Source organism: Ananas comosus, linkage group 9 (genome assembly GCF_001540865.1).
Source record: "Ananas comosus cultivar F153 linkage group 9, ASM154086v1, whole genome shotgun sequence".
Lineage (NCBI taxonomy): Eukaryota > Viridiplantae > Streptophyta > Magnoliopsida > Poales > Bromeliaceae > Ananas > Ananas comosus.
This window is the reverse complement of record NC_033629.1, coordinates 3,754,089-3,898,267: the sequence shown is the minus strand read 5'-3', so window position 1 is coordinate 3,898,267 and position 144,179 is coordinate 3,754,089. Positions and strand designations below refer to the sequence as shown.

Below are 144,179 nucleotides of genomic sequence, written 5' to 3'. Positions count from 1 at the left end.
GCCTTTAGCTCGTTGACACGTCCCACACTTCGCGATTATTCTTGCAACATCCCGTTTCAAGCTAGGCCAGTAAAACCTATCCTCTACCATTAGCTATGGTCTTGTCCCTTCTAAACCCTTCTAAAGTGGCCAACTAATCTTCCCGCATGTAGTTCCAATACAATGAAATCTCATAGTGACCAGTAGGGTATGCATAATTGACATCCCCAAAAAAGATATTGATCGTGTAGGACTTAATCATTATTAGTGGTCGTATCCTCCAAAAAATGTAGCGTAAATTTCACCAAAGTCGGGGAACTGGGATATTCTTCCTTGACTTTCTTAAAGCCTATATTGTTCACACCTATCGGCTACATACTGCCATTACCCTGCTTAGTACGTCTGTGAGTTTATTTTCTACACTAGCATGATGTTTGAGAACGAAGGTGTATTCTTGAAGGAACTCTATCCATTTGGCATGTCGGGATCTTAACTTCTCTGGTGAATTTGGGTACCTATGGGCCTTATGGTAAAAAAAAAAGAATAAATTCTCTAGGCAAAAGATAGTACCTCCAATGTCTAAGTGCTTGAACTACAACATATAATTCTATCATAGGCAGAATACTTTTTTTTGCTGCATTCAACTTCTCACTAAAATAAGCTACAGGATGGCCTTCTTGGCTTGACACTCCACCTATGCCTATACCTGATGTATCACATGCAACCTCAAACACTTTTTCAAAATTAAGTAATCTTAGAATTGGAGTTTCACTCATTCATTCTTAATTTCTTTAGCTTTCATAGCCAATTGGGAGGTTGCTAAACCATGAAAACTTCTAGCTTCCTGAATATTTGAAGGTTCCTGCCAATCCTTAATTGTTCTCACTTTCTCAGGGTCTGCAAACACTTCCTCAGAGGATACAACGAATCCCAAAAAAATGACTTGTGATTACATAAAGATGCACCTTTTCATGTGAGCATACAATTTCTCTTTACCCAATCCCTAAAAAACTTGTCGAACATGCACTAAGTGCTCATGCTCTTTCTTGCTATATATCAAGATATCATCAAAGTACACAACTAAAAATTTTCTAATAAAAGGCCCAAAAGTTTGATTCATGACCCTCATAAATGTACTATGAGCATTGAACAATCCAAAAGGCATTACTAACCACTCATAGAAATCCTATTTTGCCTTAAAAGCAGTTATCTGTTGGTCTCACGATTAATTCTTATTTGGTGGTAACTGCATCTCAAATCAATTTTCGTAAAAATAGTAGCATATCATCTAGTCAAGGAATGAGAATCAATACTTAATGGAAGTTTTGTTTATGGCTCTATTGTCTGCACCCATACGCTATGTCCCATCTATTTTGGGTGTTTAGAGTGTGGGAACCGCACATAGATTCAGTGGGTATTTGGCCTAGCTTCTGAAAAGTGATCTTCGACCCAAAAGTGATGTTCGACTCAATAGAACGTTTGGCAACCTCATTTTCAAAATCTGATTCTGATTTTTGACTCAAACTTTCTTTTATTTTGATGTTTAGATTCAAATTTTAAATTTATATCTAAATTTTAAATTTTAAATTTATATTTGAAGTTTTAAATTTCAAGTTTAACTTTAAATTTCAAATTTCAGAATTTAAAATTTAAAATTTAGATATTAAATTTCAAAACTCAAATTTTAAATTTAAGATAAAATTTTAAAATTGAAATTTTAAATTTTAAAAATTATAAGTTTTGATTTTCAAAGTTCAAATTTCACATTTTAAAATTCAAAATTTACAATTTTAAATTATTGAATTTTAATTTTAAATTTTAAATTGTTACTTTTAAATTTTAAATTTCAAATTTTAAATTTCAAATTTAGATTTTATATTTGAAATTGAAAATTTAAATTTTAAATTTATGTTTTAAATTAAAATTTAAAATTTTAAAATTTTGTGCAAATTTACAATTTAAAATTTTAGTTCAAATTTAAATTTAAATTCTAAATTTTTAAAAATAAAATTTAGTAAAAAAATATTATATGCCAACATTAAAAATTTTTTGCAAAACAACGTTTCAAATTACTTCAGAAAAATCAATTTCTATCTAAACTCAGCCAAACTCTCTATAGTTGTTAGCGAAAATCAATTTTTCAAACCAAAATCAATTCTGCAGAAATCACTTTTCTAGAATTTAGGGCAAACCAACCCTCATACTCTCGAATAAATCCCATTCTAGCTAGTTCGTCGACTTGTTGTTTCAACTCAACATGTTCTTTTAGGTTCATCCTATAGTAGGATAGATTTGGCAATGATGCTTCGGGGACTGAGTCTATAGCAAACTGAATGTCTCTAACGGTGGAAGCTCGTGTTAAATCACTAAATTCAATTGGAAAGTCTTTAAGAATTGAGGGTATATCTCAGGTGTGTCATGGGTCTCGAAAACTTATCTCGTGACTAGCGCATACACACTCCCGCCATTGCTTCTCTACAAACTTTTTTCTTATCCAAAAATGTAGAGAGGTTTTGTGACGCCCCACTTCCTATGGGAGTCACCTATCTTAGAACTACTCTAGTTCTAACACGCTTAAACCTCTTAACCTCTTCGGCTTATCCATCGCCCAAAATGCTATTGCCAGGTTAAGAGGTTTAGCCCTATTATATCTAATATAGAAGATTATTCAAAATCCTAAGAATGTTATATTCCTCCCTCCGTTAAGCCTTGACGTCCTCGCCAGGCTCAAATACACTCAACAAGCACCAGGCGATGTAAGACTCGTCTCGCTAGCCTTAACTGACCTTGTGTGAAGTCGCGGTCCACCCACAATGGTCGTCAATCGGGAAGCCACGCTCTACCTACTGCATGACCTTAGCTCAACCAAGACTCATTTTACACTTCAAGCTGGTGATTGGCTCTAATACTAACTGTGGTGCCTGGCTTCCAAAGGGGGTCACCCATCATCTTAACTTCTTGGGCCTAACCACCGCCCAAAATGCTATAACTGGTTAAGAGGTTTAGCCTATTATATATCTAACATATAGGATTATTTCAAATCCTAGAGGTGTTATAGGTTTGGTGGTTTCAACTTTAGGTGCACTAGAACTTGATTCTAGGGCTCCTATAGTTGTTCGTGATGAATTCTTTGAGGTTCTAAGAGAGGTCGGCTTGCTGGAATTTAGGACGGCCTTCTCTTTGTGAACGAAGTAATAAGTGTTTGGCTCACCGTTATAAGTTTCTTTATTTAGTGGTGTGTGCGCTTTAGACCTTTCACCGGTTTGTGGTGTTCCTTGGACATTATCCTCGTTTTAGACTCAATCTCTAACTTGTGGATTTTCTAAAGTAGTTTTCGAGTTTTAAGGTCTTTAAACTTCAACAATTAGATTTTGGAAGTTGGTATGAAGTGTTTCAAATTTGCTTATTTTCTTCAAAAGTTGGTTTAGTATTAGGGTATATGAGTCATCTATGGATTCATTCCTAAATTTGGTTCCTGATTGGGTCGTCATGATGAAACCTAGGCTCTAATACCAAATCTAATGCAGGACGGTCTAGGGAGTTCATGGGTTTTAAGAATTGCCTAAAAAAATACGGATCGAGTGATTCCTAGAAATCAAGCCAAAAAAAAAAAACAACAAATCCGAAAATTCGAAAACTTAAATAAGAGATTGGTTAGGGAAAAATCACACCTTTTAAGTTTCCGCGAGATTGGATCCATTGTACGCACGCAGGTGAGTTAGTTTAACTTCTTTTGATCATCGGATTTTAGCCAATTCGTTAGAACTTCTAAAATAGTGGAAAAGATAATCCACGAGACTCGCTCCCGAGCCGAATTCACTTTAACGACGCTTTCGCGAAGGTAAGAAAAATTCAGGAATTCAAATAACTCGATTCTCATTAACCAAAAGGATATTTTACAATAGGGTCTTGACCCTTATTTATAGAATATAGGTCAAAACAATTAACAATACGACTAGGAATCATAAAAAAGTAAATTAAATAAATTCTCAAAGCAGAATTCAAACAGAGTTGTAAAAAGGAATAGAACTATAATCTAAAACTTCCAAATAAATTAGAAATTTCAAATAAAAATCCTAATCTAATAAAACTTTCTAAATCAATCCACTAAAGCTGACTCAAACTCAAATTCAAGTCAGGCTTCTAGCACCGATCCATCATCCAACTAAATATTCCGAATACGGTTCCGACAAGTATAAGTCCGAAAAGAACCTGTCACGCCCCGAGTCCCGCGAATTGGACCCGTTGGGGCACATACAACAGACTTGCCAAACGCGCTAGGTTCCCCCTATCCGTACGAAGTGGAATATACACCAACCTGTACAAATCTATACCTATACATTAATCCCCAAAAGAAATGCCACGTGGCTGTATTTCCTTTACTTTTGGGCTTCACATTGCAAAACCAATCCTTTGCCTTCCTTCTATCCATAACGTCTAATTAATGGTTCACCCACCTTAATCCAACCCTTCGCCTTTCCTCCGCACATAACGTCTAATTAATGGTCCATCCACCTTAACCCAATCATTCGCCTTCCCTCCGCACATAATGTCTAATTAATGGTCCACCTACCTTAACCCTAATCTAAACCGTAAATCGTAGAAATCCACACAAAAGCCCCCTTCTCTCCTTCTGTGCTTTCTCTTCTCCCTCCATGGGCTTCGAGGCCAAGATCGAGCACGTGTTGTGGACAGAGAATGAGTTTGCATGCTGCATTGCCGAGCTTGGCGCTACCATCTCCATCAAATCAAGCCTTCCTCCAAATTTCAGGAGTTCTTTTAAAAGATCTATATATTCTTTATGTTGTAGCATCGAAATTTCTTAGGTAGCTTTTTTCAGTTTTTTCAACTTCTTTTTATTTGCATGGCATTCGAACTGATATGTTTGTTGTGTTGAAGGTTTATTACTTTTTCTTTTTCTATCCTTTGTTTCTTTATATTTTCTTTTGAAAGTAAAATTCTGTTTTAAATTTGCTGTATTAGGTTGTGTTAGGTTATATATCCTTTTGTATTTTAAAAATTTATTATATAACTTTTCATATGCTTACTCTTTTTCTACTTTCATGACTTTTTTTGTTAACTGATGTAAGGATATTTACAAAATTAGATTGATATATGATCTAAAAAAGTCTTCATTTTCTTGAAGGGATAAGTATCATAGCTTATATAGAAAATGAAGGGATAAATATATAGCTTATACAAAAAAAGTTTAACCCTTTGATTGTTTTGATTTATAAAATGTTAATTTTTATTTAATTTTTTATCTAAATCTCTCCCAAATAGGTTGACATACTTATTATCTTCTATGAGCATTTTGTTACTAATCGGTTTCAACAGATTAATATACTTTTTTAAGAGTCCAATATATTTGGACTACTTTGATGTTTAAAATAATAGCAAACTTTTGATACATTAGTTAAATATTAAATTTATTTTAGTAGCATCTACCCGCCGCAACGCGCGAGTTACTACACTAGTCATACATGATAGTGCAAGAACATAAGAGTAATTAAAGCTTCTAAATTAAAAGTTATTACAATTTAACTTAAGCTATTACAAGTTAACTTCTAAGTTACAACTATTACAACTTAACCTCTTTAAGGTTTACATTACTTAAACCCAACCTATTACAAATCCATTGTTCATACACAATGGGGTACTTTCTAGACTAACTAACCACAGTCTATCTAATTCGTGATGCAATTGCCACAATCACGCACCTCATCGGCGATGCAAAGCCCTAAAAAATATCAACCACAATCAGGTGAGAACTTGGAAACAAGTCCCCAATGGATGCAACCGCCGAAAGCGGCGCTCTACACCCATTCGGTCCAAAGGAGGCATTAGTTGATAACAATAATAACTAAAACAGCTTTTTTTACAATAGATTTGCAATAAATTGAAATACAACTACAATGCCTCAATATATGTACAATATGCACAATGGTTTGTTATGTCATTAACCTACATTCATCTCATTTCATCTCTTAACTTTAACAAACTTATTAGTTTGGTTTTAATTTTTATTACACACTTCATGAAGAGTCGAAGATGATCGGACTTCTCTCCAATTGGCAGGAACTTGGAGTCGAGGGTGATCGGCACTCCAAGAACTACATAAGGAGTTGAGGGTGATCAGCATCTCCCAATGCAACATAGGGAGTCCAGGGTAATTGACACTCAACACAACAAAGGGAGTCGAAGGCGATCAACACTTCTAATTTGACACATCCGAAAGGTCTCCACATGTCCCACATTTATACCCTATAAGTTCTCATGACTTCTAAGAATAACCACAAGGTTTATTACTGTGTTCTCTTGTTCTCTAGTTTCAAATGTTGCCTAGAGTTCATATAAATTCATGCATTAGGTTCCAACCCAAATTCAATGCCACCGTTTCCACACTCTAGGTTCCATCTTTAGGCTAGATGCCACACATACTTAGCCTATATTCCAAGGTTCACATGATTTTTTACACATGCATGTCACACATGTACTTTTTATCATACAAAGGGCTCAAAACTCAATTTTTTCCTAGGTCAAATGTTCATACATCATCTTGACCCACTAGATCACTTATCATGCAACAAAATATATTTTAGTTTGCTTATTACTCATAATACATGCATCTAATCAAAGAAACTTAGAGAAAGATCAAATCCTTTTTAGTGATATTCTCCATCTTCTTCTAGATCTATTCTAAGGGATGATCCTTGATCTCCTTAGAATACCAAGAGAATCATTAAAAAAAAAATTCAAACCAAGTGAGAACCCTCAAATCTCACATTTGAGAAAACTCCTTGGGGGTCGTTTGGTTCGGGGATAAGGGGTGGGATAACCCCTTATCCCTCCCTTTATACTCAAACGCTATTTTTTATACCCGAGAACTACTACCTGGAATAAGCTAGTATAACTCGGTATAAATCTGGAATTGTTGTTCCAGCCTTATCCTCGGAACAACCGAGAACAAGATTAATTAAACTCTAATTAATAATTTCAAATCATTAATTAATCTAATTAATATATTTAAATTATTAATTAATCTATTAATATAAAATTATAATCTCTGGATAACCTGCTAAAGGTGGGAACAGTTGTTGGGAACAGCTGTTCTCACCCCTATTTTTATTTTTAAATTTTAAAATTTAAAATTTAAAATTTTAATATTTATAATATATAATTTCAAAATTAAAGTTTATAATTTTAAATTTTAAATTTTAAATTTTAAATTTTTTAAATTTAAATTTGATCTTAAATTTAAAGTTTGAGATTTCAAATTTTAAATTTTGAAATTTTCAAATTTGAAATTTTAAATTTTAATTTTGAAATTTTAATTTTGAAATTTTAAATTTTAAATTTTAAATTTCAAAATAGAAATATAAAATTTAAAAATTTAAATTCAAATACAATAATATAGGTAATATCATTATTTTTTATTTATAACTGTCCACTATTTTTTTTATTCTATCTTATCTATCCAAATGCTATTTTTTTTATTCCCAGGAACAACCAAATTTTTATCCAAACGTAAATTAGTCTAGTTCTTGCTTATATATAAACTTATACATATCCTTGGAATAGCCAGTTCTTACTTATACCCGAACCAAACGATACCCAAAAGAAACACTAAATCATCAAGTCACCTCTTCTCTTCCTAGCAAGAGAAACATGCGTGAAGTGTACTTCTTCTCCCTTCTAGAGCTGATAGAAGGGCAAAAGAGCATACCCTCTTAGGTTCTACTTATAAAAATTATTATAGTACAAGAGATAAATCTACTATAGTAACAATGCATACTACAGTAATAATACAACTAGGATTACATACCATATAATCCTACTCTATATATCAGACTATATAATCCTACTCTAAATATATCGTAATATACAGTATTCTAACATAGCATAAGATACTAAATATGCCGTAACATCCCCCCGCAAGTTAAGCATCTAGTGGTCGGATGCGAAGATAGAGCCGCAACATCGAAAAACGAGAAGGCGACAAAGGCTTAGTGAAAATATCACCAAGTTGCTTATCGAAAGAGATGTGAACCAAGTCCAAATCACCAGACTGGATTTTTTCTTGTAAGAATTGATGGTCAAGCTCAATACGCTTCGTCCGAGCATGGAGAACAGGATTAGCCGCAAGAAAAGTTGTGCTGAGATTATCACAATAGATGCTGATGGAGCGCCATAAGAAAACACCAAGGTCACGGAGTAAACGTCGGATCCAAACCGTCTCAGCAGGCGTGTATGCCACAGCTCAGTACTCCGCTTCAGAATTGGAGCGAGAAATGTTAGGCTGTTTCTTAGTGGACTAGGAGATAAGAATGGGCTCGAGAAAAATGCAACACATAGAAATAGAGCGACGTGTATCAGGACAACCAACCCAATCAACATCGCGAAAAGCTACAAGAGAAGGTTTGACACAGTGAGAGAGAGGAATGCCATAAGACAGAGTCCCTCGGATATACCATAGAATATGCTTGACGGCTTGCATATGAGGTTTACAAGGTGTCTGCAAATACTGAGCAACAGAGTTGACAGCATACGAGATATTTGGTCTTGTGAAGATGAGATACTTGAGAGCACCAACAAGCTGACAATAGACATAGGGATCGTCAAGAGTGTCCCTCATGAGAAAAGAGGCGAGAGAGCTTACAGAGAGAGGACTAGAGATGGTCATACTATCAAGAAAGTCATGACGCTAAAGTAGTTGATGCACATATTTTTGCTGAGTAAGATGAAGACCAGAAGAAGACCGAGTAACCTCTATGCCCAAGAAATAATGGAGCGGCCCGAGATCCTTCATAGTAAATTCACGTTGTAAGGTGACAAATGAAAGCCTCCAAAAGAGAGGAGCTGCCGGTGATAATAATATTATCAACATATAAAAGAAGAACGAGAGTGTCAGAAGAGGAATGATAAACAAACATCGAGAAATCAGCGATACTGCCGACAAAACCAATTTCAGAAAGAAAAAAAGTGAACCGCTAAAACCAAGCCCAAGGTGCCTGTTTAAGACCATATTGCTTTGCAAAGACGACAAACGTGATGAGGAAGAGAAGGGTCCACAAAGCTAGGTGGTTGTCTCATATAAACTTCTTCAGAGAGAGTTCCATGAAAAAATGCATTTTTCACATCAAATTGTCGAAAAGATCATCTAGAGAAGAGAACCATTGAAAAAATAGTACGAATAATGGTTGCTTTGACAATGGAAAAAAAGTATCATCAAAATCAATACCTCGTTGTTGTTTGTAATCCTGATCAACAAGCTGAGCCTTGAGACATTCGAGAGTGGATGCCTTCTGCTTCACTTTGTATACTCACTTACAGCCAATAGGATTAACAGAAGGAGGAGGAACAAGGTTCCAAGTAGCATTAATCAGTATGGCATCAAATTCTTCAGCCATGACAGCACGCCAACCTGCATCCTGAAAGCCTCATGAAAAGAGGTAGGCTCGGTAGAAAAAGTAGAATAGAAAGAATCAAGTAGACCATGTGGAATCCTTAGTCATGGAGCGAGTGAGCATAGAATGTGTTCGGGTAGGCAGTGGAGGCACAGAAGATGAAGGAAATGATACAGTAGCAGGCTGAGGAGGTGGATGATCAGAGATAGAAAGTGGCACATCAGTAGCGGATAGGGAAAGAGCAGCAGGCCGGCTAGTGTGGCGTCTGGTATAGGCCCGGAGTTCAGGTGGACCAACAATAGCGGCAGCATTCTCATGACCAACCTATGAAGCATCAAAATTCAAGCTGGAAGGAAAAGTTGATAAGTGCTCAGACGATGAAACTGGTGTGCGTGAACCATCGTCAGGAAGAGGACGTGTGAAGGAGAAGCCGATATCGCATCAAGAGTGGAAGGGCTCTCACCCAATAAAGGCGGATTAGAAAAAAAATTTTGAAACATTTGCAAGTTGGAAAGAGAGAAGAAGGAAGAAAAAAATTTAGAAAAATAAGAGTAAGAAAAAACATGTTCAATAAACATAACATAGCGAGAAATAAAGACTTTGCCGGTGCTTGGATATAGACAGCGAAATCCTTTATGTTTGTTAGAAAGTCTCAAGAAGATACAAGAAAGTGACCGGGGAGTTGCAATGTCCTGTACATCGGGATAAATCAAACATACAAAAATCTAACAAGTTGCAAGTCAGGGGAAGCACAACCATCCAGAATGTCATATGGCGATCGTCCTTTCAAAACAATAAGAGAAAGAATTCTACTCACAAGAAAAAATGACAGTTTGAATGGCCTCAGCCCAAAACCAAGAAGGTAAGTAAGCTTAAAATAATAGGCTTCTAACAACGTCAGATAAGTTCCTATGCTTCCTCTCAGCAAGACCATTTTGTTGAGTATAAAGACAAGAAAATCTGTGAATAATGTCATTTTGTGAACAAAGAGTAGAAAACTTCTCATTTACAAATTCAGTGCCATTGTCGGACTAGAAAATTTTGATCGAGCTATGGACTATGTTTTCAACCATTATTTTAAACTCGAAAAATTTGTCAAAAACTGTGTTTAGATTTTAAAAGATAAAGCCAAGAGAACCGAGAGTAATCATTAATAAAAATAACATAATACTTATAGCCAGAAAGTAAGGGAACAGGTGATTGCCATACATTCGAATGAACAATATGAAAGGAAAAAAGCAGATTGAGATTCTGAATCATTAAACAAAAGTTTAACATGTTTTTCCACATTACGAGCATAGCAAACAGATAATTTTTAGGCAAAATCTGAGACAATTTTATTATTTCTAAGAAATGTGAAAGAACAGAAAAACTAGAATGACCTAACCATCTATGACAAATATCACTATTAACCCTAGATGCAACCAGTTTTAGCGGTTGCTTATTTCCGACACTTGCAACTTTAGAAGAGAGTGGATAGAGTGATGTTCGCGAACTAGGGCATCGAAGAAGCTCCATTCCGGTTTCCTTGTCCTTCACAAAAAAACCAGAGAAGTTAAACTCAAAAGGAGAATTATTATCATGACAGAACTGGCGTACGGAAAGTAAATTTTTCTTAATAGAAAGAACAACAAAATGTTTTTAAGGGCAAAGAATTTAGAGGAATGCAACTGAATTTCACCTGTCTGAGTAATATCAAGTAAATTTTCATTACCAATAAGAATTTTTTCATACCCTCTATACAGTTTAGATTTTTTAGATTTTAGAAGTTGAGAGAATACCAGAGGCTGCAGTCATGTGATTAGATGCTCCGATGTCCGGATACCACACACTTCATCATCAGGTTGATGAAGGTTCATAGCAGCAAAGGTTTGAGGAACATCATCTGCAACAAAGAAATGATTGAAGCGTTGTCTGCACTGAAGAGCATAATGATTAAACTTGCCGCAGATTTGATATTGTGTGCCAGATTTCGGACTGTAAGGTTGATGATTCGGAGTGTAGGATTGTTGAGAATTGTTAGGTTGAAGATATGAATAGATTCCAGGAGATCCACGACTAGGATATAAGTTGTGTCTACCGCGCTGTCCTCGACCACCGCGATATCTGCCTCCACGACCTTCTCAATTTCCGCATCTACGATTTGCATAAAGAGCTTCACCGTCAATAGTGTGAGTGACAGGTGATGTCGTCGAACTAGTTCGATGATGAACTTCTGTTTCCTCTTGCATTAGGAGTGGACGAAGTTGTTCAAAAATGGGCTTATTTCGGTGTGTATTAAGGGCACTGACAAAGCCTCCATATTCTTGCGGTAACTCGAGAAGAACGGTCATGACCAAGTTATGGTCAGACTCAGTTTCACCGATCGCTTGTAAAGCATCACTAATTGATTTAATCTTTTACATGTAATTGCTCATGTTCATTGAACATTTCTTAATACTTCACAATTCAAACTTTAGAGGGAAAACCGTGGAAGCAGTTTTATCAAAAAAATATGCCTCAATAATTTTCCAAGTATCATATGCAGTTCTAAGAGAATTAGAAACAACCATCTGTAATATGCTAAGAAAAAAGAAGACATTAATCCACGAGAGTATAACGGTGTCTTCTCTTTTCCAATTTAGATATTCCAGTTTTATAATTGTTTTCTTATCATAAGTATCAATAGTCTGAGGCGGTATAGTACAAGTTTCGTCCACATGCAAAGTAACACCAAAACTCTCCAAAATGTTAAGAAACACTTGTTTCCACACCAGATATGTGAAATCCGTGAGTTCAAGTAGTATGAGAGTTTTGATGTTAACCACAGATATATGAAATCCGTGAGTTCAAGTGGTATGAGTTTTTTTTTTTTTTTTTTTTTTTTACTTATCTTCGGATAAATTTTATATATTTTTAATTTAGTTACACTGTAAACACTTTTCATTTTTTTTGAGAGATGTGGTATAAGAGTTTTGATGTTAACCACTGGTAGGTTTGAAGAAAAAGACATGTTACCGCCAAGAGAAAAATCCACCACGAGAGTGGAAGAGAGACAAACTCGACGAGTAGAAGAAAATAGACCAAGTATTCACATATCCAAAAGAAAGAGGAAAAGTGAGTCAGAGTTGAACCCAGCTAGACCAGAGATGAACCGAGCCGAGCGGCACCAGGCAGACAAGGATGAACCGACAATACCTGAGATTAACCAGGCGACACCAGCAAGCGGCACGAACAAGGCAAGAAGAAACTAGCGGCACCACGGATGGATCATACAACACCAGATAGGCAAGGTAAGTCCGAGTGGCACCAAGGATAATCCGGGCAACACCAGCAAGACAAGAGAGAACCAGCAGCAGCAGGGATGCACCGAGCGGCACCAATCAAGGCAACGCACCAGAGATGAGCAGAGCGCCACCAACATAGCAAGGAGAGACCGGTGGCAGCCACAAGAATAAAAATACCACGAAGAAAAACACCTATGGAGAAGGTGTGATTTGTGGTGGAATGTGGTTATGGATCAATATCCCCGAATTAGGATTTTTGCCTCTGATACCATGATAGAAGGGCAAAAGAGCATACTCTCTTGGGTTCTATTGATAAAATTATATAGTACAAGAAATAAGTCTACTATAGTAACAACGCCTACTTACTAACAATACAACTAGGATTACATACCATATAATCCTATTCTCTATATCATACCATATAATCCTAATCTAAATATGTCGTGATATACAGTATCCCAACATAGCATAAGATACTAAATATGTCGTAACAAAAGCTTCCTCTTGAAGCCCTTGATTTTCCCTAAGCCTCCAACCAAGTGGATTTCTAAGATCCAACAATGGAAAATTAGGCCACCGTTTGTTCTAGAGAGAGGAGGAAGAGAGGGTGAAAGGAGGAAATAGAGGAGATTAGAATTTTGGCTGTGAAATGGGTATGTATAGAGGTGCTATAATAGCACATAAACCCCCCAACAATTTTTTATTTGCATATAAATAACCCACAGCCTTTACACCAGGTTTCAGGCGCCCGAACCTTCCGAAGCTGTGCCCAGTCCGCAGCCCGGACGCCGGCCCAGTTCGCCCAAAACTTGTTTCGGGCACCCGCAAATGAGATTGGGCGTCCGAATGTGCTATTACGTCGCGTGACTGTGTTCTCAGGTTGAGCGTCCGAATGGTATATCGGGCACCTGCAAGAGATCGTTTGAAAGGTGTTCCGAGTGCCCACAGAGGAATTCGGACTCCGAATGCTATATTCCTGGTGTTCCGAGTGCCCGCAGAGGAATTCGGACTCCAAATGCTTTATTCCTGTGCGCCCCGAGCTCTCGGGTTGGGAGTTCAAAAGATGGTCTGGACGCCATCTTTGAGGTTTTGAAATATTTCTGGGCGCCCGAATCCATTTTCCGAACATCCAAAAAGTCTGAAATTCAGACTTTGCTTCCTTCGGAATTCCATTTCGATCCAAAGTGATTTCAATTTGATGCAAACTCAGTCTAGACTCCTCCAAACCCATTTTAATCAATGTCTAGCATGACTCACTCCGCACTTTGTCAATTTAGCCAAAATTCAGTACATTACAGGACTCGGGATCATATATTTACCACTATCCCCACTCTGCCTACGTGTCGGAAATAGGGTCAGATTCTTAGCATTGATATATATAAGCTCTGCTTTCATGCACGAGATAAAGCAAGAACAAATAACTCCTTGATCACCAAAAAGCACACGTATGCAAGCGTATAAAAACACACCCCTATAGAATAGATTGAATAATAAGCTTGATAAAGAATAGAACAACAACTGGCTATGAAGCGAACAACTATGGCAGACAGCCTATATCATATAGCATTATCAGGGCGTCAATAGACAGTAGTCAGCAGACAACATGTTATATGTCCAACAAAACAAATTTGTCAACAGAGCAGCAAAACAACTAAAATGCAATGTCCGAAAAGAAAGGAGCACTTCATTCTTGGAGATAAACATGAAAAATATAACAGTACGAGGAAACAGCAGGCCTTGAAAGCAATAGTATATAAGATCCTTTAATAGACAAAAGAAGGGAAAAAAAGAAAGCTGGTAGGAGATGCGTACCAGCAGGCCTCGAGAACATTGATGACGAGCATCTGTCGAAACTCTGAGCAAGCTCAAGTTAAAGAACTACATGGCAAGTTGGCAATATATTACAGAGAATTGGATCATTCACCCACCTTAGCATACGCACAGATTTGCAAATTCCTTCATATTAGAAGCTAAAATCTGAATATTCGAACCGACTTTTGCAACATGTTCCCCTCAGATATAAGTAACATACAAACAATAATGACTTCATCGATTAACCGTAGACGGTGGATTAACTATCGTCTAACATTTTGGGCAGGCATAATACAACACAGCGATCTTTGAATACCATAACCAAGAATTTGAATGCACACGCGCTAAACTATGGTGCGAAACCATACCAACTGTACTGCATTTTTGCTAACAGAAAAGAGGCATTTCCAGCATCAAAGAGAACAGCATGTTAGAAATGACCATCATTAACACGCCGCCTACATAAGGTTCAAATCACATCGGCAGAATTTTGGTTCTTGATCAATGTAGATCCATGAATCCTTCATCAGAGTTTAAATTCTGAATGACCACAACAAAGCCAAAACAATATGCTTCCCACCTTCTCTGTGACTGCCGATTGCTAACTATTCATCTACATACCGTCATAAAGCCGTTAAGCATGCAAGAACTGCAACCTTGACAGTATGCTCAAATCCTGGCAGCATTTGTTTATATAGAGTGCCTCGACTTGTCAGCCTATTTTGGTCAACATTTCAAAACAATATTAAAATTCAGAAAGGCATAATAAAATGGATGATGCCTTCATTATGAAACATTTAGTTATAATTTCTCCCTCAGCTGCCAAAAGTTTTCTTTCAGCTTAATTGAAGTTAGCAAAGATTTCAGACTCATCGTTGGCTCGCACGGCTTCTAAAACTCGTGAAATGACCGCACAAAGTTGCAGAAGTTAGCCTCACCATTTTTCTTCTTGGATAATTCTCGAGCAATTCTATAAAAAAACTCCTCTTCGAATTACTGGAAAGTTGGACCTTCGTTTGCTAAATGTTACTAATGTAGAAACTCATAGGAATTGCATAAATCAGCTTGCTCTGATTGCATCCATTCTAACTTTAGATGGAGATTCTCTGCTAAATATGTGTCCATTTGCATACCCACTATAGAAGCCAATACGATTGCCATCACAATCAAGGACACAAAATTGCATAATGGCAACCGAGTAGAACTCCTGATAGGCCATCCAAAGGCAAAAAGTTTCTGATTTCACTTTCTTGAGTTGATTGTGATCATCCATATCCGACAGACCGGGGTAAGATACCCATAACCCCTATTGGAATTTGATAGATACCAATGAGAAATGGATAGCTCAATGCAAAACAGTAGTAACGGAAAGGAATTCTCCTCACAGCTCCGGTTTTATGTATCTTAGATATGCTGAGTCACTCACAAATGTGGATATTTTTTGAAGGAGAATGATACCGACACCATCTTTCTTCGGCTAAGACCCTTTACTGGGAATCTCCTGTAGTTTACCGTGGATCCGCCTCAGCTCCTCGACCAGCTCCCTCGCATCCGGCCGGTCATCCTTATCAGCAGCCACACACCTAAACGCCAGCTCAGCGGCCGCCTCAATGCTCCGCATCACCGCCTGCTCCTCCGCCTCGCTCCTCCCATTCCCCACCAACGCTGGGTCCACCACCTGGCGCAGCTCCCCGACCTGAATCTTCCCCACCACCAAGTCCGCCAGCGCCGCCTCCCTCCGCTCCCTCCTCCCGTCCACCGCCCGCATGCCCGTCACCAGCTCCAGCAGCACCACGCCGAAGCTGTACACGTCGCTCTTCTCCGTGAGCCGGAAGGACCGGTGGTAGTCCGGGTCCAGGTAGCCGGGCGTGCCCTGCGGGCCGGTGCAGCACACGAGCTCTCTGGAGCCGTCGGTCGAGCACGCGTCAGGCACCGTGAGCAGGCGCGAGAGGCCGAAGTCGCCGAGCCGGACGCGCATGTCGGCCTCGATGAAAATGTTGGCGGAGGTGACGTCGCGGTGGACGACGGGGGGTTTTACGGCGAAGTGCAGGTATTCGACGGCGAGCGCGGTCTGGAGCGCGACGTCGACACGGAGGCTCCAACTGAGGGCGCTGCGGCGGCGGGGGGAGGCGTGGAGGTGGTCGGCGAGGGAGCCGTTGGGGACGTAGTCGTAAACGAGGAGGAGGGCGCGCGGGGAGGCGGAGTAGCCGTGGAGGCGGACGAGGTTGGGGTGGCGGAGCGAGGAGAGGATGAGGATTTCGTTGCAGAAGGACCGGATCGGGGCTGCGGCGGCGGGGGATTGGGGGTGGCGGTGGAGGCGCTTGACGGCGGCGAGGCGGCCGTCGCCGAGGTCGGCGAGGAAGACGGACCCGAAGCCGCCGTCGCCGATCTTGCGGCGCGCGTCGAAGCCGCCAGTCGCCGCGTGGAGCTGCTCGTAGGTGAAGACCGGCGGCTGATGGTGCAGGTGCAGGTGCCGCCTCAAGAACGACGCCGCCGGCTCGTCGCCAGCGTTCCAGCGGCGGCGGAGGGCGGCGGAGGCGCAGAACGAGAGCACGATACGAGGAGCGCGCGGCGAACAGCGCGGCGATAAATATAACGACGAACACGCATGACGCGCGGCGCCGAAGGAACCCCCAGAGCGGGGCCGCCGCCGCCGCCGCTCATGCGGCGGGCGGAGGAGGCAAAAAACAGTGAAAGGGCTTCCAGGCGGAGTCCGTTGAAAGCCCAGACGCCGCACAGGAGGCGCAGCTGCGGAAGTAAGCGTCCGAGTCGGCGTCCCCCAAACTCGACCGATCCCGTTCCTAACGAATCCGCAATGACCCGCACGACTATCAGTTCCAGACCGTCAGACGCGGCGGGATGGGACGGCAAGCTAGGGAGAGAGGCGCTGGGTCGGATACAGAGAACTTTTTGAAAGTCGGTGAGTTGCTATGATGAGAGATCGAGACGCGGCGCGGCAGGAGCGGAGGGCGAAGGCGCGCAGGAGTCGGAAGGGCGGAAGGAACGGGAGAATCGAAGAGGGAGACGGAGGAGGGAGAGGGGAGGGAGGAAGAGGAGAGGGAAGGTGGCAGGCAGCGGGAGAGAGAGAAGGGACGGAGTATGAGATGAGGAGAGTGGGGGAGAGCACCCGATGTGACAAGAGGTGCCTGCGGCGCAAAGGAAGTGAGAAGGGGAAGGAGGTGTGGTGGAGAGAGAAACGGAGGGCAGGGATCGGGTTGTCTTGCTCTGCTCTGCCGCTGCACCGCCGCCGCCGCAAACGAGACAGGAAGAGAAAGGAAATTATACTGAGTCAAGCATTTGATTTGGGCGTTTTGGAGCAAGAGAGAGGATGAAGAAGGAGGGAGGGGGTGACCAAGATCTCAGGACTCAGGAGAGGGTAATGGATCGGAGAGAAGAAGAAAGGAGATCGGGGAGCGCGAAGAGCGGAGGGACAGGTCCAGCGAATAATGTTTGTGTGGATGATATTATATTTATTTTTGTTTTTTTTTTTTTTTATTTGGCTTAACAATCCCCCTGCTTCACTTAAAGAGATGATAGAACTGGTAGAGTACTGTCGGGAAAGAGAACGTAAGGGGCCCTTGACTCGTAATTTGTAGTGCTGGTACATCATGGGCTTACTGTATTTGTTGTGATCTTCTTTCTTTCTTTTCTTTTTTTTTCTTTATTTTTTTTTTCTGTGGGGATGGGGGCAGAGAGAGGAGGTTTTATAAGATTTTACTTTTGAATTCATCAGTTACATCAAGGTTAATAAAAAAATATTTTATTATATTAAAAAAAAAAGAGAGAGAAATATGACTAGCCTGTTAATAGTGATGTTGTGCAAGTATAATACAGTAAATTTCCTCCTATTTTGCAGCTTTATTCAAAGCCGTTATTTCTACACTTATTATAATACTTTTTTGTTTACTAAATTTTATTTTAATTTTTATAAATGCTAGAATCAAGCTACAAGATGTATGCCCTTATAAAGAGCATGCATGCAGCTAGGATTGTCAACAGATCGAATTCGGGACAAATTTTTAAAAATCTGAACCCAAACCTGACTACCAAATCCGAAATTCGAATCCGAATCCAAATTAGACAGATTTTAAAAATTCATATCCAAATCCGAACCTGACCAAAAATCCGAAACCCAAACCCGAAAACCCGAATCCGAATCTGAAACAAACCCGAATCTGACCAAAAACCCAAAATCCGATTCTAAACCCAAACCCGAAAATAATATTTATAAAATTTCAAAACATATTATGCAAAAAAAAACTAAAAACAAAAAGATTTCTAAAAAATAATAAAAAAAATAGTTTCATCGTCCAACAACCCACAAAATCTAAGATAGTGAAATTAAAAATAGTAATTAAGAGAAAAATGAAGAGAAAATTTCTTAATTTTTTTTAAAAAAAAGATAGTTATATTGTCCAACAACCTACAAGAATTAAAAGACTAGACTTAAAAAATAAGAAAAAAAAGACATATATGATGAATCAAAAAAACCCATATCAAAGAAACAACTTCAATTTTTAATTTTTTTATTAAAAAAATCCTCACCTTTTTTTCCTCTAAGGTTTAATGTTGTGGTTCTTTGAAAGAAAACAATAAGCCAAAATACCTTTTTGGAGAAGAATGAATAAGAGAGTACACAAGTCTACAACCACTTTTCTAATTCTCTTTTAAGGTTTTAACCATTGAAGTTTGGAGATGGAGAGGGTTTGGAAAATGAGAAAGTTTTGATTTTTGAATATTAGGATTTGAGTTATAAAGATATATATATTTTGATTTAGATTATAAAAGTGTAAGTATTTTTTTGGCCTTTAGATTTGGATTTAATTGTTTGAATTTTTTTATATATATTATATCATATTAAATTTCTTTGGATTCAGGTCGAATTCAGTCGAATTCAGGTCGGGTTCGGGTTCGGGTTTTTTAAAAATATCCATGCCCGAACCCGAATCTGTCAAATTTTTTTTTTATATCCATACCCAAATTCATATCCATTTATATCGGATAAAATTCGCTCCGTTCGAATTTGGATTCGAATAAAATTCGAATATCCATATCCATTTACATCCCTACATGCAGCACTTTACATAAACCTAGTGCACTTGCTACTTTAGAGTAATAAATATAAATACAAAAACTTTATTAGGATAAACCTGAGGAGACAAGCTTTTATAAGAAGCTGTACGTAATTATTTTAATAAAAAATTAGGTATTGTATAGAAAAGTTGCAGAAAATAAAAATCAAAATAAAAATCAAAATTTTCTATTAGAGAAGTATCCGGGGAGGCGACTAACCATGTGTGTCATTTTGTTTGCTAGTGCATGTTCTCCTTTTCTTTTATTTTTTTTCTTTTTTTTTTGACCAGCTAATGTGTAATGTGGCAAATAGTTTTCTTTTTAATATATAGTTATTATATATTATATATCTTATCTTTTATACATATGTATATATATATATTATTATTAATAAATAAATACCAAAAAAAAAGAAAGTTAGTTTGTTAACACTATCTTTTTTTTTTTTTTAAAATGTTTAATTTATGATTTATCGCATTTTACATAAAAAAAAAAGTTTTTTTTAAAAGTGGCTTAAAAAAAAAAATAAAAATGTCAAAATATACTTTGGTTTCTCGAGTAATTAACTTTTCTAAACAACCTCATCTACAAATACATGTGGTTGGCACAGATTTTTTTTCTATTTGAAATTTATGGTGAAAACAACGAAGCGTGAAAGCATAAAATTATGGGACACCAGATTTACATAGTTGAATCATGAGATATTAAAATAAAAAGAGAAAAGCAATCGGAAACAATTAAAAACCAATTTAACATATGTTTTTTTTGAAGTCCATGAAGCGGATATAAAATAGCTTATAAATAAAATCATAAGAAATCAAAATTGACAGTAACTAAATTATTTTTTTTATCATTTCTTCTATTGTTTTTTTTTTATTTTGATATTCTATACTTTTATTATATAAAATTTAATATATTATAATTTTACTCTTTCATAAACTTTAAAAAAAGATTTTTTTATTTATACATGAAAATCTTTTCCTTTTGCTTTGGGTGGACGGATGGTGCTCGTGATATCAATCACTTACGATTGCACAGAGAGGTACGTTTTGTAGACTTTGNATATCAAAGAAACAACTTCTATTTTTTATTTTTTTTTAAAAAAATCCTCACATTTTTTTCTCTCAGGTTTAATGTTGTGATTCTTTGAGAGAAAACAATAAGCCAAAATACCTTTTTGGAGAAGAATGAATAAGATGTTAAAGATATGCCTTCTTTTTTATTAGTTTGGTTCATATATCGAGTTTATGAAAAAATAAAAAGGATCTCATAAGGATTTATTTTGGTGGATCCTAATTTAAATTGGAATCCTAGGTGGACTAGGATTAATTTCCATATAATACTCTATATTCAATAATCATATTGAATTAGAGTAGGATTGAGCGAAATCCCTCTCTATATATATACATGCATATGCATGTATAGCTGGGTGAGGCGTGTGGATAAATTAATTAGCGGTCCGGCTAATTAATGCACGGCACCTCCGGTGGCCATACGGACGGAAGAGAGGCCAAGCTTAATTAATTAGGCACCCGGCCTTGTGACCATACGGTTCTTGAGGCGGTTCAGAGGCTTAATTAATTAGCACCCCGGCCATATGGACCATGCGGTTTTTGGGGTGCATGGAGGCTTAATTAATTAGCATGCGGCGAAGCTAATTAATTAAGGTGGCCGGTTCTCTTCATGTATAGCGGTACGGTAGCAAGAGAAGGAGATGCGCGGTAGTACGCATGCGGCGGATTGACGTTGGCGGCGCAGCGGCGGTTCTCAACCAATTGCCTGATTAGTTCGGATTCTTCGAAGCAACGGCATAAAGGAATTTGGTTAGAGTTTCTATACTTCTCTAATTTGGTCTTCTCGGTTTTACGAAAAGTTTTTTCGGTATTTTTCTTGGAGTTTTCGTTGGAACAAGAAAGGTGGGATTCACCATAAGGTTCTTGGTTTTTTATCCGGAGAAGACATAAGGTGTATGCTTGTACTTCTATTTCTTCATATAGTGGAATACATCTCTCTCGCTCTTCCCGTGGGCGTAGGCAATTGCCGAACCACGTAAATCTTGGTTTTTTCTTTCTGCATTTATTTATTTTATCGTTCGGTCGATTTTCTTTATTTTTCGTGCATCTTTGTTGGTAGCACATGACGGACGATCCATCCGGTTCCCAACATAAGAGAGTACACAAGTCTACAACCATTTCTCTAACTCTCTTTTAAGGTTTTAACCATTAAAGTTTGGAGATGGAGAGGGTTTGGAAAATGAGAAAGTTTTGATTTTTGAATATTAAGATTTGAGTTATAAAGATATATATATATATATTTAGATTATAAAAGTGTAAGTATTTTTTTGGCCTTTAGATTTGGATTTAATTGTTTGAATTTTTTTATATATATTATATTATATTAAATTTCTTTGGATTCAGGTTAAAATTCAGGTCGGGTTCGGGTTCGAGTTAGTTAAAAATATCCATACCCGAACCCGAACCCGAATCTGTTGAATTTTTTTTTTTAATATCCATACCCGAATCCATATCCATTTATATCGGATAAAATTTGCTCCGTTCAAATTTGAATTCGAATAAAATTCGAATATCCATATCCATTTACATCCCTACAGGCAGCACTTTACATAAACCCAGTGCACTTGCTACTTTAGAGTAATAAATATAAATACAAAAACTTTATTAGGATAAACCTGAGGAGACAAGCTTTTATAAGAAGCTGTGCGTAATTATTTTAATAAAAAATTAGGTATTGTATAGAAAAGTTGCAGAAAATAAAAATCAAAATCAAAATAAAAATTTTCTATTAGAGAAGTATCCGGGGAGGCGACTCACCATGTGTCATTTTGTTTGCTAGTGCATGTTCTCCTTTTCTTTTCTTTTTTTTATTTTTTTTTTGACCAGCTAATGTGGCAAATAGTTTTCTTTTTGTTTCAGATGTTTTGCATGGAGAGACACGTTAGCATTCACTAACTATAGTGCTCGTGGTAGGCAGGTCGGTTTCGTTTTCCCTTTCTAAAAGTACATATTTATTATTTTAAAAAAAACTTCAAATATCACTTTATGTGATTTCGTACTTTTTTATTTTAATATTATATAGTTTAAAATATATTATTTTTATATTTTATAGTTTTATTTTTTTTTTGTTATTTTCTTTATTATTTTTTTTATTAAATCAATGACAGTTAAAACTAAAGAATACTAAAATGAATATTCGATAAAATATAGGCGGAGTATCTGAAGTTTTTTTTGTATACGATTTAATCAGAAATTAACAAAGGCTAATGAAAAGAGAAAAATAAAATTATAAGGTACTAAGTTGATACGTTTTAGACCACATGGTACTAAAATACGAAAGTGCAAAGCCACAGAAGTGGTATTTAAATTTTATCCTTTTTTTTAGACACTGTTGATGTACATAAACATCTACTCCAACAAATCTTTTCGATTAAGGGGCTCTTTGGTTTCATATAAAACTGTAAAAAAATAATAATAATAAATTTTACGCTATTTAGTATTTAATTTGTAGAAAAAAATAATTTTCTATCACAATTGTTTGATTGAAAGAAAAACAAGGCTTTTTTTCATATAAAATCCACTTATTTTGGGCTTTTGCAAAACTGGGTCACTTTTTTCGTTTTTGCAGATTTGGTCCGCTTTTTCAGCAAACTGACCAAAATACCCTTATTACTTTTTCTCTTTCCTCTTTCTCTCTCCTCTTCGTTTCTGTCGTTTTTTTTTTTTTCTCCGCCAAAAAAAAAAGCGCGGACGTCATCCGCCAGTTGTCTTCCCTTAACCTCTGCGTCCGCCTTCCCTCCGTCTCGACCATTCCTCTTCACCGAGTTGCCGTCCCTCCTCACCCTCCTCCCCTCGCCAGCGGACCACTGGCTCCTCTCCTCCGCGGCGCCGCTGACCCAGCCCGATCCGTGCTGCGGACGCTCAGCACCGCCGTGGGCCGCCCTGTCGCGGCCGCTCTCGCTCTCGGCGAAGGCGCGTCGTCGGGCTCGGATCAGCGGGGGAGAGAGACACTGGCGAGATGGGGCAGCAAGGGGAGGCGCCACGCGGAGGCCCCCGCGCCCGGGGGCGCAGCGGAGGGGAGAGAAGCGCACGCTGGCCGCGGCCACCAGCGCAAGCGTGATTCTTCTCGTTTGGCGCCGCCCCTTGTCTGCGCCGCGCCGCGCAGCAGCCTGCCAACCAGCGCCTTCTGGGCTTCTCCCACGACGACGTCGCCAGACGCCGCGGTCCGCACGCGGGAACCCCCAGCCCGATCCGATCGCCCGGCAACCCCCACGCCGTACCGCAGCCTAGGGCCGCGGGCGAACGGACCACGCTCGCGGCGTCGGCGGGGCCCTCGGTACTGGTTTTTGCTTTATTTTTAAATGCTCTCTTAACAGATGTTTATATGGGTTCGGCATAATTTCTTCTTCGAAATATAATGAATGGCTACTTAATATTACTTTTACATATTGAGAAACTTCGTCTGAAATAATAAAAAAAAAAATTCACGTGCCCTGTGTGGATGAAATTTGTTTGACAAAAAACTAATAATCTCCTAGAGATTTACCTAAAATTATATCGCTTAATTCTGTTAATAAGTTTGATTAAAATTGTTTTCTTTTTATTCTATCATCAAATTGTTTGACTTGAAAGAAAAAAAACCATAACCATAAATAATATAATTTATTCATTTCAACAGATACTAGTATATTATATGTATCCTAATAAACAAATTACTTTAACTAAATTCTATATATTATATATTATTGATATATAATAATTATCATAGTACATAAATCATTAGTATAATTTTATATTTATAAATATAAATATTTTTAAAATATATTATACAATAAATATGTAATATAATATATAATAATAAATATTTTTTTGAGAAAAATATTTAATAATAATAAAGATTATTACTATATATTTATAACAAATATTTAATACTTAAAATAAATTACTATATATTTATAGAGTCCGGCTGGGTACTATCCATAGCACCAAGGATTTGGTACCATCGAGTTTTCCACCATTATATTTAGCCTTTTGATTAATTTTACCCGTTAGATTATACTATTCAACCAACCACTCACTCAACTCTAGAGGGCCCACATCATCCTAACCACACATCTTTTAATCCAAGGACAGAAAACTTAATAAGATCAAGTCATTGGTGCTATTAATAGTATTCCAGCCTAGTTCATATTCTAAACTATAAATAAAATTATTACATATAATAGCATATTTATAGAAAAATAAAAAATTATTTATATATATATACACACAATGAAAGAGAAGACAGAAAGAGGTCCACGCAGCGGTCTACGATAAACCTCTCTCACACGGTTCACGAGATGAAATGGATCTCGTGGACCGTGGGATGAAATGGATCTCGTGGACCGTGTGATGCAGCTCTGCCAAACGATGCTTTTAGCCAGAAGTTTTTATTTTCCAGAGGCAGAAAAGGAAAACTTCTCTTTTCAGTTAAATCTGTCTAAAATTTTTTTTACGAGTAACCAAATATCAGAAAATAATTTTTCAACTCAAAATTTTTTTTGACTAATTTAACAATGATCCAAACACACCCTCAATGTATATTATTATGTTATATACATTGAGAAAATACAGTACATATCACATATTGTAACAAGAGAGTTACCACATATTTTTTGCAATTCTACTTGAAACCAGAGACTATTTTCTATACGTTTTCATCTTAATTTCGTTTTACCTGATAGTGCAATATAACCCTCAATACAAATGGGCCTTTAGTAGTTAAAAGTGCAATAACTTATAAGTCATTTTTTTTCATAACGAGAAAAATTACTTCATAGCCAAAACATATTATTTATCAAATTATAAATATCAAAATTTGAATCCATGGGTTATCTATAGGCTTTAATTAGTATATTTTTATACAATTCACACAACTTTAAATTCATTAAAGCCATTCGCTTAAATTTTATATCTGAAAAGTCAGCAAATCAAACAAATTAAAAAATTGTATATTGAAATCAAAATTTTGAAAAATTGAATAGTCAAATCAAAATAGTCTACAATTTAAATAAGTTCTATATATTTTTACCTTGAAAAAAATTAAAGTCCAAGGTGGACTCCTCCAAACAGAAAAAGATTACTACAACAGGCCCTTAAAATGTTGCTTTTATGTATATTAATATTAATCAATGAATACTACATATCTCCAATAATGTTCTCATTTATTTATGGTATTTAATGTGTTTGCACCCATAATGTCGAGAGCTCTGATTAGTCGAGAAACACAATCCAAAAGTGTCATATAAATTTACCAATATTTAGAGGGACCAAAGTGTTCCCCCTCATGCATTGTTTTACATAATATAAAAACTTTTCATCATTTTATGCATGTAGTACAAATTGTCACGTGAATTTCCCAATGTCAGTGTCGTAAAATCAAACTATACTATAGAAGGGCATCCAAAGCAAAAAAAAAAAAAAAAAAATCACCTAAAACATGAAGTCACTAAAAAAAGGGGGGGCTTTCACATTATTAATCTTGCATGAAATGAAAGGGAATTTCTCGAATTCTGGGGGCAACTACAGAGCATAAGCAAATTCTCATTTTCAGATCTTGGACACGCAAAGAAAATGCCACAAAAGCAAAACAGGCTTCATTGCCAAATGGAAATAGGGAAAAGGAGTCACAAATGCCTTTGTCATGTATCTATCGTTCTTTCTGAGAAAAATTTTCCAATCAATATCTCCTTTCGATCGGTTTACTAAATAATCGCGTACTGGCACGGAACAAACCACTCTTACAGAAAGCGACTTCTGCAGGGACGAAGAAAATGCTGTTCAAAACTTCAGAAAACAGCAGGTCCAGGTAGTGATTTTCCCGAACAACCAACAAAACAATAACATTCAGAATATATATAAAGAACTACTGGTGATAGATCACCTCAGTAAAACCACTACACATGCGAGTGCTATCGATAAAGCTGCAATTTACATCCACAAGAGCCGCTCTCGGGAGGTGCAGTTTAGTGCATGCCATCGCGAACGAGGATATTTTAGTAATCAGAAGGAGAAGAGAAAATTGAAATGAAAATCTTTCCCAGAAAGACTGAAACAGAAAACAGGCAAAAAGCAAGGCACTTAAGTTTCTTATTGTTATAGTGGTTGATTCGGAGAAGGTGCCAAGTTCTTTGACTCGAAAGGTTCCTGCAGCTCAAATGTCAAGACTCAGGCCAAAAAACAAATAGTTATCCTCGCGTCTAGCATCCGTTTGTATGAATAGGAAAGGAGAATGTACAAAACTGAGCGGATGAATTTAGCACATAAATCTAGCTTGTTATCTTGCCATCAATCACCTTGGAAAGTCCTTCCCACTGAAATATAAAAAATTTCAAAATACGAATTAAAAGAAATATATATAATAGGAAGCTTCAAATAATAACACCTCTGCGCAAGTACGAAATGAAAAAAAAAAAAAGAAGATCAGTTAACTGCAACAGAACTATGTTTCGCTACCGTTCTTCTTGGCTAAGAGCAATTGCAACAATTTTCAGTGAGAAGAATTCAGAAAGGAATTACTCAGTCCCTCATAGGCATATTTGCCAATTTTTTTGCAAATCAGAGGAAGTTTTCAAATCAAGTGTTGCAGAAAACTTTCAGAAGAGAATGAAACTCCACAATTTTCCAAGTTATGGTGGCTACTTAAAAAGAGAGAATGTTGTTGGGAATAGGTGAGAGTCTAGAAATATGCATGAAAACAGCAAATTAGAGACTAATTTATACATCAGTTTTTTCTACATGTTACCTTGAGATTATCCCAGTATAGAGAGTATTCGGCAGCAGAATAACTGAACCTCAACATAACATTTTAGTTGGAAGTACCAAGTAACTTGAATTAATAAACAATACCATCCAGAATCTAATTCAAATAGTTTTGCTAAAGTAACATTTTGAAAAATTTTCCTAACTAGTTGTCATTTACCTACAGTAAAGCGATAAAAATAAGTCACGAAGCACTATTCTGCACTATTCCATACATTTGTAGTCTTTTTTCTCCCACCTAAATAAGGAGAAAAAGTTAGAAGCCCTTTTTGGATACATGAACATCTTGTTTAGCATATCTTTTTATTTATTCAAAAAACTTAACAGTATTTGATAGATTGGGAGTGGGATCAGAGGTCTGGAATAGTACCATATTCGGTTTCAAGACATTTTTTCAGAACAATACCTCAAAAGTAAAATACATGACCCTACCAAATTATGGACGCCAAAACCTTGTATGGAGCAAAAAATCAAACTCCAGCTTCCAATCACACAAGAAAATTTTCATACCAATAAGCTATAATTGGCTACCTTATTTCAACATCCAAACAATACCATAACAAACTCTCTGACAGTTCAAGGTACAAACTGCAACTATTCTTACAAAAGTTAGTAACTAGAATTTGTTCTGTCGCATGAAAGCGTTAACCATTAAAAAATGGCAAAGAATGATCTTCACATCTCAGATGCATAGTTGGTAAGAGACCACCATGGATTAGCCTTTAGAAAGTGCGGTAAGAGATAGGACTTAGCCAATTAAGGGCCTGTTTGGATGTCAAAACAAGCTATCCCATGATAACTAGGCTCTCACGGGGATTCTCTGATTTGTCAACCTAGGAGTTTAATTTTAGTGCATTATTTGGTCTTCTTAATTATTATCTTTTAGGATAACAATTTTCACATATGAGGTAATTTATCATATTCTGAGAAAACTGACTAAGAGGTTGCATATATGTCTATTTGTAAACATGTCCCTATCAAATTGTTAACTTTAAGCACTTTCAATGGATAAAAGACATGCTAAACAAAAAGTTCATCCATCCAAACGGCAGGCTAATTGCATTGGTAGTTATCAAAGTTTCACTTGCACCCTATTCTATTAAATTAAAATAATGTCCCCTATACCTTTACAAATATACCAAATTTGCTCATTTTATCATTCACATTGATTTAATTAATGAAAAAATAATCTGCTGCCAAGTAAGCTATTTGAACCCATGTATTTACTAAAGACACGAATTAGAGTTTACTATTTAACAAGACAAATGGTTAAACTTTTCAAAACAGTACTCATTTTACCATCTAGTATCCTTTTCAAGTGGAAAGGAACTATCTGACGCTAAGTTTCTTGTCAAAAAGAGTTGGCTTGTTTGTGTCTATCGGTCATCCTTCTGTTAATGAACTCAACATCAGATGATGAAACGGGCCAATTAGATACATTATCAAGAGTTTAGGGGGGATTAAGTTCACTCTCAAAGAATAAAAGCGAAAGTGAAACTTTGGCAAAAGTTCTGGGGTGGCTGTTAAAGCTACTAACCCTCCAAAAGGCCCTAAATATTCGTAATGGCAACTAAAACCCACTATGGAGCGACAATGGCTTGGTAAATTGGATTCTTATGCCATATTAATCCAACAGTTCAACTCATTAGAGGAAAAGAAAAGATTAAATTCAAAGAAACTAGAAACGTTCATGAACTAATCTATTCAAATAAAAGATTGCACAGCAAATTGCAATTTGTCAAAAGTTCAAGAACAGAACTTGCATTTTATGCTAAATTACTTATCATCTTTTGCAAACGTCAGCAATGCCCAATCCATAAATGCGACTTTTTACATGGCGGATTATGATCGACTCTGCATGTGATTTTTAGGGGCAATCTCATGATGTTCATTAAACACAAAAGGTTTGTGAAACCAATCTATGACGAAGATCATCAGAAGTAGAAATGTTTACGTGGATGAGTAGTTAAAACCAGTCTAGAACATTTACTGCCACAAATGGTCCAAGTGGCAGCAATTGATGAAATACTGCATGTGCAAAGAGAAGTGTATAGCAGCATTGCTCTCTTATGAGACATATAGCAGCATCTGGCCATCTAATGAGATGTAATATAAATATTTTGCTGTAGTACTGTAGTAGAAATTTAAAGAAAATGTAGTAACTATGAAGGAAACTTCAGAGAACTAAAATGAAAAAAATAAAGTAGACCTTCTAAGATCTGCATATGATAGTAGGATCAAAGGATCATGCCAAAGTTTCAAATTTTCAAGCAGGGTAATTACATTTTAATCCTAATAAGAAGATTAGAACAAAGAACGATGAAGGTTAAGATACAAAACTCGATGACCAAGTATTTAGGTAACTAATCATCTACCTGTCCTATTTTTGTTCATTTCAAGATAATATGCATGGTAATGGGCAAGCCTGGTTGTGTACTTCAGAGGATGTGATCTCTTTACCCATCTCACATTTATGGATGCATGCACTGGAGTATAAAACATTGTCTGCTGCCAACTTATGATTTTTATCTGTTTACAAAAGCCCAGATAGCTTTCTAACTAGCTTTGTTCTTTTTCACGATGTTTTTCTTAATAAAAAAACAAATGGCATGACATGATGAAAAAAGAAAATCATGAAAGACGACAAACTCCAAGGTTAGTATAACCAAAAATATGTAAGGTGGACAAGTCATCTGACAATTACATTTCTAAAGAGAGTCACCAGACTGATTATGGAATAGTTGCAACAGAGAGAACGACTCTTGCACATTAATTCTTGTTGGTTAGAGAATATCCACCTTCCAAAAGGGCTCTATGCAACTTACAACTCAACCACCTAAACTTGGTTTACTTTGGCTTCATAACTGCATACAGTATATAAAGTTTCATCTCAAAGTTCCTTCATATCCTACATTAGTTAAACACAAGAATGGGAATAATCAGATGCTTATCTAGAAGTTCAGATAGAATTCCGTTGGTTCAAACTATCCAGGTTTAACTAAAAACTCTTCCATATCCTCCATTAGAAAAAAATTTCTACACTTAAAAGTGTGGATAATCACATTACCAAAACTGGATTGAAGATACTCTCAAACTAAATAGACCCTTATATCTTTTAGTAGCTTGCATAGTACAAAAACGACAAGGAAAAATAGTAAATCATCATAAATGGAATCATCAAGGAAAGTGTAAATGTGAATATCGTATACAACAATAAAGCAGAAAAAAAAGACTAATGAAGTTTACAACTAACATGTCTACCTATATACCAACAAAAACATAACAAAGCAACAATTGTGATAAACAATATTAAAAAGTTTGAACAATGCACTACAAAAATCTAGCCAATGTCTCAGAAGAGAATGATTTAAAAAACAAGAAAAAGCAAAGGCAAAATGCACAGCACCTATATGAGCTACAGCGCATTTTGAGATCAGTACAAGAACTTTAGAAGATTCAATTATATACCTAACCTTTCATTACTTTTTTATTCGAAAATCTGTTTAGTCCTATCAAAATTTAACGTTTTCTGTCAAAAACAAGTCATAGAATATTCAGTCAAGTAATCATATACTTTGTTGAATTACAAAATATTCCATAAAAAATGTTCCAAATATCACTAACTTACAAGAAATAGTTAATAAATCAAAATTAATGAAAGGGCAGATGCTAAAAATCAAAACTTTTAAAGTTCAGATGTCCATTTCAAAATCCAACAAAGTTCAGCTAAGATCTGCATATTTTTACGTAAAAAAATATGCACATAAAATAAGAACCTCAGATGTTCACCTTTTGAGGACTCCTGGACCACCACGACATGCATGGCAGCATTGTTGGGTGGTAATTGCAGGCGGAGAGGATAAAGCTTGCCATTAAGCGGGTTCCGAGAGCAGATTATTATACCGGTGAGCCCTGTTACCTCCTCCAACCTATGGCTCAGTTCCTCCAAGCTCGTTCCGTCGAAAGTGAAAGATTGGCTCTCAATGGCATCATCAGCACTGCCATCATCGTCGGCAACAACATAGTAGATCGTCCGCCCTTCCACCTTATGAAGTGGGCCCGAGAAAGAATCCGATGACTGCTAACACAATATTATTTAGATATCATTAATCTGTGGCAGATTGTAACACTAGTAAGTCTAGATCATTGGTGATCGGTCAGCAATTCTACTAATGCAAAAACCAAAACCAAATTGCCAAGTGAGCACAAGAATATTTGAGATACAAAACAAAAGTAAAAGACCCCAAATTTTTTGAAACAAAGAAAACATGTTATAAGATCATAACCAATACAAAATACTCCTGATCAAAATTACAAGCATTTAAGATGCAAAAAGTGCACAAACTAGGCAAAGATTCAGCATCCATAAGAACAGGGAATAATGATATTTATAAGAATATATAGATTCATCCAATCCGTAAATAAAACACAATTTCTGCGTTGTTTTCTATCAGATTACTATCTTATGGTAAACTTTAAGCCTCGTGCATTCAATTCTAATATCCGCCATTTAATAGCGTAAATTTCGATCGGTTGTTTCTTCTGTTTTCTGATTACCTCTCTGGTCAATAAACATTTACTACCAGATCGATCTTTTGAATAACAAAAAAGCCTCCGAATAAAATATCCGATGATAACTTATTCACTACAAATAATTTCTCATGTGATTGAAAACCTAGGAGTTTGATTTTTACTCCCTAAAAGATCTTAGCATTCATAATTTAATAGGATAGTACATTTCACTTAAAAGGCCATTTATCATACTTCCTAAGGCCGTATTAGGATGTCTGAATAGTATGAACATTTTTTTACGTGATTGGAAGCTGGGAGTCTTACTTTTGCTCCTTAAAGGTTTCGGCATTCATGATTTGATAGGATAGCATATTACACCACAATGAGCAAAAACCGACTTGAAAACCGAATATGATATTCACTCTAAACATTTGGTCACGCTCCTCATCCATTAAACACTATATGCTTCTTAATTAAATCGAAGGGACATATTCTGAATAAGATATTCATGCATTCATTCAAATAGGGTCGAAGGCTCAATATGGTACCCATTCCAGACATTAGATACCAAGTACTACATGCTTCTCGAGCAGGCGGAAACTTACAAACTGGATAGCCAACGTATTCAGGAACATGATGCGGAATAAGAAATAGGAAGAGAAATTCGACCTCAAGTTGAGACAATCGTGCGGCGGCGGGGGGCGGCGGCGGCGGCAGGGAAAAGGAGGAGCACCTGGGGATCGCTCATCGTCGTCGATGTGGCGTCGCCTCGGGCAAGGAGGTGAGGGCTGGGGGGCGGGCTCGAGGAGCCGAACCTACCCAGAGGATCCAGTCCCTGGGTGGCGGAGCCGGTGGGGAGTCGTGCGTGCGGATGTCCGCCAGGGGGGAGGCCGGCAGTTGGCGCGAGGAAGTTGCGTAGCGGGTGCGGAGCGCGCGGGGGCGGGGCGGTGCCGGCAGGCGCGGGGCGGCGGGAGTAGGCTCACACCGACGGAGGAGTCGACGGCAGGCGCGGGGGGGCGGTCTGAGGACTTGCGGGCCGGGGCGGCGAGGAGGAAGCGCTGTTGGGAGCAGTCAGTAGCGGCGGGACGCCGCGCGGCGACGAAGCGTAGCGTCCTGGGCCGGCGGGCGGAGGGACGGGAGTCGACGGACCAGCGGCGCTTACGGACGCCGGCGTCGCGCGTCCTGACCGGACGTTGGTGCTCGTCTCGTCGGCGGCAGGTACTTCCCGTTGGTGGCTCCGCAGCCGCACCGTTTTCGCGGCTCGACACACTCCATCGAGACGATGATGAGAAGAATTAAATTGAAAATAATATTTGGAAAACCGGAAAAACAAAAAAAAAAATTGCCGGGGGAAAGAAGAAAGCGGGAGGTGGTGGTCTGGCGGCACATTTGGTGGGTCATGGGAAACGGTGGCTCTTCTCGCCGGATGAAGAAGTCGTAGTTACGGAGGTTGAAAAGTTCCGTCCATGCAGCAACAAATGATTGGGTTTACCAACGAATTTACATTTTGTTTGTTTACCAACGATTTTAATTTCAAAAATGTTGTGATACGGTAACGAAACTTTTTTTTCTTTTGTTTCGGAATTCAAATTTTATTTAAAGTTCAAAAATTTCGAATTTAGAACCCAGATACCAACAACCAAGTACTTTGTCATTTACAATAGAAACGGTCGATATACATAGGTAATTTTTTTTATGTAATTTTATATTTGTGTTTTAAGTTTTTTTAAAAAATTAGTATTGAAAGATAAGAATATTATAATATAATGGGTCCAGCTACTATGCTATTAATAGCACGAAGTACTTGGTGCTATTAAGTTTTCCACCGTTAGATCTACCATTTTGATCATTTCATCCGTTAGATCATATTATTCAACCAACCATCCACTCAACCCTAGGGGGCCCATATCATCCTAACCGCATATCTCTTAATCCAATGGCCAAAACCTTGGTAGCACCAATGACTTTGTGCTATTAATAGTTTATTAGCCTAGTTCATTATATATATATATATATATAGAGTGGGTTGGTATGCTTATGGAAGCACGGAGCTCTCCGTGCTTCCAAGTTGTTTTCGATGTTCGGACTTTCGAATCGACGATCGGCTTTGTTAGAGTTGATCTAGAGTATTTGAAGTACCTAGAACATAAATTTTGTGATTTTTCGATATTTACCTATCAAACAAGTAGTCTAAAATTAAACGGCTGAAAATAAAAATCTCATAAAAAATGATGATAAAAGATTTAAATTCAAGATCAGATATACTAATCTTATTCTAAATGGTGAAAAGAATTTTCTATAGAATTTTCATCGCATTTAGATTATTTTACACCGTTAAACTCACAAACAGATATGTGGTTAGGGTGATGTAAGCCCCCTAGAGTTGAGTCGGTGGTTGGTTGCATAGTATGATCTAACAGATGAAAATGATCAAAAGGGTAAATCTAACGGCGGAAAACTTGGCAGCACCAAGTGCTTCGTGCTATTAATAGCATAGTAGCCGGACACTCTCTCTCTCTCTCTCTCTCTCTCTCTCTCTCTCTCTCTCTCTCTCTCTTTATATATATATATATATATATATATAAAGCAGGGCTGCTGTGCTCTCAGGAGCGCGGAGGCCTCCATGCTCCTGAGCCGTTTTCGATGATGGAATTTTCGAATCGACGATCGGCTCCGTTAGACTTGATCTAGGGTATTTGAAGTTTCTAGAAAATAATTTTTGCGATTTTTTGATATCATTTACTTAGTGATCGAAAGGATTCAAAATCACTAATTTTTAATGGTTGATATCTGCCGTTTTCAAGTTTAATGGTGTAGAAGTATTCAAATCAGATGAAATTTTGATACAAAATTTTTTATACTATCTACAACAAGATTAATATTTCCGATCGAAAATTTTAGTGCTATATCACCACTTTTTATAGAATTTTTATTTTCAGCCGTTAAAAATTATTGATTTTGAATCCTTTCGATTGTTAGGTAAATGATATCGAAAAATCGTAAAAATTATTTTTTAGAAATTTTAAATACGCTAGATCAAGTCTAACGGAGCCGATCGTCGAATCGAAAATTCCATCATCGAAAACGGCTCAAGAGCATGAAGGCCTCCATGCTCATGAGAGCATGGCAGTCCTGCTCTCTCTCTCTCTCTCTCTCTCTATATATATATATATATATACTATATATGTATATATTACACTATTTAAATATGAGTCCGGCTACTATACTCTTATGAGTATAGAGCCTCTTGTACTTATAAGTTTTTGGCCATTAGATTCACCCTGTAATCATGTTCACCCGTTAGATTATACTATTCAACCAACTACCCACTCAACCCTAGGGGGGCCACTATCAATCTAATCGTAACCACTCTTATTCTAACCGCACATTTTTTTTATCTGAACGGCTGAAAACTTATGAGTACAAAGGGCTTTATACTCATATGAGTATAGTAACTCCGGCCTTTAAATATTATGTGTAACAGTATAAGTAGCATTGCTATTTAAATATTATTTAGAGAACGCTTAATTACACTATATTAAACTATAGTTTGCCGACTTTTTCATTTCCTACACTGAACTATTTCTTTTTTTTTTTTTGCGCTCAACTATTCTTTTTTTAAAAAAGTTTCTACACACAAGCAATAAACCTATAATTTTATATAAAGACTTGAAAAATACTAATTAAAAGTGGCAAAGTATATATTCAACTTATTTTGACATAAAAAATAAAAAAATAAATATAAATAATAAAAAATAAAAATAACTTAATAGAAAGTTTTAATGAGTCTATTATAGAAATTTATTTTATATTTTTTTTACTATTTAACCAGTGTCTCTCAATAAAATTGTAAGATTTTGTCTAAAATAATAGATTTGTTAATAGTAATATAGAAATTGGCGAGAAAAAATTAGTTTAGTAATATCTATAAGAAAAAAAACATAAGATAGAAAAATATAAATAAATTTAAAAATACACCGGAGAGATTGATAAAATATAATAATACAATGATATCTTCGGAAAAAAGATATAATTTTTTTTTTGAGAGATAGGTAGCATGCTACCTGTTTCGTTTATTTCATTTGAAAATAAACTTAGCTAGAAATATGAATCAATTAAGATTCGAACTTGGGTCTCAGGTACCAACCACCAAACCCTTTGCCACTTTCTCTAGCGACTGTCCGTTAAAAAGGTATAATTTTAGCAAACAAAAATCACACTTAAGTACAGCGTAGTTGAGTATAATTAAGCCTTTTTAGAGAAATTTGCACATCCAAAGGAAAATTCATTCCACTTCATTCCAATTTGGTTTAAGCACCCTTTTTTGAGTTCTTAAATTTTGAAAAAAGAGATAATGATTAGACTAAGGTAAAAATATTGAGTAGGATTATATGTACACACCGACCGTCCCTAGAGCAAGTGGCAAAGGGTTTGGTAGTTGTTACCCGAGACCCAAGTTCGAATCCTAGTTGATTCACATTTCTAGCTAAATTTATTTCTAAATGAAATAAACGAAGCGGGTAGCGTGCTACCTATCTCTCAAAAAAAAAGGATTATATATGTACACCTATATACTAGATGTAAATCTTACATCACACTCATTTAAAGACCACTATTTTTCACTAGTCTTATTAACTTTTTTTTAATACTAAATATCCCAAAGAATTTTATCAGACCGTCCACATATTCTGTAGGTATGAGTCTTACATACTTGTCTTATAAAAATCGAAAAGGGTTTTCTCAATCCTTTGATCCAACTTATGCACCCTTGAAACTTGAAAGGGATGTAAGGGGTGCAAAAATAGCATTTTCTACAATATATATACATATATAGAGTTGAGCTGGAATGCTATCGGTAGCAAACGGGCTTCGTTGCCACCCATTTGTTTTCGATGATGGAGCTTTCAAATCGACGATTGGCACTATTAAACATGATCTATATCACTTAAAGTATCTAGAAATCAAATTTTAAATCTTTTCGACATCATTTACCTAATGATCAAATGGTTTCAAAATTTATAATTTTAATAGTTGATATGAGGGGTTTTCTCGTTTAACAGTCTAAAGCTATCCAAATCAATTAAATTTTGGTTAGAAAATTCTTTAAACTATTTAGAACAAGATTTATACTCTCGATCATGATTACAAAATTTCTATCATCACTTTTTAGAGGATATTCATTTTCATCCATTTATTTTTACGCTTACTTGATGGACAAGAAAACAATGAAATGTATGAAATTTGATTTCTAGATACTTCAAGTAGTATAGATCATTTTCAACGGCGCCGATCGTCGATTTGGAGGCTCCATCATCGAAAACAAATAGGTGGCAACGGAGCCTATTTGCCACCGATAGTATTCCAGCTCAATTTTATATATATATATATATATATATATATATATACACACGTAACGCTTTTCAAAAAAAAAAAAGTTCTAGAAAAAAAAGAGAGCGTAGAATTTACACCCATATTTTGAGTGTATGAGCAGCGTTGTATTTTTATTATAATTATAGTACTTAGAATCATAAAATTTGGTAAAGAGTTTTGTTTTACTTTACTTCAACTTTACTTACTTTAAGAGTAAAGCTGAACTCTTGTAGTAGTTAACGAGATTGTTTATTTTCATATTGCTTTTGATAACAAATACCTATCAGAAATATATAGTATTCATTATGTTGAAACTTTATTAGAAATTAATATCGTATCTTCTGTCATGATTTCAATTTTAATACCCAGATTATAGACGACGGTCCTTACTCGTGGGTTCTTACTCGTGGTTCATCCTCGTTCATGATCTGCAAGAAAGCGGGATGTTTCAAGTCTAATCCCCTTATCTTCAGAGATGGAGACGTCATAGAAAATTAGATAGGGTTGAACTGGAACTCTCGTATATATGTTACATATTTATATATAACTTGATGTAAGAATGTTAAATCACGTTTGTTCATCAAAAACGTGTTCAGATACATCATAACTATTAGATATACCGTATCTTTATAAATCAACTTGAATAAACCGACTGTATCCTTAAAATCGTCTTGAATAAATTACGTGGGCCACATCCAACACACTATTCAAATGATTCTAAATTAACAATTTTTAATACCTATCAATGAGTAAATTTAAGACCACTTAGTTACTAGATAAATAATATTATAAAATAGTAAATTTGCTTTTCATAAACTACTAATGATTTAAATCATGTTTTACAATGTCGATTGTCGATCAGAATGTCTGATCGCTTGAAATGATACAAAAGTAAATCACGCTATTTACTTTGAGAGAGTATTCTAGTTTTAATAAAAGTATCTATGTACCCAAAAAGAAATATAAATCTTATATCCCATTATCCAATGATTATTATTACTCTCATAATTTATTATTTTTCTTTATAACATTAAAAATTTTATAAGTTTGCACATTCTTAGATGCATGGCGTAGGATCTATATCCTGGTGTGTATAATTAGCATTTTTTTTTTCTACTTTTACCTTTACTACAGAGTAAGTTATAATAACAATTTTTTAAATATATTATATATTATATTTTATTTTACAATGGCGCATCTTTTATTCTTTTTCTTTTACTAAATTACCATAAACATTTTGGGCTCTATCCATGGTGAATTCGTTACCAAGTAGTAACAAAGAACTTTTCTTTCTCACTGAACCAAAGGATTGAAATGATCATTCATAGCCTAAGTAGTTTATAACACTCGAATTTGATTTGCCGTTACAATAATCCATGTTAATTAAGACCTTCTTATGAAATGTTATAAACTACCTAAACCAAAATTAGTAGCTCCTTTTTCTTTATTATTGTCCTTGGGCGCTTAACCTAATCTTGTTTAGTAGTGTTTGGTTTAGGTAAAAAAAGGAATAAGCCCTTATTCTTTTTCGTTTGCACCCAAACAAAATAAAAGATGGGAATTGTAGTTACGTTTTAGGGAAATATGCTGGTATAAACAGCTATCGTGTGACAGTTTAATCTCTATATAAAGATTATAATTCTTCTCTCTAGGTTTAAAAAATTCTTTTTTGGTTTCAGTATTAAAATATACCCAACGCACTCTTGGATTTAGGTTAAAATTAACACCTTGTAGCGAATCGAGATTTTTCCAACGAGGTAAATTAAAAAATTTCTAATTATTTTTATTCTAAAATTATAAATATTTTTGCATATTTCTGCTTACTCCTCAAACTGTACTTATCTGGCTATCTTCGAAGTTGTACCCTTTTAAAATTGTTTGGTTGGGGTATAAGAAGGGAATAAGTCCTTATTCCCCAACTTATACCTAAACATCATTTGATTGTTGGAAGAATAGTAGTTCACATTTTTGGAGAATAAGCTTTTATAATGTTGAAACAGTTGTTCCCCCCTCCTCCCCTATAACAAGTTTTGTTCCCAAGTGGGAACAAGCTTAATTAAAGTTTAAAACTAATTTTAATTATTAGTTTATGTATTTCTCCATTATCTTATCCAGTATTCATAATCATAGCTAAAACATTTTTTAATTTATTAAATTATTATTAATTAATATTTTGAGATTAATTAAATGGGTAAATATTTTTATTTTACATCCTAAGGTAGATAAAAATTTAAATAATTTTTAGTGAAAATATATAAAAAAAATTTGATTGTGATAAGTAAAATATTAATATTCTTAAAATAGAGTGTAATATATTATATATCTTATTTTGAAGTGTTCTAATAGCATTGCTCTTTTTATAAGGTAAACTCCAAATACCGCCATGTGGTTTCACACTTTCTCACTTTAGTATCATTTAGTTTAAAGTGTATCAAGTTAGGCCCTATTGTTTCGCACTTTCTCACTTTAGTACCATGTGATTTAAGGTGTATCAAGTTAGTACCCTGTAGTTTCATTCTTTTTTTTATTATCTATTTCACTAATTTTTTTCGTTAAATCAGTACCAAAGTTAAAATTAAAGGGTACTAAAGTTAATATTCGATAAACCTAGGTAGGGTATCTGAAGTTTTTTTTATATAATTTAACGAAATATTAACGGATGAAAAAAAATCAGTGACAAAGTTAAAACTAAAGGGTATTAAAGTAAATATTAGATAAACCTAGGTAGGGTATCTGAAGTTTTCTGTATATAATATAACAAAATATTAATAGAGGAGTCGACGAAAAGAAAAAAAATGAAACCACGGGGTATTAAATTGATACACTTTAAATCACAGAATATTAAAGTGAGAAAATACGAAATCATAGAATATTAAATTGATACACTTTAAATCACAGAATACTAAAACAAAAAAAAACGAAATCATATAAATGGTATTCGAAGGTTTTTCTTTTTAATATATGAAATCAAAGTGAGGGGGCACAAGTCCTAATTTAAGGTCACATCAGTCTCCTGAAAAGTTCGATATCATCATCAGCATCTGCCCACCTAACTGGTAGACCACTGCACTGCTTCACTTTAATTGGCATTAATTAGCTTTGAAATTAGTTCTCATCCAGGTCAGCAGCCCAAGCCGCATGTTCTTTCACAGAAGAAAAATATTGCCAGTACATCTATCTATAATTGCAGATCTTAGTATTGATCTTTAAGAAAGGATACACTGAATTATAAATAATCCTCTGCTCTTTAGCTTACACCCATGTTACCATCTTGATTAAGAAAAACCAAGAAAAAAAAATAATCTCCTTCTTTACTATGGAAATTGGAAGTTGATTGTTCAAATCATTCAATTAGCCTAGAGAATATTGAGGTATTTATGTTCCACAAGATTCATAATGAAGTTGCAATTTCACTGGAAATTTAGAAAAAAAAAAAACCCTGATTTTGCTGAGAATATAATCTATTTTAGATCTCCCACAGTAAAAAGCTTGAAACAACATTATTAAATTTATTTATCAAAAAAAAAAACATTAATAGATCTAAGAGAATAGGAATGTAACCATTGGTTCAATTCTCATTTCATTTCTCAAGTCATAATTACATATAGTTTCTGAAATTCATCAAGCTAAGTTCTCTGCATTCACAATCATCCTACCAACCCTCCACATCTAAGACGAATAAAGTACACAGAAACGTTAAAAAAAAACAAAAAAAAAAAGAGGGGAAAAACGTAATAAAAAAAAAAAAAGAAAGCAAAATAATCTTGTAAGAATCCAACAGGAAACAAAAAAAGGAAACAAAATGCACATCTTTACAGTGAGCAATTGATGTCGCAAACTCTTAAACCACAAAATGAGTGGTTCAGTTCCTTCAGCAACAAAGTAAGCTCGTCGCCTATTTCAACTTCTAGCTTCATTTGCCAGAGACAACGAGCCATCTTTCATAAGATCAATGCTAAGGCTTTTAAACCTCTCTCTTGAATACTGGCGCGATGCTTTTCTCCAATCAGTACCAGTTTTCATCATCGCTACAAACTCCTCGTAACTGATTCGACCATCCTGAATCATAATACAATAGCAACACGCATAAACTAATCGAGTTATATTCGAAAGAGTAAGAGTGTAGAAAATCAGGGTAAAACAACTTAATAAAACTTTTCACTTAAACAGCTTAGTCCCTCAAATTTATTTTAAATTACAAATTTCTTTCGTGGCGATTATGAGCCCAATGTTTTGTGTAAAAATGATCATGTTTACCCTTTTGTAAAATGATTTTCTTGTTTCAGTGTGTACTTGAATCAGGGTTCAAAAGGGTGTCTTACAGGAACAAAAAAATCACAGGTTGTAAGATCTTTTTAGCAGCCGGGATGGAACTGCTTTATATGGAAATATTCAGGAACTAAAGTGCTTTAGTGAAAGGTTCAGGGAATATTGTGTTAACATAGGGCCGATCCAACACATTTTATGATATAAGTTGAGAAGTTACAAAAAGTGGTCAGGATATGCACCTTGTCTGTGTCGACTTCCCGCAAAATGTCATTCACCACTTCAGTATCGGCTTCCCCAGAATCATCTTTTAGGGCTTCTCTCAATTCTTCGAATTCAATATAGCCGCTCTCATCTTTGTCGAAGAACACAAACGCCCTACGGAGATGCTCATCATTCGATAGTCTTTGTAAGTGGATAGTTACCGCCACAAACTCGCCATAGTCTAAGTAACCATTTCCATCAACATCAGCCTGTGGAAGTTTTGAAACAAAAATGTAGTATCAGATTGGAAAAGTCGACAAATATTAGTTCATAGAGTCAAAGGTTCTTGATAAATTCAATCCTTGTAATGCAAGTTTTATCAAAACTTAGTTGACATCCTGCCTATACTCCTTATAGTTTCAACGGCCATACAAAGTACGTTCATACGCGAGCTCATATGCAAAACATACCAAATCTATCTCAAGGTCATTCAATATTTGGTAGTAAGGCATTAAGCAGTAAATAAGAAAAAGATGAACAACTAATTTGAGGACCTATTTAAAGAACAGAACATATATGGAATGAGTCTTCACCCTACAGAGATCATATTGTGGCATCAATCTAAAAATTGTAGTTAAGTTATCAATATAAAATTACAAAGAACCGAAGATATTTCCATTGCGATAAAAAGGGTTTTAGAAAAAAAACTTAACTGTTTACATTTGATCAGATTATCATCAGGTATTAGTAACTTGGATATAAGCAGCCTAAAACCATGACTAAGTTTGCTTTAACTAAAGGGGCTAATGTTAGAATGCTAGTATGCAGAGACAATTGTGGGTGTATCAGAACACAGTTTAGATTATTGATTGAGAGAAATAGGCCAACAGCTGAGAACATTCAAGCCACTTTGTACACACGCATTGTCCCGGAGAGGACTTCCACTGTTAAATAGAAACTGATATGAAATACCACCCGACGGAGGTGTTGTCCTTTTTCCTTGTTTTCCTTTTTCTTCCTCTCTCCTCCTTCTGAAGTTACTGCTACCCTCTTAATAATGGATAGGGTGACTTTCGCCTTTTTAATTCCACAGTGAAATATAACTCAGACATCCATGCCTTCTAGTTTTCAAGCCAAAATTATATATATCAGTCAAATATAATGGTAGTCCTTTAACCTTCAACGAATTGCAATTTGATCCCTGATTCTTCAATTATACAATCAGGTCCCAAATGGTCCGCCTTGCCAAGTCATACCTTCCCCTAAGTTGTCTTAAATAATCCACAGATTCTTGGGATGAACGTGTCTAAGCGAAGACAAGAACCAAGAGATGAAAATTCTTCTCTTAATACAGGTTCCTGTAAATATTTTTATCTGTTTCTCTAGAAGGTATTTGCATACTTGAAGACTACTCAAGACAATTATTGTCATTATTTTTCTAAGAAACTCAGATGGTATCCCTGTCAATATGATAGCTAAAAGAAGACTCTGTGACTATAGGATGCATGGTATCTACCATCACAGAATGGTTTGGTTACGACTAGAATGAACTATGATGAGGGGCTACAATGTATTATAAACCTACAAAGAAACTAATCTAAGAGCTAATTATAATTGTTCTCAAGTTAAAGAACTACCAAGAAACGAAACACTTACCGCCTCCATCAACAACTTCATCTCTGGCTCAGCTAGTTGAGAACCAACCTTTTGAAGTCCAGACTTGAGTTCTTCAAATGTTACCTTTCCATTATTATCTGTATCCATTAGCGTAAACATGTCTCTAATAACCTCCACTTCTTCAATTGAAAGGTGCTCAGCAATTACCTGAAAATATCCAACTGATTAAACTTTACCAATCTTAATAGGGCTCAACAAATCAAAGGATGCACTACAATTACCAACCCTCATGGCTTTCTTTTTGAATCTATTCATCACCGAAAACTGTTTAAGCCTTGCTCTTACGATATCTCCTAGTGGAACATTTGGAGCTTTCTTTGCATTCTGCAGCCATGAGTGCTCTACATAAGGGAATGTAGAGACAATTGTTATACCAAGCAAGCAAAACAACATCAGAAAGACAGATACAGAAGATGCACACAATAAGTTCCAAAAATAGATGTGCCGTAAGCAAATGTTCGAACACGGATAACGGTTGGGCTTGTGTCCACATACAATCTGAATTACGAAGAATTTTCAAAAGAAGAGGGCTAGAAATAACTTACCCAAAATGGACATGAGCATTTCAATCTGTATGTAGCATGCCAACGACTCTTTTAAGTAGTTGAGGTAAAGTTTGTTATATATGGCTGTAATGGGAAATATGTAACACACGAAGGATAATTAGATATGGACATCATCCAAGGAATACTTTGTTTAGAAGTTCACTAGTTGTATAATTGTCCCTGACTCTCATCTCTTCCATCTTTCCCAAAGAAGATGATAATTAGGTCCCGTTTTGTTTCATGGTATGTAATATCCCACTAATCCTCCATATATTCTATTGAAAATATTCACATCATTACCATTCAACTCAAGTTGGATAGTTGTGAAAGGTGTTGGTGAAGTAGTGGAATCATTGTAGATTCCCAACTAGTAGGAATACTAAATTATCATGGGTTAGAAGATATTTTCATTCTCATAGTTGATGGGAATAATTAATGGTCCCTTATTAAGAATATACAAGTTCCTAACAACCTCCCAACCCAAGTTGCTTGATAAGTTAGTAACAAACTTGTCACTCGAAATATAAAATATACAACATTCCCAGAATATCACAAACCTTGAACCAAATGGCTAATCACCAAGCAGGAAAATAGCTATTACTATGGCCAACTCTATACAATTAGTATTATATGCTATACAATTAAGACTAACCAAAGATGAGAACAACATCTATACTCTTGTTATTCCTTTCGCAATTACAAATGCCACCAAACGTCATGATTCACATGCAAGCTTTAACAATTGCAACCACCTTGTGGTTCAAAGAAATTAAAAACATATTCTGCAAAATATGTAATTCTTGAATTTCCAGAGAAAGTACTTCAAACCAATCATCAATGAAAATCATACACACATCATACTTCTTGATTGAGTTTTGGACCTGTTATTATATGCCACTTTTTCTTTGTGGCATACGAACGCTTTTTTTCTTTATTAATGGGCCGTTTATCATCATAATTCTGCATAACTAAGAAGAATTTCAAGCTAGATAGACGGCGACAGCATTGCGGCCTTAAAAGAGCAAAAACCATTCATTCAAGCCACTCAACAATAATCTCTGGATGTTGGCCAAAGAAAACTTCGCTAAGACTGTAGTCCATATCTCACCTCAATTTATCTTGACAGGATGGACTATTTTTAGATGAACTTTCAAGCAAGGGGTAGTAAATTAGCAATCGGCAACAATAGATCAACTTACCGAGAACCTGCTGAGCAGTTAGTCGCTGCTTTGGGTCCGGCTCTAGCATCTGCCGGACAAGACTCTTTGCACTCTCCGAAATTTGAGGCCATGGCTCCCTTTGAAAATCAATGAATCCTCGTAGGATCGCTTGCGCGACACCTTGCTCAGACTCTGCAATTCCAATAAACCAATAGAAATCAAGCAAAATTTCACTCTACCCCAAAACCACAATAAACAAAAAAAAAAGAGGAAAAATCCTTCAAAATGAAGGAAAAACCCACCAGCCCAAAAGGGTGGAACCCCACAGAGTAAGATATAAAGAATCACCCCAGCACTCCAGATGTCTACCTCAGGCCCGTAGTTCCTCTTCAACACCTCAGGCGCCATGTAGTATGGACTTCCTACAATCTCCGTAAACCTCTCCCCTGGACATCATCAACAAGAAATCATCAGAAACTATCAACATTGATAGATTAATTTTGAATCTAGGGGAAGGAGAGCAGAATCTCTTGTATTACTGTATGTACAGATTGAAAAGTAAAGTCAAAAAAGTGAATTGACTTTGCTGTGGGTGGTGCCATCTAAATTGAGAAAAGATAACAAAAAACAACTCATACACTTCAAATTATACCTAACTTTAAGTTATTCATACACTAAAATATATCAAGCATATAGGCTCAATTTAAATATCAGCACAAACTAAGGTCCAGGAAAAAAAAAAAAGCATTACCATCTCATTTTATGCAAGTTGATAACTTTTACAGTACATTGGACTACGATCCTAACAGGAAAATCAGAAAACGAAGAGAAGAGTACGCTGTATTTTGCTGCCGTGCTTGCGAAAGAAAAAAAGAGGTAGCGTTAAGCTGGCAGCAATGGAAATATGATGTGGCAGCGACGGCAAGATGGCGGCTGCGATGAGGTGCAGACTGATGGAAGGAAGGTATGATTGGTAATTTCAAACAGATTTGAATGGTCAAAAAACATTTTTGCAAGTTCTCAGAAATTTGCACGAATATATGCTCTACTTTTTAAAGTGGAAACAGAAAGCAATCTTTCGTTGGACTAGTAATAATTCGAAAGTAAAATGAAGCATGCTAATTACCATTAAAGAGACCAAATTCCCTTTTCTGAAAACAAGAAAAGTAAGGGGAAAAAAGAGAAATCAGTGGGAGCTCCCCAACGATGCCTTATTAAGTAGCCACAATTCATCGTCCCGTGTAACTTTTATCCCTATCCACCGGTCATAATCCTTCCATCTAGGGTTTACAATTTATTTTTGAGCTTTGCTATTAAAAAACACCTAACGAATTATTAAATGGAGACAAAAATTAACAGTTATCCGAGATCGGGGCTCTCCAAAACGCATCATTGGGAAGCTCCCCACTGAAGTTTTATCCCGAACAAAAAAAAAAAAAACACATTTTTTTTTCCTCTGCAGTCTCTCTATCTCTACTAAACAGTTTTCTCCGCTACATTCTAGGGTTTTCTCTGTCTCTGTCTCTCTCTCTCTCTCTCCCCCACTCTTTCTCCAACCAAATTATTGAAAATTGTAAATCATAAGGCAAGGAAAAAGAGAAGAAGAAGCATATAAATATATGTATGTATACCGGGGCGAAAGAAGACGGAGAGGCCGAAATCGATGACCTTGAGAGGGGAGGTCTCCTTCTTGTTGGCGAAGAGGAAGTTCTCGGGCTTGAGGTCGCGGTGCACGACGCCGTTCTCGTGGCACATGCGCACCACCTCGGCCACGGTCCGCGCGACCGCGGCGGCGGCGCGCTCGGTGTAGTGGCCGCGCGCCACGATGCGGTCGAAGAGCTCCCCGCCCTCGCACAGCTCCATGACGAGGTGCACGGCGTCCGCGTCCTCGTACGCGGCGCGGAGCCGCACCACGTTGGGGTGGTCCGGGAGCGCCGACATGATGGCGACCTCGCGGCGCACGTCCTCGACGTCCACGGCCGTGCGGAGCTTGCGCTTCGAGATGGACTTGCACGCGAGCGCCTCGCGCGTCTCCCGGTCCGTGCACAGGTACGTCACCCCGAACTCCCCGCGCCCGAGCTCGCGCCCGAGCACGTACTTGTCCCCCACTCGGCTCCGGTGCCCCCCGCCCCCGAGCGGCACCACGTCCTTGAGCACGCGCACGGGGGAGTGGAACGGGTCCTCGGCGAAGGGGTTGGGCCGATGGCGTCCATGGCCATGTCCATAACCCTTCTTCTTCTTCGCCGCCGCCGCTGCCGCCGCATCGTCCTCGTCGAAGCTCGAGCGGAGGCACGCGCAACTGGAGTTGCCCATAAGGTAGCAGGAGCTTGTAGTCGCAGTGTGCGAGAAAGGTGTTCGATTAACAGGCGCTGAGGAGCTGGTTTATTAAAATATACGGAATGAGGAGGAGGAGGAGGAGAGGAGGAGGAGGACTTAGTCGTTGGAAGGAAAGGAATTATTTGTATTAGGCCGAGTCCAAGGTTGAAAGTAAAGAGAAAGGGGTGGGGAGGGTGGAGAATCAATTTTGGGTGGAACAAGTAATCATTGTGGACTATTACATTAATTATTTATTATTATAAAATTATAATTATATAATTATTATTAGTGTAAATGGGCTTTAGCCTGCTGCTTTTACAGAAAAGGTTCCAAACGTATTTTTTTTTAGTATCCAGTCCCTTCAAATGTTTTTATTACACAATTGATCCAAAAAAATTGGTTTATGCAGTACTACCTGTACACTCAAAAGTAGGATGTAAATATTACACTCACTTTATGTAAGAATCATTAATTCTAAGAATCGTTACTTTTTTACTTATCATATCAATCTATTTTTATTTTTACCAAAAATTATTTAGATTTTTTTGAACCCTAGGTTTAGAGATAGGGGATCCACACTCCTTATGGGGTGTACAAAGAAGAATTTCTCTTCTTTCCTTTGCATTTAGTCTCCTCACAAAAATATACTTTGTAAATGGTCCCTATAAAATTGTAATTATATGAATGATTCTTTACTTGTCCGTTGAAACGCCACACAATTCATGGCTTAGCAACTCGAAAATATTTAAAAGAAGTATCGTGATTTAGTAAAACGAATACTGTAATTTAATTGCAGTATTTTAGAACACCGTAAATAAATTATCATATTCAACTTAAAATTTTCATTTGGCCCTCCCGATCAAGTGTGGCTCTTGCATGGACAAGGAAAAGGTCATTTCTACCATTACAATTTCGCAAGAATCATTTGTGATTTTTTTTAATGGGCTAAATGCCAAAAAATAGAAGTCTCCAAAAAATTTCTAAATATATAAATGATCCTATAAATTGTCTACATGGATGCCTTGATAGACAGAAGGTCAACTAAATATTACATGCAAATACGGTAAATCTATTATCGTGTTTATTTTAGTAAAAACGATAAATTATTTATCCTGTTCACTTAATAGTATTTGAACACCACGTTATATTATTTATCCTGTTCACTTGATAGTATTTGAACACCACAATCAATTATTGTGTTCAAAAAGAATATTTCGTTTTTATATAAAATATTCTGTTCACCATCTGACATCCAACATGGTGTCTATGTGTATTACACTCCGCTTCCCAGAGGGTCACCTATTCTAAAACTACTCTAGCCTAAAGCTTGCTTAATTATCTTAACTTTTTGAGACTATACACCGCCCAAAATACTATAATTAGGTTAATAGGTTTAATCTCGTTATATTTTATGCATAGGACTATTTCAAATTCTGAGAGGTGTAACAGTATGGGCAATATAAGATCATTTTTCCAATTCAAATCATTTATCGTGTTCATTTAAGTATTGGACACGGTAAATCACTTATTGTGTTAGCCTAATAGTATCTGAATATAGTAACCAATTATTGTACTCAAATAAAATATTTCATTTTGACAAAAGTTCAGAATAATATAGTAAACCGTTTATTGTGTTTACGTAAAATATTTTGTTAACCCTTTCCCATCCAATATAGTGTCTACGATGTAAGATCATCTTTGCAATTCACATTTAGAGTCAATAGTGAAAGGATAATGAATAATATCTAATATTTTCTTCAAAATTTTAAAAATAGTTAAGATACCTCAGGTAGATCAAACGCTCTTGTTGATTTTTAAAAATTCCTTCAAATATGCTCTTAATCATAGGGTTTACTAATGAGATTTGGAATTTAGAAGGGTATTTTGGAAAAAAATGAGTGAAATTTTTTAATAATAGTGAGGGCATAAAAGGAATTGAAAGTGCAAAAAAATCACTAGTTTCACACAAGAGCAATTGAAAGTCTAAGTTACAAGGTTTGGTTTTCAAATTGTACAATAATACAAAACAACTGTTGCCCTCGCGTCTAGACTCGAGACTTTTTGCAATGGTGTTAACATATTTATATATTTAACATTCTCCCTCAAGTTTAGGGTTAAGACTTTTTGCAAGACTCATGACGTGAACTTAAATTAAATAGGAGAAAATAAATAGTGTTAGGAGTCTGGCGTGACTCGAACTCAGAATCTTCTGATATGATATCATGTTAAATAAATGAAACAATCATTGCACTCTGAAAGTTTAATTTGTTAGAGAATGGTGTTATATATTATATATTTAACACAAACTATGACGTACTTTGACATTTTAGTCCTTTAATTACGATTTGTTATAATTTTATACTCAATTTTGTTAGATTATTACAATTAATTCCCACAATTACTTTTGAGTTTTTATAATCTTCTACCAAATAAATAATTTAAATGTAAGAATTATAAGCAATCCGCTATTTCCTTCTAAATTATTTCATATAGAAAATCTATTTTAGGAAAAGCATAATTTCAAAATTACCCCTTGAAAGTTATATAATATTATAGATACTTTTTTAAAATTATAAATATTATTTTTGTCATTATAAATTTATAAGTTATATCAAAAATTTCCTTTCTGTTAAAAATCATCACTTAAACATAGGTTGATTAAAATTATTGGACAAATTTTCTCCTAGTTACAACTAATTACACATTGTAGTGTATATATGCTATGTGTTTATAATGTCATTTACGAACGTTTCATATTTTTTTTTTTTGGTCTACTTTATTTAACTTCGTTCTATTTAATATCATCTGAATCCTATGTTCATCTTATTAAATTAAAACTAAAAATGTATTATAATTTTTTTTTTTTGTGAATTTATTCTTTAGTTTAGTTTGTTTAAATCAGTATGATTTTACAATTTGTATAGTTTAGTTTGTTCCAATATGTTTCGATTCGAGCCGAGTTTTCCGGACACTAGACCGAGTCAAACTATTGATCGAGTCGAAGAGCCTCCAACTTATGATTCTGCTCATAGAATGATCCTCGACTGAGGAGATCAGGCCATAAGTTGAGTAGGGATCTGCTCAACTGGGTTTTTTCTCAAACGAATAAAAATTTTTAGTAAATGAGTCGAACTCGAGAGTTTTGTACTGAGTTGGAGCCGAAGAAAATAGAATTCCTTAGACAAAGTGTGGAATGTTACAAGGAGAAGAGCCTGGGCTAAAGATAATAAAGTCTTAAAACTAATGGCTAAAATCTATAATTAAAAGCTACTACTAATAAAGCTATAGATTCAAAAATATATAGATATATTAAATCATGGTCTTGTATGTGAGAAAAGATTCTCGTCGCAGGCAATTTCTTGCTACTTATAGACTTTGTGACACCCAGTAGTTTCATATTGGATAGTTATAATTAGATATGGAAGTATATAAGTTTGATAGGGTTAGACATAATAACTGAGCTTAAACATTTTGGGCTGGTGGTTTGACAACACAACGAGTTATTATTGCTAGGTCGGGTCGTTACATTTGGTATCAAAGCCAATTCATCAGCCGAAAGTGTGAGATGAGTCATGGCTGAGCCAGGGTTAGAATGACAGACTAAGTTAAGGTCGGCGATTGACAGGCTAAATCAGTGTCGGAATGACAAAGTCTAGCGAGACAAGTCCTACATCGTCTAGTTATGGCTAGACATAATAACTGGGTTTAAGCATTTTGGGCTGGTGGTTTGGGCCAAACGAGTTATTATTGCTAGCGGGTCGGATTGTTACAGACTTATTGCCAATCTTCAGTAACCCTATAGGTTACAGATTTACTGTCAATCTTCAGTTACCCTACAGTTATTGAACAGTTTACTTTGAGAGAGTGCTCCGGTCGCTTTCTTTTCATTTACGAAACCACTTCCTTTTCTCTCAATCGTTTCTATCCAAAGTTTATTTGTCTTTCGGCTTTCTTTTTCGGTTCTTGATGCACCACGTATTATTTTTTTGTTGGGTTAATTTTATACAGGTCCATGCAAATATGGTGAATAGCAAATATATCCTTGCAAAGTTCAACTTACATAAGTTATCCCTACAAAAGTCGTAATGTTTTCAGATATGTCCCTGTCGTTAATACCCGTTAGAGAATCGAGTTAACAATAGTTAAAATACTTAATCATGATTAGTTAATAAGGTAAAATAACATTTTTATCATTCTTCCTCTTCCCCTTCCTTCTCTTCTTCCTCTACTTCTTCTTCCTCTTCCTCTTCCTCTTCCTCTCTTGCGTCTTCTCCTTCCTCTTCTTCTTTGTATCCTCATTTTCCTCCTCCTTTTCTCCTCCTTCTTCTTCGTCGTCGTCGTCGTCGATGATCGATTATCGTCGCCGTCGTGGTGCCCGCATGGGCCGTCGTCACGGGCGCCTCCGACGGCATCGGCCGCGCCTTCGCCTTCTGCCTCTTCCTTGTCCTTGTTGGCCGCAACCCCGACAAGCTCCGCAAGGTCGCCGCCGCCGTCCGCTCTCATAGCCTGAAGAGGAAGATGAAAAGGGTAAGGGCAAAATAGTTATTTCATAACTCTACTGTTAAAAAATTAACAGTTCTCTAACATATCCTAACCAGAGGGACATATCTGAATACATTAGGGCTTTTATAGGGATAACTTATGAAAGTTGAACTTTGTAGAAATACAACTGTTATTCACCATATTTGCAGGAACCTGTATGAAATTAATCCTTTTTTATTTTACCAAATAAGCCGAGGTTAAATTAACCCATTGGCACCATATTTTATTGCGCCAACACAATAGTTTCAATTTACTATGCACTCAACTGCAGTTCTAATTTTTTAAAGGGGCAAAAGATCTTTAAATTAATCAAAAGATAATAATGATTGATAATGGATAAAAATGGAAATTCCATTACTTTTTAGATTCTTAGCAATGTGGGTAATATTTTACAGTTTTCTTTTTAAAATTAGAAGCGTATTTAAGATATTTATAGTTTTTGGAAGGTTTCTGCATATTTAAGGATTCGTCAAGAAGTATATAAATATAGGGAAAACTTCAAAAAACCCCCCTGTGGTTTCATGGATTCTCACTTTCATACCCTGTGGTTTAAAACGTATCAATTTGCCCCCCTGTGGTTTCATTTTTCTCTTTTTGTTATCAATTTTATTTTTTTTTTTCTTAAATCAGTGACAAAATTAAAATTAAAGGATACTAAAGTGAATATTCGATAAACATAGATGGTTATCTGAAGTTTTTTGTATATAATTTAACGAAATATTAACGAAAAAGCTTCTGAAAAGATAAAAACGAAACCACAGGGGGGCAAATTGATACGTTTTAAACCACAGGATACTAAAGTGAGAATGCATGAAACCACAGGGGGGGTTTTTGAAGTTTTCCCATAAATATAATAGCGATGCACCGGCGCTTTATCTCGAGTACAATGGGTATGTTCTTGATAAAATTTATAAAATATAAGTATATGTTTCTATTAAATATATATATATATATATTAAATACATATTTGTATCAACATCTGATTTCAAAATATAAAATTTTGTTATAGATTGTCTCTAGATATTTGATAGTTCTTTTTTGAATTCTTGAGGTTTTGTAAACTTTCAAAGTTTTCTGAAGTAAAAAAAAAAAAGTTTGTAATATACTTATATTTAAGCCAATTTGTCCAAAAGATATATATTCTGTGTTTTTTTTGTAAATTCTTATTCTTCTAACTATATTCAGATTATTTTTGTCGACTCATGCAAACAATATCGAAAATTGAAAATATTATGATAAAATAAAAGATAGTTATTTGATTCGTAGGTTGTTAATTGACTCACTTTATAATTTTTTTTAGAATTTATGAACATACATTTAATTTTGTAATAAATTTCTAAATTTAGTACAATTAAGCACCAACGTGAAAAAAATAGATATAATTTGTTCTAAAATTTAGACTTACAATAAATAAATGACAAAAAATGGAGTACAAAAATGTTCTAAAAAATGAATTTATAATAGATAGAAAAATTTTTTTTGCTATCAATAGTATTCTAGCCCAACTCTTTCTCTCTCTCTCTCTCTATATATATATATATATTACTATATACTAAAGTCTTCCAAAATGATGGTAACCAAAACAAGATCTTAATTTTATGCTTCTCATTATGTTCCTTAAAAGTCTTTAAAAATGACATTAACCAAGACAGGACCTTAATTTTGTGCTTCTCATTATGTTCCTTAAAAGTCTTTAAAAATGACATTAACCAAGACAGGACCTTAATTTTGTGCTTCTCATTATGTTCCTTAAAAGTCTTTAAAAATGACATTAACCAAGACAGGACCTTAATTTTGTGCTTCTCATTATGTTCCTTAGGAAAGTGTTCGTAGCATGTTGAAACAACATTTCTCCTAATCATATTATTTAAATAGTGTTTTATCAAACAACACTTATGATCGTTTAGTTGGATATAGTTGTAGAAGTAGTGTAGTTTGAAGTACATATAGTTACAAATACTACAGTCGTAATTACACCGAGTTTGTTTGGTTTTATATAGTTATAATTGCGGCAGTTACATTTCTTCTGTTTGGTAGACTGCATTTGAGATTTGTATTTGTAAATCCTATCATTTTTTAAGCTAGAAAGGTTAGATTACTTCTTCTGAATATAACATAATCATGAGATCTTTTAATTATTAATTAAGACTTTTATATCTATATATAATTTACATATTATAAAATGAATTTTAAGTACAAACATATTATAGATTTGCTCAAAACAAAAATTAAGACATTATTGAACTAGCAAAATGGAAAAAGAAAGAAGCGTATGAAAAAAAAATTATTGAACCCTAGTAAACATTATTGAATCATAGTAGCTTTCATGAATAGGTATTCTTAAAAAAAAATTAAAAAAAGGAAGCATATGAAAAAAAAATAAATTTACACATTATTTATTTTTTTTAATGGGTGAGCCGACTCCAACTCAACTGCTGCCATTGGTACTGTAGCAGTTGGCACTACAGCAGTTGGGCCTTCTTATGCGGATGCAACTATAACGATTGGGCCTAATTACATCAAACCAAATACAAAATTAATAGATGCATATATTTCCAATTGCATTGCAGTTAAAAATATATGCAACCAAACATACCCTTAGAATGTACACGTGATGGACTGGGAGGGATCTCCCACCTCCCATCCTGTTTTCTTTACGGGTTGTGAGTTGTGACAAATTTGGAAAGAAATTATTTTATTCAATTTTCTTCCCACTTACGGCTCCATTCAGAATGGATCGGGATGGAAATGAATTTTTGACGAATCAAAGCAAATAAACAAAAAGAAAAAAAAAAAAAAACTCCTCCTTCTCCTGGTTCATTTTCTTAGCGAATCAAGATAAATTCAGAATGAATTATTTTTTTCTTATTTTTGATTCTCACTTATCATTATCCTATTTGGGAAAAGTTGGAACAGAAGATCCGCCAATCAGAATCCATTTGTATCCTAGGCCATGCTAGCACTTAGTTATTGTAGTTTCCATCTGAACTCTTGAATCCTTGAATTCTTTTTACACATCTCTAAACATCATAACACAAAAAAAAAAACTTTTATTAGGCCTCTAAAACCTTCTCTTATAGAATTCTAAATTAATTGGGTCATTTTATAGTTGGCAGGGTAAAATAATCAATTTATAATAGGCTAAAATACAAAAAGAAAGAAACTTCTATAAATACCAGTTTTTTACTTTTCTCACTGACTTTCAAAAATTTATATTTTACCGTATCGAAATTTTAAATTGATTCACTTTGCCCTCCTCCATAAGGTTTTCTTCATTGTTTCGTCTACTTTATATAACTTATACAAAAAATATTCCTTAAAACATCAAAAATGTATTAAAATTTTTTTTTTTTTCTCTTGAACAAGTATAAGAACAAATTGATAATTTTCGCTTTATTCATTAATGCATAACTCTTTGAAAATATTTCTGAAATTTGAGAGGACATAATCCAGAGATAACCAGAGAGAAAATGTGAAAAAGTGGATATTTACAGAAATTTTTTTCCTATTTTAATCTTTATAATATAAGTTCTTTTCTTTTCTTTTCTTTTTTTTATGTAAACGCTTAGCAGTTAAAATGTCTAAGAATAAAAATTAAAATTTTTTCCAATATCAGAATAGTACAGGGGCTATCCATAACTTTTCTCCATTAAAAAAAATTAGGGAGGCTTCCAGAAAAGAAAATTAATAATAAAAAAAGCTAAGAAGTAGGAGGGTTTGAACATTGATTAGGTAGGTGGGCTAAGACTTTGAAGAAGATGAAGGGGAGGACTTTTTTATAACCCAGGGAAAAGAAAAAGACAGGGTCTTGTTTTTTTCTTATTTATTATTATAAAATGCAGGGGAAAGGAAAAGGAAAGGTAAAGGGAGGGGCCCAAATGGGGGTTTGGAGTGGAAAGGAGTTGTTTGGAATAAAAGTGTCCAAAGAGGGGGTGTTTGGTTTTTCCAAAAATATTCAAGAGCATTAGTTTTTGGGTTTTTTTTGCATTTGGCGTCTTCAACAAAATTATTTTCATGAATAACCGTATCAAATTTATAATTATAATTTTGACACTATTCCCGCAATGCAGACGCTACATCAGTGCCACGCAAGAGGTGTAGGAATAAGTTGAACATAATGAATCATTCATCGTGTTCAAACATGTTGAATGGTTCACCATATTTCATACTTCATTACATTATCCCGTGCTTAAGTTTGAATATAATACACATGGTAAACCATTCACCGTGTTTCATACTTATATTCCCTCCTCTCTTAAGTTTAAAATATAATAAACATGATAAACCATTCACTGTGTCTAGATACGATGAATGGATTACCATGTTCAACTTATTCCAGATCTTCCATTCCTATTCGCGTGCCACTTACGTGACCCCCGCGTCGCGGGAATAGGGTCAACATTGCAATTATAAATTTGGTGGTGCTATTTGTGAAAATAATTTTTTAAAAGAAACCAAATGCAAAAAAAAGCCCTTATGTTTTCATAGTCTAGATTAAAAATGTGGAAAAGAGTTTTTTTTTTATAACAAGATAATTATTTATATACTCTTTAAATTTTTTAAAATATCTTATATATCTTTATTTTGTTTTAGTTTCAAATATACCTTTGTATATTTTTCTCCGTTATTCAAAAATAATTATGCTGTTATTACTTGTAAAGTCATCTTAGTTTAAATTCGGATTAAATTTTTATTTAAGTTAAAAAAAAATCAAAGTATATTTTTATCCCAAACTTACAGACAAATAAAAAAAACTGATGATGATAGAAATAATTTCAATAAGATAACAACTATTCGTAACCATTGCCTAATATAATCTAGCTTAATTTAAGAACATATTTGAAAGAATTTAGAATGTTAAAAGGATATCTTTTATATTAACCTTCTAAGTGGAATAAATAAAAAAGTCTTAAACTTTTCAGAAATATATAAATAATTATTTTTTTTATAAATATAAGTTTTTTTTCTAAAAGTAGTTTTTCACGCTTTTCTCGAAAAGTGTGAAAAATTATTTTTCAAAAAAAAATTCCCATGAAAAGCTTTTTTTTTTTCGTAGTCCTTGTCTTTTGGAATAAAAAAAAAAGAAAATAAAAATACTGCATTCATTAAAATCTAAAAAAATAAATAATTAATTTTTTATTTTTGAGAGAAAGATAGTATCTTACATACTTCATTTATTTTTTTAGAAATAAATTAGCTGAAAACATAAAAAAATTAGACTTCAAACTTGAAACCTTGGATACCAGCCACCAAATTCTTTGTCACTTGAGTTTGAGACAGTTGATTAGAAAAACAATTTTTTTGAGGAACCAAATGGATGCCACTCAAAAACTTTTTTCTAAAATATATGTAGAGAAACAAAACAACTCTATAGAAAAAGTAAAAAAAAAATACTATTTATACATCCAAAAAATGAGATATAAATCTTATATTGATTTATCTAAAATTGTAAACATTCTTTTTAATTTTTAATATTAAAATAATTAAAAAATATTAATATCTTTCTTTTGAATGGATAAGAAGAAAAATATAAGTCCACTTTGGAACCTAATTAGCATTGCATGCTGGTGCTCAAAAAGGGCAAAAGGAACAGACTGCATTGGAAAGATGAGGACATGGACCATCAGATGGAGAAATGATGACTTCTGGAAGAGTGGAATTAAGTCATGATCATGTCCACTCCCCAGATGTTCCAATTTGGGGGGCCACACTGTAGAATAATTGAGTACCATTCTTAAAAATAAAAATTTATAAGATAAATTGCACGTTTGATCCTCAAACTATCAGTTCGGTGACACTTTGGTACTTAAATTTTAATTTATTATAATTTTTAGACCAAACTTTCAGAATCATTATTGTAATTAATTCTCACAAACAAATTTAATTGACTAAATATTAATGTATCGCTGATTTAAATTTATAGGGTGACATTCTTAAAAATAAAAACTTATATAGGGTAAATTGCGCGTTTGGTCCTCGAACTATCTGTTGGTTGACATTTTGATTTTTAAATTTTAATTTATTATAAGTTTCAAGTTAAATTTTTCTAATTGCCGCAATTAAGTCTCACAAACTAATTTAATTGACTAAATATTGATGTATCTGCTGATGTCAAAGGAATGTGGCATCTTATTTATTGGCGTATTATCAATCGCAATTAATATTGGTATAATAGCGATTTATCAATATCTAGTCGCTTTTAATTCTGAAAGTTCAAGCCAGAAATTATAATAAATTAAAATTTGAGGACCAAAGTATTAGAGTTCCAATAGTTTGAGGACTAAACGTGCAATTTACCTTTTAATAAGCAAAATCAGTGGTTTGAGGCAAACTAGAAAAATTGGTTCATTCCTAATTAAAGAGTTGAAACCCAAAATTAATTCATTTTAATTCAAGAAATTGCAAATCAATTCAATTCCATAACAGTTTGTTTACTTTCTAAAGAATATGTTGGTTGCAAAATTTTAAACGTTCAGTAGATCAAACAATACAAAAACCTCCTCATTGTTAAGTAAACAAATAGTATCTTGGTTGTCAGCTATATCTAGCGTAGTTAGCGAAGGGCTTGATGATTTGCACTTGCTGTTGCAAGTTCAAAATTTAGTTGCTTTACATTTCTAGTTGAGTTAATTTCTAAAACCATAGATGAAGTGGATAGCTTGCTATCTTTCTTTCACCCAAAACAAAGATGGGAACGTATGAAACTTATCTAAATTACGGATCATTCTGAATCTACAATCTGATCTTTTAAAAATTTGATTTACTATCCAATCTGTTGGAAGCGTGATTTTCTGATACCAATTATTGAAACTAGTATTTTTGCTGATATCAATTATGTAACTCAGGATCTGAAATTCTAAAATAAAATAATATGGAGAAAAGACATTGGAAAAAGAAGATTACTAAACTAATACTTTATTATTAAAAAAAAATAATTACACCCTGGGTAACACCCTCGGCCTTATGTAGCGATGTTTACTGTAGCTTATTCATCTAATTAATCCATGTCTAATTATATATAACTATCAAGTCATAATGGGTGATAATTCTAACATTTACTTTCGATAATTACAAATCCTACTCTAATTATATAAACTTTTAAATATAATCAATGTAGAATTTGGATAAACACTATTTCTAACTAAATTTTAGATTAAGTTTGGATTACTATTCCAACATTCTCTCTTAATCCAAACTTCATCTTCGAACCGCAAATTTTGTGAAATGCACACTTCGATTTTGCAATCTCCGTCATTGTAGTTGTCGTTGTGTTCGAGTTGTGCAGCATGACGCCTGTCCAATTATGTTGCCATACACAAAATCTTTGCCACTTGTAGTCTTGACTATTCATACTATCCTTAAAGATTTGCGGAGTCCCGCAAATATCCAAAAAAATATGTAATTTTAAAAAGATTGGATCGATTTGAATTTTATTATTTTGTGGTAGCCGAGGAAAATCTAATCAACACGGATATTTGTTCGGTGCATTGATCTCGATTTGCGCATTTTCATGTGCTTTTTGCTTTCGTAAATCTAATTTGTGATCTGCATCTTCGATCACATTAAAATAATGGTACACTTCCTTTTTGATTTGCTGTATAATTTCTTCATCAATATAAATTCCTTCAATTATATTATTATTGTGAACTTTCTCTTCGGACTAAGTAGTATCATTTTGATTATCAACATACTCTTCATGAATCTGATCTTTTTCATAATTTTGATCAGATTTTTTTTTTTCCAAAATTCTTTGCAAATTGGAGCATCTGTATCTTCACCGTTGAGTTGAATTTCATCTTCACCGTTGAGTTGAATTTCATTCTCTTCCTGCAAATCTTATTCTCTAATTTTTGCTAACATTGTGACGCCTCAACTTCCCAGGGGGTCACCCATCCTTGGACTATCATCGTCCTAGCACGCTTAATTCTCTTAATCTCTTGGACCTAGCCGCTATCCAAAATGCTTAAGCGGGTTAAGAGTTTTAGCCTTATTATATCTTATATATAGGACTATCTAGGGCCTCACAAACATTCTCCATACTTCTCTTGTTGTCTTTGTCATTGAAATTTTTCCAATCAATGACAGATCCACTATTTGAAAAGTATATGATAGAACTTCTCCATCTCCTTTCTAAATTCTTCTTTATCAAATTCTTTTTTATAATTTCTATCATCCACTACATCCTACAAATCTTAGGATTCTAAAAAATATTGAATGATAATTTTTCATCATTTAAAGTTCATTTCATTGAACTTTGGTAAGACAGATTGAATAAATCAATTATCTAAATTCATAACAAAAACTTGAAAATCCAAAAATAAGTTTTAGATTTGTACCTTTCTGTTTGGATTACATCCTTAGTTCATCGAAATCTCACTGAATTTTTTGTACTTCGGCATGCTTGCCTAGCCCTCTTGGCTATCTAGTCAAGTCTTCTTCGATTTCTACATAGGCTCTCCTCGCTCTTTTTTCGTCAAGCATCACAACCACCTGCTGTTGTGTATTATACGGAGGCCAACTTCTTCAAAGCAATTCCTTCGCTTTGGTTTCACCTAAACGTCACCTTCGCTGATCTGCTACGAGTCGCTTGACTTTGACATAGCTATCCGGTACATTAGTTCTATGTTCTTTTTGAATTTGTTATCATCTGACTTATATTCGGCTCTGATAGCAATTGTTAGAATCGTGATTTTCTAATACCAATTGTTGAAACGATATTTGTGCTGATACCGATTATGTAACTCAGGATCTGAAATTCTAAAATAAAATAATAAAGAGAAGAGACATTGGGAAAGAAGATAACTAAACTAATACTTTAGTAATAAATAAAATTTAATTACACCCTGAGTGACACCCTCGGCCTTATGTCTAGTGTCTACTGTGGTTTATTCATCTAATTAATCTATTTCTAGTGCAAGTAGCAAAGGGCTTGGTGGTTGGTATCCGAGACTCAAGTTCGAATTCTAGTTGATTCACATTTCCAGCTAAGTTTATTTCTAAATGAAATAAACGAAGCGGGTAGCATGCTACCTTTCTCTCAAAAAAAAAAAAAAAACTATATATAGCTATCAAGTCATAACAGATAATAATTCTAACTTTTACTTTGGATAATTACAAATTGTACTCTAATTATATAAACTTTTAAATATAATCAATGTAGAATTTGGATAAACACTATCTGTAACTAATTTTAGATTAAGTTTGGATTGCTATTCCAACACAATCTTTTAATTTATTTAATTTGAGTCAATCAACAGTATTTTGACTTCAAAATTTAAATGTTGAAAGATTTGATAGTAAAATTAAAATTTTATAAAATTGAACAGTCGATTTAAAATAGTACATAATTTAGATAAATTCAGTATATTTTTACCCCAAAAAAAAAAGTATCTTAATTAATTGTTGTTAGTTAGCATATAGTCCTCAGGTTCCAAAGATGAGCAGGAACCTTTGTCCTGAGTAAATAAATTTTGGTTTGCTTAGAGAGAAATTGTATTATTATTATTATTATTATTTTTCTTTTTCTCCATCTCAATACCACATAACACAAATTCATTGGGGCCCAAGTCTCAATCAAGATGACTAAGTTTTTGTCAGTTATAATAAGAAACTTAAGCTTTCTTAACCAGCAAAAGTTGAAAGTTGAAGTCATGAGAGTAGGTGTGGATTGTAAAATGTACAAACTACTCCATAAAAAGTGTGGAGTTGGAAGATGGTCATATCAATTTACTCCCCCAATGCAACCAACCCTTCTGCTTTATTTCATTTTAAAAACAGTAAATTATATTAAAAAAAAATTCTTGCATTTTTATGAATGTCTCAATTGCACCTTGTACCAAAAAAAAAAAAATTTGTATCAATTCCAACCTCAAAAGAAGTTAAAGACTAAAAATTGCACCTACATTTGGTAAAGTGAAGTCTTAATTATTTTTTATATTATCAGACATAATATATGTATGTATATATATGTTATATATACATGAATTCAGCTACTATCTTTTTAGGAGAACGGAGACCTGCGTCCTTCTAAATCGTTTTAGATGACAGAAATTTCAAATCAATGATCGGGACTGTTGAGATTGATCTAGGGTATTTAAAATGTCTAGAAACTAAATTTCATGTATTTTAAAAATTATTTATATAGTGATCAAAAGATTACAAGATCGATAGTTTTTGAAGGCCTATATGAGCCGTTTGCTTGTTCAATGGTGGAGAACAATCCGAATATTTTGATTTTTTGATGGAAAATTCTTTATACTATTTAGATAACGTCTGATAACTCCGAACATGAATTGAAAATGTCTAACATTTATTTTTACAAGAGTTTTCATTTTTGACCACTCATTTTTCGACTCTCCAATAAACTTGATAACAAATTTTAAAATTTATGAAATTTAGCTTCTAGACGTTATAAATAATCTAGGTCAGTTTTAATGGTTTCAATCATCGATTTAAAATTTCTATCATCCAAAACGATTTAGGAGGATGAAAGTCTTTGTCTTCCTAAAAGGATAGTAACTGGACTCGTGATATATATACACACACATAATTATATGTGCTAATTTGTATGTAAATGTTTCTTTCACGCCCAATTTTTTTTCGTCCCTTCCTTTTAATATTGAAAAATTACATGTATAGTTTGGTTCGGGGATAAGCAAAAAGTGGCTATTCCAGGAATAGGTATAAATTGAGGTATAAGCGGGGATTAGATCAATTTTGCATTTGGATGAAAATTGGCTTATTCTTGGGATTAAAAATAATAGCGTTTGGTTAGGTACGATAGAATAAGGAAGATAGTAGGTTTTTATAAATAAAAAATAATCATATTATTCTCTTATTATATTTAAATTTAAATTTTTAAATTTCAAACTTTAAATTTAAGATCAAATTTAAATTTAATAAATATAAAATATCAAATTTTAAATTTCAAAATTAAAATATCAAAATTAAAATTTATAATTTATAATTTATAATTTAAAATTATAAACTTTAATTTTGAGATTATAAATTATAAATTTTAAAAATTTAAAATTTTAATTTTTAAATTTTTAAAATAAGAATAGGGGTGGGAACAATTAATAAAAATAATTTATTATAATAAATTTATAGATTTTTTAAAAAATTCTACTTAAACTTAAATTTAATAAAAAGAATTTATTATAATACTTAAATATAATTTATTATAAATTTTATTATAATATTTAAATATAAATAATATGTATTAATATAGTATAATTAATAATTTTATAATAAAAATAATGTATTATAATATATAATATATTATATTTATATACTTTAGTTTTAATTCAATTTATAATTTTAATTAAGTTTGAAATTAAGCATTGGAATAGCGTTATTCCACCAAATAACAAATTCCTTGCTATCCCGGGATAACCGGGAATAGCAAGGTTTGACAGGGATAAAATATTCCGGCCAATTTTCATCCCGTTTGACGGAATAGCTGGGATAACTTTCGTTATCCCCGCTTATCCCCAAACCAAACGGGGCCTAAATGTTTAAATACATGCCCAAGGCCCGGCCTATGAAATCCGAGGCCGGTGGCTGGTTAGGCTTGGGCCTACCAACAGGCCCAGTCTTTCGGGTTGCGCCAGACTTGGGCCTGTGTTTGTTAAATCCGTGGCTGTCTGGGTTTGGTCCTACCATGAGGTCCAGTCTTCCCGGCCGATCCAGGCTCGAGCCCTTGCCTAATTAAAATCAATCCAGGCGGCCCGTACGAACTTCTCAACGAAGAAGAAGATGATGATGATACTTGCAAGGAGGAAGATAGTGGCGCCTGTTTGGCCGTGCGGTTGCGCCTGTGAAGTTTGCAGTGCCTTACCGCGCAAATGGGCCTTTCTAAGAAGGCTTTCCGAGGGGGAGCTTTCTCAAAAAGCCGCACGGTGCAGCCCCAAGGTAGCTTGGATCCCTCCCACTCAGCGACCGCTTTTACCGCCACCTTATTTTTGTCTTGCGTAAGAAAAAAAAAAGAATAAAAATTTTTTCCCGCCAAAAATGAATTTGTTGACGGATCTAAATTCAAAATAGGTACTTATATATTGTGGCGGATTCAGAATTTTTTTTTTTTACAGGGGCCAAATATAAAATATTCAAAAATAATAAATACAAATTTTAAGAAATATTGCGTGAAAAACAATATGTATCATTTTAAATTATACTTGTTTTCGATGTATTTTTGTATTTTTAAATGATGCTTAATGGCGTCATTAGATTGGGATTTTCTTTATCATTCAAACTGCTAATGTTTTCAAAAAGAAATGTAAAAATATTTTTTAAATATTTTAATTATATATATATATATATTTATTTATATCTGGGATTTAAGTTTATAACATTTAAAAATTATGTTATGTTGGAGCAAAGGATGACTTTTTCTTATTTGTTAAAATATAAAAATGTGCAAAACTTATCAAAACTATAAACTATTTTGATTCGATTATCCTAACTTTCAAAATTTTGACTTTATTATCTAAACTTTCAATTTCTTTGATTTGAATAAGTCAACGGCAACTTGACTTCAAACTTTAAGCTAATAATTTACTTAAATGAATTTATAGTTGTGAAATTAAATGAAGTGTACTAACTAAATATGTAAAGATAAATAATACATTCATATTTTGACACCAAAATACCGTTGGTTGATTCAAATTAAATAAATTGAAAGATCGGATAATAAAATTAAAATTTTGAAAAATTAGGTAGTCGAATCAAAATAATCAATAGTTCAAACAAATTCTATACCTTTTTACTTTATTAAATTAGAATTGGGGTCAATTACTCAATAAAATAAAATTACCTACTAAATAAACTCTACTTATAGAGATATGTATACGTATACATATATTATCTAAAAATCAAAATTTATGATTTTTTTGACTTTATTTGCCTAGTAGCCACGTAGCCTCAAAATGAATGGCTAAAAATAAAAACTTTCATAAAAAATAGTGATAAAGAACTTAAAATTTTATACCGGTGTCCAGTAGTATTGATCTTACTCTTGATGATAAGTAAAATTTTTTATTAAATTTTGCTTAATTTGGTTTGTTCGATATACTATTAAACTTACAAATGTGCTATATCGACCATTAAAATAGTCATTTTGAGACACTTTGATCACTGAATAAATGATGTTGAAAATAACAAAATTTGATTTTTAAATAGTTCTAATGTCATGGATCATACCTAATGAAGCCGCTCGCCGAATTGAATGTTCCATCATCGAAAATACTATTACACTAGGACTTAAAATTTTATACCGGTGTCCGGTAGTATTGATCTTACTCTTGATGATAAGTAAAATTTTTTATTAAATTTTGCTTAATTTGGTTTGTTCGATATACTATTAAACTTACAAATGTGCTATATCGACCATTAAAATAGTCATTTTGAGACACTTTGATCACTGAATAAATGATGTTGAAAATAATAAAATTTAATTTTTAAATAGTTCTAATGTCATAGATCATACCTAATGAAGCCGCTCGCCGAATTGAATGTTTCATCATGGATAATAGCTTACAAGCACAGAATGCCCGGATACATGGTGAGTTCGCTGGGATGGACGACAATGGAAAACAAAGGAAGGTGAGGGAGAGGGACGGGTGAGAGAGGTCCAAGAAATGGAAAGGTTAGGCAATAGAGAGAAAGGGATAAAGAAAAAAGAAAAAGCAGACTCCACAATCAACAGGATACGGAGAATGCTCGAAGTCTCTAACGATTTTTAATTCATAAGCTTATAAATGAATGCGAACTATTTAATAAATTCTTCTTAACCTATATTTTTGTATATACTTTTGTAAATCTTTACAGAGTGAGCCATTATTCCAATCATCTAATTAATTGAACAAGAAAAAAAATTAAAAAGAGAAAACAAAAGACAAAAATATATTAAATGGAATCTTGCTTAACGGATAGCAACACTATATGATGCAAAAAATTTAAATAGTGAAAGAATTTCTAATAAAATTTCGTGAAGACAAAAGAGACAAACGGCCAACAAAGAAGACACATTAAATAAGATGAAATTAAATTCTACTAATTCTCTAATCTCTATGTACATCTATAAACTATATTAATCCCCGTAATCTTAAGCCACGTGGCATGTTTTGCTTAACTTTTGCCTATGCTTTTGCCTGTGGGTCCCACTGTCAGTATATTATTCCTCTGCTTTAGTTAAATCGGCCCATCTCTCTCTTTGCCTTAAACTGGTTTTTTCTTTTTTGACCGCTCCTCTCCTTCGTGGTTTTGCTTCTTTATCTCGGCGTCTCCTCTTCCGCCTCTTCGTTAGCCCTCTCTATTAAGAGGATTTTGACTCTTCGTTGCTGTCTCTTCGTTTTGCGTAAACGCACCTCGCCTATCCCGTCAAACGCCTCGGCCATACCATCAGACGCGTTTTTATGGAATTTGTGAAAAAAAAAAGGTTTTTTTTAGAGGTTATTAGGGCGGAGCCAGGGAAGAAGAAGGAGGGGTCGTGGCAATGTGGAGGGTTTACTCGCTGAAGGAGCTTCAATCGGCGACAAACAGCTTCGATTACAACAGTAAGTTTGGGGAGGGGTGATTTGGTAGCATATATTGGGGCCAACTCTAGGAGGAATCTCAGATATTTGGATTGTGCTTTTTTTTATCTCTCCTTTTTTCTTTTCCTAAAAATATAATATTGGTTAATTTAAGTATTATTTTTTGGGTTTAGGGTTTACTGTCATCCAAATCCTAATCTTAACCTACCTTTTTTTTTCTGATTTCTCAATTTAGGGTAAATAGAGTATTTAATTGCAGGGTTTAATTGATTATTTTTATGTTCTATCCGTATGTCATAAATTACCTGAATGTTTTAAGAATGATAAAATAAGTTTTTTTTTTTTTTTTTTTTTTTTTTTTTTTTTTTTTTTTTTTTTTTTGAACTACCAATAATATCCTTCATTGATAGATTTATAGAATAGAAAGAAATTATTAATTTTTAGTTTAGTAGTCATTTTAGTTCCTCAAATTAGGATAATTAGATTACCATATTGGAAACTTTTTTTCTTATATTTTATCCCCAGTTCATAAATTGTTTTTGAATGTGTTGTTTACACTGTAGGAAAAAGATATTCTTCTTATTTTCATCATCAAAGTCTGCAAGGAATTAGGGTTCTTCAAGTTATCAACCATGCCATTCCGAACAATGTTATTGCCCAAATGGAGGCTGCAGGCTTCGACTTCTTCGCTCTTCTGGCCTAGGAGAAGCAGAAATCTGGGCCACTGACCCCATTGGGCTATGAAATAAAGTACAAATATAGGGTTCAATGCTGGTCAAAAGAGTTGTAGTACCTCCTCTTGCATGCAAACAACCATTTTTTCTCTCAAAAAGTGAAGATGATGAGTAGAAAGGATCCATTAAAATTCAGGTATATTTATATAAATAGATATATATTTATAGCTAACTTCAAGAGTGTTCTCTTTTGCTTCTTTATATTTACTTTTAATCTTTTTACATGATATTATATAGCCTTTAGGAGACTAAAAGGGAAAGGCCAGTGTAAACAATATCTTAATATTTGTTTGTCTTAATGGTTGGAAGTGGTTGATAAGGAGGAATATATATTCTTAGTTTTGTACTTGATTTTGTCTTTGAGACTTGCAATTATATACATAAAACTATGCATGGTAAAGCTTATTATAATGTTTCTTTGCAAAGAGCATGCATATTACACTACCAAAAAGTTAGACTAAATGTTCGCCCCTCGCTACGACCACCTCTCTGTCGGCTGCGGCAGTAGCACTGCCTTTCTCGCCTCCTCTCAAACCCCATCCTCAAACCCCATCCTCCTTCGCCGCCTCATCCGATGTCCAATTCAACTTGAGAATTTTAATTAGTGTGGATTTAGCATCTGGGTTCAATTACGTGGAGATCTCGGGGCTCTATAACACCCTTTTGGATTTTGAACTTTGCTACTCTGTGAGGTAGAGGTTCCTAGACGAGCACTCGAGCAACAGTGATCGGCGGAGGTGTCGGTGACTTTGCCTCCGGTTATAAATTAAAGGATATCAAGTCTCGGTAAGATGATAGAATTAGATTTATTTAGTTATTAATCATCTTTCTTGGTATGAGTCGGGATTTAAATTAAAAATTTTATTTTATGAGTAAAACTTTGTTTGGGCAAAACTGTGGTACACTGAATTTACAGATAATATAACAAATGAGAATTTATGTTATAAAAGACACTGCCTTAGATAATAGAGTTCACCATTGCATCTGATACCATAGTATTTATTTGTAACTGTTGTCCTCCAAAAACTTAAGTTGTTAGAAAACGATTTTATATTTTATATTCAACACGGCCCCTTTAACGTTAGGCTCAAGACATGGGCTTGATTAAATAAAAGGAAATTAACAATACTATGTGCTCGGCAAAACTCGAATTTATGACCTCCTGCTTTGATACCATCATAAATTATATGAATAATTATTTATATCTGATAGCTTAAGTTGTCAGAGAACGATGTTTTTAAATTTTATATTCAACAATAGAAACAACCGAATAATATACTTAACAAAAGATTGATATTTTGTTATTGGTCATTTCTCATAGTGGCATCAAAGTTGTGAATATTGTGAAGTTGTTGAATTTGTTCTATTGCTCATCTTCTTTAGCTATTGCTTTTGGTAGTGATCATATTTCTTGCACTCCATGAATATTGCAGCAATTACCTCTTTAAGTTCTTCTTAAAGCCAGTTCTTCTTAAGCCGTTGGAAAAACAAGCTTTTATTTTTGTTTACGAATATAAAAATACATCCAATAATTGGCAACCACGTAAAATCATAAAAATTTTATGAAAATTGCTTCTAAGAAGATCATTTTGCATTTTGTTTTGTTCAAGGTATTCTGTTATGTTTTTTTTTTAAAAAAATTCTCTTTCTTTTGTTTACAGGTAATCGTCTAGAGGATGTGAAAGTAATATCGACATACTGGGCTCAACCAGTGGCATATACTGTTAAATTATGCAGCTAATTAGATCAAATTCATGAGTTTTATAATAAGGTACTAACAAGGATTTTTTTATATCAAAACCAACAATAGAGGGCTTCTATTTTAGGGAGTGAGTAATTTGATGGATTGTTTATTGTGCTTAGTGCAATCTCTTTACAAAGCAGTGCACTCTCTGGCTAGATACAGCTTGGCTCCAATTGGTTTAATTTTTTTCGCCCCTTTTAATACTCATCTAAATTTGTGCTTATCTTGGCTTTGCCATCGAGATAATATATGTCATAGAAATTGACTTGGTATAAACTTATTACCCTTAGTAATAAATTTGTTTTTTTTTTTAAGTTACAAATGATATCGTATTCAAATGATGTTGTACTTTTGAGCTTTTTGTCAAATTAATGTTCTTTTTAGTGTATTATTTTTCTAACAAACTTATGAGAGCAATTATTATTATTTTGATCTAAGTTGTGGATAGAGGCTATAACTTCTCATTTGAGTTACACAAAAACTAATAGAGTAAAATTATCAAGAAAACCGATTAAAATGGCATGTTGCATCAACAAACTAAACATAATTTGTAGGTTGTTGGCTTATAGATGTATGAAAAGTGAACCTTTACAATTTAATCGTAGTAAGAAACTAACTATTATTAATAAATTTAAAATTTATTTATATTACTGTCATATATTCCTTCATACTTTTTTTTTCATTCTTTTGCATTTTGTACTAATTTTCTGATGGCATGAAATTTGGATGTCCATCGGCAAATGCAATAATAATTGGCTTTTAAGAGAAATCTAATTTGGGTTGAGAAAGATGAACAATAATTGACTTTTAAGAGCAATTTGATTTGAGTTAGGAAAGATGATAGCACAGATTTATATCTTTATATGATTAGTTAAATGTGAATTTGAGCCTCATTGGTTTCTCTTTTATTATTTGTTATCCTTCATAATATTTCAAATATTTTTTATGTTTCTTTCTAATGTTTTTTTTTTTTTGCTAAACTTATAGTTTGTAGATTTTTACTAAAGCATTCCTACCCGCCGCATCGCGCGGGTCCCTACACTAGTTACTCTATTATGTTCCATGAAATAGTTTTGGCGAGATGTTCTGATTGTGTCCTGAAATATAAATCTAGTGAAGGTTTATGTGTGTTGCCATAGTAATAAAGGAATAAAAAAAAATTTCCTCCCTTTTCATTACACTATTTGTAGTGGTGGACATAATATAGACACCTTATGGTGTTACAGGGATGTCAATGGGTATGGATATTCGAAATTTTATCCGAACTCAAACCCGAATGAAACGGATATATCCGATGGATATGGATATGGATTCGGATATGGATATCAAAAATAGAAACCCGACAGATATGAATTCGGATATAGATTTTGATTGTACCCGAACCCGACCCGAACCCGAATTTATTTTGTATTATATATTATATATATATAAAATTGATGTTATATTTGAATTTGTATTTTAAAAATTTAGATTTAATATAATATATTTTGAAATATTGAAAAAAAAATAGTTGTTTCGGGTTCAAATTTTCGGGTTCGGGTTCGGGTTTCGGATTTTTGGTCGGATTCGGGTTTGGATATGGATTTTTAAAATCCGTCGGGTTCGGGTTTGGGTTCGGGTTCGGGTCTCGGGTCTCGGGTTTGGAGTGGGGTTCGGGTTCAGGTTTTTAAAAACCCGCCCCGAATCCGACCCGTTGACATCTCTAATGGTGTAAGTCTCAAACAAAGAGAAGGTAAGAGCGAATTTGGGGAGACCGAAGGTTGTAAATAAAAGGATAAAAAATTTGCAGAATAGTTTTTCTATTTCTAACAAATCAAATGTTCGTCTAAATTGATTTATTTGATATCAATTTGATTTCAAACTTAAAACTCACATTAAAATCATGGATTTACTTTTTACAAAGTAATTTTTATGTGGATTTAATGCCGAGATTTAGGTTTGGGTCTAATAAATATATATCAAAATTTCACTCCTCTAGTAATTATTTTATATAAGAATAAAAAAATTTAAAAATAGTTTAATTTATGTAAATAAAAATATTTGAACTTTAGAGGGCTTATTTTAAAAAGTCTTTTAGTTGAGGGGATTTACATATATTTTTACCCATACTTTATATACATACTAATATAAGTTAGTATATTTATATATATGTAAAAAATGAAAAAGGAGAAAAATTAAAGAATTCACAAAAGAACAAGAAATTTTTTTAAACGCGAAGAGTAATGGTGGGCGAAACAGGAAGATTAAAGAGGGAGAGATAGATATTAAGAATAAAATTATAAACCTGATGAAAAGGCTAAAAATAGCTAAGGAGTATATTATATAGTAAGAAAAAAGGTCAATTCAGCGGACGGCATATGACACCGATAAATTCATAATTTATGTATTTAATATATAGAGATTTGTTAGATTTAACTGTATTAGAGAGGTAATCATATAGGGAAGGCTCCTTCCCTATTGTGAGTCTATACTCTAGGCAGCGTTTGGTTAGGGGATAGGGATAGGAATAGGAATAGGCCCTTATTCCCCCTTTATACCCAAACGCTAATTTTTTACCCGAAAATAGTAGTTCTCGGTTATCCCCACTAACACCTCCATTTTCTATATAAAACTATCTAGAATTGTTCTTATCCTCGGGAACAACCTAATTTTCATCCAAATACTATTTTTCTTATCCCCATACTTGTACCTATCGCTGTAATAGCTAGTTCTTTCTTATACCCGAACCAAACGGTACCTAGATACACTTTGTCATAGAACACAAAAAAAAAAAAAAGAAAGAAAAGAAATTTTTTTTTTTTATTTATTTTTGTATCGCCCATTCCCACATTTCTCGGGTCGGGCTTTGACCAAGCCTTAACGGGTCGGATCCAAACTTATTACCCGCCCCGTTCTATTGTCGTCCTGCTTCACCGCTCCGGCCCCTGCCTCCGCCTCCTCCTCCTAAACCCTAAAACCCCTCTAAACCCTAACCCCAATCCCCTCTCTCTCTCTCTATAACGATGGGAGCTCTCTCGTCCCCGACGCAATGGATCCTCGAGGACGATCTCCTCCTCAAGAACGCCATGGAGGTAACCCCGATTCCTCTCTCTCTCTCATCCCCGTTTCTGTCGCTAATTTTCGCCTTTGAATCGCGTGATTACAACGGGTTATTGATCCCAATTTGTTGTTTGGATCTATTGCATCTTAGAGATTTTGAATCGTAGGCGTAGTATTGTTGCTGTAATTGGGTAAGTTACTTATTGTGGATGTTCCCTTCCTAGTGGCCTAGTAGCTTGTTTGGTTGCTTGATCTATGGTAAAGGGAACTTAGGTTTTCTTGAGAACAATTGGGTTTATGGGTGTTGTTTAATTTAGCTGATTGGCCGGGTATGTGATTTTTTTTGTTATCGACTATTGCTTTGCAGATGTCTTAGTTTCGTCAAGAAACACCTATTTTGAAGCAGTGTGTTCTTTATGAATTCTATTGAGATTCAAATAATTTACACTTGAGATTCTTACGCTGTATATTTGATGAACGGAGCTGCTGTTTACATGCTTCTCACCTCACCGACGACAAATTTTGCACATTTGATTCGTGATTACAACTAACTTGTTAGAGATGTTCACTTTCCGTAACATGTATGTAGAGTGACAATCAGGAAAACTCATGTGTCACAAATGGATTTGATTTTTTTAATTTTATTTTTTATCATTATTATTTTCTTTCTCCGGGAGGTGGGGGGGGGGTGGGGCCGTGTGGAATTGTTGACGTAGAGCTGTGGCTGTTCTGATGAAATCAGAGTTAGAATTCTTAGACAATGTAGATGATTTTGTGGGTTTTTTATGTTGAGCAGTTGAAGAAGGTTGTGTACGAATGTAGTATGTCAAAGCCGGAGGGAACTCATGAATGAATGTACTTGTACCTTTTAGTGTGGTCTGAAAAGCAGCCTTATGTATTGCTTAGTTGTCGGCTTGTATCATTATTTTCTGTATATGGTTGTTAATTTGTTATAATCAAAGTTGATGTACGCTGTTTTATCAGTTCTTTTTTAAATGTCACACCTGAGATTCATTAATATGATCAGTGACTAGTCCTTTATGAGGATGCGTTTTTTTTTTTCTTTTCTGATGAAATCAGAGTTAGAATTCTTAGACAATGTAGATGATTTTGTGGGTTTTTTATGTTGAGCAGTTGAAGAAGGTTGTGTACGAATGTAGTATGTCAAAGCCAGAGGGAACTCATGAATGAATGTACTTGTACCTTTTAGTGTGGTCTGAAAAGCAGCCTTATGTGTTGCTTAGTTGTTGGCTTGTATCATTATTTTCTGTATATGGTTGTTAATTTGTTATAATCAAAGTTGATGTACGCTATTTTATCAGGAGTTCTTTTTTAAATGTCACACCTAAGATTCATTAATATGATCAGTGACCAGTCTTTTATGAGGATGCGTTTTTTTTTTCTTTTCTTAGGCTGCATGATTAGTTATTTTCCTTACGAGTCTGAATATAGGATACCTTTTAGGGTGATGGCAATATTTTTTTGTTGTTTTTGATATTTTTCTAGTCTGTTGAAATCTGTGGATGTTCATCCGTGTGCTGGTCACTCTTCCATAAAACCAGCGACAGCTATCTGGAACCTGTTAGCTTGTCGGATGAGCATTTTCCGAAAATGAGCATTTGTGGAAAAAAATAACAGGAAAATTTCTCCCTAACCACCTGCTACTTATGTGCTATGGGCGTCAGGAGTTCATGTTTTGTGAGAATTCCAGCTTAGCATAACTCTACATTTGTTTGAGGCATTTAAGCTCCCTTGTATGCAGTAGAGGATCTATCAAGAGGTTCCCAAGGTTGTTTGATGACATTTTTTTATCCTTTGTTTGACACATTGAATTGGTTGGTGTTTGGTTAAGTTTTTAGTTGTTTCTCACTATGACTATGACTTGCAGATTTTGTTTATGGTTTTGTTCTTTCTTTTTTTAATGAGACGGATGTTCTTAGTTGAAGCTTCAGCTGGAGCAATGTCTGCTTTACCTTCAAATGTAGTGTCTGATATGACTGTCCTTTTCTCCTCTTATTTTAATTGGAGTAGCGTAACAACCTGGATGGGCTAAGCTTGTTTTGTGGGTTACTAAGTTGGCTCACTAGCTAAAGTCTCCTCTTGGACCTGCTATTGTTGCAATGACTGACTATATGTGCCGTACTAATAGATGCCACTTGGTTCATCAAGGTTCACCATCTCTCCTTTTTCTTTTGGTCTCTTAGGTTTCAATCTATGTCATGTTTTGGTTGGGTTCACCTTTGTTGAACAAGATTTTGACACTAACCTTGTAGAGGGCTAAAACCAAATCATTTTTTGATTAATTTCATTTTCTTATTCTTTTCTTGAGTGTTTCCATTTTGTTTAGTACGTAACAACAGCATAATTTGGAAATGCTTGATTGCTGATGGTGAAAACATATAGTTTCTATTGACATTTTGTAAAGCCTCTTACTCTGTATATTTTGGATATTTAGTTGTCTCCTGTTCTTCATTGTTAGGTGTTCATTCTAATTTTTTTTTTTTAATTAAACTTTTCTTTAATTTCCAAGTTCCAACAGGCTGGTGCTTCCTTGGAGTCATTGGCTAAAGGTGCTGTAAGCTTCTCCCGTCGTTATACCCTTAAAGAACTGTATGATCGATGGTCCTCTATCCTTTATGACTCGAACGCCTCACTAGAGACGTCTGCTCGTATCTTGGGGTTTGAGAATGAATCCTCCACAACCAATCCTTCCAAGACTGGCCGAACTTGCAGTTCCAAAGGAAAAGATTTTCTATCCCATAAACGGAAAGTGAACAGTGTAAGGAATCATTACTATGCCATGCGAAAGAGAATCTGCACTGAACCATGTAATACTGCCGATCTTGATTTTCTTGTCGCACCGTGTTCATGTGCTGCTAATGGCAGGCAATGCATATGCAGAGGTTCTTTAAACTCTCAAAAGCTTCATTCAGTTGAAAACATTGCAATAGGTGTGCCGGTTGTAAACTGTTATGAACAGTCAGGCACGACCTATAATGGTGGACAAAATGTATTCCCAGATGGAATAGTTGATAGGGACTGCTTATGTCGGAGCCATGTAAACCAGTCCTTTGAGCATGATTACATACAGAAGGATCCTCAGATTTGTAGAGAGAATCACATTCCTCTAAGGAACAGCTTTGATGTTGGCGAAACTGATGGCCTGCAGTCTCTTCCTAGTACCAATTTGTATAAAGATGAAATAATTGAGGCAAAACAATTTCCTATTTGTGATTCACAAATAGGTAAGTCCGAAGGTTTCATAGTGAACCGCAGTGAAGTCCCGGATTCTGGGGATTCATTTGATCTTCTTGGAACTATTTGGAAAGGTTCGGCACCGACCATGCCAATGGATATTCATATAACAGAGGAAGATCCAGAAGGTTTAACTCGTAATGATACTAATAGTTTGCAAGGCAAGTTGAATGATGGAACTGCGGATGATGGAATGAATAGTACGGAGTTGATATCCGAGAATGACTTTATTGATTTTACTGGTTCGTACATGGAATTTTCTGCTGATGATGAATTCCTTTTCATGGATGTTGATGAGACTCCTATTGTCTCAAGCTCTCCTAGAAATGCTAATCAAGTTGATGTTGCCAACGCAAGCGATCCTAAACCTGCAGATGCTATCGAGTCAACTCTTGTTGCTCCTGACTTGCGTTCTGAAGGAACCAACAATAGTTCTGACCCAATAGGTTCTGAACTTGATATACATAACGCCACAAATGCTGATATGGAAGTACCTCACACTGGTGAAACTATCGAAATTTTCTTAATTTGCACGTTAAACACAGAAGATACCGAAATCCCATGCAATGACGATATTATTTTACCGACTTGTGAATCCAATTCTAAGCACCAAAGTGTTTCTCTTCCGCCCTCTATTAAAATCTTGTCTGTAGAGGGAAAAAGTACTGTTGGAGACTTGCCCATTGTAAAGGAAGAGAATGTGGGAAATACACTGCCCCTTACACTCCCTGCAAAGGCAGAACCATCTGGATTACAACATAAGGTTGGTTTGGTACTTCCCAGTAATGGCTGTACGGGTGCTGAATTTACTGGGCATCCTATTAATTCTGTTAATGATCCAAATTCGTGCACCATTCATACTACTGCATTGAAGGAAGAATGTGTTGCCGGAGATTTGGGGCAACATGGTAATTTTAATAAGTCTCGTGATTTCTTTCTAGAGAAGCCAGTTCCCCAGGTTGACCACGTGAACTACTATTCTGCAAACATTGCTGATGGCCCTAAACAGGAAATAGATGATCAAATTGGACCGCAGAAGTGTGTGCCAGCAAATGCAGCTGGGGATGATTTGGGGCTTCAGGGTCCTATTGCAACAGTGTCCACTTCTGACCAAGAAGAACAATTTTCCGAGAGTGATGATGATGTACCGAGCTATTCTGATGTTGAAGCTATGGTATAATCTGGATGTCAACTATAGTTATTCTTGTTGATTCGATGTTTCAAACTTGTGCTGCTATATGTGATATCCATTGAAATTTTGTGCAGATTATCGGGATGGACTTGGGTCCGTATGATCCGGAATCACGTCCCATCACCAAGGAAGGTAATAATTGTTTCAATATGCTTATTTTTTGTGCAAGGGTATGATCATATAGCATAAATGTTGACTGGCTAGGCACCAAACCTATGTCTGCTCTAATTTCATCAACTTATTTAGGACGAAAGTTAGAAGTTCTTCTCAAACAAACATGGCCACCTCACGAACATTTTTTGCAAGATGAGATTCTTTTAAGGGTTGGTAGCTGTAAAATTTGGGTGCCTTTTGAATGGTGATTAGGAGTTCTATTACAAAGCTTCAGTTACAACACATTTGTTTAAATATTAGCGTGTATAAAATTAAGGTTTCTGCTGGTTGATGAAATTTGTGCTATGAAGTTTTGTCGAGTTGTAATTAAAAAGAATAGGAGTGAGGACTTGAGTGAAATGCCAAAAGACTAACAAGTCGCTGCATGGCTTGATTTCTCCATCGTCTGATAGCAAATAAGTAAAGTATATGAAATTACTAGTACTTATTACTGAAGATATTATTACATTCTAATATTTGTAAGGTCTTCTCGGTGATATTGTTTCTCGGTGATATTGTAAAGTGTCTTGTGCCTTACTCTGGGAGGAGGATCTGCTACCCAGCCTGTTGCTGATCCCACTTGAGAGAGAGAAGAGGATAAATAGGGAGAGCCAGGGGGGAGAGAGAATGAAGATGAAATACCAGAGGGAGAGAAGGGGAAAGAGAAAGTACAAGATCAAAGAACATAACATGCGGGAGAATAATGTGTCTATTTTTCTCCTTGTATCTTTAGTACAAATGAGAATCTTTCTTGAAGTTACAAACTTTTTTTTTGAAAGGAACCTAGAAATTTTATATGTTGCCTTAAACTTATCATTTTTTATTTTTTGTATGTTTCCTAATGCAACTATTATGTTGTGCTGACCAAGTGCTCTCCTGATTTTTTTTTTTTTTTTTTTAATTTTGATGACCAGTTTTGCAGTATCAATCCATGAGCAACAAGAAGACCCTTATAAGGTTGGAACAAGGTTTTCATTCTAGTATTAACAGAGCTATTGTAAGGCACGGAGCTTTCGCGATCCTTTATGGCATGCATTTGAAATATTATATAAAAACTCCCGAGGTAATTACGAATAAAGCTTTTGTTTATCCTCTGGTCATTGTTATCTTCCCGCATAATGAAATATCTACCTGAGTCCAAGAGAGGGTCTCGAACATAAACTTTGGAGCTTCCTACATGCAATTAATTAGTTTTTGAACTCTTTTGACCGTACATTTGACTGCCAGAAATAAGTTGACACGATAGATTGATTTGTGAACTACCTAATACATTAGTGGTGGGCTGTCATAGGAGACACTTCTTTACTTAATGTATAGTTTGTCTTGACATGAATACATTGTGAGTCAACTAATCATACAAGTCTGTTCTTGAACTTGATGGTGGATTTGAACTCTCTTTCGGTCCTTTTGTTTATTTGCTAGCACGACTGTTGGCTCTTTTTGGAAGACCATTGTTTTTGTTTGGTGAAAAAATTAGACCAATGCGTTTGCGCGCACCTGCGTGCGTGAATCCAAACTGAAATTTTCGGTTAGGTCTGGTTTCATTTGATTTTCCACTCCACCAGTTTGGTTTGGTTTTCGACACCACCTGTTTGGTTTTGGTTTTCATCTTTTGAAACCAATTTTGATCGGTTCAGTATCAATTTATCTTGTAAACCAAAACGGAACCGAGCCCACCGCTTCAGTTTCTCCTAATACCATGTGACATTTCATTCAAACAGAAGAATGCATGATTGTTTTATGTGGTTCATATTTCTCTGCTAGTCTCTTTTCCTTGATAACAATCACTTGACAATCCTTTTTTCTGAGTATTATTATCTAGTAATTTGACTTTCTTTGCTCAATAAGGTGTCACTTGGAAGAGAGACAGAAGATGTGAAAGTTGACATTGACTTGGGAAGAGAAGGGCATGCAAATAAAATATCTCGTCGACAGGTGCCTAAGTTCTTCATTCTTAATTGCTTTTGTCGTTACTCACAGACTATGAGCTTAGATGTGCAATGACAAAGTTTACGTTTTTTTGCTTGGACCAATTGGATTGATTAGATGATAACTTTAGGGGTCAGTCTGTTTAATTTAGATAAACTTTGTGTTTATGTCTAGTTAATTGAATGTAATTGGGTACGTATGGGTAGATATGTCCTTCAATCAATAGCTTATTTAGGGCCTTTGCCAGAAGACTTGTAACAGTTTGTGAGGTGCCTCATTCCTTTAAGCCATATTTCATGTTTTGCAAGCTTACGACCTGTTTTCTGCAATGCACCAGCACCTTCACGTTCATTTCCGAGTGCACTAATTCTTCTATGCTCATTCCATAAATGGTTTACTGTTGCATTATGTTCACCTGAAGAGTGCCGGTCTTTTGATTTTTTTTTTTCCTTGTTCTCTTACACTAGGCTATTATCAAGATGGATGAAGATGGATCATTTTTTATCAAAAACATTGGCAAGTGTTCAGTATTTGTCGACGGCAAGGAAGTACTAACTAAAAAACGTAAAAACCTAAGATCAGATTCTCTTATTCAGGTACGTGATTTTTCTTAGTAATTTTAATTCTTTTCTTCCTATTGCAGCATCTGTTCACTTTAGATGCCATGAGATAACTACTACCTAGTGTATATTATTATAACTATTACCTTGTGTATATTGTTATAATACTGTATTCAACTGAAGAATCTGTGCTCTATTACCATAAGTTGTTGAACTTTCATTGTCATGTGTAGAACGAGTTGCTTTTCTTACCTTTTATTTTGTTAAGAAGGTAAGAATACAATTATAAGGAAGATTTTTAAGTTTCATGTGAACAGCTTCAGTATTCGATAATGGATCCAAAGGTCTATCTGAAAAATGCCATTCTTTTGAGACCATAGATATCATATTGTTCGCACAAAGAACCCGTAAACACACAAGCTGGGGATTGACCTAAGAAAAATTTGTCTCTTAGGACTATGTATATCCCTCTGTAAAAGCAATGATATGTCACCATGTTATTACATTTATCTCTCCTTGTAAAGACTAGTGAAGTTACCCGCGCATTGCGGCGGAATGATACTACAGAATATAAAATATAAATAAAATAAAAATTTTAAATTTTTTGATTTGATATGGGACTTCAATAAACACAAATATAAAATATAAAATAGATATAGGTATAGATATAACAAAATTTATAATTTCGATAAATAAATCACACATAATAATAATAAAATAAGCAATAAAATTTTTTTTACCCCATACACATCTTCATTGCACTATCGACATCGGAGAGGCAAATTCCGATCTTTACATCGCGTTCGCCGCTAGTGTCCAGCTCCTCTTTAGTCACGACCATATCAATCCTGTATCCACATCCACTGCTTCTTCTCTCTCACTGACTCCAAAACCATCACCGTTTTCTTCTGCAGCGCTCCGTCGCGATCCCCGAAACCCTAATTTCAATCCACACACAGCAAAAAATTTTAAAAAGTTACAAAACATGAGCCCTTTTTGTGCGCCAGGAAAAAAAGAAAAAAAAGATATGAAGAAATAGAGATTAAACCATGTAAACATATTAATTGAGAGATATGGGGGAGAAAGAAAAACAATATGAAAAAAAAGATATGAAGAAATAGAGATGAAACCATATAAACATATTAATTGAGAGATAGGGGGGTTAGAAAGATGAAGCATTGGGTGGAGATGGTATTATGTAAACACATTAATTGAATGGGGGTTTAGGAAGATGAAACATTGGGTGAAAATGAGAGTGGAAAGAGAGAAGAGAAAAGAGTGAAGGAGAATTTGCCACGTGGCAAAAAATTAGGAGAAATAATGTTTAGGTATAGAAGATAGTTAATATGGTGCTCAAAGCACTCCTACAACTTTCCATGTTCCAAAACCTCTTCCTGTTCTTTAGAACTCTTCTATATTTTGATCTAGCAATCAGCTTTCATTTTTTGAAGCCTCAATTGTGGATGAAATCTCTAATTGAAATTTGTTAGCGCCATTCCGTTGCTCCAACTGATCAAATTTATCCCCTTTTAAGAGTTTTCCGTTTCTATTATTATCATCTGCTTGGTTTTTTTTTATTTTGTAGGCTACCGTAATTCAGGAACATGACTTTTTTTTTGGTAGTTAATTACTCCTTGAGCTGACCTTTGAATGTGAAAAAGTTCTTAAGAGCCTTAGGGCTTTTGTAAGAGAATACACTGTTTGTAGCAAGGATATGGACCTAAAAATTGTAATCGGTTGATATGTGTTTATCCTATTGAAGCGTAGCTAATTCAAGTCAGCGAGTGATTCCTTATCAAATTTGTGAGATGAGACTAAAACCGTCCTTGATCTCCCTGTACAGTTGCTAGCTTAATGGTGATCAATAAATGATAAAATGAATAATGTTGCCTAACATTTATTCAGTGGAAGCAGAAGGCAACTGGAGTTTTGCTTGATCAGTCACTTTTTAGTGGTGGTTGACAGGAGACAGGAACTTCTCAGCCTAGTTTGGCATTCCTATGTTTTTCCTTATTTAGACTCGAATTTTGTATGTCTGGATGCTGCAGGAGATGGTGGATTGTTGACAATCTAGACATTGGTAATTAAATAAGCATGAATGAATTTATTGATAAGTTTTTCTGTTTTTATTTAGGAGATGATTTTAGAAGGTCACCAACAATAGCAAGAATAAAGTAAGTCCATATGCCAGCGCATTCAATGCATAAAATTTAAGCTTAAAACAACAAAAAATTTAAGCGTCATCATAAATCAACTAGGCTATGTGAAAAGCACAATATTTATTTGGGGTATCATGCATTTCAGCAAGCTGTTTTCATTCTAACGGAGAGTTCATATTGTAAAACAGTGATTAGTATTTGACGATTGATTCATTTTGAGTTGGGTGACGTCACGTAACTCTGTTGGTCAATGCATTTCGCTCTTTGTTCGAGTATGTGTAGTATAAAATGCTCGACAGTGCAAATAAACAAGTTAAACTACTTTTTGGCAGATCCGGGACTTGAAGTTTATTTTCGCGGTGAATGAGAAGGCGGTGAGGCGTTATCTTAGTAACATCAGACGTAGCAACCTGGGACAGAACACAAGATTTGACTGGGTCCCCGGTCAGAACCAATGAATCGAGGTACCGCGGAAGCTGCTCCTTTATAATTTTCTTTCTTATTTTTATAGTTTTTCCTTTAATGTTTTGTTCTGTTTCTAAAGGAAAGGGGTAGGTTCGGTTTCTTCCTCCACGATATTTTTTATATGTAATCCAGTTAATGTACATGATATGGCTTTATTCTCCCATCGAAATCAGTGAAAACAATTGTTTTCCATGAATTTTTGTTGCGTGTCTTCGTCGATGATATACTAATGTGTGTACGCCAACATTAACGGATCTACTTTTGCGATGCATTGGTCAGAGTTATTGAGTTCAGTCGAATTTACCGAATGAATTGAGTCAAGTTGCAGAATCTGTTTTGTTAGCAGTACTACTTTGGGGGCAGGTATCTTTAATAAGGGTTTTATTTGGTATGGTAAAATTCTGTACCAGCCTCTTAACCTAAGATTTGGGCCATCAAGCTTTTTGATTTTGGTTTTAAATCGGTTCAAATCCATTCTGAATATCGCCATAATTCTTCTAATCTAATTATGAAAACAAAATGTTATATCACAAAATATTTATATTTAAACTATAAAATATCTGCATTGAGTGTTTTGATACCTAGAATAAAAGTATAATATGACAATATTCAAATGAACTTTACTAATATGGATGCATAATTGTATCCAAATAGCAAGATGCATATTTGTTTCGGTCCAGTGCATTGTCAACGAGTCGAATACGAACTGGCTTGTTGAAGTATCGAATCGAAAAATTTAGCTCGTGTTAATACGAGCCGAACACGAGCTAGTTCATGAGCTGGTCAATAAACAATAAGTTAAATGGATTAGATTGGATATATATAAAAAATAAATTTGTAAAAATCTTATTTATTAGATTTTTGATTTAATAATTGAAATTTTATATATAAATGCGTGTTTTTATAATTGAGCTCCACTTTATATATATATATATATATATATATATATATCTATATATATATATATATATATATATATATATATATATAGCTAGGCTAGAATATTATTGATAGCAAAATATCTTTTTTACTATCAAGTTTTTAACCCTTGGATGAGAAATTGTAGAATTAGGGTGATATTAATCCCTTAGGATTGAGTGGTCCTCCAAGAGTTGAGTGGTCCTTACTGGATTATAATATTTAATCTAATGGTTAGAAATGATGAAAGGAATTGATTTAAAGGCTAAAAACTTGATAGCAAAAAAAGGCATTTTGCTATCAATAGTATTCTAGCCCAACTCTCTCTTTTTCTCTATATATATAGTGTAGAGCTACTATACTATCGGAAGTATAGAAGATCTGGTGCTTTTGATTTTTTTGACACTTGGATCTATAATTGTATGGTTGGGATGATTGCGGTCCCCCCTAAGGTTGAATAGTACTCCTAGAATTGAGTGATCCCCATAGGGTAATAGTATTAATCCAAGGGTTAGAAATGATTAAAGGAGTTGATTTAAGGGCCAAAAAGTAGGAAGCACCAAATCCTCTATACTTCCGATAACATAGTAGCTCTTCTAGGGGGATCACTCAACCCTAAGGGACTGATATCATCATAACCCTATAATTTTTCATCCAAGGGTTAAAAACTTGATAGCAAAAGGGATTAAATACTATCAATAGTATTCCGGCCCAACTCTCTCTCTCTCTCTCTCTCTCTCTCTCTCTCTCTCTCTCTCTCTCTCTATATATATATATATATATATATTGCTAAAAATCAAATAATATATATGTATATATTATATTATATAATTTTCATTTATATATATAAATATAAATTATATAAATATGAAATATTTGTATTCGAGCTGTTATCAAACCGAACATGAGTAAGCTGACCTCAGCTCGTGTTCGGTTCGTTTACTAAACGAGCAATTCGATCTCAAGCTCATTTCAAACCGAACACGAACTGACTTGTGAGCAGCGAGCTAGATTGCCACCCCTAGTCTAGTGAACCTTTTGTGAGCGTTTGGTTCGGGGTTAAGGGGGATAAGGGGTTATCCCCCCTATTTCCAAACACTATTTTTAGGGGGTGGGGTTAACCCGTTAAGTGTTGGGTTAGCTAACCCCACCCTCCTGGAATAGGGGTGGGATTAGCTAATCCCATCCCTATTTAATATTTTATTTAAAATTTAAAATTTTATAATTTGTAATCTTAAAATTAATATTTAGAATTTTAAATTTTAAATTTTAAATTAGTTATTTTTAGTTATTTAAATTTTAAATTTGATATTTTATATTTGTAAATTTAGATTTGATTTAAAATTTAAAATTTAAAATTTTTAACTTTAAATTTTTAAATTTGAGATTTAAAAATTTAGATTTTAATTTTCTATTTTAAAAGTTATCTATTTAAATTTAAAATTTTAAATATAAAATAAAAAATTTAAATTCAAATATAATAATTGAAGTAATATTATTATTTTCTATTTATAACTACTTACTATTTTTCTTATTCCATCTTATCTATCCAAACGTTATTTTCTTTTATTTTCGGAAACAACTCAATTTTCATCCAAATGCAAAATTGGTCTATTCCAGGTTTAAACCTAAACTTATATTTATTTCTAAAATAATTAGTTTTTACTTAATCCCAAACCAAACAAAGCCTTGAAGAGAGAGAGATACACATACTTTGTCTCTCAATCTAGTTGCTTTTCAGAAGGTGAGTACTGGGTTGCTCTTATTATGCAACTTAAGTTGATAATTTTCTTTCTTTCTTTTTTCTTCTTTTGTGCCATGAATTAGTTGTGCTTTTTTGAAATCAATTTCTCAAGCCCAAACAGCGCTGGCCTTCCACATAGTTGGTTATTTGAAGTTGATGCATCTTAAAAGAAAAGAAAGAAAAGAAAGAGAAAAAAGAGTTCGAGTTCCTGACATTGTCTGGTTCTCGCCACGCCTCTGCCCCACCGCCGCCACGCCACAAGAAATGGCCGGCGACCAGGGGGGAGAGAAAGAAAGAGAGAGAAACACGCCAGTGATGTTTACACCAACTGAGATCGATCGAAGTTGAGCTTAAATGATATTAAATTAATTAATTAAGACTAGATTTACGATCGACTCACTCATCAAGACTCACTCATCAAGATGCCGAATACAAGTAGACCCATCGGAAAAGTCCGGATTTTCTCACTAAAATAAGATTGAACATAAAAAATTAATCAAATTGTGGATAAAATTGTAGGTAGGATTTCCATTTAACAACAAAAGATCTTCTCACCAGATTTTCGTGGCTATAAATTTCAAATACATTACGGAGGGGAGGGGAGAGGATAAACTATTGAAGCAAAAAAAGGGAGGGGAGGGGAGAGGATAGACTTATGAATTTTGGTAACATAGAGCATAGGAATTATTCCAGACTTACGAATTTTGGTGACATAGAGCATATATTTTTTTAATAACATATCTCTTTTTGGTATTTTCTTATTTTAACGTATACGTTTCTTAACATATCTCTTCTTGGTATTTTCTCATTTTAACGTATACGTTTTTTAAATATAAAGCATATATTTTTTTAGTAATATCATATTTTATTTTCAAATATTTGTAAATATATTTTTTTAATAATATCTTTTCTTATTTGTCACCGACACCGGTACATCCTAGGATTTTTAATCGGATCAGTAAGAAATTGAAGCAAAAAAGGTCATAGAGCATATATTTTTTGGTAACATATCTCTTCTTGGTATTTTTCTCATTTTAACATATATGTTTCTTAAATATAAAGTATATATTTTTAATATCTTTTTTGCGTTGGAAATCCGTAGCGAAGGATGATGTGATTGATTATAATTGCGTTTACGCTTGTGAAGATCTTTTTTGGTATTTTTCTCATTTTAACATATACGTTTCTTAAATATAAAGCATATATTTTTAATCTCTTTTTTGCGTTCGAAATCTGTAGCGTAGGATAGTGTGATTGATTATAGTTGCGTTTACGCTTGTGAAGATTGGAATTGAATCAGCTGCAGGAGTGGTGGAAATTGGTTTCAACCTGTAGGGAGAATAATTTTTGTTGTTTCCAAAAACAGGAGATATTCCGATACAAGATAGAACAATTATAAATTTATGTTTGGATGCATTCAGGGATATTCTAGAGGATATCCTTAATAGCGTTTGGATAAAAAGTGTAGAACAATATCTAAATATATTTTTAAAAATAAAATAATTAATTTATATTAGTATATTTTATATAAAAATTATTTATAAAGTCATTTCTCATAATAATTTATAATATAATATTTTATGTAACAATTTAATTTAGGCTAAATTACAGAAAACCCCCCTGTAATAACCCGCTTTTTCACTTTCCCCCCCTGACATTTAAAAACCTACACTTTGCCCCCTTGTAAAATGAAAAATATGCACTTCACCCCTACCGTTAGGGTTCCGTTAGGGGTTCTGTTAAAAAATATTTTTTTATACCGAAAATACCCCTCTGCCTCTTCTCTAATGCTTCGCTCCCTCCGGCTCGCCGCCTCGCCGCCTCGCCGTCCTCCACTGCTTCGCCCTCGCCCACATCCCCTTCGTCCTCCTCCGCCGCCTCGCCTTCGCCCTCGTTGTCCCTGCCTACCTCTCCATCAACACCCATCTTAGTATCCTCCCTACTGTCGCCGAAATCGATGGGCGGCGACGGTGTAGGAGGAGAAGGGGAGCAGGTGAGAAGAAATTGGAGAGATCGGCGATTGAGGTGGAAATAGCGGCGGATCGAGGGGCTGCTGAGGAAGCTCAGGAAGAAGACAACAATGGCGAGGGCAAAATGGTCATTTTACACACCGAATCCCCCTGTGAAATTTTTCATTTTACAAGGGGGAAAGTGTGAGGTTTTTAAATGTTAGGGGAAAGTGAAAAAGCGGGTTATTATAGGGGATTTTATAAATTTAGCCTTTAATTTAAAATAGTATATTTATTTTACTCTATATAATAATAATTTATTGTATATAATTTTCATAATATATGTACGATATTGTTGTAATTTTAATTAATAATAGTATAAATTTCAATACAAATTTTAAAAATATATACTGCATGAAAAAATAATTATATATATATATATATTATATATATATATATATATATATATATATATATATAATATATATATATAAAATACTTAATATAAAATAAAATAATTAAATATTAATATATAATAATAAAACTTAATAAAATAACTAATATATTAAATTTAATTAAATTATATTATAGAAGTTGAGCTCCTATGCTTTTAAAAGTACCAAGTTATTGGCTGCTTTAGAATTTAACTATTGGATTAAGAGATAGCGGTTAGGATGATGTGGGCCCCCTAGGGTTGAGTAGGTGGTTGGTTGAATAGTATAATCTAATGGTTGAAAATGATCTGAGGAGTAGATCTAACGGTAAAAAACTTATAAGCACCAAATGCTTGGTGCTTTTACAAGCACCATAGCTGGACTCTTATATTATATAATAAAATTTAAGTATAGATATATTATCATAAAAATAATATTTATATTAATATATTTATTTATATATCTATTTATTTAATATAATAAAGAGGAGAATAAAGTTGCTCTCAGTTTCCCTAGGAACAATTTGAAAAACCTGTTTTGACCGGAACAATCCGTTCCTCCCTATTCTTCTGGTTACAATTCGGGGATATCCCGTATTGTTCTCGAATATCTCCGGTATCAAACGCAACCTTTATTTAGAAGACCAGTAGCGTAACAGTAGTGAAAAAGATTAGTACTTTGAAATTGGTGAATTGCATGCATGTGTTCGTTTCCGTTAAGCAGCTTCTTGGTTTGGTTTGGTTTTTCAGTGATACGGTTTGTTATTCGATTTTTTCTGTTAAGATGAACACCCCTATAATACCTATTCTTTCTTTTGTATGCACGAAAACTCGGTGATTGGATCGCATTACAAAGTTCGATCGATCATGGTCATCAGCAGTCACTACCTCCAAGGGTGAATTTGTTTGGGTGGAAGTGAGGGAAAAGTAGAGAGGGGAAAGTCGTTTACGCCATAAATAAAAATATAATTATATTATTTTTATTTATTAAATTATTTATTATTTATATATAAATTATAATTTTACATCATACACTTCCTATCAAACAAACAGCAGAACTAATGAAACTTCACTTCCATAACTACGAAATAACCATAACTACGAAATAAACAGCGGAAAAGAAGTAATTTTCATCGAACTCCATCTCAACCCAAAGTCCACTCAAATTCAAAGTCCAATTTCAGTGAAACAAACATACCCCAAATGTAGCTACATAACCGTAATAAATAGTACAGCAATAATCTTATGTCCTCTAACACTTTGATTATAAAGTAAGAGACTCCTCTAAACATATCAATATAAAAAATATTCTTTTTATTTAGAGAACCTATCAGAAATACCTATATTCTTAAAAATCTATCTAAAAGCTAAGTAAAATATCTATTTGCCCTTAATTTATTTTTCTAGATATTTTTAATTAATTTAAAGACATTTCAAATTGAAATATTATAAGTACGGTTATTAATGTGTACTAAATTAAACCAATTAATTGGAACAAATAAAACTACAAAAATAGTTGAACTCAAGCTTGAGTACTATTGATATTTCAAAAACAAAATGGTAAAAATTTCAACTCCATCAAATCAAACGAAGAGGTAAAATTTCAACTCTAACAATTCTATCAAGCTTACGTAAATACTTTTTTCGAAAGCAAACCTCTTATTACAATACCTTTATTATCTCTTTGCGAAATCAACCCCTGCCCCTTTTTTTAGCATTTTTTAAATTTGTTTTTCTATAATTAAATAATCTTATTTTTTGCTTTCTTGTCATTTTCTATTTATATGATCGTAAGAATCTGTCGCCAACTAAAGTTGTGAACTTTTAAAAATCATAAACTGTAGGGTAACAAACGATACATTTTAATCTATATTTTGATCAGCGCCATCATGCAATTTGTAAAAAGTATCACGCCATTATAGTATAGTTTATACATTTTTACCACTTAAGTATCTTTTTTTTGATGGTAGGATCTTATAGTGATTTAAGAATAAAATCACATAATAGCAAAATAAAATAGTGCAAATCATAGAATAGCAAATAAAAATTATTGTAAACTATAAGGGAGCTAATTGAAGTTTTCTCCCGTACTTTATATAATTCTAAGCATATTGTACTTCGGAAAATATGTACGGAGTTTATCTCAACTATGGATTATTTTGAATTGACTATTCAACATTTTAAAATATCTCTCCCGGTTTTCCAAATTAATCCCGCCGGTACATATAATTCCGAAGAATATGTGAGTGATTTATAGTTTTATACACAGCATCTCTTTCTTTTATCAAGGGTTCTACCGGTTGATATCTTTCCGTAAATAATTTAAATTCAATTTCTTGATCTGTATTTTCAATTTTTGAAAACTTATATATGAAATTCTTCAGTCAAGCCTTGATTAATGAACCTACAAAATCCCTCAAATTGGATCTGACTAAATTCAGGTATTGTGGACATCGTCACCACAGTAGAGTTTAACTACCAAGTTTGGGATGGATTGGTGTGGTTCCTCTACGCCTAGAATACCAGAATATCGAACCATGAACGAAGAAAAGCATGAGAGAAAAGCATATTGGCTAGTGATTGTGAGGCCCCAATTCTTGACTGGAAGGAACACCAGAGGCCTCCGCCCTTCCATCCCTTAGGATAGATAGAGAGGGAGAGTAGAGCTTTTGGTTTTTTCATGTTGTCTATCTTAATTAATATGTAAGATAGCCAGATAAAATTATTTTTATTTCCCCAAATTCAAATTCCTCGGAAAGAGAAATTCACCTTTTTATTTTATCCTGTTGATAGAGGTTCATAATACCTAATCATGAATAGGGGTAAGATAACAAATAGATCAGGATCTGGAAGAAAAAAAATTATTCGAAACTTCTGACTCTTATTAGAAAGTGTAACTTATATCACCAAAGAACATTTTTCTTAGTTTTTTTTATTACAATGAACTAAATACTTGTTCGCTACAAATAAAATAACTGAATCTAGTGCTATACTTTAATTTTTGGAATTTTGATTCAAGGGAAAGAAACCATGGAGCTGAAATAACTCACTTAGAACACCTTTTAAAGGATTACGTGGTACGATTGGGTCGAATAAGCCTTTATGGAATAAATACTCAGCCGCTTGTGAACCATCGGGTACTGTCTTATTCAATGTTTGTTCAATTACTCTTTTACCCGCAAATGCAATGTACGCATTAGGTTCAGCAATAATGATATCTCCCAACATACCAAAACTGGCTGTTACTCCACCGGTTGTAGGAGATGTAAGGACTGATACATAGAATAACTTTTTAGTGGATTGGTAATCACATCTCTATCTAGTTATAGTTAATACGTGTGCTGGGGAGTCCTTGAAAATTGAATTAACCAAGATCATCTTTGACTTTACTAATTAATCTTTTAATTTATTTGATTTGAGTCAGCCAGATACATTCACTTTGATTTAGAACGTGTTTGTTTTGATTGAACTCGGGATGAAAGTGGCCGAGTTTTTGTAATTCTAGTTTGATGGTGTTTGGGTGGAATCGCAGAGCTGACTTTCGTGGGCCTATGTTATTTACTCGCACGAATCTATCTCATCGAGCTGCGAGTTTGCATACGGTGTGAACTCGCAATTTCTCCTGCGACGAGCGTGAAGTCGAACTCCGCCATACGGACAGAACTCGCGGCTTCGGTGAGGTGTAGCTCGGTTTTACAAAACACGCCCTTAGTTAGTACATTTATGTAATTCTCGCCCTTAATTAGTACAAAACACGCCCTTAATTAGTACATTTACGTAATTCTGGCAAACATAAATTTATTGAAGTATTATAAAGTCAATATGCCGTCGGCTGAATCAAATCAAATAAGTTAAAATTTTTAAAATTAAATAGTTGATTCAAAATAGTTCATACTTAAGATTAATTTGAACCAAACATTTCCTAAGGCCACTTATTACATTCACTGGGATTTTCCGGGAAAATTTTTTTAAAAAAAATCTTATTAACTAAACCTTCGAATAACTAAAATCGTGAGTTGTCCTCTTCCTAATGACGAATTGTTCCCTGCACCGAGTGTATAAGTTCGTATACACCGCACACATAAAATCAAAATGTTAACTTGTTAGATGTGTTTTATAATATTTAAAGTATTTGTATATTAAAAGTTATAAATTTTGAAGACTTTATTTCTCATAAATCAAAATAATGACTCTTACTTTACCATTGATTATTGGCACGACTCATTTTAAAAAGTTAAAATTTGCGAATTTATTTTTATTTGTGAAGCTGTGTTTTTAAGAATTGAAAACAGCTTCTTTGGTGTCCATATATTCTTCTAAATAATTTGATGCCAAGGTAATTAATTTTTTAAAATTCCTGATTTTCATATATAAACTCTATTAAATTAGCTTTTCCTTTTAGATAAAAGTGTACATAACTTACATAAATTATGGACCATTTTAATTCAGTTGCCCAATCTTTTAAAATTTTATTTTTACTGTGCAACCTTTCAATATGTTTAAATTTAGTCCGTCATCAATATTTTTACTTTAAATTTTGAATGTCTCATTTATTTTTGTATATTTAGTTAACATGCTTCATGCAATTCTCGTAATTAAAATTAAATCAAAATACCGTTTATTAATTCAAATCAAGCAAATTAAAAGATCAAGTACTAAAATTAAAATTTTTCAAAATGATCTCTATAGTTTAAATAAATTCGATACCTTTTTAACTTTTTTTATCTAAAAATGTCAAAATCTAATTTTAGGTGCAGTTTATGAGATCCCGGAGGGTACACTCGACTAGGACAAGCAAGGCAAATAAGGGAGCTAGCTCGTGTTCGGCTCGTTCAAGCTCGATTCAAAACTAAATGAGCCAAGCTTGAACAGAAAAAAAAAACTCGAAATTTATTTCAATCCGAGCTTGAGTATTACTGGATTCGCTCGAATTTAGGCTCGAAAAGCTCTATATATATATATATATATGCACACACACACACACTACCCGTTTGATAGGTAAACGATGTCGAAAAATTATGAAATTTAGTTTCTAAATGCTTTCAANTAGAGAGAGAGAGAGAGAGAGAGAGAGAGAGAGAGAGAGAGAGAGAGTTGGGCTGGAATACTATTGATAGTATTTGTTTTCTTTTCCTATCAAATTTTTAACTCTTGGACGAGAAATCGTAGGATTAGAATATATTAATCTCTTAGGATTAAGTGGTCTCTATTGGATTATAATATTTAATCTAATGATTAGAAATTCTCAAAGAAATTGATACAAAAGTTAAAAACTTGATAGCAAAAGAAAATACTTTTTTTTTTTTTTTTGAGAGATAGGTAGCATGCTACCCGCTTCGTTTATAAATAAACTTAGCTGGAAATGTAAATCAACCAGGATTCGAACTTGAGACCTCGGGTACCAACCACCAAACCCTTTACCACTTGCTCTAATAATATTCTAACCCAACTATACTATATATATATATATATATATATATATATATATATATATGTATATATGTATGTATGTATGTTTGTATGTATGTATGTATGTATGTGTTTTAATTATGTGTATATAAAGTTTAGGTTATTGGGCCATATTTGCTAGACCACGAGATGAAATCAGCAAAATCCTACCATAGTTTATCTCTCTTTCCCTCTCGTTCACTTGCTCGTAGAGTCTCTCTCTCTCTCTCTAAGCAGTTCTCTCTCTAAGCAGTAGCATGCTGAGTTCCACATCCACCTCGCTCTCAATAGCTGTCACCACAGCGTTGACGCCGCCGTAGCCAACCTCCTCGGTCACCATCGTCGTTGTCAACTATAGATTGCAGACAACTATAGATTGCATAATATTAAGAATTTCAAGTTGCCCGTTTAGAGCTTGAGCTCGCTAGACTCGAAATTAGGCTCACTCGAGCTAGGCTCGAATTAATTTCAATCCAAGCAAGCCTAAATTTAGGTCCAAAATTAATTTCAAGTCAATCCTGCGCGGAGATAAGTTTGCTAAGTTTGCTCTAGCTCGGTTCGTTTACGCCCCTACACTCGGCGCACACAAAATTTTTTCTCGTTCACGAGTCGTAGAACGTACGTAGGACCCGGCCATTCCCCACCCCTTTGTTGCCACGTGTCCCCTCTCCTCTCCTCTCCTCCCCAACGGCCCCCTCCTCCCTCTCCTCTCTCTCCTCCTCATGAGCTAGAGAGAGAGAGAGAGAGAAAGAGAGAGAGAGAGGAGAGAGAGAAGGGGGGGAGGGAAGTCAAATGGAGGATGAGTTGGCCGTCGCCGACGTCGCGGAGGGGCGCCGCGCGGCAGCCAAAATGGCGGCGGCGGTGGCGGCAGAGGTGACGAAGGAGGAGAAAGATGGCGACACCGCCGCCGCTGCCGCCGCCGCCGCCGCGGAGAAGGATGTGGTTGTATACAGAGGGTGGAAGACGATGCCGTACATTATTGGTCTGTACCTTTTTGATAGCTTATGTTTTTTGAAAACAATAACGATTGTTTTGTATTTTTTCATATAATATAATAGCCGACGGGTAAATTCTAAATTTGAATTCTTTTAAACTTTTAGTTTTTAATTTTAAAAATAAAATTTTCTAGAAAAAAAATTTAGTAGTACTTTATAGTTTTTTTATATAAAATTATAAAATAATAGTCGAAACTGACACCAAAGATATATATATATATATATATATATATATATATATATATATATATGTATATATTTTACATTGGCATGTTATTATTTCACAAAAAAATTTTCAAAATATTTTCAAATTGTTTAGATTATTTAAAATATTAAAATAAATCTGTATAAACATTTCAGTTCCAAACGAAATCTCAGAAAATTTTATAATATTATTGAAATGTTAAGGAAGAAATATGACACCTTGAATTGAATTGTTTGAGTAAACATGTCATAAATTTTCCGCCACAAATATTAATACATTAATTATATAAAAAAATAATATTTTAAAAATATTATTACAAATATTATTTATCAAATTATTCAAATGGGATCGAAAACGTTATGAGGCTGGTCTCTTGTTTCTCAAAAAATAAAAAATAAAAAAACCTTTTTCACGTAATTTTTTTAATTTTTAATTTTTAATTTTTTTATTTTTATTTTTTTTTTAGGAAACGAGACATTTGAGAAGCTGGGGAGCATCGGCACGGCGATGAACCTGATGGTTTACCTGACGGACGTGTTCCACATGACGAACGTCGACGCCGCGACCACCCTCAACGTCTTCAGCGGCACCACCAACCTCGCCACCGTCGTCGGCGCCTTCGTCTCCGACTCCTACCTCGGCCGCTACACCACCGTCGGCCTCGGATGCGTCGCCTCATTCGTGGTATGTACATGCACACTGCATGCATTTCTGAAATGTTTCCTTCTGAGTTATGCAACTTCTGAGCACGTGGATGGCGTAATAACAAACTATACGCAAAAATACAAAAATATCGTCTTGATCAGCTTCTACGCATACTATAATTTTGTATATAAAAATTTTATTTATTAAAATAAGAAAAACGACAGCTATGCCAAAGAAAGGCCTAAAATATAAGATATATTGGTCATGTATTATTATTTATTATTTTTTTAAAAAGTTCAATTAATTGCTTCCTTAGTTCGTAGCTCCAGTACTGTGTACAAAAAAATATATATAATTTCCATGCTCAATTTTTTTTTTTTCAGAAATTAGTTAGGCCTAGTCCGGTATTGTGTTTATTTTTTATTTTTAAATAAAATTTTATATATTAAAGATTAAGGAATCGACAGCAAATCGCTTATAATCCTTTTATTCAGCATATTTACTACAATTATTATCTATAACTTAGTTGAATACATGATAAGTTATAACCAACTATAATAACCAAAAAAAAAGTCTTTTCTACCAACACATAAAATTACATAAAAGTAGTGTGTAAAAGCATGTAATAAATTTTTTTTTGGTCTTTTTAATGACCAGTGTAGTAACTTTCATCAAAATAATTAATTAAGACAAAAAAAGCTGCTATCCATACACTATATTATGGAGTGTATTAATCTTAAACCTATATTTTTAAGATTTAAATTTTTTTTAAAATTTTTATTATTAAAAAAAATGATAAGACAGGTGAGCAAATCTTGATCTTTGAGAGGCTAAGATGTAAAGCTTATATCTATATTATAAGTGTATAAGTAGCATTGCTCTTGAGAAAAAATTTTACGGAAGGGAAGTTTCACCGGTATTTATATTTCCTCAATCCGCTCTCCTAATATCGTTCAAAAAATAATGCTAGATCTGTAATCCATTTTAGATTATAATTCGACAATACTATAATTCAAAAGTCACATTTTTGCCTACTAAAAATTTTAAAAAACAAATAGTAAATTCACTCTCTAATCGTAATCGTAAACTTTACATTTCTTAATAAATAATTAAAAACAAATCCATCCTGGTTCCCATCCCAACCAGCAATCCATCCTGTAGCTGAAAGAGTTACTCTACACCACTACCTTATCGAATAACAGAGATGAAGCTAGATGGAGATGGAATAGTTCAGATTTATTCTCAGTAAAACCAATGTACAACTTCTTGCAAGAGGGTGGAATCAAGGAGAGGAGGTTCGCACAGTTGTGGAGAATCAAAGTTCCTTTGAAAGTTAAAATTTTTTTGTGGCTTGTCCTATTGCAAAAGGCGCTCTACTAAGAATAACCTTGTGAAAAGGGAATGGTAGGGGGAGGTAACTTGTGTACTTTGTCTGGAAGAACCAGAGACTATTGACTATCTTTTCTTGAACTGTTGCTACGTACTCACGTGCACTATTGATGTACTTACTGCCGAACAAACAGAGCCTGAATACTTTTGTGATGGCTTGTGAACTTTGAAAACTCTACAGCTTTAAATGGGGAGTAGTAGGGAGAAAGAAATCTGTGATCATTGTCGCCACTTGGTGGGCCATTTGGTTGAAGCGAAATAGAAGAATTTTCAAGAGAAGAAAGCTCACTTTAAGACAGATGTTGGCTGATTTACATTCGTATAGAATTTTTTTTTTTTTTTTTTTTTTTTTGGTGAAAGTCCTGTTGCTTCTTGCAGTTCGCTAAATTCACTTTCTTATTCTTGCAGTTCGCTAAATTCACTTTCTTAATGAATGAAACAGTAGCATGCTACCTTTCTCTCAAATAAAAAAAAAATAAAAACAAATTTTACTCTATTTCCAATCTCTCCTAATTAAAATTCTTGGACTACTACGTGCGACCATCTGTCTGCATGCAGGGCATGGTCATCCTCACCCTCACAGCTGGCGTCCCCACGCTGCACCCCTCTCCCTGTGCCGGCAGCAGCACAACCATCGCCGCCGCCTGCGCGCACGCGACAAAATGGCAGCTGGCGGTCCTGGTGGCGGCGTTCACCTTCATCGTGGTCGGCGCGGGCGGCATCCGGCCCTGCAACCTGGCCTTCGGCGCCGACCAGTTCGACCCGGCGACCCCCGCGGGGCGCCGCGGGGTGAACAGCTTCTTCAACTGGTACTACTTCACCTTCACCATCGCCGTCGGCTTCTCCTCGACGGTGATCATCTACGTGCAGAGCAACGTCAGCTGGTGGCTCGGCTTCGCGCTGCCGGCGCTCCTCATGCTGCTCTCCTGCTTCTGCTTCTTCGCCGGCGCCACGCGCTACGTGAAGGTCCCGCCAGAGGGGAGCCCCTTCACCGGCCTGGCGCGGGTCGCCGTCGCCGCGTACCGCAAGCGGCACCTCCGGCTTCCCTCCGAGCCGGAGAAGGAGCTGTTCCGGGCGCCCCATAAGAGCTCCCTCGTCTCCAAGCTCCCCTACACAGACCAGTTCAAGTAAGCACTTTCGATCCCGCTTCTGCTTCTACTTTAAAAGCAGTAATCATTACTGAAAAAAAGTATCAGTAAGTTTTTGAGTCTTAAAGCAGAAGTTTTAATTTGATGCTTTTGATTCTGCTGTTGTGCATAGATATATAGGAGTTGGTTGAGAACATATACTAGTATGTTTTTTTTGGTAATGAGCTGTCTAATTTTGTTAGGTTAAAAATAATTATAAGATAATATATATATATTTCTGTTCTTCGATAGAATCGTAAAAAAATATATTTTAACAAAAACAAATAGAATATATTTTTTATCGCCTTTTCTGAGTGCGCGTTACTCATTTTAATGTGTCTATAATTATAAATGGAACCTCACAAAATACTTAATCTAGAAAATACTATTACATATTCATGAGTGCAAAAGGGGCAAAAATTTTCTGGGCATTGGGGACGATGCTGATGGGTGCCGCGTGATCGCGACCCTCCAAAACCCAAAAATAAAAAATAAAAAATTGTGAGCTCCTTTTTTTTTAGAGAGAGAGAGAGAGAGAGAGAAAAGAAGTTGGCGGAGGGGAGAGGAGGGCGAAGATGGGCGCGTGCGGGCCATGCGGCGCCCATCCGCATTCTCTTTAGTTTGGGGAGGATGCCCATATAATTTTTGCCCGTGCGAGAGAGCTTGATGTAATAGAATTAAAATATGCTGGAATTTATAAATATTCGAAAGTTTTGGTTGTCATGTCATAGAAGTTGAAACCACTTTTGAGTTTCAAATAGAAGCTTCCAGCTTCTCCTTCTGTAGCAGTAGGTAATTATAAATATATTATAATAAAAATTATTAGCATTTTAATAAAAAAATACACTTTAAACAACACTTTTGCAGAAGTTCTAACTTTACCAATATAGGGTCATAGTCAATGGGGATTTAAGGTTTTTTTTTCCCTTTTTTTTCTTTTTGAGGCAAAACTTTCTAACTCATCTAATACTATAATGATTCAGAATTACTCTACAGATTGTCTTAGATTAGAAAAGCTAGAAAGTTGAATATTTCTGCATGATGTATCATTATTCAGAAAAGAACAGCAAAGAATTTAAAATATTTCTACTCCCATCAAAGAATCCACTCAAACTAGTTTATTCTCCCATTTACTTGGATTCTCTCATGATCTGATCTACCACTTTTTTCATACTGAATAATAAGAACATGTGATGTGATGCACATCAATTGAACCAGAACATCTCTCTAACACTTGTTTTTTCCTTTCCATTGTCTTTGTGACGTTTAGGTTCGTCGACAAAGCCGCGATAGTAGCAGCCGACAGCGAAATCGCGCAGAGCGGCATGCCGACAGATAAGTGGAGTCTGTGCAGTCTGCAGCAAGTGGAAGAGGCAAAATGCATACTGAGAACCATCCCAGTATGGGCTACTGGCATCATTTACTACATTGCATTTGCCCAGACAACCACCTATGTGGTCCTACAAGCCGTGCAGTCCGACCGCCGTATCGGCCGCAGCGGATTCGAGATCCCCCCCGCCTCCTTCACCATCTTCCCCATGCTCGCCCTGACGATCTGGATACCGTGCTACGACCGCGTGTTACTCCCGTGGCTTCGAAAGATCAAAGGGACGGACGAGGGGATCACGCTGCTCCAACGAATGGGGATCGGAATTGTCTTATCCGTACTCGCAATGGTGGTCTCCGGTTTCGTCGAGCAGCAAAGGAGGAGCTACGCGATTCATCGACCGACGTTTAGCAGCAGTTCGTCGCGCAGTGGTTTGGTCTCTTCGTTTTCGAGCCTGTGGTTGATCCCTCAGCTCATTATCTTAGGACTTTCGGAGGCTTTCAATCATGTCAGCCAGCTTGAGTTCTACTACAAGCAGTTTCCGGAGAACATGAGAAGCATTGCAGGGTCGTTGCTGTTCAGCGGAATCGCGCTGTCGAACTACGTGAGCGGGCTGCTGGTGACGATCGTCCACCGGACGACCGGAGGGTACGAGAAGGATAGCTGGCTGCCGGATGATCTCAACAAGGGCAGACTGGACCTGTTTTATTTCCTGATCGCGATCATGGGGGCTCTGAACTTCGTCGGTTTCGTCGCGTGCGCAAAATGGTACAGATATAAGGCTCTGGACGGCGACAGAAATGGTGGCGATAATGGTGGTGATGATTCGCAGAGCGCGGTGTAATATTCATTGAGAGGCTCTCCAGCTTGTATTTCTGTCTTATGCTTTCATTTTTTTTTTTTTTTTTTTTTTTTTGGGGTTTGAGATGAATTCAAGTACAAATTTTCCTGACAAGAAGTTCAAGAGAAAGAAGAGGTCAAGGGTGCAGGTAGGGCTGGCAAACGAGCGAGCCGGCTCACGTTCGACTCGTGTTCGGCTTGATATTCGGCTCGCTCGAGTTTGACTCGAAATTAAATGAGCCGAGCTTGAACAAAATAAAAGGCTCGAAATTCATTTCAAGCCAAGCTTGAGTATTACTCGGCTCGTTCAAATTAGGCTCAAAAAGTTCGAAAAGCTCGAAAATATATATATAATATTTATAAATATAATGTATTTTAATTATATATAGCCTTTAATTTAATTTGGGCCATTATTGTTGGCCCATAAAATAAATCCAACAAGTACGACCGTGCAATTGAGCCAAACTCTAAATTTACATAACACACTCTCTCTTTCAGACTTTCACTGTTGCACATAACCCTAGAACATGATAATATTCAAATCTCTACTTTTTTTCCTCTCTCTCTCTCTCTCTCTCTCTCTCTCACTCAGACCCTCATCCAGTCAGGAAGTCACCCTAGCTCATATTTCTTATAATTATTTTGTATTTTGAACTATTGGACATGTTGCATCAAATTGTAGGTAATGTTCTATAAAAATTAAACTATTGATTATATAATGTCGAGAATTTCAATCGGCTCGTTTAGAGCTCGAGCTCAGCTCGACTCGAAAGCTCGAGTTTGGCTCGAATTAATTTCAAGCCGAGCTTGAGCCTAGATTTAGGCTCGAAATTAATTTCAAGCCGAATTTGAGCTGATATAAGCTCGCTCGAGCTCGGCTCGTTTCCACCCCTAGGTGCAGGTATAAAATTTTGAGAGACGAAGAATTATGGTTTTTATGAAAAAGAGTTTTTATGACAGATAATTTTGGTTTTAAAGCTCTGATTTCTCAGCTTTAAATGCTTAAATAGCTCTGGGTTTCAAACAAAATGATATGAGATATTTTACCCAAAGAGGAGGAAACAGTCCAATGCAATGAAATTATTGTCAAAGTTAACAAAATTTTCAATTCCTTTAATAGAAAACACTCAAAAAGGCAAATCAAAGAAGATAAAAATATATAAAACGAAATATGAACTATTTTGAATCGCCTATTCAACATTTCATGATTTACTATCCAATAATTCAATTTGTTTGATTTGAATTGGTCAATGTTATTTTGACTTCAAAATTTTAATATATATCTTTACCAATTTAATTAGTATATTCTACATAATTCTAGGGGTGGAAACGAGCCGAGCTCGAGCGAGCTTATCTCGGCTCAAATTCGGCTTGAAATTAATTTCGAGCCTAAATTTAAGCTCAAGCTTGGATTGAAATTAATACGAGCTGAGCTCGAGCGAGCCTAATTTCGAGTCGAGCGAGCTCGAGCGCTAAACGAGCCGCTTGAAATTTCCAACATTATACAATCAATAGTTTAATTTGTATAGAACATTATCTATAATTTGATACAAAAATATATCTAATAGTTTAAAGTACAAAATAATTATATGAAATATAGTATTATAATATGAAGAAAAATAATTTACGACTTGAATATATAATCTTTTCAGCCTCTCATGTCTTATCTTCCACCTTTAATCTCCATATTATTCATTTTCATTTATGCGGTCAAAAATAAATAAATTATATAGATAAATATTGGATTAAACTATCCAATCATATATAACTAAAATTAAAATTTTATATGAATAATAATTTTTTATATTTAAAAATATTAAGGTATATTTTATCTCAGAGCATCAATTAATAGCAAGGTAGGCAATGCGCGGTATATTGCTGATTACTTGTAAACTTGGAGGCTTCGGCTTGGCTATCTTAGGGTGATGAGAAGAAAAAGAAAACGAGAGAAAATATTGAAAATTTAAGAGCTCTGTGAAGAAGAAGAAAAGGAAGAAATAATATAATTAGTAAATTTTGCTTTTATTTGTACTATTGGATTTGTTTTTATGAACCGAACAATATTGCCCCATTTAACTAAACTAAGATTATTTTACTACTACAGCCTATATATAATTAAAATATATTATATTTATATTTATTAATATATAATATATATATGTATATATATTATATTAATATTTATATATTAATATATATATATATATATTATATATATTTATAGTGTATAGAATATATGCTATCAGAAAAATAGAGGATTTGGTTCGAATTTTTGAACCTTTTGATTAAGAATTATATGAAAATTATATGGTTGGGATATTGCGGTCCCACCAGGATTATATATCCCTAGATTGAGTGGTCGCTACAAAGTAATAATAGTATTAAATAAAAAATAATGAAATGTTAAAGGGGTTGATCTAAAGAATTCAAAAAATCGAAAGCACGCAAATGCTTATATACTTTCGATAGATCATAGTAGTTCTACTATATATATATATATATACTATATATATATTCGAGCCTAATTCGAACAGGCCGAGTAATGCTCAAGCTCGGCTTGAAATGAATTTCGAATCTTTTTTTTTGTTTAAGCTCGGCTCATTTAATTTCATGTCGAGCTTGAGCGAGCCAAATATCGAGTCGAACACGAGTCGGCTCGCTCATTTGCCAACCCTACATAATTCTCATAACTATACATTTATTAAAATAATCAATTAATTTAAATTTTGAAGTCAAAATATCGTTGACCGGCTCAAATTTAATAAACTAAAATTTTAGATAGTTAAATCAAAATTTTGAAAGATTTGATTGCTGATTCAAAATAGCCATAGTTCAGATAAATTATGTAAGTTTGATCTAAAATTTAACAAGGCGTCGGTAAACAAAAATAAATACAGTTTAAGATTAATTTTGAAATTTGAGTAGTCTCCATACGTTTTTACCAAACTAAAATTGCCAATAAGTAGTTAGATTGAAAAGAGACAACATGAAAACATAGACCTTGTCAGATAAGATTTACCAATTTCAGCAGAGAGGTCTTCTGAGAAGGAAAATTTTCTTTACTAACAGCAGAAAAAATTCACTGCAGCCGAACACATTCCAGCTTATAAGCAGTTCCAGAAAACCATTGGAAATCGTTTTACACCTGTTTCAGAAAGTATGCGAACCAAAATACAAACATACGAACAAAAAGAAAGCTGAAACCACGAGATTCTTTTGCTTGTCACGAACGAATGATCGGTGAGTTAATCTAAAGATGTTTAGCTTAACATCAAACATCTAATAACATGCAATAAATCATAAAAGGTTTAGGTACAGATATTGTCGATTTGCTTATTCAAAGATAGATTTACCATAAAACAAAGTTTGGGAACAGCAGAGTTTAGAAGTAAACAATGGAATCATAAACAGGTTCGAGCATGCAAAAGAAGATTGCAATCCATCACTTCGTCACTTCAATAGCAGTTTCCACCGTTATTGGATTACCTGCCCAATAAATCATTTCACAGTAAGAAAAATATTTTCAGAAAAGAAGAGCAAACTAAAATTATTTAGCACTTCTTTTTCAGTACAAGCAAGCGGATATAGGCAAATAACACAAGTTTAGCGTAATTTAATGGATAATATAAGCCAAGGAAAAAAATTCAAATAACAATTTCTTAAATGACTTTAGAGGTGGTAACATGAAGGACATCTACATCACATGGCTAAGGGAGAATTGTATTCTTCAAAAAGACACTTAAGCCGCATGTGAATACTTGGTTTATATTTTCTGATATATTTACATCAACACATGGAAAAAACATAAAAGCATTATGAAGATTTAAGTTGATGATGTTATCAGACTATGGCATTATCTAAAAATAGCAAATAACCTCAAGTGACGAAATTGCAATAGTGTTTTAATACAGATAGCTTCACTGCTTCAGTTCATTAGTATAATAGACATTCAGAAATAGTGAGAATAGTTATAAACCTATTATTATCTAGGATAAGGTGCAACAAGACTTGTCTCTCTAAATCAATCCAATTTTTACACAGCTGAGTTGAGCAGAGACTGATCTTCACTTTGCACACATCCTATTATTTTGAGAACAGAGAATTATTACACCTTGCCTTTACAAAACAGGGAACTTCAGAAGCTTTTGTGTATTGTTGATTGGAACTCGCAATGACTAATTTCAGGGTCCATTATTCTAGTCATTTTAAAACGAGACTATACACATCCATAAGATAGAGAAACATAAAGTATATCTGAAAATGATAATCCCACAGATTGATACAGAGAAGCTCAAGGCATGCAACAATCTATGAATAAATATTAAAATTCTTGGAATGCAAAAACTAGTAAAAGAAAATCTTTCAAAGGGAGCAAGGATCATGACCCTCTATGTTAGTAAGCAAAAATCAGCTATGAAGAAAGAAAATATTGACGCAAACTGAGAGTCTAAAGAATGTGCAAAGGACCTCGCAAACTAATCTTATAAAAGCCAATGTGTTTTAAGAGAACACAATACTACCTATATAAATATGAAGTTATTAGCTAAAACAGAAAAAAAAAAAGATGATGAAAAATTTAGTCTTTGAAGTTGTACTCAAATTTCAATTGACAAGAATTTCAATTTCGTTTTCAATTGAAGTAGTTGCTACTAAAGTTAGACCCTAATTTCAATTTAATGCTCAAGAATCTAAATTTGGTCCATGAAGTTTGATCTCTACTTCAATTTTGTCCTTGAAATGAGAGCTTGATTTTAATTTTTTTCCTCAAAGTTTTTGCCTTAACAAAGGACAGTTCAACAATATTGTTGATGTGACACTTTTTCGGCAGTAGACTACTAGGACTTAAAGGTCAGCTTGACAATAGTTTTGATGTGACCTTTTTTCAGGTGGTAGATCACTAGGACTAATCCAGAAAAAGCCTTAATGCCTAAACTGTTACAAATGAAAAATCAGAGAACAAAAGAAATTCGAATCAAAATTTGAAAGACAATTTCTAACTGACAGATCAGTCTCTCATTCTCTAGTAAATGATGATCTTACAAGAAGAGCATTTAAAAGACAAAGGACTTAAAGCCATCCCTAAAGATAACTCCATCGTACAAAGATCAGCACTTCAATAATACAATTTATTCATAGGTTCATTAATCACAGCATGCATCCATCTCTGTCTCAACATTGCATGTCTATGTGGATATTCAAACAAAAACAAGCTCAAAAGGCTTCACACCATTACAAGTATATAAACTGAATTAATGAACTAATATTTAATTGTTACCTTCCAGCTTAATGTTAGCTTCTACTACATCTCTTCGTCACAGATTGCACCAGTCAACTATCAACTTAAATGGTCTGAATGATGAGTCGCAAAACCATATGAGTTCTTCAACAAAATCTATATTTCATCATAACTTTTGACTTGTGGGAATAAATTCTTTGAAAAAAAGGGTTCGTCCTTTCATTTACAGGAATAATAACCAAAAGAACCCCCAATAGCTAATCCTTCAGATTCCAATAACAAGATTTTCAAGATCCCCAGAGTGAACTTCGACGAGTAGCAGATTACTAATCTATATTTATTCAATTAAATATGAAATATTCAAAGAAATATATAATGATCCAAGCAATTACTTCATCAAATTACTACCTGATGTCTTTTAAAGTCCAGGATCTTTCCCATAGTCGTAGAAACCTATTCCTATTCCAACCTCACTGACTTGAACATTCTCGAAGAATAAAATTTACTATGCTACCTCATTTTGTTTTTGCTTACGAAGTTCATTAGGTAGGATGTAGCCCTACAAAAATTGGAATGTCCCATACCACTCTGCTTATTGCAACCATGCCACTGAAAATTCCTATTTGATGTCCTTGAATCTTGATCACATCTAATTATTAGTCGTTATTTCTCTCTTTCCAGGAAAACATGTCAATTATCTATAAACACCTTATTCTTTCACTGACCTAAACAAAGGACAAGCTTCTTACCTTCTCGCGTTACTTGGATAATAGCTTGTATTATCCTACAAATTAAATAAAATTATTTTGAACAAAATTGAGTAATTTATTCAAGAACCAACATAGTTTGATAATTCTCTCAAAATTTTTCATATATGAAGTATTGTTTGACAGTGGAAAGTGCATGTAACGTAGAGTGTTTAACACGTTTTTACATAAAGTAGATGGTTTAAGCACTTCCATTCACCTGGCAAAGTCAGGTATCAATATTTTCCTCGATAATATTATAGTAATATTAGATGCATCATATGAGTTTATTCAACTTCTGTAGCAATTGAAATCTTCTTCTGCAGCCTCAACATTATTATTATGTGGTCATTTTAACCATTTTTTGATTATGTAGTTCATTTTTTGAGTATGTAGTTTGTAGATTATGATTTAAGTAGAAAGCTTCAGTTAACTAGACTAGCACACGATTATCTTGTTAAATAGCATACGCATGCTACATGAGATATGCTAAATACAAGTTGTGCTTGCCCAGATTCAGTCATCAAAGTACTAGATCACTATTGGGAAAAAAAAAAGGGCAAGGTAACAGCATTTGAACAGACAACGGAACATAACATCACTGAAAGCATAATTTTTGGCCAATGATAGTTAGCCAATATAAATAAGTGCCGACTATGGATGTCAATTCATGTGTAGCATATCCGTATCTGTGCAATAAGCTTGGACGTGAGCTTTTAAAAAAATTTTAAGTTTCAATCATTTTAGACCAAAAACGAACCTGGCCGTGTCCCCCCCGTATCCCGCCGTATCCCTCACGTATCCGAGCCGTATCCGATATTTTTTTATTTTTTAAAAATGCCAGATACTTCATTCCCGTATCGGACACGTATCGGACGCGTATCGGTATCCGCTACGTATCCGATATGGGTACGGCATGAAATTTGAAGTATCCGTGCTTCATAGATGATGAGGCTCCTACTTTAAAAACTTGAGCATCCAACTTCTCTGGTTGACTAGTAACATTACTCACAACCCTTCACGAATAGCCAGCATTCAATTCTAACCAAACAGTAAACTAAAAGCATTGACAATAGAAAGGGCAAGCGCAACTTAAGATAATCTAATTGTCACAAAAGTTTAAGATATGAATCACTAAGATATGTCAACGTGTTTGTACCATGTCAGCAACTATAACTTTTCCTCGGCTAATCCAGTTCCAATAATGAAAGTTGAATGAGCAATCAGGTGAGCTTGGTTATGGGGAAAAAAAAAATGCAGACAGTCTCAAGAATCTCAACTAGTAGAGAACCTTCACATATGATTGTCATAGAATCTCAATCAACAAATTTATGGCATTTCATCAGCAACAGATTCAGAGCAGAGTGAAATACAGATTCTATAACAAATACCAACCAATTGACTCTCGAATGCAGGAAAAATCACACCTTTTCCCACTCAAAAACTCTTCCAAACTCATAAACCAACTAAGGTTTTAAGTGCCCGTCGGTACGGGTCGTATCCACCGTGCCGTACCGTGCCAACAAGATATCGGCACGATACAAATCCGTGCCGATTGCACAGCTCAAAACCCTCTATTTTTTAAATTAGTAAGTAATTTCCTCAATAAAGTTCAAAAGATGTGATAAAAAGACATAATAAATAATTATAATATTTTGTTGCTAAAGAAAATAAATATTTCATACTATTATGTGCCGGCACATAAAAATTTTTTTTACCGGCACGGCTCGGCACGGCTCGGCACGCACCGTGCCGTACCGTGCCGGTAAGTTTCTGGCACAACCCCGTGCCACGGTACTTAAATCCTTGAAACAAACAACATACATCCTAATTCATTCAAGACAGATGGTGCTGACATATCAATAATCTCTTCGATGAAACAACCTGCACCAACAATTTCCCTAGAACCTCAACTGACTAGCCCCATAAAATCCCATCCTGATTCATTTCAAGGAAAGACCATGAAAAATCACATAAATCCTTGTTGATCCAATCTCAGAGCACTAATAACCACATACACACATGTTAATTCATCCAATAATCAACCATTAATATCAAAACATGAATCAATCCATTTCAAACATCTAGGGTTTGAGTAACCTACCTATCGGGGTTTAGATTTAGGGTTAGGGTTTGACAGGAATATGCAATCCTCTTTTCCATAATACTCATAAGCCCAATACGCCCATCATAATTAATTTTAAAAAAAGACCATGAAAAATCTCATCTTTTTTTCCGTTTTGATCCCATAATATCCACAAACCCAGATCCTAATTGATCCAAAAATCAACCATCAACAATCGAACAAGCGAATCAGCCCGATTTCCTTGAATCTAAGGTTCGAGAAACCTACCGATACAGGCTTTGGACTTAGGGTTAGGGCTTGAAGGGCATACTTAGGCGCCATAAAACCCCCCCCCCCCAAAAAAAAAACTCTCAATTTCTGAAGAAAAATCGCATCTTTTTGCTCCCAATCCCCTCCTGAATAGCAACAGCCACAAACCCACGTCCTAATTCATCAACCAATCAACCATCAACAATCGAACGAACGAATCGATACAATATGGTTCGATCCAGGGTAGGCGAAACCTGCGGATTCAGGGGTTGGACTTAGGGTTTGCGGGGGGTTGGTGGAGGAGGAGGTCGTCGTAGGGGTCGCGGCGTCCGGGGGCGTGGGAGATCTGGGCGTCCCAGAAGAGCTGGGAGTTGAAGCGGTCGAAGGTCCAGAAGCCGTAGGGGCGGAGGGGGAGGCTCCAGTGGGCCTTGGTGCGCTCGCACCGCTCCTGCATGGCGTAGATGTGCTCCCGCTGCGCCTCGTCCCGCTTCTTTGGATCCTCCATCATCCGCAGGATCAGGTTCTCCGCGAACTCCATCACGAACCTCATCTCCCCCTCCCCCCCTCTCTCTCTCTCCCTCTCCCTCTCTCTCCTCGTTCTCTCGAGAGCTCTGCTTCTTCCTCCTCCTCCTCTTCCTCCTCCTCTTCCTCTCTCGCTCAATCGAGCTCTCGACAGGGTTCCAACCTAGGGCTGGTTTGTGCCTCCGGGTAGGGGTGACCGTACAATGCGAATACGAATTTCAAAATTTTGCATGCGTATAATGATATCCGAATCCGCATTCCAAAAAAAAAAAAAAAAACCTTTATTAATGTGGTTTTTCACTTTCTCATTTTTAATACTTTATAGTTTAAAATATATTATTTTGATATTTTGTAATTTTATTTTTCTCTTTTTTGTTATCATTTCTATTAATTTTTTTCGTTAAATCAATAATAAAGTTAAAATTAAAAAATACTAAAGTAAATATCCTATAAATTATAGGTGGGATATCTGAAATTTTTTATATATAATTTAATGAAAACTTAACGGAGGGGCCGACGAAAAGAAAAAAAAAAAAACTATAGGATACTAAATTGATATATTTTAGACCATATGGTACTAAAGTGGGAAAGTGCGGAACCACAAAGATGATATTTGAAGTTTACCCAAAAAAAATTTCCATACGAAAATAGTTTTGTCAAAATCCGACTGTTCCACTCTTAGGCCCCGTTTGGATCGCGGGATAAGCGGGGATAACGAAAGTTATCCCCGCTATTCAGCCAAACAGGGTGAAATTATGGCACGGGATATTTTATCGGGTCAAACTTTGCCTTTCTCGGTTGACTCGGAAATAGCAAGGATGTTTGCTATTCCCCATTTTGATGGATTACGTGCTATCTCATGATGCTTATTTCAAACTTAATTAACTTATAAATTGAATTAAACAAATTATATAAATATAATATGTTATTAATCTTATATACATTATTTTTATTATAAAATTATTAATTTGTACATATTTAATGACATATTTTATTAAATATTATAATAAAAACTTTATATAATTGATATTTAAATATTATAATATCTTTTATTAATTTAAATTTAAGTATGAATTTAAATAATTTAAATTTATTTTAAATAATTATTTTTCTTTCTGTATCCCCACTATTCTTATTTTAAAATTTGAAATAAATTAAATTAATTAAAATTTATAATATATAATATCAAATTAACAGTTTAAATTTTAAATTTAAATTTTGATATTTTAAATTTTTGAAATTTAAAATTTGATATTTTATATTTTTTTAAATTTAAATATGATCTTAAGTTTAAAGTTTGAAATTTAAAATTTAAATTTTGAATTTAAAATTTGAGATTTTAAATTTCAAAGTTAAATTTTAAATTTAGAAATATAAATTTAAAAATTTAAAAATTTAAATTCAAATATAATAAGTGGATAATATCATTATTTTTTATTTACAAAACCCATTATCTTTCTTATTCCATCTTACCTAACCAAACGCTATTTTTTTTATTCCAGAAATAACCAAATTTTCATCCAAACGCAAAATTGATCTAATCCTCGCTTATATCTCAATTTATACCTATTCCTGGAATAGCCACTTTTTCCTTATCCCCGAACCAAACGATACGTTAGGGCCTATTTATTTGGATGAAAGTAAAGAGCGTTGAAATCATTTTCGATTGTAAATGATTATTTTACTGTTTGTTTCATCGTAACAAAAATACGATCGAAATTCGAGTTATCCAAAATAGTATAATTAATTTCCGCCCAACTCGGACCGAAGTCAATTATGATAAAGAGAGGTGAAGAAAAAAAATAAAATAATACAATAAGAAATTCTAGTTATATTTAAATATATTTAATTATAGTTCTAAATATTCTTTTATTTAGTTTGTATATTTAAAATATGATAAAATTTGATTATTTAAATTTCATTATTTCTTCATTTAGTTTGTATATCTAAAATATGATGAAAAAAGATTAGTTAAGTGTCTGTGTATATATATATCTTATAATTTTATTGCTGTATTATTATAATTTATGTATAAAAAATAATTTAATTATTTTAGATTAATTTTTTTAATTATATTGGATATAATTTTATTTATTATAATTTATTATTTATTAAGTTATTTATTATTTATATATAAATTATTATTTTATATTATTCACTTTCTGCTAAACAAATAATAAAACTGAATAAATTTTACTTTCATTGCTATAAAACAAACAGCATGAGAGAAATAGTTTTTACTAAACTCCACCCCGCAATGATCTGCAACGGGGTAAATTTTACAATTCGGAGCAGGAAACGGGAGAAATTTTGACCTGCCCCGAATCCGCCCCGAATCCGTCCCGCAATGATCCGCCCCGAATCCGCCCCGAAAAGTATTTATATTTTTAAAAAATATTCCTAAAAAATAATGTATTTACAAAAAAGTTTAAAATACAAATAACTTAGTACTCTCATTTCTAATGTATTTGAAACTTTTGAATTTTATTTTGAATTGTGTTTGATATTTTTATTTTTATAATTAATATTATTAAATTATATATATAATATTATTAAAAATTATTAATTTATATTTTACAAAATATTAATAATATTATAATTTTATAAAAAATATTAGTTGACGGGGCGGATTCGGGGCGCCGGCGGGAGGCGGGTTACGAGGCAGGGCGGATTATGGGATGTATTTTTTAACCCGTCAAGAATTCGGGGCAGGAGGCGGGGCGGGTTTTTGCTATTCGGGGCGGAAGGCGGGTCGAGGCTCCCGCCCCCAGATCCGCCACATTTGCATCCCTAGGAATAAGGTCTTATCCCCTCTCTTGTACCCAAACAAGAGTTGGGGTGGGTGGGAATTATTGTTCCCACCTTACCGGGTTATACCGATATAACCCGGTATGGGCCCCTTGTTCCCCTGGTAAAAAGAGAGAGAAAGAAAGAGAAATATGTTTTAAATTAGAATTTAAAATTTTAAAATTTAAAATTTGTAATTTTAAAATTAAAATTTATAATTTAAAATTCCAAAATTTAAAGTTTAAATTTTAATTTTGATATTTTAAATTTTTTAATTTAAAATTTTAAATTTGATATTTTATATCTTTCAAATTTAAATTTGGTCTTAAATTTAAAATTTAAATTTTTAAAACTAAAAATTTGAAAATTTAAAATTTAAATTTTAATTTCAAATTTTAAAATTTAAAAGTTAAAATTTTAAATTTAAAATTATAAATAAAAATTTTAAAAATTTAAAATTCAAATATAATGAGAAGGGTAATATCATTATTTTTAATTTATAACTACCCATTATTCTTCTTATTCTATCTTATCTATCCAAACACTATTTTTCTAATTTCCGAAAACAGCCAAATTTTTATCTAAACACAAAATTTCTCTAGTTCTCGCTTATACCTAAACTTGCACATATCCCTGGAATAAGACAGTTCTTACTTATACCCGAACCAAACGAAGTCTAAATGATTGGATTAGGAGTTGTAAACTCACACGCCCTTTGGGTTAGTAGACTCTGCATTTCTCTTGCCGACTTGTGTCTCTTTCAAGCATTCGATGCACCCACTGCACCATAGACCTAATAAAAGGAACATAATTTTGCCTTAAATAGACATGTCTTAAGTTTGTAATTTTAATATGTAAGTATACAAAATATAATTAAATGCACTTAATAAATTATATTAAGTCGCTCCTTCATAGTGGATGGATCCAATGCATGATATGTCTAACAAGAACATAATAGTTTTACTTCAATAAATATGTCGACAGCTAGGATTGTAAACAGGGACGAAGCCAGAAATTAAGATTCGGAAAGGCTAACATTTAAGTTTGCTAGAAAAAAAACCAACCGCGGATAGTAAGAAAAAGAGTTTATCAAGTTCGCTGACCATCTATTACTAACGACAGTAGCGACAACGTGTTCAAAGAGAAGTAAGACTATAAAAGCTGAAGAAGAAAAAGAGCCATAGGGTTTGAAAAGCTGAAGAAGAAAAAGAGCCAAAGGGTTTGAAAAAAAATTTGGGACATAAGTTTTATTAAAAAAAAAAAATCAATTTGGCCCACCTAAAACTAAAATTGTAATATTCTAATTTTTACTATAAAATACTTATGTGTAATTTTTAAAAGTTGAGAGGGCCATGGACACTGTGAGCCTCGCTATGACTCCGTTCCTGGTTGTAAAAACGAGAGTGAGCCGGGCCTATTCATGCTCGGCCGACGTGTATCGACGCATTGGGTCTAGGGGTGGAAACGAGCCGAGCTCGAGCGAGCTTATGTCAGCTCAAATTCGGCTTGAAATTAATTTCGAGCCTAAATCTAGGCTCAAGCTCGGCTTGAAATTAATTCGAGTCGAGCTCGAGCGAGCCTAATTTCGAGTCGAGCCGAGCTCGAGCTCTAAACGAGCCGATTGAAATTCTCGACATTATATAATCAATAGTTTAATTTTTATAGAACATTACCTATAATTTGATGCAACATGTTCAATAGTTCAAAATACAAAATAATTATAAGAAATGTGAGCTAGGGTGACTGTCTGACTGGATGAGGATCAGAGAGAGAGAGGGGAAAAAAATTAGGGATTTAAAAATTTGAATGTTATCATGTTTTAGGGTTACGTGCAACAGTGAAAGTCTGAAAAAGAGAGTGTGTTATGTAATTTAGAGTTGGGCTCAATTGTATGGTTGTACTTGTTGGATTTATTTTATGGGCCAACAATAATGGCCCAAATTAAATTAAAGCCTATATATAATTAAAATATATTATATTTATAAATATTATATATATATATATATATATATATATATATATATATAGAGTTGAGCTGGAATACTATCGGTAGCAAACGGGCTCCATTGCCATCTATTTGTNATATATATATATATATATAGAGTTGAGCTGGAATACTATAGGTAGCAAACGGGCTCCATTGCCATCTATTTGTTTTCGATGATAGAGCCTCCAAATCGAGGATCGGCACCGTTGAAAATGATCTATACCACTTGAAGTATTTAGAAATCAAATTTCATATTTTTCCGATATTGTTTTCTTGTCCATCAAGTGGGCGTAAAAATGAATGGCTGAAAATGAATATCCTTTAAAAAGTGATGATAGAAATTTTGTAATCATGATCGAGAGTATAGATCTTATTCTAAATAGTTTAAAGAATTTTCTAACCAAAATTTAATTGATTTGGATAGCTTTACACCGTTAAACGAGAAAACCCCTCATATCAACCATTAAAATTACTAATTTTGAAACTCTTTGATCATTAGGTAAATGATGTCGAAAAGATTTGAAATTTAATTTCTAAATATTTCAAGTGATATAGATCATGTTCAACGATGTCGATCGTCGATTTGAAAGCTCCATCATAAAAAACAAATGGGTGGCAACGGAGCCCGTTTGCTACCGATAGCATTCCAGCTCAACTCTCTCTATATATATATATATATATATTCGAGCTTTCGAGCTTTTCGAGCCTAATTCGAACGAGCCGAGTAATACTCAAGCTCGGCTTGAAATGAATTTCGAGCCTTTTATTTTGTTCAAGCTCGGCTCATTTAATTTCAAGTCGAGCTCGAGCGAGCCGAATATCGAGCCGAACACGAGTCGAACGCGAGCCGGCTCGCTCGTTTGCCAGCCCTAATTGGGTCGTGCTAGGCTAGGCCTTCTGGGCTTGTTGGCCCAACATGACCGATCGGATTATTTACAAGATGAACCAAATACAATAATCTCAAAAGATTTTTGCAGGATATCTTATAATCATATCAGGATAACACGAAACAAACACGCCCCTAGAAGAACAAGAAGCAAAAATTATTAAAAAAGAAAAAAGATGTATCAGTTGGACAAAATGACGTAAACAATAAGTATATTGCAATTTTTATTATTTTTTTTCAAAAAATACTTATATTTTAAAATATGTTGATATAAGTATGTGTTGAATGGTTGTATAAAGGTTGAGACTTCTATTTGACTCTACAAAGTGATTTTATATAATATATATAGTATGTACAATACTTTACAAACATAATTAAAAACTTACAAATTGTACCCACGGCAAAATTCGCGTGCATCTCTAGTTTAATTAAAAAGGAAAAAGGATAAACTTCAATTTGCTCCTCTATGAATTAGCTAATTTTCACTTTGCCTCGCTATGGTTCAAAAAAATGTGTTTAACTATCCCATAATTTAGCTCATTTTTATTTTGTTATGCCCTGATTTAAAAATTATAATTAATTATACTGTTGTTATAAAAAAAAATTTACTTTGCTGATGTAGACTTTTTGAATTAAACAAGAGGTAAAACCAATATGTAGATAACTACAACTTTTTGAACCACAAATGTCAACGTAAAAATAAGTTAAACTAAGGGCGCATTTGATTCGCACTATGAAATATTATTAGAAATAAAAAGATATCCGAGAATTTTATTCCTATTCATCCTGTTACTAATCATTTCTGTGTTTGGTTCGCACGGTCATATTATTTAATCATGTTATTTAAGATTACAAAAAAATATACAATTTATTTATTTATTTATTTATTTAATTTTAGATAATACTATAAAAAATTTCAACATTTTTTTTAGAAAAAAAGGAGAGAGAACATATGTTAGAGAGAGAAAGTATAATTAAAAAAATAGGATGAGAAATAGAGTCCAGGGAGGGAGTGAGAGAATTGAGATTTTAGAAAAAAAGGGGGGAGAGAGAGCTTAGTTTAGTTAGAGAAGAAGAGTTCAAGTTTAGAGAGAAAAAGATAAGTTTAGAGAGAGATATGAGGTTAGAGTGTAAAGGAAAATAATACCAACTAGCCGGCGGGTGGGGAGAAAGAAAAAGATTAGACATATTATGATTAAACCAATCCATTCATATGAAGATACCCACCCTCCCTCAAGGGAATGAGATTAGTATTTTGAGATGAATCTCATTCCCAAGTAAATCCAATATTACTAACTAGATTACTTAGTGCGTTTAGCCAAACACCGTCATATTTTTTTATTCCTATTGAATTATTAGGAATCTTAAAAAGATAGCACAAACCAAACACGCCCTAAAGGGTAAATTTAAGTTTACCCAATAGTACAAAACAAAACAAAAGAAAGAAAAAAAGATTTGGATTTGGACAGGGATTATTGTGTTGGTGGTTTCAACTTTGAATATCAAGGAGATTTTGTGGACATGTACTGAAATTGATTCAACACAAACTTTAAAGCAGATATATATATATATGGTTACAACTGCATCTTTCTCCTTTGAGAGCACTTTGCAATAGAAATTTGGTGCAACATATTTTTCTAAGCATTAATTGATAGATGTAGCTAGGGATGCAAATAAATCAGAGTTGGTGGAGTCTCGCCTTCGTTCGTCCCGAATGCGGATGTAAGTGGGCTGGGGACCAAAAAAAAAAAAAAAAAAAAAAAAAAAAAAAAATCATTCCGTATTTGTCTCGATTCAGAAAAAACTAGAGCAGCAGGCGAGAAACCCTTTCATTCTTTAATTTGTCGTGATCTGAATCTGTCCTGAAAATAATAAGCGATAAAAAAGGAGTCTTTTTTAATGAATTTAAAGCTACAAGACAATAGCTAAATGACAAATAGATAGCAAAGGATGCACAACAGCAATTTAAAAAAAAAAAGAAAGTCTTTTTGATGTTAAAATTTTGTCTTGCAGTAAAGAAAATAAAGTTTTATCATTTAATTGCTAAAAAATAAAATCTGATAATTATGATTAATTCGATCCACAAGAGTAAATTTTGATATTAAAAAAAAAAACTCACCTACAGTAATGGTCTGTGTCTATCATTTGGCTAATATTAGTCACCTTAAGTTAATAAACTATAGATTCTGTTGATTAATCGCAAAAAAAATTAAGATTTAGATAGCAAACATACAAGTTTCAAGCTTGGATGATTATGTGAATATGGAGCGAAAATTTAGGTGGTTCAATTGAATTAAATTGTTCTAAAAGTACAAAAAAAAAAATATCTGTGTTATAATTTAAGAAGTACTTCAAATTAAACTGGTAATTTATGTTCCGAATTAAATTATTATGAAAGTACAAAATAGATTTGTGTTGAAGAAATGGAACAGCATTAGCACTTCAAACTACTTCAATTCCATTGTGCTTCATTATGGCTCACTGATAAGGGTGAAAATGGTAGAATATAGTCGGATTTATGATAAAACCATGCTCATATTCATATCTGATATGTATCGGATGCTAAATTTTTATTACCATTATTATTCGCTAAAAATGAATTCGGATTTAAATATGACTTAGGTTTGTATTTGGATATTATTCTGATATCAATATATACTAATATACATGTATCAATATAAATTAAAATTAAGACGAATTAGACAAACAATTAATACAATTAAAGGCTCACATTCGTGTTCAAACTTCACATACCTATATTTTATTCAATAAAATTTAATATCTAACAAACATAAATAACATGAATCTCAATTATTTTATTTCTCTACAAAATATATATATAATTAGAGTCATGTTGGAAACTAAATTTCAAATTTTTTCGACATCATTTGACTAGTGATCAAAAGATCTCAAAATTGACAATTTTAATGGCCGATGTGGTGTGTTTGTGAGTTTAACGGTATAAAACAATCCAAATGCGATGAAAATTTTATAAAAAATTCTTTTCACTATTTAGAGTAAGATCAGTATACCTGATCTTCAATTAAATCTTTTATCATCATTTTCATGAAATTTTTATTTTCAGTCGTTCAATTTTAGACTACTTGTTTGATAGGTAAATGATAGCGAAAAATTATGAAATTTAGTTTCTAAATACTTTCAATAGTATAGATCAAGTCTAACGGAGCCGGTCGTCGATTTGAAAGCCGCATCATCGAAAACAACTTGGTAGCCCGGAGCACTCTGTGCTACCGATAGTATAGTAGCCTAGTTCTATAAATATAGAGAGAGTAGGGCTACTATACTCTTATGAGTATAGAGCCCTTCGTACTCATAAGTTGTTTACGATGTTCGGGCTTCCGAATCGACGATCCACACCGTTAAACATGATCTAGAGTATTTGAAACTTCTAAAAAATAAATTTCGTGACTTTTCGAAATCATTATAAAGTCCATCAAGCGGATATAAAATGAACGGTCAAAATCGAACGACGTCCTAAAAATGGATGATCGGATCCTTCAATTTAATATCGGGGTTATTGATCTTTATCTAGGTAATGAATAGAATTTTCTATCAAAAATTCAAGCTATTCTGATACTTTTACACCGTTAAACTAGCAAGTATCACATACCGGCCGTTAAAAATTGTTAATTTTGTGAGCTATTGATCATAAGGTAAATGATATCGAAAAATTATAAAATTTAATTTCTAGAAGTTTTAAATGCTCTAGAAAATGTTTAACGGTATGGATCGTCGATTCGGAAGCTCTATCATCAAAAACGACTTATGAGTACGAAAGCGATCGTACTCATAAGAGTATAGTAGCTGGATTCTACATATATATATATATAGAGAGAGAGAGAGAGAGAGAGAGAGAGAGAGAGAGAGAGAGAGAGAGAGCTACTATGCTATCGGAAGTATATAGAATCCAGTACTTCCGACTTTCTCTAGGAGGATCGCAATCATCCCAACCATATAATTCTTCATCCAAAGGTCAAAAAATCGAAAGCATCAAATACTCTATATTTCCAAACATTTGGTATATTCAAGTTTTTGGCTGTTGGATGAAATGATGAGCAGTTAGGATGATAGTAGTCCCCTAAGGTTAAGTAGGTGGTTGGTTAAATAGTATAATTTAACGAGTAAAGATGATCAAATGATAGAACTAACGGCAAAAAATTCGATAGTAGCAAGATCTTGGTACTGTTGATAATATACTAACCGGACTATATATATATATATATATATATATAGAATTATGCTCCAATACTATCAATAGTACCAAGCCCTTGGTACTATTGAGTTTTTGGCTGTTGGATGAAAGGATGTGCGGTTAGGATGATAATGATCCCCTAGGGTTGAGTGGGTGGTTGATTTAATAGTATAATCTAACGGGTGAAAATGATCACAGGGTAGATCTAACGGTAGAAAACTCTATACTACCAAAGGCTTGGTACTATCAATAGTATAGTAGCCGGACTCATATATATATATATATATATATATATATATATATATATATATATGTATATATGTATATATATATATATATATCTAGATTAGTGGTTGAGCTACTATGAAGCATAAAGTAGTTGGTGCTTCCAATTTTTTAGCCCTTAGATTAAGTATTCTACGGTTGGGATGATAGCGGTCCCCTTAGAGTTGAGTGGTTCCCATTGGTTAATAATATTAATCCAATGGTTAGTAATGATTAATGGGGTTGATCTAAGGGCTGAAAAATTGGAAGCACAAACTACTTTATGCTTCTAATAGCATAGCAGCTTTACTATATATATATATATATATAATTAATATATTATATATATATATATATATAGAGTTGAGATAGAATACTATCGATAACAAACGAGCTCTGTTACCACCCATTTTTTTTCGATGGTGGAGCCTCCAAATGGATGATCGGCACCGTTGAACATGATTTATACCAATTTGAAGTGTTTAGAAATCAAATTTCATACATTTCCGATATTATCCTCTTATTCATCGAGTGGACACAAAAATGAACGGCTGAAAATGAATATTCGTTAAAAAATGATGATAGGAGTCTTGTAATCAAGATCAAGAGTATAGATTTTGTTTTAAATAATTTAAAAAATTTTCTAACAAAAATTCAATTGATTTGGATATCTTTACGCCGTTAAACGAGAAAACGCCTCATATCGACCATTAAAATTACAAAATTTGAAACCCTTTGATCATTAGGCAAATGATGTCGCAAAGATTTGAAATTTGATTTCTAAACACTTCAAGTGGTATAGATCATGTTCAACGGTGCCGATCGTCGATTTGGATGCTCCATCATCGAAAACAAATTGGTGGCAACGGAGCCCGTTTGCTATCGACAGTATTCTAGCTCAACTCTCTCTCTCTCTCTCTCTCTCTCTCTCTCTATATATATATATATATTAATTTTTTCGAATGCGAGTTTAGATACGAATAAGTATCAAAAGCCAAATTTTGACATTCATATTCACATCTTATCGAATCCGATATCGGATGTGATTGGAGTTTATCCTAACCATTTTCACCCTTACTCATTGATTATATGAAATTAATTTTTAATATTTATATATGCTGCAATAAAAGAAAGGAAAACAAGAACAACAGGAAAGCAACCTAATGCATGTGATGTAATTCTTAATTTGTTTTCTATTTCTCATTTTCTCTTCATTCCATATCTCTCTACCTCATTTTGCGCTCCGCGATTTCTCTTCGTTCCATATCGAGAGTGTACACTTCTTGTACCGTATTTATACCTGACAATATCCATACGTATATGTACCCGCGAGTACTCACGAATTATTTGTAGATTTATAAGAATGAGTATTAATTTTTTTTATCCAAAAAAATTACGGCCCGACAATATCTATTCGTATCTGTATGTACTTACGTAGCGTTTGGTTCGGGAACAAGAGGGAGAATAGGCCCTTGTTCGCCCCTTTGTTCCTAAACGCAGCGTTTGGTACCCGAGAACAGTAGTTCCCGGGTTTCTGGAACTAGCTGGTATAAGACTGGAACTGGCTGGAACTGCTGTTCCATCTTTTTCCTGGAACAAGCTTGTTCCCGAATGAGAACAAGGTTGATTAAATCTAAATTGAAATTTTAATGATAGTAAATTATTAATTAATCTAATTAATATATTTGAATTATTATCTATTGCTTAAATAATAAAATAAATAAACAAATAATTAATTATAATTAATTATTTATAATTAGATAATAATAATTATTAATTTAATAATTATTATTTATTAATAATTATTAATTAAATAATAATTATTAATAATTATTATTCTTAAGAAATAGATAATCGATATTATTATTAATTTATTATTTATAATTAATTATTAATAATTAGATAATTATTATTAATTAATTTATTACTTATAATTAATTATTAATATTATTATTTAAATAATAATTAATAATAAAATAATTATTCTTATTAATTAGATAATCGATATTATTAGTAATTTATTATTAATAATTAATAATAAAATTATTATTATTATTTATTAATAATGATTTATAATTAATTATTAATAATTAGATAATTATTATTAATTAATTTATTACTTATAAATAATTATTAATAATTAATTAATTAATAATTATAAATAATTTATTAATAATTAATTAATTTATTACTTATAAATAATTATAAATAATTAATAATAATAATTAATAATTAATAATTATTATTATTTATAATTATTTATTAATAATTTATTTATTATTTATTTTTAAGTAATATTTTGATGTTAATTAATTAGATAATATAATTTTAATTTCAAATTATAACTTTTATTCCTCTTGTTCCAATTTAACCATCCAAACGCTATTTACTTTATTCCTAGGAACAACTCAATTTTCATCCAAACGCAAAATTGGTTTAGTTCCTGCTTATACCTGAACTTGTACCTATCCCTGGAACAAGCAGTTCTTACTTATACCTGAACCAAATTACGGATTATGTATAGATTTATGAGAACAAGCATTAATTTTTTTATCAAAAAAATTATGACTAAAACGAGTGGATGTTTGTTATATTATGAGTATTTGGACGACCTGCGGGGACAGGTACCTTGTTTGTCTACTATATATTTGTAAAATAATTTGTAATAATTCTAAATCGATTTTTTTTTCAGTATTATTTTAAGACTATACTATCTGTTATGTATTGTGTTATTTTATACACTAGATTTAGCAAAAATCTTTTAAAAATTATATGTATGTGTTTTGTCTTTAAAAAGTATAAGAACAAAAAAAAAAAAAAAAAGTGCTTTATAGATAATCGGCTTACCTGCCCACCCGCCCGTAGGCGGGTATTAGTAAGGACAGTGGCTATCCAAAAATTTACTGATATATTTTAACCGTCGACCCTGGCATGATCCATTGGTATGCTTATCCACCAGCGGATTGTCTAATTCATCTATTTGTTAGGTTTAATTATAATTTCCAAAAAAAATAATAATAATAAATGGTTAAGGAATAGTCTTAATAATATATTAGTTCTGATTTTACTATATAACTTTCTATAATATAACATTCAAAAATAACTAATGCATTCCTTTGATTTATGTAATGACTTAGTCTGCTAACGATAGTAATTTATTCGGCTCAAACTACCGGTCTATAATGCTCAAGTCTAGTTAATAATTTTAGTGGGCTGAATCGTTACAGTAAGTTTCAAAATTGACTCACTAGCGAAAAGTGTAAGATAGACTTTACTATGGCCGATGATTTTGGATTATGTGTGAATTAGACTGGCGATGATGTCAGAGTCTAAAAGAAGAAATGTACGAGGTACTTCAATAATCTGATATCAGATAATGTGGGAGAATGTAAGAGATGTGTATGTGACAGATACACCAGCTAGAATTAATAGCTGAACTTAAGTATTTTGGACCGATGATTTAAAGTCCAACTAGTTATTAATGCCGGTAGATTGATCTTTATAATTCAAGTACCTCTGCTAGTTTAATGTAAAATCTAAATTTTTAGATATACTTCTTGAAAAGTGTAGCTTCCTACAGAAGTACAATCATTTTGATTTGGAGAGTCATTCAATCTATGACATGAAGTTAGCTTTGTAATTTTATAAAGAGTTTTTAAATCCCCAATACAGGAGAAAAAAATATTTTCTCATTTGAAAGTAAGCTTATCTCTTGATTAAATTAATCTTTTCAACTGTTGCAGTTGAGTCTTCTTGTGTAGTTTAAATTGTAACATTTAAATTCAAATTTATCAAATCAAACACTATATTTAGATTTATAACTCGAAACTTAGTGCAATTACAATTGCATGCAATCAAACAGTTTTAAAGATAGATTTTGCTTCTTTCTAAAGCAAGTAAATTAGACGCATTTGATTTTCTTAGAGGCCAACTTTGCGTAAAAATTGTGTTATGATCCGACACTGTGATTATATGATGAACCATCATCAGTATCTTGCGTAAAAATTATTCATTTCGTTGTTTGAACAGATGTTTATATGCTCTATATTTTAAGGAGATTAGTATTAACATAGCTAGTTTTGGTTTTTGCAAAACAAAAGTTGATCAAATGAACTGAATCTGCTCTGCAAATAACAAAATTAGCCCCGTAGTAATATCTTATGCGGATATTTAAACTGCGGTTATGTATTCAGTCCACGCAAAAGACTAGGATTCTTTTGAGAGAATTCAAGTCCAAATCTTCTTTCTCGAAATTAATCTTAAAGCTTTTGATTCACTGACCAGAATTGTTAGAATTGATCGAGAGTATTTTAAAATGCTGGAAACCAAATTTTATGAAATTACAGTACATTCTATTTATCCATCAACTTATCTCAAATTTGATTATTTTATTATATGAAATTGCTAGTTTAGTAATTAAATATGATTCAAATAAGCTATTTGTTTTTTAAAAAAACACTCTTCAATGTATTGATTAAGGATGTTCATTTCGATGTCCTACAAGGCTATTTAGTTTACACTATTCATTTTTCTCTTTATTCGGTGTATATTTATTATAATTTTTAGCTGAAATTTTTCAAATTATTACAATCAAATATCACAATTTAATTTAGTTGACTAAATGTTAAAGCATCGATCGCTGATATAAAAGTATCGCTAAGATAACATCTTACTTATTAGCGCATCATCGCTCACAACACTACTGTATCACTTCTACATTAACGACTCATCAATATTTAACCTACTACATTAGGTTATAACTAGGACTTGATTGCAATAAGTCTGCGAGTTCAAGTCAGAAATTATAATAAATTAAAATTTAAGGACTAAAATGTCACTCTGCCCTATAGTTTGAGGACTAAACATGCAATTTATCCAAGCTATAATTGTAACTTTACTCCCTTTTTGAAAGATGTTACAAGGAAATATGCAAAACTATAAAGTGTATAGATACAACACCCACAGGTCTCCACTATAACTTGGTCTCATGCCACTTCGAACATGATAACTCGGTCTCATGCCACTTCGAACATGACTCGGCCTAACATAGCCTCCCGCCACAAGGCAGGATGCTGGCTCATCTCCAGCATCTGCACACATTTGCAGCATGCAAGAATCGAATTCGTGACCTCTAGCTTTGATACCACTTGCTGGATCGTTGGCGCTAACCATTAATCCCAAAAGCTCAAGCTGTTAGAAATACGCAACCAATTCACTTAAAGCATACAAATACAGCGCCCACGGGTCTCGACTGTGACTCGGCCGAACCAGCCTCACGCCACTTCAAATAAAACTCAGCCCACCCAGCTTCACGCCATTTCGAACATGACTCGGCCCCAACATAACCTCTTGTCACAAGGCAGAATGCTGGCTCATTTAAGCGAATAAAAATAAATAGCAATTTGTATGCAATTTTAACTACGTGCAACCAAACAGTTTCTATACGGTAATCTCTATGTTGTATTTAATGACATTAAATTATTCAGCAACTCCTCCACTGCATATGAAATCCCCAACAGGGGTAACAGTTCCAAGATGGTGGAGTTATAATATCCCTCATGGGTTGGCCCCAATGGCAATTAAATCCTACTATTCTCAGCTAAAATAAAACTGTGGATGCCATATTTTGTCCCTACCTTTTGAAACAGAAGTTCTCAAACCAAACACTACTAGAATCAGAATCAGTTCTCTTTTAACGCAGGGACAGAATATTTTATCCTTAAATTTGATGTAAATAATTTATTCCGGTCAAAATTAAGAAAATGTCACTCCAAGAACAAAGTTTCCTTTATTCCTCTCTCTTCTAGAATATTGAGCTATTCCAAAAATTAAAATATTATCCCATAAAAACACCTTAGTATTATACATCTTAGGATTTTTTTTTCCTTTTTCTTTTTTTGGCAGAGGAGAAGAAGATACTCTTCATTTCCAACCTATTGATGCTTTACAGATGAGAATGAAAATAAAAGGAAACAAGAGCAGAGGGCATCATCTCAGTTTCATTGAAGAGGACATTTTTCCAACTTTTCTATTTGCATATTGAATATTGATAGCTACACAAACATAATAGGAGCAGTAGATCCAGACAAAATGAGAATATACAAGTTCCAGTAACAAAAGCACTTTCATTGGATACCCTTCATCTTTTTTCCTTTTTTTTTTTTTGTGTAACTAAACATCACCAAATCCATCTATCCCTCTCACCATTCCATGAGAAGAAGCCAAAGTTGTTTCATGAGAAAATGGTTTGGATTTGGATGGGATGAGATTGGATAATCCCTCTTTTTGTTTAATTATTGGAGTGATTGGAGTGGTTTTGGTGGTTTCACTTCAGTTGCAAAGCTTCCTTTGGCCTCCCCATGAGAGAGAGCACCGTCGCGGCTATATGCCTCGTGGAAAGCCCAGCTTCCTCGATCTGATCTTGGGGCGATCCGTGATCGATGTATCGGTCCGGCAACACCATTGATCTCAACTGCATAAAACCCATATATTAGAACAGATAGTTCCCCGCGCGCGCGGAATTTTAACTTGTTTTCGATTTAGAACTGCGAAATCACTTGTTAGATGTTTCAGAAAAGAAAGATTACCTTGAGGTGTCCATCTAGAAGACCATTCAAGCTCAAGAAATGAGAAACATGAGACCCAAACCCTCCGACCGAACCTTCTTCGACGGTAACCAAGATCTCGTGCTGCTCCGCCAGCGTCCTCACGAGCTCTCTGTCGAGCGGCTTGCAGAATCGAGCGTCCGCCACAGTGACGAAAATGTCATGGGCTCTCAGAGAATTGGCGGCTTTAATGCACGTCTGAACTATCGAACCATAGCCAAGAATGGCGACTCTAGTGCCTTCCATGATAACTCTTCCCTTTCCAATCTAAGTAAAATCGAAAGAAAAACTTTGTTACCATCTAATGATTAAAACAATTTTAAACATTTGCAAATAAGGGGATTAATGGAGTACCTCAAGGGGAGTGCCCTTGTTGTTAGGAGGAAGGGCGACGCCGATACCATTCCCTCTTGGGAATCTGAAGCAGCACGGCCTATCATCTATGGCTGCGGCCGTGGCGACCATATGCATGAGCTCGGCCTCGTCTGATGGTGCCATGACGATCATGTTCGGCAAGCAAGCCATGTAGGTGATGTCGAAAGCGCCACAGTGAGTTGGCCCGTCCGCACCCACAAGACCAGCTCGGTCCAAAGCAAACCGAACCGGTAATTTTTGTAGGTCTACGTCATGTACCACCTTCAATTCACCAAGTAACTTTCTCTCTCAATGCACGGCATAAAACAGCCAAATTTTCGTCTATAGGAACAGCAAATGTCTCGAAAACTTTTAAGCTACTGGAAGAATTCGATATAGGTTTTCAATTTCTTAATTTTCAATACCTGATCATATCCGCGTTGAAGGAATGACGAGTAGATGGCACAGAAAGGTTTAAGGCCTTCAGCGGCCAAGCCGGCAGCAAAAGTGACTGCGTGCTGCTCTGCGATCCCGACATCAAAGCATCTTTCCGGAAACCTCTTTTGGAAATAATTGAGGCCTGTCCCACCTCCCATAGCAGCATGAATGGCGACTATCTTGCTGTCCTCTTCTGCTTCTTTTATAAGAGATTCTGCGAAGTATTGGGTGTACGAAAGTGTCGGCGATTTCGATTTGAATTGCTTCCCGGTATTTGGGTCGAACTTGACAACACCTGAAGCATGAAACATGTGTATCTTTCCGTAAGAGATTCTAATAGTTGTAAAGAACAAATGGACCTATTTCCCTTGGCTAGAACTGTTGGAAGAAGCACTAAAATTTTTTTCATTAAATTGTTCTCAATAGCTTCACGCTACACCAAGAGGAAGCTTAAGCTTACTTTAGCTTCTTATCGGATCAAAAACTCTCGAATGTTTTCTTTTTTTTTTGTGCTTTATGGAGTAGAAGTAATTACCATGCATTTTATCCGGCGCAGCCTCTGCAGGGGGATAACCCTTGCCTTTCTCGGTTACTATGTGGATAAGAACTGGTCCAGGAGCTGGCATGGCTTTCACCTTCTGGAAAATGGTAATTAGATCTTCCAAATTGTGCCCATCTACAGGGCCAATATAGTACAGGCCGAGCTCTTCAAACAGTGATGAACCAGAAGCACTTATCATTCCTCTAGCGTATTCATCCACTTTCGCCGCAACATCATGTGTCGGCCCCCCGATTTGCTTCGTAATGCTCTGGGTAAAGTATCAAATTTAGTATAGTGATATAATCTTCTTGTCGACAATCGTAACATCGTAAATTGACATTTATTCTTACTGAAAGCCAATAAATATACATTTTCTTACAAATTCAAGTTTGTATTACATAAGGAAAGTAATCTTATGTGTAAAACAGAGACTAAGTGGTGGTTTGTTTGGTCTCTCGGAAAAGCGTGAAAGCGTGGAAAACATACTTTTCAGAATTTTCGTTTTCCGGATCAAAAATTGGGAGAACGAAAGCACTTGCTTTTCATGAAATCAGGAAAAAAAAACTTTCCCAGAAAAATTTCTTTTCCTAGGAACCAAACATACGAAAAACAGTTCTCCCGCCAGAAAACTATTTTCTAGGCTATTTTCCGGGGAACCAAAGACCCCTTAAGCTTGTAGAAATAACAAACTACAGGGTTGACTGTTGACTGGATGGAAGCTCACAATAAGGAAAAACAGAAACAACGGGGTTAGAAATTTCGACCCCTTTGAATGGTGACATCCCTATTAATATGAATATTTTACTTGTGGCTTGGGCTAAATGAACCAATACTAACCGGGTTTAACCTAAATTCCCCTAGTTTGAAAAATATAAACAAGATCATGTACCATCGGAGTGTCCTATGATTTCAACGTTTCAAATGATTCGCTCGAGTTATTTCATGATTAATAAAATACATAAACTTTGCACAGAATAATCAACACATGCAGCTGTAAAAGCATCTCTTATAGTTAATTCAAAACTTTTTTCTTCACACTAGTCAATGGAATTTCGTAAAAAGAATTTTACTCAGGAGAGACAACTATAATCTCTAATTACCTTAGCCGCTTCACGCAGTTTACGGAACTTGGTGCTGGCTTGGAGCTTGGTGAGGGCTTTGCTGAGGGCCCCGACAGGCTTGGCGGGGCCGTCGAGAGTCGCCGTCGGCAGAGACACTTGCTTGTTGTCGTTTAATACAACAATTAGGTTAGAATCTAAATAGCCCGAGTTGTTCATGGCTTCGTATGCCTGGCCGGCAGTCATGGCCCCATCACCAATCACTGAGATTACATGGTTCTTCTTCCCCAACAGATCTCTCGCAACTGCCATCCCTGTTGAAATATTTTATAGAAGAAGAACATGCTGAGTACAAAATGATTAAAGATGCCGTTCTCTAGTAGCTTAAGATCTTCGAGAAAAACCATGGTATTTCATAATCTGTATATTAAGCGTGGTCAAAATCTGCCCACACATCGGAAGTGGTTTTCAATAAACGTTGTTTCCTAGCAGCTTAAGCTTTCAGAGAAAGCTGTAGTAGAAAACGCATGCAAAGGTTTTAATTTAAAAAAAGCGATGGCGAAAGCATAAACGAAGTTACCAATAAAAGTTAAAAAGAGCTTACCAAGCCCAGCAGAGATGCTAGTGGAACTATGCCCCGCACCAAAGGCATCATATATGCTCTCATCTCTCTTAGGAAACCCAGCAAGCCCTGAGGTTTGCCGTATTGTATCCATCCTTGACCTCCTCCCAGTCAGAATCTTATGTGGGTACGACTGAAATTTAAATCAAATTTAACTTAACAAAACAATTCTCTAATTTCTCAACCTATAGGGAAAAAACCCAAATAGGTAGCAGTAAACAAAGACCCAAAAGAAGACATTTTAAAACGTAAAAACGTGCAGAACTTATTTGAATTATGGACGATTTTGAATTAGCTACCCGACCTTTCAAAATTTTGATTTTACTGTCTAACCTTCCAATTTGTTTGATTTGAGTCAGTCGACAACACTTTGACTTCAAAATTTAAATACATCATTTATCTTTATAGATTTAGTTAGCATACTTCATGCAATTCTCGCAACTATAAATTTATTAAAGTAATTAGCTTAAATTTTACCGCCAAAAACTGCTGGCTAAGTCAAATCAAATAAATTGAAAGATTGGATAATAAAATCAAAATATTGAAAGGCTAGGTAGCCGATTCAAAATGGTCTATAATTCACATAAGCTTTATACGTTTTTACCTATCTTATTTTCCTTAACAATTTTTTTTTTGGCTTTTTCTTTTTTTGTTTCCCCACCTGATGCCCAACATCCCATATGATCTTATCATCAGGGGTATTGAACACATGATGAAGAGCCACAGCCAACTCCACCACTCCTAAGCTTGCACTCAAATGGCCTCCGGTCTTTGATACTGTGTACACGATCTCCGCTCTCAACTCCGCGGATAACTGCTCCAAATCCTGTGTCAAGAACAAAACACACCCAAAGTCAAATCAAATTCGATCTCATTAACGTTACGATTATTCATTGGCCGATTCTGTTACTTAAAACATCAATCTAATAAAATCCACATAAATATATTTAACACCCTTGCTCACGTGTACGATGCTATGTAAGAGCTGGTGACATCTGGTGGAAACATATTACCCAAATGATCTATCTAAAATAAGAAATGGCCCAAAAATACATTTAATGCTTTCCTACAGTATTGGTTCCGAGAGGTTGTGGGTTCAATCCCTACATCTGCCATTTAATCCGTCTCGTACAATCACTGGCAGTACGATGATTCATCTGATCTCCACCATGATTGTGAGCGAGAGGTATTACAACAACAATTCTCGACTCACTCCTATCGTAATCGATCTTTCAGATAACGATTAGCGAAAACCATAAAAGCCGAAAGGCGAAGGAGAGGATACCGGACAGGAGAGATTCTTCATATGAATTGGGTAGTTGATGGTGTCCAAAAGAGGAGTTGCCGGTTTCTCCCCGGAGAAATCGATCTTCCACCCACTCTTCTCCTTCGAGATCATCACCTTCCGATTGCCGCCAGAAGCATTGGCTCGCACAGAGAACTACAAAAGAAAAAACCAAAACAAAAGCATAAACAATGATTTACAACCAAAACCTATCAGTCCATATCACCATTGGAGACTCCAAAATCCCAACTTTATGCAATTACAAGCTCTAATGGGCCAAAATAACCAATTTTCCCAGATGCTTAAACTCCATGGTAAGATCACAAATGAGAGGAATCACCACAACCCCAAACAATGAAACCCTCGCCACCATTGGAAACTCCAAAATCCCACCTTTATGCGATTACAACCTCTAATGGGCGAAAATAACCAATTCCGGGATGCTAAAACCCCACGATAAGATCAAAAGCGAGAGGGATCAACAACGAAACCCGACAAAAACCCATTACTCCTAATCACCATTGGAGGCTCCGAGATGCCAACTTTACGCAAACACAAGCTCTGAAGGGCCAAAATAACCAAAACCCAGACGCTAAAACTCCACGATAAGATAAAAAACGAGAGGGACTTGAACGTAGGACTCTGTACCTGTCTCCTGCAGCTGCTGCTCGGTGGAGGCGCCTTGGTGAAGGGTGAAGGGGCCGCATGGGTTGCTATGAGGGAGCTTGAGACCTCCATTGTTGGAGAGAGAGAGAGAGAGAGAGAGAGAGAGAGAGAGAGAGAAATGGTGGAGAGAGGGAGAGGGAGGAGTATGGAGAAGAGTATGGAGAAATGGAGAGAGGGTGGAGAGGTTTATAANATTATTTCGCTTAAGTGTATTTTTCGCGATACATATTATTTTCCCCTTTTTAAATGGTAAAAATGTCGAAGACCCCCCTCAACTATAGCGTGTTTTGAATTCCACCCCCTCAGCTTCTATTTTCTTTATTTCAATTTTAATATTAGGGTTAATTTCATACAGGTCCTTACAAATATAGTGAATTACAAATATACTTCTATAAACTTTCATATACTGTCCCTACAAAAAACCTGATATTTTCAAATGTGTCTCTGCCATTTGGATCCGTTAAAAAAAATTAATTAGTCATAGATAAAATATTTAATCCTAGTTAGTTAATGGGGTGAATTGATCTTCTTACCTTTTTTTAATTAATAGTTAAGACTTTTAGAGAGACATATTTGTTATGGCAAAAATGTCATTTCACTTATAAAATAAATAATATTTTAATGATAACAAACCAGAGGGATATATTTGAAAATATTAGAACTTTTACAGAGACAACATTTGAAGTTAAACTTTATTATAGGGATATATTTGTAATTCACTGTATTTATAGGGACCTGTATGAAAGTAACCCTTAATCATAATTAGTAACTGTTGATTGCTTTTAGTTTTATTTACCGATGGGACTAGTTAAACGTAATTATAGCAAAATTTAAGGGGGATAATAAAACGTGTGTTATTTTCTCTTTTTTATTTAATTGGTAAAACTATAGGAGACGCCCTCGACTATACGAATATTTGAAACAGATCCGGTAATTTTTTTTTCAATTGAGAACCCTCCACTTTAAATTTTTTTATAACGATCTATTACTTATTACTTATTAATCATTAATTATGCTAGTTTTAGTTACTAAAAAGAAATTAAAACTATCAAATTTTACAAAATCACTAGTAAATTTGATAAACTTTCTTCTTCTTTATATTAAAATCTGTTGATTCCAAACAATTAGAAATTCAATAAACAAATAAGAGTTGAGGGCTGCATATCAAAATAGCATAAAGTGGAAGGGTCCTCTATACAATTTTGTCTTAGTAAATAGAGGGGAATTATGGATTTGGGGAATGACGAGGGATTACAAGGATTTAACTGCATATATACGATTTTATGTTCTTAAAAAAAATACGGAAAAGCTTAATTCATTAATATTTTTTGGGATATTTTGGATTAGACTTTGGTGGAAAATGGAAATGTGATACAGTTTTTTTTTTTTTTTTGGTAAAAATAAATGAAAAGCCTCACAAGTATAATTTTCTTTTGGCCAATTTGTATAAAAAAATTCACAAATTTTGAGCTCTTGCAAAACTGAGCAGCCTTTTTCAATTTTACAGATTCGCTCCAAATTTTTAGCAAACTGACGAAAATACTCTTATTATTTTTTCTCTCTCCTCTTGTTTCCTCTCTCGTTCATTTTTTTTTCTCTCACCGAAAAAAGCAGCGGAGGCTGAGGTGGAGGCGGAAATGGCCTGCCTCGCCTCTCATTCTCAGGCTCTCGCCCTCGCCCGCGCACCTGTCTTCCTCGCCTCCAACCCCGCCGAGGCCGCGCCGCGACTCTTTTTTTTTTTTTCTCTCTCCGACCTTTCTCCACTATCTCCGACGACGACGCCTCTCTTGCCTTCTCTCGCCCTCCCCCGCTCTTCCCGCCCTCTTCCTCTCCGTCTCCCTCTCCCTCCGCTGCCTCCGACGACGACGCCACGAAGGTCGCTGTGGCACCGCAGCCTCGGAGCGGGGGAAACTTAGCCGCGTCGTCGCCGGCGCAGTGGCCGTTGACGGAGAGATGTAACAAAAAAAAGTTGTGGAAGAAATAAGTAGAAAAAAAAATAAAGACAAAAAATTATAGAAGAAGAAAGATGAAGATAAAATTATACTGTTAAAATAAATTGCACTATTTTAAAAGAATGTTGCACTATTATGAACGTAAATTACACTATTTGAGATGTAAACTGCACCCTTTAAGATGAAAGTTACACTCTTTAAACAAAAATTATATTTTTTAAGAGATATTTACACTATTTCTCCTCTTATTACACTCTTTGAGATATAAACTACATCATTTAAGATAAAAGTTACACTGTTTAAACGAAAGTTGCACTCTTTGAGAGATATTTATACTATTTTTTTTCTTGTTGCATTGTTTGAAAGATATTTATAATGTTTCTTTTCTTGTTGCACCCTTTAAGAGAAAAAATAGTACAATAAAAAGAGAAACAGTGCAATAAGAAAAGAAACAATATAAATATCTCAAATAGTATAAATATCTCTTAAAGGCTGCAGTTTACATCTTAAAGAGTACAAAAAAAAAAAAGAAAGTGCAAATATAGAACTAACTTAAACTAACTTAAACTATAGACTATTTTGATTAGACTACTCAACCTTTCAAAATTTTAATTTTAACACGTAATCTTTTAATTTATTTACTTTATGTCATATGTTGGTTCTTCCAATAATTTATAAATTATTGGCTTAAATTTATAATTTTAGCCAATAATTGAGGAAGCGCCATAATTTTTTTTACTTTGACTTTTCACTTATACTAGTGTGGTAAGTTGTGCAATGCAGCGAGTTGATATTATTGTAACAAAATTTTTTATTTATTGTAACTTGAAAAAAAAATTTTGTAAAGAATCTAAGGGCTTTTTTTGCATCTAGCCCTCTAGAAAAAATTTACTTTAGAAATAACCCCAGCAAATTTATATTTGCACTTTGGCCCTAACCCTACCACCCAGACCCCACGTCAGTGCCACGCGAGCAGGGCTGGTGCCATGGTGTTAAGTTGAATACGGTGAACCATTCACCGTGTCCAAACAAGGTAAATAGTTTACCGTGTCTAGAGAAAATACAAATATATATAATTTTTGCAATATAAATATTGAAAAAAGAAATAGGGAGTAAGGATGTCAATAGGTATGGATACTCGAAATATTATTAGAACCAAAACCCGAATAAATTATATATATACATAATTTATTTTTATTTATTTATACAATATATAAAATGTTTAATAATTTTAATCCCTTAAATTTTCATCCAACGGTATGAATTTTTAAAACCCGCCAGGTTCGGATCCGGATTTGGTTTTTAATTTGATTTTCGAGTTCGGGTTCGAGTTTTTGAAAACCCGACCCGTTGACATCCCTAATGGGGAGAATATAAATATGGAATAGGGTGAATCATTCACCATGTCTAGAAAAAATATATGTTTTGCGAAAAATAAAAATATCAAAAAGGGGAAGAAAATGAATATAAATATGAAACACAGTGAATCATTCACCATGTTTGAACACGGTGAATAATTCACTGTGTTCAACTTGCCAAGTAGGCTCTCAGCTCGCCCACGTGACGCTTGCGTGGCGCCTGTGTGGCAGGGGTAAAACCATTTTTGCAATTATAAATTTGTTGGGTCTAGTTTTAAAATAAAATTTTTCCAAGGGGCCATTTACAAAAAAAGATCATAATCTAAACAAACCATTTGATTTGATTTATTCTCAATAGCCATGAGATGATCATCTTAGGGTTACCCTTTTGTCAACGAATGCTCCAATTACACTCGTAGTTGAAGGATGAGCATCTACATCGATAATTCGAGCATTGTATACGCCATTAGTCCGATGGATTTGTTTATCATAAAAAGATTTGTTGTTTCTGACATTACTTCATCTTAATTGTTATTTGAATAAAAAGATCACAATAAATTTTTGGTAAAAGTTGTATCTTGGCTCGAGTGGAGATAGCAACTCTCTTCTGCATGTCTATGTAGAAGTCATGTCTTTATAAGAACTTTTATATATATGTCCAACAATATCCTCTAGTACATAAATATACCCTTCGAAGGTGCAAACTCAGAAAACACCTTTACCTCACTACATCTAATTTATAGAAGTTGGTTTTATATTAGAAGTCCTTTATTAAGAAGTGCTTTAAAAGAATAAGTATGTACATAACGAAAAGAAAGTTTTTGAAGAGTATAAATAAAAATTCGGATTTTATAAGGACCTACATAAATAGCTAATTTTGAGATTTAAAGAGAATTTATAGCTGGTAGTGTTTGCAACATAATTGTCCATATTGTTTCCTAAATTTTTGCATTTTAAAAATTTAATTCAATTCCGCAAAATTTTCTTTGTATTTTAGTCATCTAGGTTTTTCCTTTCAGTTCTAAATCTGCTTATCTAATGAATTATTTTCCAACAAAATTGGAAAGCAATTTCTACAATTGAAAGTTTCATTCTTTTACTATAGGACAAATCATGAAAAATATTACTGCTTACATTGGAAGGAAAAACAAAAAAGAAAGAAATGTATAGTAAGAGTGAGAAAGAAGAAAGAATGACTTCATATAATTAAGAAAAATTTATATAGTTGGAATATAGGTTTTGGATGCTGAGATAAACTTACCATAAAACACATAGTTGGCGATTTAACCCTTAGTAAGAATAGATTCATATATTCTTATTAAATTTAAACAACAGAGGAAGAAAGGTAATTAGTAATAGAGATGAAAATTATGCGATATTCATCCAGTAGAAAATATCTAGCATCTAATAGCACTATAGTATTTGAAGAAAGAAATCAACTACTATCAAAATATTATAATTTATGGAAACAAATATATAAATGATGACTTCTTGATAAACCTTGTTCAAGTTAGAGCCTTATGGATATACTGTATGCATGTGAAAAGTAATCGCATTAGCGAGTGAAAAACTTGTCTTATATGTTTAAAATGACTCATATTATGCATTCGGGAACATAATTATCATGCTTGGACTCGTTGAACAAAAGTGTCATAAAGGGGCACTTGAAACTAGTAAACTATGAAAATGCAACATTGAGACATAGTGATAGGCCATTGGACATCGACTATATTCCATGTTAGAGACATGATGACATAGTGATAGGCCTTTGTGACATTCGATACCTTCCATATGCATAGACATGAGGACTTGAGACTTGAGACAGACTTATACGCATGCTTGCCATTGTGCTCATTCGCACATGCTTGTGAGGGTCGCTCCCTACAAGCCGGCACTCCGGAGTTAGCCATCGCGATACGTTCGCCGTGCGGGATTGGGCGCCGAAGTGGATTGCCGTGGAAAAGGCTCATCCCTAAGAGTGGGGATGTTGACTACCACGGGGCCATTAGGCGCGGCACCGGCCAGACAGCCTTCGGGTGGGTCTTACAGGCCAGACAGCCTTCGGGTGGGTCTTATCAAGGTTGAACTGTAAACAATCAAAGTGAAATAGTAAACAATGACATCTTTACTATTTACATTGTGGACATTGGGTTAGTTGCATACTTATGCATTTACATGTGGGATACTCTTGTGCTCATACTTGTAGTAGTTGCTTTCTTACTTATGCAAATCATGCTAAGTAGAGACATCATGGTTGAGTAGTATTCATATTTATTTTCTAGTTGTTCTTACTGCTTTTGCTTATACTTATACACTGACCCTTCTTTTGTAGCTTTTGGGCCTAGTGGCGCATTTCACTGAAATTAGTAATTGCCAACTGGGAACTATTATTTAATAGTTCTCACGCCCCCTATTTTATGGTTTTATTTCAGAGCCTTCGGCACCGGCGGAGGCACAGGATCACGGTAAGGGAGTCGCATAGCTAGATAGCGGAACTTGCTGTTGCTCCTAGGTGGTCACTCTCTTCCTTTTTGGTTTTGTGAGAGAGAGAGTTTTGTACCATGTATAGAGACCACCTGTGTACTTCGTTTAGCTTTTGTATTTGGGATTTCCTTTGTACTACTTTATGGCTTTATTAGTGGATTTCAGTTTTATACTTACCTCTCTGTGTAGAACTTAGTTATTTACTTGCTCTGATATCGTTAGATTCCTTTATTCTACTGCTTTATTTATCGTTTTGTTTTAGACGCCTTATATGTTTTAGACATATGGCGAGTCTGGGCACGCGCCGGGCGGGCTTCCGTTGGGTCCCGGGGCGTGACACTGGTCGACACATTTGGAGAGTGTCGGACTGAGTCGGAGTCATTTTTGTACGAATTGGATGCATAAATGGACTCAGCGCACTCAATTAAGCAAAACTGAAGTTTTGCGAGATTCGGGCGCCCAGAACACGGTTTAGTTCGCCCAGAACTGAGTGCTGAATTTAACTGAAACTGGAAGCCAATTCGGATCCTATGTTCCGAGCGCCCAAAAGTGAGTCCGAAAATTTTACATCGTGAATATCGTTTGTGTTGACACGCGGCGGGTGGTAGGTGAGGTCCGTCGGGGCCGTTTACGGGCGCAGCACACCGCGGGCGATGGAACCAAAGGGGAGCAAATGTGCAACCTGGAGGTTTCGAACGCCCAGAAATGGGTTTTGGGCGCCCGAAAGTGGCCATTTCTGCAGGTGTAGCAGAATTGCAGCCTTTGTTCCTGAGGTTCATCTGACCCTATGCTCACCCTATAAATAGCTGAGGAGCATCCCTGGTGAGCTCTTTTCCTCTCTTCTTCACAGTGATCCTCTACTTTGCATTCCAACCCCTCCAAATCACTCAAATTGCTTCAAGATCCACAACTCCAAGCTTGATAGGTGCTGATTCTATAGTTCTTCAGCGACGACCTCCAGTGTTTTATCTCGTGTGCGACATAGGAAGGTCGGATCGTGGTGAAACTTGGTTTGTTGGATTCTAGACTGCCAGAGGAATCTACGAAGTCCTGAATTACAGAATTTGGTTGAGGTTAGCTTGGTCGAACTCAAGTTTTACTCTACTGCTATTGTATTTGGACAGAATTGTGGATTTTGAGCTTTTCTTGATGCTATCTTTGGAAGCAAGAGAATTTGGGACCCAAGAATCATTCTCCAGTATACTCCAATGGATTTAGGACTGTCCTCACCTGAATTGGAGATTTTTATGTGAGTTTTGATATTGGAGTTGTGTTAATTAAGCTTAAGTGCTGATATTATAGTTGTATTGATAGAATTAATGGATTTTGGTGCTTAGATCGGATTTGTGGATCGTTGCTGGCTGAGAGGAGGTTCAGCTGCGAGATCTTGCACCTTCGAGACTTTCTTGCTGCCAGGGATTAGCAATTAAGGTGGGTTTCTTATTGGTTTTGCTCCTAAGCTTGTGTAAAGTATACATGTATAGTTCGACTTCGGTATAACATGTTGTAGCTCAATTCATTGATTAGTATATTGTATGAAATCTGAATTTGGAGCATGATTCTTAATTCGCAAAATATACATATTGGACTTGAAATTTTGACTTAGGAGAAAATCCGCGTTTTGACCCGTCATATAATTTTACTACCTGATTTAGCTTTAGGAGCCGTGATTTGATTGTATCACCGTTGTTTCAACGCAGTGGATACCCGGGATAGTTTAGAATGCATTTACGCTCGTGCTGGAACGCCGAGCTTATTTTTTAGCAGAGTTTAGGCTGATTTGGGTTGTCGGGTGCCGTCGGGGTGGACAGTGGACCCAGATTCCTGTTTTTGGTATCAGATTGTGCCGAGAGCACGTGGATTCGGTTTCTAGACCTGTTTTGACCCTAGTTATTTATCTTTGGCTGGTTAGAGCCTGATTGAGCTCGACAGATATACGCTTGCATACTCGGTTGGGTAGCGCCCACGAGTGCCACTTCGGAGTTGGGCTCAGTACTTTTGCGTTGGTGTCGTTCGTGTAGGTTGGACTTGCTCTCCACGGGCTTGTTAGTGTGGAGGTAGCTGGTTAGTTGCAATCTGGCGGGACGGATGTGTTCACAGTCCTAGGGACGGGTATGATTACAGTCCCTATTCGAGATTGGGTCTGAGTTGACAATGTTCTACAGTTGGTTAGATCAGAGAATGATAGTATAGAGGCAGATAGCTGTAGATATGTTCCAGCTTTCCTTACTATTTCTTGCTTACCCCTGTAGACTTAGTGGGTGGACCGATGAGTTGAGGGTGGTACCTACTGAGGACTACTTCCTTTTGTAGTANAGCATGATAGTGTAATAACTTGTAACTGTAGATTTTATTCCAACAATTATTATTATCTTTGCTCCTTTCTATAGACTTAGTGGGTGGACCAATGATGTTGAGGGCCGCACCCACTGAGGACTACTTATTTTTACAGTAGTTTTCACAACCTATTGTTACCCCGTTTTTGCAGAGCCATCGTTTTCGGCTGCTGCTGTCGCTGATATTGATCGTGGCAAGGGCGTCGCGAGTTAGAGCTTTTCCAGTCGAGTTGCTAAGCTAGTGGAGGACCGCTGCAGGTAGTGTAGTGTTGATTTATATATACAGATGTTGTACTCTCGCCTGTGTGAGTGCTTTTGTATCTTGGATCTTATGTATGTATAGAACCATAGTTTATATATGCATGTTTTATTCTTCTCTCCTAGCTGCTCTATACTACTGTCTGTAGTATATTGTTTGATTACAGGTACTCTTACTTTTGTTTCGTATGCAGAGGAAATCGCGGTGTGACAACAACACCATTCTGATTAGGTGTTCTTGGCAGGGTGTACTGTGGAACAATTCCGCACTGCTCCAGAAGGCCCAGGGATTTGAACTTTATCTGTTTGTCTACCAAAATATTCACCACTCCTATCTGATCTGACTACTTTTATCCTTTTTTCGAGTTGATTCTCTACTTCAGCCTTATATGCCTTAAAGGCATCTAATGCTTCAGATTTTTTTTTTAAGCAAGTAGATATAGCCATATCGAGAGTAGTCATTAGTAAATGTGATAAAATATTTATGGCCAGTAATTAAGAAAGGAAGAGGTCCGCGTAAATCGATATGAATCAACTCAAATATTCCATCACATCTTTTAGCACCTTTAGAGGAGGTTTTGGTCTGTTTTCCTTTTATGCAGTCCACACATATTCCGAAGTTAGAAAAGTCCAAATCATCTAAAATGTCTTCTCTAAGTAACCTTTGAATTCTCTCGTTTCGAGATTGTGTTCTAACCTCTTATGCCATAATATGAATGACCTTTCACTATTAATGCCACGTTTTGATCCAACATTTTCGTGCATGGTAAGAAAGATTTCACTATATGAATCATCTAAAGACATTTTATATAGATTATTTTCCAAAACAGCAGAGCCAACTATTTGAAATTTATAGGATAAAGAAAAAAAACTTTATTATTCAAACTGAAACTATATCCCAATCCAACAAGTTTCGAAATAGAAATTAAATTCTTAGAAAAATTTAGAATATAAAATTTATCAACTAAATCCAAAATGTGACCAGTGAAAAATACTAATCTAAATGTTTCTACAAATTCTACAAATTCTTCATATGACCTATTTTCTTACAAAAGAAGCACTTGGGAGTCCACTTACTTGATTGGCCTTGTGAAGCAAATGGAGCTTTTTTATTCTTTCTTTTTGAGTCAATTTTGCCCTTATCATTCTTAACTCGCTTTATTTGTCTCTTTTGAGAAACAAAATTAACTACATTTTGTTTCTCTTGTATTAATCTGTCTTCCTTTTGCACACACATGGTCAACAATTTATTAATTGACCATTATCTTTATGAGTGTTATAAGAGATCTGAAATGGTTCATATTCAAATGACAAAGAGCTCAAAATAAAGTGCACTAAGAATGAATCAGAGGTGGTTACTTCAAGTGCAGTGAGTTGTGCTGCAATATCTCACATTTTCATAATATGCTCGCGAATCGAGTTATCTCCGGAGTACTTCATGGAAGACAGTTTATTCATTAAGGTGCTCGCCAAGGCTTTATCGGAGCTGACAAATTGCTCCTCAATGATTTTTAGATAATCCTTGGCTTTATGACATTCTGGGATTGATTCCCTTATTTTTTTTTAATATCCTTGACTTTATGAGCATCAAACTTAAGCAATTGGATCGCTCCCACTTTTTTTGCGCGGATTCCTACTGTGGAGTCAATAGCCCCACTACCTTAGGCGGTTGCTCAGCACGTAGAGCCAAATCTAAATCCATATAGCCCAAAATAAATATGATTTGTTCTTTACACTCTGAATAATTAGAACCATTAAGTATAGGAACAGATTCACCAATAGGAACAGAAAATGAAGTCATAGCTGAAAAATAAAATACATGTTTTATCAATAAAATACTACATCAAAAATTACCACACCAAAATTAGAAAAATACACTTTATATGATATCACAACCCCTTCTTTGGAAGTAGAGTTATGAGCATAAGTATTTTTCGTTCTTTATGCATATACTTTATATGACATCACAACTCTTTGGGAGCTGAGTTATGAGCATAGATATGCAATCTCTTTATTAGAGATTAATTTAAACTTTCTATAGGTCTTGATAATTTCAAATTTTTCATATGAAAAAATTGTCAGCTTTGGCCAAGCAAATTTCTCCAAATGAGTTACAAAAAAATTACCATCCTATACCACCCATTTACCTTCATATTTAGACCTCCTTTGGGAGCAGACTAAACATAATATCAAGGTGCAATTTTCGCATGCACTTTTTTAAAGCAATTAATTTATCATTTTTTTCGATCGGGGCCACTTTGGTTTGCACCCGAACAGTTGAAGCAATATATTAATCTTACTTAGTGCTGCATGATTAACATGAAAATTATTCGGAACGTTACTTTAAAGTAAGTTAAATCATTATTTCCTTTAATTAGGGCCGCTTTGGCTTGCACCAAACTAATCGAAATAATAAATCAATTTAACTTAGCGCCAAACATTAAATAATCAAAAAATAATTATGATTATTTAACTTTCATGTTTCATCCAATCAAAATAAGAATATAAATGCAATAATTTAAAACATAATATCGCAATCAAATTTAAACTTTATACATTCTAATTTGACCACAAATATAAGATAAATATATTTATGCTAAATTAATATTGTATGCAAGACTAAATATTTATGTGAACATTTTTTTTTTAATGTTCACATTACTTTAATAATTATAAGGATCAAATTATGGTGAAAAAGGTTAAAAGGATAATCAGCATGTAAATAAAACAAATCCTTAAGCAATAATAATTTGCGAAGAAGCCACAACGGAACGGCTTCAAGATTGGTCTGGTAAAGGGCTTGGTGGTTGGTATCCGAGGTTCCAAGTTTGAATCATAGTTGATTCACATTTCCAGCTAAGTTTATTTCTAAATAAAATAACGGGTAATGTGCTATCTATCTCTCAAAAAAAAGAAGATTGGCCTGTTTTAAAACTACGAGAGACTCAACCTCCTCCCAAATATCTGACCTAGTCAACAAAAAATATCAAGTTCTGAATACGGACTAGATTCAATGAATCAATGCGTACATGAAATGCAACCAAATCTGTGCCGGACAAACTTTAATCATCTTTTTCGTCCTTTCCGAGCTTAGGTTTCAAAACATTAACAGCATGCAGTTGGTCGCGATCGGGAGCAAATGACTATTTGCCACTCTGATCTCCGCCACATAGCCGGTTCTTTTGAGAGATGTACGGCTTAGGTGCATCGGATCCATAGGGTAATCAATTAACGTGCACCATCCGCACGGTTACAGCAAGTGCTTTGGCCTCGCATGCGACGGATTGAAGTCGGCGGCGGAGCGGCGGTTCTTCACCAAATTGTCTAAGCGGTTCGAATTCTTCAAAGCAATGGCATAAAAAATTTTGGTCAGAGTTTTCTATACTTCTCTAATTTGGTTTTCTCAGTTTTACGAGAGTTTTTTATCAACTTAAACTTCTTTGTTCATTCAAATTCGATCCGTTGGAGCTTTTATATTTCTTAAAACGTTGTGAACATGAAGAATCCGTTCACATAAGGTTTCAACTTTGCATACAATATTAATTTATCATGGCTCTGATACCAATTGATAGATTTTCAAGATATGTAAGAAGCAAATTAAATACATACCAAAATTCATGATCAAAATAAAATAACTCACAGAGCGTCATAGAGAAGAAATTCTTGATCAATCTGCAGAAGCGAGAAGTTTGGATATGATATGAAAATCACGAGCCGAACTTGGGTAACTTGGTTTCTCCTCCTTTCTCAGGCACTCTACCGTATGGTGTGGAATCGATGATAATTCTTCACCAGAATGCGTATAAGAAGGTGGCAGGACCAATACCCCTTTATATAGAGTCCAGATCGACTTTTCATCAAAATCTGATAAGGATTTTATTTAAATTTAAAATAGATGGAATATGGATAAAGTATTCCATATCAAGTAACTCTATATCTATTAGGATTGACTTTTATCTATAGTAAATCCTAATTTAAATATGATTAATTAAGCCACAATATTATGGAAAGTCCTAACAAGACCATCATTGACAAAGAAGAAAAAAAAAATAAAGAGAGAGAATAGGTAGGTGCGGATGGGATGGCATAATTGGCGACAATTTTATATAGCAATAGGGAAAGAATTAGATGCATTAAATAAAAGATCAATAGACTGGAAGGTAAAAGATTGAAGTTCAGATTTGAAGGTGGAGAAATGGACACATTAATTTTACTTTATAGAAAAATTAATTAGTATTTTATGGAAAAACGAAGGATTACTATAAGTGAAAATAAAAATAGAGAAGTATTAAAAAATGGGTCTCACAGCCCACAATTAAGGACGGCTTGCCATGTGAATTTAGATATGGAGATTAATAATAACTAGTGAAGTTACCCGCGCATTGCGGCAGGCTGATGCTATAGAAGACAGAAGATTTACAAAGTAAAAATTTTAAATTTTTTGAATTGCCATAAGACATTAATAAATAAAGATAACATATATTAATATATATACAAATAAAAGAGATGAAACAGATATACGTACAAATATAACAAAATTTATAATTTCAGTAAATAAATTATAAAAAATAGTAATAAAAGAAGTAGCAATAGAATTATTACTCCATACGCATCTTGATCGCACTACCGACATCGGGGAGACGAATCCCTAGCTCCTTTTTCGTCACAGCCACGTTGATTCCCTACAGATCTCTCCGAATCTACCACTTCTTTCATCTCATTGACTCCAAATCTATCTTCGCTTTCCCCCGCGATGCTGCGCTATAATCCACGAAACCCTAATTTCAGTACACATACAATTTAAAAACAAAAAGATAAAAAAAATTACAAAAATTACAAAATATGAACCATTCTTATGCGCCAAAAAAATGAAAAAAAAAGAGTACGAAGAAATCTTATTTTACTTATTTTTTCTTATGAAAGCAATTTGTATATATGAAATTGGACCATAAAAAAATTACACTTCTTACTTTTGTAACAGGGGACTATTAGCGTGTAGGAGAGCCCACAAAGTGAGGGCAAAGCGAGAGCTTTGGTGACGTTCATGGGTACGCCTAGCCTCGCCCCTTCTCGTATGGCCTCGCAGAGGCATGTGACGCTCCAGCTCAGCACGTGACCGAGCCCGGAACAGCAACCCGGATTAGGCCCCGTTCGCCCTGCCCTCCACAAACTCCAAGCATTCGCTGAACCCAAACAACGCGCCCGAACAATCATGGCTCGACCCGAATGGCGTTGACGGATTCGCACTCGCGTTCGAGAATAATAATAAGAATAATAGAAAGAAGAGTTGGTTTGTAACATAGGACATTGTTGGAGTGTGGTATTTGGTTTCGGAGAATGAGGAGATGTTGATGATGGGATTTTAGTGGTGCTAATTGTGTGGATCATCGTAATTATTAAAGTTGATGATGCATTAGTAACTCCTTGGTGGGGAGATGAAGAGTGTGGGTTTAAGATCGTAATTATTAAAGTTAATGATGCATTAGTAACTCCTTGGTGGGGAGATGAAGAGTGTGGGTTGTGATTAGAGAAGAGAGGAGAAGGTAAGGATAAAGGAGGGACCGCCACGTGGCAAGACTTCATGGGAAATAATGTATAGGTATAGATAGATATAGATAGTTTATAGATTATAAATAATTTTGTCCCAATTTTTCACTCTCTTTCTCTCTTTTTTTTTCTTTTTTCTTTTTTCTTTTTTTTTTTTTGTGGTGGTGAAGTTATGTGGTTTTGACCATTTTTTGTAATAGATTCTAGGCCAATTTGTATAAAAAATTCACTTATTTTGGGCTTTTGCAAAATCGGGCCATATTTTTTATTTTTGCAGATTCGGTCCGCTTTTTCAGCAAACTGACCAAAATGCCCTTATTACTTTTTCTCTTTCCTCTTTCTCTCTCTTCTTCGTTTCTCTCGTTCTTTTTTTTTTCTCGCCGGCAGAGCGGAGGCGGAGCGGTGGCGGAAACGGTCCGTCTCGCCTCTCACCCTCATGCTCTCGCCCTCGCCCTTGCCCTCGTCCATGCACCCCCCACCTTCCTCGCCTTCGACCCCGCCAAGGCCGCGCCGCGACTTTTTTTTTTTTTTGCTTTTTTCTTTTCTTTTCTTCTCCGACTCTTCTCCACCGTCTCCGACGACGACGCCTCTCTTGCCCTTCTCCGCCCTTCTTATCTCTCTCTCTCTCATTCTCTGCCGCCTCCGACGACGATGCATCTTCGTCGGCGTCGACGTCGACACCGTGGAGGTCACTGCGGCGCTACAGCCTCGGAGCGGGGGTCCTTAGCGGCGTCGTCGCCGGCACCGTGGCTGTTGGCAGAGAGGGTGACAAAAAAAAATTATAGAAAAAACAGAAAAAAAATAAAGTTAAAAAATTATATAAAAAGAAGGATGAAGATGAAATTGCATCGTTAATTACAAAAAAAGTTATAAATTACACTACTTAAGATATAAACTGCTGCTTTAAGATGAAAATTATACTCTTTAAATAAAAATTACACCATTTAGGTAATATTTACACTGTTTCTATTC

At 34.6% G+C, this 144,179-nt stretch overlaps 7 protein-coding genes and 1 long non-coding RNA gene across 13 annotated transcripts in view; 3 read left to right on the top strand and 5 right to left on the bottom strand.

Annotated features, from left to right (window-relative positions):
- Nucleotides 1-18,074, bottom strand: part of LOC109715407 (LEAF RUST 10 DISEASE-RESISTANCE LOCUS RECEPTOR-LIKE PROTEIN KINASE-like 1.5) — a 24,989-nt gene extending 6,915 nt beyond the window's left edge. Inside the window, exons 1-2 of the mRNA XM_020240384.1 lie at nt 18,016-18,074; nt 14,465-17,265 (exon numbers count right to left, since the gene is read on the bottom strand). Of these exons, the coding sequence (XP_020095973.1) occupies nt 15,942-17,265; nt 18,016-18,074 (1,383 nt within the window). The 3' untranslated portion in view covers nt 14,465-15,941. The remainder of the gene's footprint in view (nt 1-14,464; nt 17,266-18,015) is intronic.
- On the bottom strand, nt 26,200-32,611 carry LOC109715406. Its single transcript, XM_020240383.1, has 3 exons — nt 32,546-32,611; nt 31,141-31,429; nt 26,200-26,903 (listed from the first exon to the last, which is right to left on the bottom strand). Exons 1-3 carry the CDS (start codon nt 32,609-32,611, stop codon nt 26,878-26,880), a joined length of 381 nt encoding a protein of 126 aa, XP_020095972.1. The 3' UTR covers nt 26,200-26,877.
- Nucleotides 40,783-47,613, bottom strand: LOC109715759 (calcium-dependent protein kinase 10-like). Its single transcript, XM_020240906.1, has 7 exons — nt 46,717-47,613; nt 45,388-45,531; nt 45,125-45,277; nt 43,606-43,721; nt 43,360-43,527; nt 41,742-41,972; nt 40,783-41,292 (listed from the first exon to the last, which is right to left on the bottom strand). Exons 1-7 carry the CDS (start codon nt 47,396-47,398, stop codon nt 41,134-41,136), a joined length of 1,653 nt encoding a protein of 550 aa, XP_020096495.1. The 5' UTR covers nt 47,399-47,613; the 3' UTR covers nt 40,783-41,133.
- Nucleotides 66,169-69,269, top strand: LOC109715040. The gene is made up of 3 exons (XR_002217481.1): nt 66,169-66,498; nt 67,041-67,347; nt 68,873-69,269. It is a non-coding gene; the product is annotated as an uncharacterized LOC109715040 (long non-coding RNA).
- On the top strand, nt 71,867-81,985 carry LOC109715457. 5 transcript variants are annotated; one of them, XM_020240462.1, is made up of 8 exons: nt 71,876-72,026; nt 74,525-76,423; nt 76,516-76,573; nt 77,509-77,657; nt 78,443-78,529; nt 78,991-79,119; nt 81,218-81,257; nt 81,575-81,686. In XM_020240462.1, the coding sequence occupies exons 1-7, from the start codon at nt 71,958-71,960 to the stop codon at nt 81,245-81,247; spliced, it is 2,421 nt and encodes an 806-aa protein (XP_020096051.1). In that variant the 5' UTR covers nt 71,876-71,957; the 3' UTR covers nt 81,248-81,257; nt 81,575-81,686. The 5 variants fall into 5 exon arrangements, with proteins under 5 accessions (XP_020096052.1, XP_020096053.1, XP_020096051.1 ...); XM_020240460.1 differs by lacking the exon at nt 81,218-81,257 and having other exon boundaries at nt 71,882-72,026; nt 81,575-81,985; XM_020240461.1 differs by lacking the exon at nt 81,218-81,257 and having other exon boundaries at nt 71,883-72,026; nt 74,534-76,423; nt 81,575-81,985.
- Nucleotides 92,924-98,820, top strand: LOC109715092 (protein NRT1/ PTR FAMILY 2.9-like). Its single transcript, XM_020239896.1, has 4 exons — nt 92,924-93,181; nt 93,866-94,083; nt 95,992-96,560; nt 97,831-98,820. The coding sequence occupies exons 1-4, from the start codon at nt 92,992-92,994 to the stop codon at nt 98,729-98,731; spliced, it is 1,878 nt and encodes a 625-aa protein (XP_020095485.1). The 5' UTR covers nt 92,924-92,991; the 3' UTR covers nt 98,732-98,820.
- On the bottom strand, nt 101,920-107,717 carry LOC109715478. 2 transcript variants are annotated; one of them, XM_020240503.1, is made up of 2 exons: nt 107,303-107,717; nt 101,920-102,213 (listed from the first exon to the last, which is right to left on the bottom strand). In XM_020240503.1, the coding sequence occupies exon 1, from the start codon at nt 107,592-107,594 to the stop codon at nt 107,307-107,309; it is 288 nt and encodes a 95-aa protein (XP_020096092.1). In that variant the 5' UTR covers nt 107,595-107,717; the 3' UTR covers nt 101,920-102,213; nt 107,303-107,306. The 2 variants fall into 2 exon arrangements, with proteins under 2 accessions (XP_020096092.1, XP_020096091.1); XM_020240502.1 differs by having other exon boundaries at nt 107,299-107,715.
- LOC109715627 (probable 1-deoxy-D-xylulose-5-phosphate synthase 2, chloroplastic) lies at nt 123,687-129,422 on the bottom strand. The gene is made up of 10 exons (XM_020240734.1): nt 129,255-129,422; nt 128,607-128,762; nt 127,983-128,147; nt 127,304-127,454; nt 126,742-127,013; nt 125,636-125,909; nt 125,088-125,395; nt 124,663-124,944; nt 124,291-124,575; nt 123,687-124,175 (listed from the first exon to the last, which is right to left on the bottom strand). Exons 1-10 carry the CDS (start codon nt 129,342-129,344, stop codon nt 124,029-124,031), a joined length of 2,130 nt encoding a protein of 709 aa, XP_020096323.1. The 5' UTR covers nt 129,345-129,422; the 3' UTR covers nt 123,687-124,028.

Excerpts from the sequence above, each read along its gene's own strand:
- LOC109715457 (XM_020240460.1), top strand. The coding sequence starts at position 71,958 with ATGGGAGCTCTCTCGTCCCCGACGCAATGGATCCTCGAGGACGATCTC. Across the intron at positions 76,424-76,515 it reads ATTCTGATGTTGAAGCTATG|ATTATCGGGATGGACTTGGG; the intron begins GTATAATCTGGA and ends AATTTTGTGCAG. Across the intron at positions 77,658-78,442 it reads ATTATATAAAAACTCCCGAG|GTGTCACTTGGAAGAGAGAC; the intron begins GTAATTACGAAT and ends TTGCTCAATAAG.
- LOC109715627 (XM_020240734.1), bottom strand. The coding sequence starts at position 129,344 with ATGGAGGTCTCAAGCTCCCTCATAGCAACCCATGCGGCCCCTTCACCC. Across the intron at positions 127,455-127,982 it reads TATGGGATGTTGGGCATCAG|TCGTACCCACATAAGATTCT; the intron begins GTGGGGAAACAA and ends TTTAAATTTCAG. Across the intron at positions 124,576-124,662 it reads ACAAGGGCACTCCCCTTGAG|ATTGGAAAGGGAAGAGTTAT; the intron begins GTACTCCATTAA and ends GATTTTACTTAG.
- LOC109715092 (XM_020239896.1), top strand. The coding sequence starts at position 92,992 with ATGGAGGATGAGTTGGCCGTCGCCGACGTCGCGGAGGGGCGCCGCGCG. Across the intron at positions 93,182-93,865 it reads GACGATGCCGTACATTATTG|GAAACGAGACATTTGAGAAG; the intron begins GTCTGTACCTTT and ends TTTTTTTTTTAG. Across the intron at positions 94,084-95,991 it reads GATGCGTCGCCTCATTCGTG|GGCATGGTCATCCTCACCCT; the intron begins GTATGTACATGC and ends GTCTGCATGCAG.
- LOC109715759 (XM_020240906.1), bottom strand. The coding sequence starts at position 47,398 with ATGGGCAACTCCAGTTGCGCGTGCCTCCGCTCGAGCTTCGACGAGGAC. Across the intron at positions 43,722-45,124 it reads AACTGCTCAGCAGGTTCTCG|AGCACTCATGGCTGCAGAAT; the intron begins GTAAGTTGATCT and ends TCCCTTATGTAG. Across the intron at positions 41,293-41,741 it reads GGGAAGTCGACACAGACAAG|GATGGTCGAATCAGTTACGA; the intron begins GTGCATATCCTG and ends ATTATGATTCAG.
- LOC109715406 (XM_020240383.1), bottom strand. The coding sequence starts at position 32,611 with ATGAGCGATCCCCAGGTGCTCCTCCTTTTCCCTGCCGCCGCCGCCGCC. Across the intron at positions 31,430-32,545 it reads CCCCCCGCCGCCGCACGATT|TCATCGGATTCTTTCTCGGG; the intron begins GTCTCAACTTGA and ends TTGTGTTAGCAG. Across the intron at positions 26,904-31,140 it reads GGTCCAGGAGTCCTCAAAAG|TGGGAAGGACTTTCCAAGGT; the intron begins GTGAACATCTGA and ends TTTATATTTCAG.
- LOC109715478 (XM_020240503.1), bottom strand. The coding sequence starts at position 107,594 with ATGAGGTTCGTGATGGAGTTCGCGGAGAACCTGATCCTGCGGATGATG.